General features: G+C 38.7%; 1 protein-coding gene across 13 annotated transcripts; it reads right to left on the bottom strand.

Moving 5' to 3' along the window:
- Positions 1 to 13,142: 13,142 nt before the first annotated feature.
- Positions 13,143 to 113,849, bottom strand: ATP11B (ATPase phospholipid transporting 11B (putative)). Of its 13 annotated transcripts, none has more exons than XR_009544747.1 (32): positions 113,493 to 113,849; positions 92,616 to 92,732; positions 87,083 to 87,172; positions 85,122 to 85,202; positions 80,406 to 80,513; positions 80,086 to 80,214; positions 78,080 to 78,183; positions 74,774 to 74,821; positions 72,519 to 72,583; positions 70,508 to 70,589; positions 65,983 to 66,133; positions 64,580 to 64,777; positions 62,560 to 62,796; positions 61,309 to 61,484; positions 60,801 to 60,869; positions 59,359 to 59,432; positions 59,183 to 59,286; positions 55,212 to 55,393; positions 54,694 to 54,897; positions 51,741 to 51,894; positions 49,484 to 49,586; positions 45,970 to 46,115; positions 44,716 to 44,775; positions 42,028 to 42,155; positions 40,419 to 40,557; positions 38,785 to 38,850; positions 37,843 to 37,946; positions 35,718 to 35,883; positions 21,956 to 22,089; positions 21,471 to 21,507; positions 16,519 to 16,665; positions 14,550 to 14,694 (listed from the first exon to the last, which is right to left on the bottom strand). XR_009544747.1 is itself a non-coding variant. In XM_060172031.1 (31 exons), exons 1-30 carry the CDS (start codon positions 113,517 to 113,519, stop codon positions 21,984 to 21,986), a joined length of 3,504 nt encoding a protein of 1,167 aa, XP_060028014.1. In that variant the 5' UTR covers positions 113,520 to 113,849; the 3' UTR covers positions 13,143 to 16,665; positions 21,956 to 21,983. The 13 variants fall into 13 exon arrangements, 10 of the variants coding, with proteins under 10 accessions (XP_060028014.1, XP_060028010.1, XP_060028012.1 ...); XR_009544750.1 differs by lacking the exon at positions 14,550 to 14,694 and adding an exon at positions 33,611 to 33,696 and having other exon boundaries at positions 16,578 to 16,665; XM_060172031.1 differs by lacking the exon at positions 21,471 to 21,507 and adding an exon at positions 33,611 to 33,696 and having other exon boundaries at positions 13,143 to 16,665.
- Positions 113,850 to 126,041: the final 12,192 nt, after the last annotated feature.

Raw genomic sequence — 126,041 nt, 5'->3', positions numbered from 1 at the left:
TCTCCCTGCAGGCTTGAACCTGGGTCCTTGTGCACTGTAATGTGAGTGCTTAACCAGGTGCGCCACCTCCTGGCCTCTGTGTTTAACTTTCTAAGGTATGCTGAATTGTTTTTCCAAAGTGGATGTACAATGGCTGCATTGGTGCTTCGGTGGTAGAATTCTCACCTGCTAAAGTGGGTGTACCATGTAAAAATATCTCAATGCATAAGGGTTGTGGTTTCAAGACTGCTCACCAATGCTTAGATTCATTCTAGTGGATGGGATTTTAAGTGTGCAAGTTATACCTAGCCATCCGAAGTCATGTACCTGCTGGATGGCCAGAAGGACTACAGCAAAATTACTAGAGACTGTGTACGTCCTTGAAGGTGGCATAGAATAATGGTGGTGGCTGTCCCCTTCCAGTGGAGGGTCTGATGTGTTTGTGGACCATGGGATGAGAGGCTTAACTTCTGAGAGGAAGAGTAGTGCTGCCAACGTGTTTTGTGCTCCTGTGTGTATCAGGGTTGAAAAAGCTACCCAGTCAGCCTGTGGCTGGTGGTAATACTAAGATTGTGCACAGATACGTCTCAGTCACATACATTTTTCAGACCCTTTGAAATAACTTTGGGAACTGATTTTTTAAAAAAATGAAAATGTTATTGTTTAGTCGCCATCGGCTGACACTGGATTGAATACTTATGATTTTTATTTTCTCTTTTGTTGCCCTTGTATTTTCATTGTTGTCGTAGTTATTGTTGTTATTGATGTTGTCATTAGGAGAGGGAAATGGAGAGAGGAGGGGAATATGGAGGGTGGGGAGAGAAAGATAACTGCAGACCTGCTTCACCGCTTGTGAAGCGACTCCCCTGCAGGTGGGGAGCTGGGGGCTCGAACTGAGATCCTTGAGCCAGTCCTTGTGCTTTGCGCCATTGCGCCACGTGTGCTTAGCCCGCTGCACTACTGCCCAACTCCTGGCCAGTCTTTTTTTAAAGATTTATTTTAATGACTGAAACCAGAATATTGCTCATCTGTCATTTATGGCATTTTGGTGGATTGACACGGCATGAAAGTCTGGTGTGGAGTCACTGGGATGTCTCCCAAACCCAAATATCTTTTTAATTTCTTTATTGGAGGATTAATGGTTTATAGTCAACAGTAACATACAATAGTTTGCACATGTGTAACATTTCTCAGCAAATGTTTATTTTCGTCCAAGACCAGAGCACTGCTCAGCTCTGGTGTCGGGACTGAACCTACAGTCTTGGGGCTTCAGGTGTGAAGATCTGGTGCCCTGCTTGTGTGCCTTTCCCTGAGTCATTGATAAATTAAGATCTGCTTGACTTACCTATTTGTTGTTCATCTTTCCAAAAGCCAAGTTGGTTTGTGTTTCAGTATGTATATCTACAGGGCAAGGACTCATACAACCATAACCATAGCACCACTACTTTAAATGTTAGCAGTTTCTTAGTAACTGTTTAGTACTTTACATTGTCTCTTTTTTTTTCCAGTTCAAGTAGGATTCAAATAAGATCTCTACATTACAGACATCTCTGTAGATCTCTTAACCTATGGCCCTTGCCCCCTTCACTCTTCAGGTGTTTGGAACAGCAGTGATGATTGCTCTACATTTTGAAAGTCCTATGCAATTTATATTTAAAAGTTTGATGTGCTTAATAAAAATAATTTTAATTTGAAAGTATTTTGAAAGCTCACAAGGTGTGGTTTAAAGGTCATGATAACTATCCACAGAGTCCCTTAAATACAGTGTGAGATATTCCGCATGCATACAGAACTCTTATGGCTTAGCCGTAAAAAGACAACTCAGTTTACAAATGTGCCAAAAATTTGAGTAGGCATTTTCACCAAAAAAAAAAAAAAGTGTAAGTGAATAATAAGCACTTCAAGATGCAAATCTAAGTCACAGTGAATTGAATTGCTTTAGTGCACATGCAGTGGTACATCACAGACATGTGCTAAGAACGAGGAGAAATTGGAACCTTTGCAAAGTGCTTTGGAACAGTTAGGTTAGTCCTCAAAAATTTAAATGGAAGAGTTTACCTCATAGAAATGGAATTAACCATATTTGTCTTTTTGTGACCTCTCTCACTTAGCATGTGCCCGTAAGCTTCATCCATGCCATGGAGCAAGTGGTGAAGCCGTCTTAAGGGTGGATACCTTTTGTTGTGTGACATACATGCCCCAGCTCTTACTCATTCACTGACTTTTTAAAAAAATATTTCATTTATTTATTAGTGAGAAAGATAGGAGAGAAAAAGAATCAGATATCACTCTGGCCCATGTGCTGCCAGGGACTGAACTACGGACGTCATGCTTGAGAATCCAACACTTTATCCATTGCACCACCTCCCAGACCACTCAATTCACTGACTTATCATTGATCACTTGGGTGTTTACATAGTCCTGCTGTGAACATAAATGTAAACTCTCTTCAAGACTTCACTTTCAGTTCTTGTGGCTGTACCTCCAAAGTGGGATTGCTGGTTCTTGATAGTTCTTTTTTTAGTTTGTAATTATGACGTACTGTTCTTGCCAGAGAGGGAGGGCTAGCAGTGCACTGCTCGGCCACTCTGTGCTGTGCCCAGGATTGAACCTAGGACCTCATCCCTGCAATTTCCGGCTGAGCCACTTCCTCGCTCTCTGATTTCTGAGGAAGCTCTTCACTGGTTTCCAGAGTTTATACCATTTTACAATCCTACCTACAGTGCACAAGGGTTCAGACTTCTCCAAAGTCATGTAAATACTTCAGCTTTCTGTGTTTGTGATACTCGCCATCCTCATGGGTGTGAGGTGATGCTGTGCTGTGGTTTTGGTGGGCACCGTTGAGCATCTTTCATACACTTGTAGGTTATGTCAAAGTTCTTTGACCATATTTGAGTTGGTGGTTGTTTTCGCTGTTACGCTGGATTTTTAAATACTTATTTTATTGCCACTGGGGTTATTGTTGGGGCTCAAGTTCCTATAGGATGAATCCAGTTTCTAGCAGCCCACCTTCCACTCCCATTTTTTCTCTCTCTTTTTTTTTTTTTTACTTGATAAGACAGCAATGAGGGAAGGTGGGGACACCTGCAGCCCTACTTCACCTCTGGCCCCTGGGTTGGATTTTTAAAATTCTAGCTGTTAATCACCTAGTCTACTATGCCATAACGTCTAGTGTCTAGATTTTTCTGTCCATTTGTAAAAGTGGGCCATTGCAATTTCCTCCCAATACTAGTATTGTAATGCTATCTTTCACACCCTTCTTTTGTCTGACTGCTCTAACTATATGAGGTGAAAGTGATAGTGGGCTTTCTTGTTCTGGTCATTGAGGCTAAGCCTTATCTTTTAGCACTGAGCACAGTGTTAGCTGTGGACTTTTCATATTTTCTCTCTTATGCTAGTTTTCCTTTTTTTTTTTTTATTAGTTGTATATTCCTTAATAAGGAAAAAGTGTTGAGATTGGTTAGTACTTTTCTACAGCAGTTAGATCACATGTTTTGTCCTTTTGTTAATGTGTATTTAGAAGATCATTTTGTGTATATCTGCATCGCAGGAGTAACTCCACGTGACTGTTAGATGCAGTCTCAATATGTGTTGAATTTGGTTGCTAGTATTTTTGTTGAGGGTTTTTGCATCAATTTTCATCAGAGATACTCATCTAGTTTCCCTTTTTAATTTTATTCCTTTATTATTGGATAAAGACAGAAGTTGAAAAGGGAGAGATAGGAAAAGAGAGACACCTCCAGCCTTACTTTACCCCTCACTGAAGCTTTCCCTCTGCAGGAAAGCAACCAGGCACTTGAACCCTGATCCTTGTGCACTGTAATGTGTGTCCTTAACCAGGTGCACCACTGGCTGGCCCAAGTTTTTTTAATTAATTTTTTCTACTTTTAAAAATTATTTCTTAAGGAGGGGTTTTAATGCTTACAGTACAGTTGTTGACTCATGAGAACAATTTCCCTTGTGCCCATTAAACGCTTGCAGGACACTATTTCCCCCAACTTGTGTCGTTTTCTACCATCATGCACCGTGGCTCCTCCTTCCCCAGAGTCTTTGGCTTTGTTGCAATATACCCCATATGGTCCTGATTTCATTGTGTTTTCCGTCTCTTCCCTTGCTTCTCAAGTTTCACCTATAAGTGATACCATCCTGTATTTGTCCTTCTCTTGTTGGCTTATCTCACTTAAATGATGCCTGCACATTCCATGTAGGATGAAGTGAAGGAGATAATTTCATTATATTTAATAGTTGAGTAATAATTGTATATACACATCACAACTTCTTTTTTATTATTGCCACCGGAGTTATCAGTGGGGCTTGGGGCTGGCACTATGAATCCACCATTCCCAGAGGCCATTTTTTTGTTTCTTTTGTTTCTTCTGTTTTGTTTGACAGGATAAAGAGAAATTGAGAGGGTAGAGGAAGAAAGACACCTGCAGCCCTGTTCACTGGTGAAGCGTCCCCTGGCCCCGGAGGTTGGGATGAGGCGCTCCAACTCAGGTCTTTGTAATGGTGATATGGACCCTTTATCTGGTGCACCACTGCCCAGCCCTGAATTTGCAACTTTCTTAGTCACTCACCAGTCATGCTTTTCTTGTAGCACCCCTTTGACTTTGGTATCTTACTCAGTGAGTTTAGGAGCATATTATATATATATATATATATATATATATATATATATATATATATATATATATATATATATATATATTATATTGGGTAGACACAAATTGAAAGGGAAGGAGAGGGAGAGAGACAGAGAGACACCTGCAGCCCTGCTTCACCACTCATGAAGCTTCCTCCTGCAGGTGGGGGCCTGGGGGCTTGAACCCCGGTCCTGGAACACTGTAATGTGTGCTCTCAACCAGGTGCACCACCGTCTGGTGGTCCTCTGACTTGTTTTCCAAGGTCATGATAGAGTTTAAGGTCAGCTGGTCAGTTTCTGGGGGGAGAAAAAATCAACTGGGATTTGGATAGTTTGTATTGAATTTGTAGATCAGTTTTCTGGATCACTCCAGTTTTCTCTCCCAGTTTCCTGTGTCCAGTGATTCAGATTCCAAGTGTTACTGCCTTTATTGAAATTCTCATCAAGTATTGCCTTTAGTGCTTGCTGTGACTTCTTTTGGCCTTCACTCCCCGCCCCCTCCCCCACTATTCTGTTGTCAGGATAACTAAATAGAAAAACTTACCTTTTATTGGCTTCATTCACATTGCTTTATACTCACTGACTCAACTAGATGCCCCTTAATTTCTTAGTGTATCAGGCAGGGATTATTCTGAAATCTAGCAGAGAACTAAATGCCTACAAATAATTGCCTTCATCAAGTTTATTTTCTACTATAAGGAAATGTATTTAAAAAGTAAACCTTCTGTAGACCTTCTTCACCTCATCTTGGATGGAGCTTGAAGGAATCATGTGAAGTGAGATAAGCCAGAAATAGAAGGATGAATGTGGGATGATCTCACTCATAGAAGTCGAAAAATAAGAACAGAAGGGGAAACACAAGGCAGAACTTGGACTGGAGTTGGTGGATTGCACCAAAGTAAAGGACTCTGGGGGGTCGGGGGAGTGTTCAGGCCCTGGCACATGATGGCGAAGAGGAGCTAGGTGGGGAGTTACTAACAGTGTGAAGTGGAATACTGGAAAATGTTACACATGTACAAACTATTGTATTTTACTGTTGACTGTAAACTGTTAACTCCTAAATAAAAATGACCAAAAAAATAAAATATAGCACAGGTACAATAGCACACGAGAGTAGTGTGCTTGCTTACCATGGGCACAAGCCAGGCTCAGACATGACTCACTGTTCAAGGAAACTTGGGTGTTGGAGCATCTTTTTGTACACCAGAAAAAACAGGCCTGAAGCAGCGAAGTGCTGTCAGCAGCTACTCTCTGTTCTCATGCGCGCTCGCAGTGACGACACTGAAGTGCTTGTAGCTGGAGGAGTAGCTCAGCTGGTGGAGGGTCTGAGTTACCAGTCTCAGGCTCTCAGTTTGATTCTCGGTGACACACGTGTTACAGTGAATGCGCTCTGGCTGTTCTCACTCCCTGTCTCGTGTGAAACTTTTCCTCGTGTAGTAAAAGGTCATCTTAAAAAGATAGTAGGGGGAATCGAGCGGTAGCGCAGCGGGTTAAGCGCATGTGGCACGAAGCGCAAGGACCAGTGTAAGGATCCCGGTTTGAGCCCCTGGCTCCCCACCTGCAGGGGAGTCGCTTCATAGGTGGTGAAGCAGGTCTGCAGGTGTCTGTCTTTCCCCTGCTCTGACTTTCCCTCCTCTCTCCATTCCTCTTTGTACTATCCAACAACAACGACATCAATAACAATAACTACTACAACAATAAAAAACAAGGGCAACAAAAGGGAAATAAATATTAAAAATTATATTTAAAAAAAAGATAGTAGGGAGTCCGGTAGTAGCGCAGCGGGTTAAGCGCGCATGGTGCAAAGCGCAAGGACGGGGGTAAGGATCCCGGTTCGAGCCCCTGGCTCCCCACCTGCAGGGGAGTCACTTCACAGTGGGTGAAAGCAGGTCTGCAGGTGTCTATCTTTCTCTCCCCCTCTCTGTCCTCCCCTCCTCTCTACATTTCTTTATGTCCTAACAATGACGACATCAATAATAACAATAACTACAACAATAAACAAAGGCAACAAAGGGGGGGGGAAGTAAAGTATGCAGAAGAGAAAAAGGCAGAGGGTGTGGTTTTAAGTGGGAGTGAAATCCCAGAGGGCTTTATGAAGTGGAGGGCCAAGTAGGTACCCAGGGAAATGAGGAGTCACCCCTCTATCTGCTAGGTACCCAGAGAAATGAGGAGTCACCCCTCTACCTGCAGTTTGCTTTCTGTAGTTCCAACCACAAGTTACACTGTAAGACTTTGAGAGAAATAGAGGCTTTATCCAGGTAACTTAAAAAATTTTTTTAACATATTTATTCCCTTTTGTTGCCCTTGTTTTATTGTTATTTATATCGTCGTTGTTGGATAGGACAGAGAGAAATGCAGAGAGGAGGGGAAGACAGAGAGGGGGAGAGAAAGACACCTGCAGACCTGCTTCACCGCCTGTGAAGCAACTCTCCTGCAGGTGGGGAGCCGGGGTTCGAACCGGGTTCCTATTGCCGGTCCTTGTGCTTTGCGCCACCTGTGCTTAACCCGCTGAGCTACAGCCCGACTCCCGGTAACTTTTTTTGTTATAGCATATTCAGGTCATTGTTTTCTTACTACTCATTGTTCATTTTGTGTTGTGCTCAGTTTATAAGTTAAACGATCAGAGTGTTGTGTATAGGGGGGAACCAGTATATGGTTTCAGGCTTCCACTGAGGGGGGTCTGAAAACACTCCCCAGAGTCAAAGGGGCTGTACTGAACAAAGACAACACCTTAATGTCTCTGAGGAAAGCTTGCAGGCAGAGCGAGTATCATCTCTAAAGGCTGAGAGCTGACGGCAGACCTGGCGTATCTGAGGAACGTCAACCAGCTTGAAGAGAGTAGGATGAGGTGCTGCCATGCACAGTAAGTACCTTACACACTGACCTTGTGGCCAGGGCTGGTATTGTGGCTTCTGCTTGGTGAGGTGGGGCTTCCTTGGAGGTTTCTGGAGCAGAGTAACAGGTTCTTTTTAAAAAAATGTTTTAAGAAAATTGTGTGTGTGTGTGTGTGTGTGTGTGTGTGTGTGTGTGTGTGTGTGTGTGTACGGGGAGTGGGTAAGTAAGATGAAGGCAGGAAGATGTGATAGGTGGCCTCTAAATTCCCTCAGTGAAGAGACCAGGTGGTGACACATGCAATTGAATGCACCTGTGACAGTGCACAAAGACCCAGGTTCAAATCCTGGTCTCCACCTGCAGGGGGGAAGCTTCACAAGTGGTGAAGCAGGTCTGCAGGTCTTTTTCTCTCTCCCTTTTTTCCCCCTCCCCTTTCAATTTCTCTGTGTCCCTATCCAAAATAAATAAAATTCCTTCAGTGATGCCTCTCTAGTGAGTCACACCTCTGTGTACCCCCTTTCCCTCAAGTGTGGGCTGAATCCAAGGACTTGCATCTAATGGAGACAACATGCGGGGGGGCGGGGTGGCGCACCTGGTTAAGCGCACACATTACAGTGCACAAGGCCCTGGTTTGAGTCCCGCACCCTACCTATAGGGGTTCTGCTTCATGAGCGGTGAAGCAGGTCTGCAGGTGTGTCTACCCTCTGTCCCTCTATCTCCTCATCCTCTCAATTTCTCTTCTATAATAAAAAAAAAAATGAGAAAAAAAAGGAAAAAGTGGCTGTTGGGAGCAGTGGATTCATAGTGTTGACACTGAGCCCCATCAATCACTCTGGTGCAGTAAAATAAGTAAATAGACAACATGGCAAAATGATAAGAATATTGTTTCTGGGGTTAGTTTTTCAGGACACAGTGGCTCCCAGTATTAGTGTTTTTATTGAGGAAATTCTATTTTACATATATTAGGGCTATAATTTTTCAAATTTTTTTATTAATAAAAAGGAAATGTTGACAAGACTATAGGATAGGCATGAACCTGGTGGCCCATGACTTTACTAGTTTTTGCCTGAGCCTGACAACTAATTTGCAGGTGGACCCAGGTTATTATCTGAGGAGATGGTGTCATAGTTGGAAAAAGAACTAGAAAGCAGGATCAGGGAAGAAAGTAGCTCCCAAATATGGGGAAAGTGTATAAATATTGTTAACTGTAAACCCCATCGATTTGATCTGGGGCCCATATTCAGCACGACTATGTAACCTCTGCATCCCTGCAGGTCTGAGCTCACATTCTGTGGTCATGGCTAGGAACATTCCAGGCTGCACTAATTTCAGGACCTATCTTCCTTGGATGGTAGGTAGAGTATGTTGTCCAACCTCCCTTTGGAGGGAACATTCTCTACCATTGTTGATCCACATTGAGGGCAAGGTCCTGCATGGGCCCACATAATAGGAGATAGGTGATTTTTTTTTTTAACCAAAGCACTGTTCAGCTATGGCTTATAGTGGTGCGGGGGATTGATCCTGGGGTATTGGGACCTCAGGCAGGAGAGTCTCTTTGCATAACTGTTATGCTATCTACCCCTGCCCAATACAATTTCCCACCGTCTCCACTTATGTGTGGTACACGTTTCCCTTGACCCGAGTGCCACACCTGTATCGCTAACTCCCACTGGGTGTGGTCTTCTCTTGCTTCCTCTCTTGTCCATCCTTGTTGGAAGCTAGCTGCTGTTTATGAGCTGCCTTTGAGAGAGACCTTCTGTGGCAAGAGACTGAAGAGAATTTCTGGGCTACAGCCAGAGAGGGTACTGGCACTTCTGTTCAACAACCATGCCAGGCAACTTGAGATCTGGTTCTGTTTCACTGAAGTCTAGAGGAAGCTGCAGTTCTAACAGCTTGTTTGTGGCTTTGTGAGGCCTGACTATGAGGTCCTGGTAAGTGGATCATCTGCTTCAGGACTGGATCCACAGATGCTGTGGAAGGTCTGTTGTTTCAAGAGTCCGTTACGTTTGGGGATGATTTGATGTATAATAGGAGAGATAACTTACATGTCCACTAAGAAGCGAACACAGAGGCCAGGTGGTGTTGCACCTGGTTAAGCACACACATTACAGTGCTCTAGAACCCGGGTTCGAGCCCCCAGTCCCCACCTGCAGGGGGAAAGCTTTGCAATGGTGAAGCAGGGCTGCAGGTGTCTGTCTCTCCCTCTCTATATCTCTCTTCCCTTTTGATTTCTGGCTTTCTCTATCCAATAAATAAAGATAATAAAAAATTTAAAAAAGTCTATTAAAAAAACTGAAAAAATAACAGTTGTTGATATTTAAAAAAAAAAAAAAGTGAACACAATGGTTGGGGAGTGCTGAGTTTGACAGAGTCCAGGGTGGCAACAAGGGAGTGGAGTTGGCAAAAATGTTTACTGTGGAGATAATATATATATTTGCCTCCAAGATACCGATGGGGTCAGTGTCCACTACGAATCCATCGCTCCTGGAAGCCATCTTTTTCCCATTGTTGTTGTTGTTGGATAGGACAGAGAGTAATTGAGAGAGAAGGGGGAGCAGAAGAGGGAGAAAGACACCTGCAGACCTGCTTCACCACTTATGCAGCGCCCCCCTTGCAGGTGAGGAGCCAGGGGTTCAAACCTGGACCCTTGTGCCAGCCCTTGCACTTTGAACTGTGTGCTTAACCTGGTCACTACTGCCTGGCCCCCAAGGCATTAATATTTCAAAGGCAGAGCTGAGTTTTCTGAGGAACAGGATTAGATACAGCTGTGCAGAGAAGATGGTAGAGCCGGCATGAAATATCAATAGTTGAAAAATGATTATTCCAAGGTTTTTCACCTGATCAACTGGAGGGTTATAATTGTTATAAACAAGTTAGGGGAAAATATGTACCTTAAAGTAAAAGTGTACAGTGGTCTGCAGTGACTCAATAAGTGCAAGTAGAAAGATCTTAAAAAGACACCATAAAGTACTTAATCAAATAGTTTCCACTTAAAGACACCCTCCTCACTTACTTCCTTTTTCACTGCCCTCAGTCATTCTAAGCCTAACCCTGTCAGATACAGTAAGGACTACAAAAGCTGGGTAAGGGCAAGAGGCCGGCACACTTTAATGATGGTCCTTTGGGTCACTACTAGGCCACCCCATCACTCAGGGCCCTACTCAGAGAATCCTGGGATTCTTACACAGATATGATGGGCCTAGACCTCTAACAGATCCCTCTCTCCACCACCACTGGTCATCTCCATCAGGAACAACATCATAAACTCTCTTGTGGGCCTCTACAGGACCTTGCCCTCAATGCAGAACAACAACGGTAGGGACTGCCCCGCTCTTCAAAAGGAGGCTGAGTCAACCTACTCTGCCACTGGAAGACGGGTCCTGCAGTGAGTGCAGCCCAGAACGTTCCTAGCTGTGACCATGAAATGCAAGCTCAGACTGACAGGGATGCAAAAGTTACGAAGGCTCCTGTGCTAAATATGAATAGACATGGGCCCTAGGTCGTATCAGTGGGGTTTATAGTATTAACTGTATTTATGTACTTTTCCCATATTTGGGAGCCACTTTCTGCCCTGATCCAGCTTTCTAGTCCTATTCCCAACTCTTGATATTATCATCGCAGACTATTAGCACACCTGAATGTTTTCTGTAGGGCTCAGGCAAAAATTAGTAAAGCCATGAGCCCCTTAGAATATACCTAAAATAGACTTCCTAGCTTCTTCCAGCATAGAGACCCCAAATCCCATCTGCTATATTCTTACCTTTAGGTTCCTGATTATTGAATGATTTGTTCTACTTTATATCTTAATGTTTTTCAGCCACCAAGTTGCAGATGCTACCACGACACCAACCTGACTTCCCTGGGCAGATGACCTCACTAAAGTGTCCTGGAACCCCACCTCTCCAGAGCCCTACTCCACTAGAGAAAAATAGAAACAGGTTGGGGGGTATGGATCGACCTGTCAACACCCATGTCCAGCAGAGAAGCAATTTCAGAAGCTAGACCTCCCACCTTCTGCTCCCCATAAAGATCTTTGGTCCATACTCCCAGAGGGATAAAGACTAGGGAATCTTCCAATGGAAGGGAGGGGATACATAAATCTGGTGGTGGAAATTGTATGGAATTGTACCCCTCTTGTCCCACAATTTTGTCAATCATTATTAAATCACTAATAATAATAAAAGAAATTGTTATAAGCCATGATTTAGAAGACACGAAGCAAGTTTATTCCCCAGGAGCAATTTTATAGGACAGGACTACCATGAATAATAAGGATGGGTTGAGGCAGGGGAGAAAGCATAAGGGCTTTACAAAAAGACTTCCGTCCCAGCCATGACATTATCTCCACAGACAATAATTAGGATTCACCTGCATATCAGATTTCAGGCTCAGGCAAAAAAAACAAAACAAAAAAACCCCACTAGTATAGCTACAGACCCTTTGAAATATAACTAAAATATGCCTACTAGCTATCTACAAAATGGAGGACCCCCCAACACTTCATCTGCATTATCCCAGCCTTTAGGTCCATGATTGTTCAACAATTTGTTTGGCTTTGTATGTTAACTCTCTTTTCAGCCACCAGGTTCCAGATGCTAGCAGGATGCCAGTCAGACTTCCCTGGACAAACAACCCCACCAATGTGCCTTGGAGCTCTGCTTCCCCAGAGCCCTTCCCCACTAGGGAAAGAGAGAGGCAGACTAGGAGTATGGATCGACCTGCCAATGCCCATGCTCAGCAAGGAAGCAATTACAGAAGCCAGACCTTAAACCTTCTGCATCCCACAGTGATCTTGGGTCCATACTCCCAGAGGGTTAAAGAGTAGGAAAGCTATCAGGGGAGGGGTTGGTATACGGAGATCTGGTGGTGGAAATTGTGCGAAGCTGTACCCCTTTTATCCTATAGTTTAGTCAATGTTTCCTTTTTATAAATAAAAAATTAAAAAAATAAATACACAAAAAGATAAATAAAATGGTAACTGTCAGTACAGTTTCTCTCACATTTATCTTTTAAAAAATATTTACTTCCTTTTGTTGCACTAGTTGTTTTATTGTTGTAGTTATTATTGTTGTTGTTAGGACAGAGAGAAATGGAGTGAGGAGGGGAAGACAGAGGGGGGAGAGAGATAGACACCTGCAGACCTGCTTCACCACCTGTGAAGCGACTCCCCTGCAGGTGGGGAGCCAGGGGCTCGAACCGGGATCCTTACCCCTGTCCTTGCGCTTTGCACCACCTGCGCTTAACCTGCTGCGCTACTGCCCGACTCCGCACATTCATCTTTAGTGCTCCTTAGGCTTCCTGGATCTGCGGGTTGTGATCTGGCATTAATTCTGAGGAAACGCTTGGTCATTACTGTTTTAAATATTTCTTCGTTTCTCTCTGCTTCTGGTGTTCCCATTACATATATGTTGTTGTCCCTTAGTTCTTGAGTACTATATACTGATTTTCTTTTAGTTTTTGTTGTTTGAAAATCACTTCACTGGGGGAAATGCTGATTGGCAGGACTGCTGTTGTAGCCCATGTGCAGTTTCTATCTCCCCGGCCTGGGTGGCACTAGTGAGCGAGAGGCATCATGGTATTTCTGCACCATACAAGGGGCTAGGCCAGGGGTCTAGTTAACCTGAAATACATTTAGTAGGGCTAGTTGTGATAGAAGATGCCGATATGCTTAAATAATGAAAAAAAAAGATTTTAATTACATAGGAATTTTTATTTGATATATTTATTTTCCAGAAACTTTAAAAAAATTACCAAGAGCTGTACAGTAAATATATTACATTGACTCACAAAGCAGAGAATTTGTAAAGGCTTGTATTAGACAGCCACTTCACATGTGTGAAGTTCAGAAATTTAAGTGTTGCTACAGTACTTCCAGTTACTAATGCTTCTTAAAAATCTAACAAATCATTATTACAAAGACATCATTAGTTATAATCTCATTTTGTAGGAAACCATTCAAGTTATCCAAACTAACACTTTAGTCATGTTCTATTTATATGAAAATAACTCATTTCAAGAAAGAAACAAAATGAATATAAAGTGGGACCAAAATTAATAAAACATTTTTCATAACTCTTTGGTGTTTTTACTAATGCCAGCTTGTTTGTACCACAAATTAGTCTTAGGAGGGAAACTGAAATATGATTTTCTTCATTCCCCAATAAAAGTAGCGTATTTTAAAAATGTTTAGTGCTACCTATGATTTTTTTTTTTTTGTGACCTTGACTCCTGTCTGTCAGGAGTGGCTCAGGTTTCCCACATAAATCCAGTTTCATAATTACGTAGCAGAAGGGATTGGCTGAGTATGAGTTATTTCCTAATAAGGTGAACTGCTTCTGCTTAATTGCCTGTTTGAGGATTAAACGGGACAGAGGATTAAACGGGACAGATCTGGAAAATGTTTGGAAATCATGAGAATTAAGACCCAAGAAGAGGTTAGTTAACAAATTCAGACTGTACAATTTCCTCCCTTCCTCCCCCCAAAACAGTAATAACAGCAGTGAACCAAACAAAAACAAAACCGAAGCAGAGTACGGGCCAGACTTGTGGAGGTTCTTCTGGCCCTGACGCTCCTGCTCCTCAGGTGAGCTTAATGCCTGCAGAGCTGAGGCAAGGTGCTGAGTCACCTCAACAGCTGACAGGCAATTCTGGAAACAGACTTGGTGCTTGCTCCTACCCCTAGGGCTACAGCTTTCAGACAAAGCAAAGGCAAGCAAACAGACCCGAGAAAACACTGACTAAGGGAAACACAGGGAGCATCTTACTTTGGACTTGGCAGATAAGAAGTCAGTTCATCAACATCGGACTTGTCAAATAATTTTAAAAAATTAGGCAAAGGGGAAACTGATTCCTGGTTAGGTAGTAACAGCTTTACGATATGAGTGTCAACAGTAGAAAGCTATTGAAGGAATGTAGACAACACTGTTGCTTTTTAAAATAAACAGGAATCTTTTCTTACAAGATAATCTTCTTTGACTTGAATAGATTTTGAACCACAAAGGAGGACAGCATATCAGCAGATGCCAGTCTTTCTTTCCTTTTTTCTTTTTTCAACAAAATATATAAAGTTCTTGAATAACTTCACACGGTGAATGCAAAGAAATCCTTCTATACCAGTCGTACCTTAAGCACCATAAAGATCAGGTGACCTCCTACTCTGCGGCTGCTGGTCAAAGAGCGCCTGGTGGTCCTGCGGTCCGTTTGTACTGTCACTGGTCAGCTTAGCTGATGACAAGTAAGCACTGGAAGGTAAAGATGTAATGCAGGCCTACTGAATGCCTTTTTATTGTGTATACATTTTATAAGACAGACTAAGGAAAAGCAAAATTCCACATTATTCACTGAACTACTGAATAGTTTTCTTTCTTTCTTTTTTTTTTTTTTTTGCAATAATTCCCTCTTTTGAAACATTAACCTGTGGGTGGGAAATAGTACCTTTTATTATCCTTATAATGTATTTCCAGAGTAACAATTTTTGGAATGTAGAAGTTAAAGAATCGCTACTTATGAAACTTTATGTTTAGATTGAAATAATAGCAAGAAAATAGTTACCAGAGAACACAGATCAAATCTTAATTACTGACCCTAGCATTCTTTCCCTCTCAGCCCAATTAGAAGTCCTGGATTTATGAGCCAGGAAGAACATGGAAGATTGAAAAAGGAATTAATTACATGAAGAAATCTGGCAAAACGTCATTTAACCACTTCCAATTTTTTTTTTTTTTTAATATACCTACTATATGCTTAGAGGTAGGCAAAAAGCTCTTGAGTCAGTAATTTTTTTTAAGTAAAAGCAAGTGGCAGCTCTAGTTCTACCTAACTTTTCAGGATGGAGATGAAGTGCTGAAGGGAACAGTACTTACAGCAACATGGAGCTGATCAGTCACTGCTCGAATACTGACCTGTTGCTGTGATTATGGCACAGACTACAGCAATAGCGGTTTCGTTTCCATTCCATAGCCCTGCCTGGATGCCTCATAATGGAACACTGGACAGATTTTATTTTATTGGAGCACTCTGCCATGGCTTAGATAACACATACTAACTCAAAAACAACAGGATTCTTATATGAGAGTCTTTATTCTAAGCTGTAGCTTACTGAGAGGCAAGAACAATCTTAAGACAGATGCAGAAAGATTATTTTTAATGATTTAATTAACATAATAACCTGATTTGTATAATTAAAAGTATTTGCAATATTTAAATACTGTCCAAACTTGTTTATTGATATTGTTGAACTTCACAACAGTGTCAAAATACTATAAACACAGCCTTCAGATAGGAAAAAAAAAGTAAGGCAAATTTAAATATATTGACCAGATTAAAGCATGCAAAACATCCAATGATAAACACGTTAAATAACAATATGCTAATAGCATCTAATGTCCCCAGGACAGAGTCTTCATATCTGTTACAAAAATATTAGTAAACATTAGTTTGAAACTTGAATGGACTTCATTCCTGATTTACATGTAAGATAGGGTAAAACCTTTGCATGTACATGGTTAGCTTTGTTACAGGACATTTGGAGAAGTCTGATGTCAGTATATATTTACTCCCCATAGGCAGTAAATAGTGGCTGGAAGTGCATTCTCCTATATGCTCTGTGAAATCAGAAAGCACTAATGAATTAACGAGGTGGCTCACCTAGGGCCCAGAGTTCTGTACTATTCACATTAACTTTTCCCATGAAAACTTCAAATATAACTCTAATAAAAAAATAGAGTTTTCAAGGCAAACTTTTAAGCATAATTTACAGAAGCAGATTTAAATAGAAGTTTCAATAACCAAGCTACTACTAAAAAATACAATTAACTAGGAATCACCTCTCTTTTCTATCTCAATATTAAAATATAATGGCCTTAAAGGAGAGGCTGAAATGCCACTGGAAGTCCCCTAAGCACAAGGGACAGCCCAGACAAAGAGATGGGAAATGTTTCTTTACTCAGAACTTTTAACGTGTTCAAATTTAAATTAGGGGGTTTACATTAATGCTTTTTGTTTGTTTGCAGTATGACTCTGAGTGGGTTCAGAAAGTAATTCTGCAGAGCTAGTGTGGCCATTACCAGGATGATCACACTGAATTCTAGGGATGGAGTTGAAATGGCTCCCACAAAGCACTACTGCCCCTTTAACAAGTGGATGAGTCCATTGTGGAGAGAGTCAAGATGCTCCTGTCGTTGGTATAGAAAGGATCCGCTGCACTCCATGATCTAAAGTAACAATAAGAGAAAAGTTTGGCTCACCAGGACCTATGTTTAACTAAGAAAATAAAAGAATCTTACGCTAAAACTTAGGGCCGAAATGCAATTTGAGTTTTAACAGAATCACTGACTGATTCCCTTTTAAATGCTAGTTTTCCATTGTAGTACTGTCTGACCAAAGGCTCTATTTACATTACACATGTACAAATTTGGGAAAATGCTCTGTCATCTTACAAAAATATTACTCAAAATTCGAACATTCATTAGTATTAAAACGATTTCTATCAGTAGTAAAATAAGCATGAGATATACACCTCAATTCAATTAGAAAGTGTTATGAAGAGTTGTGTACATTAGCTTTACTGAAAGCAGCGAGGCTGTATTTGACATTACAGAAGCAATCAAACAGAAACGCTACTTACCAAAAGCTTTAGGGATGAAACAGTAATATGTTTATATTACATGATTTTTTTTTTTCAGATGTAAATCCTAAAGAGTTTAGCTAAGGAAGTGACCTGTAAGCCACTAGGGGGACATTTTCAGGTATCTAAGAACAAATAATGCTACTGACCTGAAAAGTTAACTACTGTCTGAATGGTAAAGCCATAACAAATTCATCGTATGATACTTCATTTGCAACTATATTAATTTAAGCTAACATTAAGAGCAAAAACAGCCCACCACACTTACTGTCCAAGGATACTACTAGAATTACCAAGTCAAAGGGGACTGAAAGCTAAAAATACAGAGCAAGACATCTTATGTTATAGATTCTCACTTTCCTGAAACAAAGATTTAGGAGAATAAACTAGCATTTACAATGGCCCAAATTCCCTTTTATTAAATACCGGCTTTTTCCTAGAGACTCTAAATTTGTTGTTCAAGTTAAATAAATTAGATGAGTAACATTATAATGAAGCTTCAGATCTAGAAATTTCACAAAGTTGGAAAAAGGAGGGCAAGTCAATGACTACACCAGCGGCTCTCTAATTGTAATGGTTTCCAGAAAATGTAAATATTGTCAGTCTTAGTTTGAGAGACTTAGTCACTATTTTCTGGGTAGCTTCTAGAACAAGACACCAAGTATTTGTAAAATAAAAGTATTTAAAATTTCTTTATTATCTTTATTTATTTGCTGACAGAGACAGCCAAAAGTTGAGAGGAAGGGGGGAGACAAAGAGGGAAAGAGCCAGAGAGGCGCCTGCAGCCCTGCTTCACCACTTGCGAAGCTTTTCCCCTGCAGGTGGGGACTGGGGCTTGAGCCCAGGTGCTTCAGCATTGTAACCAACAAAATGTGCCAAAATAAAAGTATTTATGAAAGTTTTTATGAAAGTTTTTTTTTTTTTTTTTTTTTTTTTTTAACCAGAGAACTGCTCAGCTCTGGCTTCTGGTGGTGCAGGGGATTAAACCTGCGACTTCAAAGCCTCAGGTATGAGAGTCTGGCTGCATAACCATTATGCTATCTACCGCCACCTTAAAAAAAAAAAGTTTAGTCAGACACTTGTGACAAAAATTAACTACCCACATCCCAGTAATCTAGAGTCAACTTGCCTGTGCTAATATTTTATATTACTTTTTCCTCTTTTCTAACCATTGCTTATAAGGAAGAATCTTATTTAGGATTCTTTTGCTTTCAATCTTCTTTTTGTTAAAGAAATTTTATTTGTTTTATTTTAATGAGAGAGAGAGGAAGATACACAAAGAGAGAGAGAGACAAGAGCACAACTCAGCTCTGGTTTATAGTGGCATGGGGGACTGAACCTGGGACTTGAATGCCTTTTTGCAATAACCACTATGCTATCTCCCCCACTCCACTTTCAGACTTTTCAAAGGACTTACATGCGCTCATGTGAAAAGATAACATGACAGAACATTAAACACCTGAGCTATATAAATTATTAACTTTTTTAACACTTTTTAAAAAATATTTATTTTATTTATTTATTCCCTTTTGTTGCCCTTGTTGTTTTATTGTTGTAGTTATTATTGTTGTTGTCGTTGTTGGATAGGACAGAGAGAAATGGAGAGAGGAGGGGAAGACAGAGAGGAGGAGAGAAAGATAGACACCTGCAGACCTGCTTCACCGCTTGTGAAGCGACTCCCCTGCAGGTGGGGAGCCGGGGTTCAAACCGGGATCCTTATGCCGGTCCTTGTGCTTTGCGCCACCTGCGCTTAACCCGCTGCGCTACAGCCCGACTCCCTAAATTATTAACTTTTGTCTTTAGAAGACAGTTTTGATTGGGATAAGGTAACTATTGGTAAAATACATACAGAAAATCATTTATTGCTTAAGTACAGCCCTTTAAGGTACCATATAACACCATGGCACAGCCTTTATAAGCATCATGGTTCTACCTTTGAAACCGAGCTTACAAAACGGCATAATACTTTTGGTGACATCAGGTAATAAAATATAAGCTACTGGGGACTATAAAAGTTTATTCATCAGAGACATCTGTCTTTTAAGTGATGTCTGTAACTTTTTATGTTTAATGTATTAAAGGGGCAAATATGCAAGGACTTCTACATCTTGTCATAGAGGCTATCAGTCTTGCCTTGTCTTTTCAATTAGACATGAAACACTGGGCTGTCAGAAAAGTCATGATGTATTTTTCCATGCAAAAATGCCCCCTGACCAACAATCCAACAGAAATGCAGAAAGTGCCCCCCCCAAAAAAAGTCAAACACATTTTGCTAATTATATTTTAAAAATAGTAAAACTCTACATATCAAAACTACTTTCAGTATCTCAGTATAGTTTTAATGTATCTATGGTAATTTTCATAAAGCCCTCTGAAAAGCACCAAGTGGTTTTGTGTATTGTATCTACTAGGAAAAAGGTGATTAGATTATTAATTTGAAGAAAAAAACCAAGGAGATAACAGTAGTAACCAAAATGTAACCTGAGATGTTGGACAGACATGGGAAAGGCATTTACAGTTTGTCAGAGAAGATATTAAACATTAGAAAAATAAAGGGCCAGGTGGTGGCTCACCAGTTATAGTGCACAAGAACTAGGGTTCAAGCCCCCAGTCCCCACCTGCAGGAGGAAGCTTCCCAAGCAGTGAAGCAGGGCTGCAGGTGTCTCTTTCTCTCTCCCCTATCTACCTACCCCTTTCTCTAAATTTCTGGCTATCTCTATCCAAAAAAAATCAGTAAATATAAAAAAGTCTCATTAAAGAACAGAATATGGTATGCTAACCCTGGGATTCCTGAGGCAGACTCAGAAGGGACAAAGAACCTTATTAGTAAATGTGACTGTACCAGAAAGGCATGGTTATGACTAAAGGCAAAACTGGAACTTACACGAGACTAATAAAAAGTTATCTGACACCTTCCACCTTCTGCATCCCACAATGACCTTGGGATAAAGAATAGGAAAGCTATCAGGGGAGGGGAGGGGATATGGAGATCTGGTGGTGGGAATTGTGCGGAGTTGTACCCCTCTTATCCTATGGTTTTGTTAATGTCTCCTTTTTTAAATAAATAAAAAAATGAAAAAAGTTATCTGACATTTATGATACAAGCCTGGTGTCATATTCTCTATTTCTAAAACACAAAGTTAACCAAGTGTTGAGATGTATTAATTTTTTTAACTTTATTTTATTTGATAGAAGAGAGAGAAACTGTGAGGGAGGGGAGACAGAGAGGGAGAAAGACCTGCAGTCCTACTTCACCACTCTTGAAGCTTCTCCACTGCAGATGGGGACCAGGGGCTTGAACCTGGGTCCTTGTGCACGGTGATATGTACACTTTGTTGGGGCGCCACCTAGCTCAAAAATTTTTTTTTTTTTGCCACTGTTATTGTTGCTGTTGCTGCTGCTGTTGGATAGGACAGAGAGAAATTGAGAGTGGAGGGGAAAACAGTGGGAGAGAAAAACACTGCAGACCTGCTTCATAACTTGTGAAGTGACCCCCCTGCTGGTGGGGAACCGAGGACTAGAATCCGAATCTTTGCACCCCCCCACCCCCAAGTAGTATTTCTTTCATTATTCCCTACTTCTGGGATATTTTCCAAACTTTCCTGAGCTATGGCACTTGCAGAAAGTGATGCGTTCACATAGCACTCTGGAACTGGGAGCTCACCTCCAGCCACCTGGGACTTTGCACATGCAGCAGAAAAAGCACTGTTGTTTGATTTTAGGCAGATGATAGCCACTTGAAGAATGTAAAAGTCGGGGGGAAAGTATCTCACTTCTTTTTTTAAAATTTTTTATATATTTATTTTCCCTTTTGTTACCCTTGTTTTTCATTGTTGTTGCAGTTATTATTGTTGTTGTCATTGTTGGACAGGATAGAGAGAAATGGAGAGAGGAGGGGAAGATAGAGATGGGGAGTGAAAGAGAGACACCTGCAGACCTGCTTCACTGCCTGTGAAGTGACTCCCCTGCAGGTGGGGAGCCGGGGGCTCGAACCAGGATCCTTAAGCCGATCCTTGTGCTTTGCGCCACTTGCGGATAACCTGTTGCACTACTGCCCAACTCCCGTATCTCTACTTCTTAATACCCCACCCCTTAAATAATAATGCCTCCTGGGAGAAATGTATGATTTCACTTTGAAATAAATTTGTGCCATATATGTGTGTGTGTGTGTGTATAAGTATTTTGCTATTATTCACAAAAGCTGAGTCCTATGATAAATCTGTTTCAAGAAGCAGGTCTGGAATGAGACAAAAATGCTGATTCTTCTGATCACGGCTTTAAAAGCTTGTTTTAACTTTTAAACAGACCATAAATAGCAAGCAAAAATTTAAAAGCCATGGCTTACTTTTAAATCTCATTACAGAGGCAGAGTAAAAGAGCAGAGATACAAACCTTTCTATTTAGAAATCCCTCAGTCTCAAATGACTGGCTAGAAAAATACTGAAGGAATAAATAAGCCAAATGGTTTTCGATTTTACTATTATGTATAGATTATTTATAAAACACAAAAAGCAAAAAAGAAACAAAATAGTATAAGTATATTCAAAAAAAGAAAGTCATCAAAACCAAATAAGAGTAACATATACACTTAAGTTATCCTATCCAGCACATTTTTAGAAAGACTGCAAAATCAAATTTTTGTTGTTGTTGTTTAGATGAAACGTCATTTCAAAGGCGCTTTCTCTTCCTCTGGGAGGGAAAGAACCCCTTTGCCAAAACCACAAAGTGCAACCTATCAGAGTGCTAATGAGTCGCACACTGCCTGCTCCAGTTGTAAAGCCAGCTGGTGATTTACTAAGTATCTACAGATCGGTTGATCCTGTTTCAGGTTAGAGGAAACTCATCTGCAGCAAAGGCTACTTAGAGAAATTTCACACCTGCTGACATGGGTCGGACTACATCTTCCTATAACTCGTTCCAGCATTCTTCCAACAGATGTGCACGCTGTTTCTCCTTCTGAGAAACAGCACATGGAGTCCAAGCACTTGACACTTGAATTTGTTTCAGTAAGCTGGAGGATTTGAAGGGGGGGAAAAAAAACTAGTTATAAATTTCAAAAAAAATAACTGAAAAAAAAATCACAGTAAAAGCCTTATAAATCAAAAGTAATGTTTGCAAACATTTTCTATAATAAGTAAATGTATTAAAAAGCTTTAATGTAATAGGATAATCCTCCAAGACATCTACAAGGCATTGCACCAGTTTAGAAATGCAGTAAGGCAATTGTATAAAAACAAGTAGCCGGATCTTAAATCTGAAAAGATTTTACGTTTAATGTCCGATTCTAATAATTTGTTATGGTTAAAAAGATTAAAGAGCTTAATGAATTCTAAATCTCCTCCAAGTTTTTGTTTAGGTGAAATGCTCCCGAATTTCAATTTAAAATGCTGAGGAAAGTACGGTGAGCTATTTTGAAGCCTGGGAAGTAATAATCAGAAAGGAGCTAACCTCAGTCTCCAACAATAGCAGATAGTGCTAAAGTGCTTACTAGGTGTCAGGTTCTAAGCACTGTTCTATATTCTGGCAGCTTTATACAGCCACTCTATATGACTCCTTGAGTGAAGTATCATCTGCCTTTCATTGGCAGGTAACTAGTAAGTGCCAACAATGTCTACCGTTGACTTATTTTTTTAAAAAAATTAACTGGTGGTGCATATATTAAGCTATTAATAATCAGGTCATTATGTAGTACTATTATGGTTTAAGATAGAATTAACTTTCTGATAAAATGCAAGATTTACGCCGATTCACACATTACAACCTACCAAGAAAACTTAAAGCCATTCTATTAATAACTTTCATTATGTTAGAATGTGAGAAAAGCAACAGGGTGACCACATAGTTCAATGACTCCCAACCCTGGTACTGGTATAGTCAAGGGTACTCCCTAAAATTTTCAAGGGCTGTCGTTTTAAATAGACATTTTTATTCATTTTGCTTTATATACGTAACACACTGCATGACAAAAATTTCAAAAGCACAGAGGGAGGATAGTAAAACACATTAATTAGTGTTTTAACCCACCAAGGTTGGGAATCACCAGGTGTAGGGTGTAGGATGGCCACAGGGGACGCTGTGGAGATGTTCACAACTGACAAAGACACAGATGTGATGGGACACAAATAACCTGGAACTCTGAACCTAAGTGACTGGTGAGGCCCTGCTGGGCGCAATTCTGCTGGGCACAGCATGAGTGGCCCCCATCAGCAACTGCTAGTCTGCGTTTCTGTCCTGGAACCTGCTAAGCCCTGAGAAACACCTTGCTCTACCTGTTCTCCTGCTTCGCAAGGCTCTTTGCTTAGGGCTGTTTATGCTACTGTTTCTTAAATTATTTTGTGACATGTCTAGAGACATTTCATGAAAAAAAGTTCTGAGGCTAGTTCTACTGGGGAAACACTAATTCAGTGAATTTCTAAACAGATATTTTTAAAAACATGGGTGGTAGAATCTGATGCCAGAGCGCCATGTATGCAAAGCATATGCTGTTCTGTATGAGGCTCAAGGAGAACTAGATCTAATGAAGTTCTTAAACCTGGTTTTTTTTTTTTTTTTTTTTCTGGTAAACTCTTCCTTTCAGGAAACATTAAGCAACATTCACATTCTGAGAAACAGGTTAGGAGATGATTGCTTAGGTAGTAGGATTTCATCAATTTCCGAGTTTCCTCTTTGCGTTCCTGGATTTTGGGTTTCCATTTCAAAAGCACCCTCTATAGGTACTGAGCTCTTAAGACTTCTACATCCTCAAAAGAGAAAGCACAACACTTGAAGGAAGCCTTTCAAGTCCTGTATAATTTGACCTCAGGCTACCTTTCCTGTTCTACTATGCGATGTTCTGGTGCAGTCTCCTCACAGCTAAGCTGCCCAGCAGACAAGTGTCAGGGCAGGTCACAAACTAGAAGCGGAATGCTGATATCCTGCGTCAGGGCTCCGTTAAATACTATCATCCATGAGACCTCCCTCGCCACACTGACAATCACTGATCTTTCTCTCTGGATTCCACTCCACTGCTTCTTTATGTCACCTGACTTACAAGCACTTAAGTTCAATTTACACTTATTTAAAGCGACTGTGCTGGGGCCTACTCTCAATTTAGTCAATAGGAAAGAAAAAGGTGGGAGGTGAATCAAGAACAAATAATAATGGCAGTTACGTGCTTACTATGTACGATGCTTCTCATGGACCATCTTATTAAAAAATTAGGGTTTGAGGCAAAGCACAAATTGCAAGAGAGAGAGAAGGAAAAATTCAAAATCCATCTGTTTGCTGGTATCAATGGGAGGGTGTAAAGGAGTCAATGAAAAAAAAAACATTTGAAATACATCTTGAAGATGGATGGGATTTCAAGAGCTGGGAATGAATGAGAAAGAGCATTCCAGGCTGAGCAAAGAGGATGAGTAGTTGTGTTTGGGTAGAAAAGTATGATAAGTACGCAACACATGTTTATCTTAAGAGGTTGTTAAGCCTTTCTTGCAAAAAGGCTACGGTATGACTTAAATTATAATCCCAGGCTCAGTGTTGATCTGAAAACACTTACTGGCCGATGAGAGATTTAAAGATGCTTATGGCAATTCAGCAGAAGACTTTTTGTAACTGTTGAATTTAACGATAATTTTAAAGTGGGAGTTTATTTTATATACGTTTTAAATTTCATTTTCCTAGTAGTTTTTAGTGTAGCTAAAAATGTACTGCTCCAAGATGAAGCGGAATTTAACAGAATAATGCAAGAAAACAACAAACTGGCCCTTCACCACTATTATTTGGGACAATACTGAAGGAGGCCAGAAACCCCAGAGCGCCTGAGCTCACGCCTTCATTTAACAACAGGTGCTGTCGTGTTTGAGTGCCGACTGATGTGTAGAACCCACTTAGTTATGGACCTGACTTTCACTTTAAAACCCAACAGCAGGCATTAAAACACAGGTCACCCAACAGACAGTTTACACTGTTTAACAGACAGTTTACATCTTGGAATGTCAAACATATCACAAAGAAAGGACTTGTCGGTAAACCTTAGTGACGTAAGCAAAAGATAGTTCCTTTTTCTCCCTATCTCCAGCTGCCTTGAAAATGTTGAGTCCTTTTGCTTATCTGTGTTTGTGTGAAGTTAACTATAGGAAACACTGTACTGCTCGGAGTGAGCCTCTAAACTGCACCACTTCCCATAGACTCATCTTTGATCTCATATTCAGCAACTGGGAGCACAGCCAGAGCACTAACAGCCACAGCTGCCACTCTCACGGCAGGAGATGGTGTGGTGGACTATTTGAATCTCATTTCACTCATTCAGAGTTCATCCATTCCCTGGATTGGGGGGGGCAATATTAGAAAAGGAAAAAAAAAAGAAAAGAAAATGGGAGTGAGCTGTTATCGGGTGGCACCAAGAACAAACTTTACCATAAATTTTGATTTATTGGTAAGGTTAATTCTCTCCCACCTGTGCTTCCCGGGCCTGACCACAGAGCTTAGAACTTGAAAGAAAGAACGGCCAAACAATACTTATTTTATGACAAAGAAAGGGGGAAAGAGGAAGAAAGACACCTGTAGCCTGCTATACAGTTTGTGAAGCTTCCTACCTGCAGTTGGGGACTAGGGGATTGAACCACCGGAAACTAAAGCTGAAGAATGTTTTAGTTAAAAAATAAAATAATATATATTTTTAACTGGAGGTAGCGGGGATCAAACATGGGACCTCAGAGCCTCAGGCATTTAAAACCAATTTGCACAACCATTATGCAATCTCAACTTGCAAGACATTCCATTATTTTAGTATCAATGGTGATAAACATTTAGAAGGTTTTTTTTTTTTAAGCCAGTCAAATTCAGCAGGTAGGGGGCTTTTAGAAGTTTTTCCTACAAAATATTTTTAGTTATTATATAAGAAAATTGTCATGTTGCTAAAATTTCAAGTTAATACTAAGACACTGTAGGTAACAAGTCAAATTTTAAAAAATGTTGAAGGGTCAGGTGGTGGCACACCTGGTGGAGCACACTCACTGCCATGTGCAGGGACCCGAATTCAAGACACGGGTCCCCACCTACAGGGGAAGCTTTTGCAGTGTTTCAGATGTCTCTTTCCTTCTCTATCTCCTCCTTTCTTCTCAATTTCTATCTTATCAAATTAAATAAATTAAAAATACCTTAAAAAAAGGAGAAAGTCCAAGTTAAAAATATGTTTAGATAAGAATTATAGAACTATTAAACCACATTAGTTCTTTTGTCCTTAAAGTTGTTTTATATACTTGATAGTCACAGTGAGTACTTTGGGGAGACAGCTGGACATAGGTCAAACCATAATCACGGGGGGGAAAAGATCTATGCTTAAGGCAATATTTTTCTTCTTAGTATGCAATCAAAAACCATCAGCTATGACTAGTTTCTCAATTTAAGAGTGATAAAACACCTGGAACAAGTAGTAGCTTTGTCTGATTCTTCAGAATTGCAAGGGGGTGGCTATTTAGTGATGAGTTACTCCAGGACTTTCTCCAAAACATGTCTCAGGTTCATATTCACGTTGCTAAACTCCCTTCTCTCTTAGAGATACAATTTGGAGATAGTTAAAACAGGTAAATGCCTCCACATTTATCTTTCAATGATCTTCAGAGAGGAAATATGTTTCTCTAATTCAACTATGAAAATGAGATGCAATAAAATTACATTTATTAGATAAGCTTATTTTTAATAATTTGGCATATTCTTCTTTTCAAAAAGACTGAGGTCCGTTAAAGGGAATATACAAACAACAGTACATAACTCAACTTATAGTTCAGGTGAAGAAGAGTATTAGTGTCTTTGTGTCTATGAAGAAATGATAAAATCCACAATTTTAATGGAGAGAATAAATCAAAATAAACACTGACTGGATGCATGACCCAGTTGATGCTAAGAGTTCAGGTTTCTGAGTATCAAGTATGTACATCCTGTCTCAGGGGAACTGGTAAAGATGATATCAATACTAGTTTTTGTTCACTTCAATCTCCAGATGAAAAAGTTATTCAGCACAGATTTGAAAAGAGCATTGGCTTTTATAAAATGGCATATTTACTGGGTATGAGAAGTCTTTTGGAAAGGTGAGGAATAATGAAACAAATCATTCAGATTTTCAGTTCCTTTTGTAGTTCACTATTAATTGAGACAGTAGCTCTAAGCATCTTTGTCATAGATGATGATGACTAGTAGTGGGTTGAGTTCTGTTTAATACTTTTTTTTTTTTTCCTCAGAGCACTGCTTAACTCTGGCTTATCCTGGTGCAGGGGATTGAACCTGTAACTTTGGAGCCTCATGTATGGAAGTCTGTTTGCATAACCATGATGCTATTTCTCCAATTTTAAACTCTATTTAAAAAAATTCTTTTTTGTTTTGTTTTGTTGTTGTAGCTGAAGGCAGGTTTCAGGTCTGGAACATAAGCACTCTGGCCCACAATGAGAAGAGTCAGTCTTTGTAGTTTCCAATATCTCTGTCACTGCTAATATACAGCTGGAATTCCATAGGGCAAAAAGAGCACAGCCAGGACTCCAGAGGCAAGTGGCAAAATCAGGTGTCAGTAAATGAAGACTATAGGAAAGAACACAGCCCATGGCGACATTTATGGCTCAGGAGATTTGAAAAAAAAAAAAAAAAAGAAGAAGAAGAAAAGAAAAAGAGAAAAAAAAGTAAAACCCAGAGCACTGTGCAATCTTCTGGACCTTGATACATTTTTGATTAAAGAAACAACTGTCATTTAAAGACAAAAATAGACAAAAGAAATTGTGTGATTATTTTTAAAGTGAGCTCTATCGCAAAAAAACATGCCAAAAGCATATATGATAAAAAAACCATTCACAATATATTTCATACAACCAATTAAAATTTAGTGATAAGCAGGAAAATATTACAGATTAGGGTAAAACAGCCCCAGTAGTTTAGTGAGATCATGTTCATGGTAAGCACTCTTCCAACTTTCTGTTTATAGGGAAGCAGACCAAATCAGAATGGTGAGAACATATATCTCTTTTGTAAAGTCAGTCTTACTAAGGACCCAGACATTTAACAAGAACATTCAAAGAATCAATTTTCAACTGCACTGTACACTCTAAGTGCAGCATCAGATTCATGTCTTATCTAAAAGTGAACTTTTGGGTTTTATCAAAGGGGGTATCACTATACTGTTTTCATGTACTCAAGTCGCAAGTGGACTATCTTCGTTGTGGACTATGAAAGGCATATCATAAATACTGGTAAGTTTCCCTTTTTCACCTAGTAAGTTTTTTTTTAGCTTAACTTCCAGTTCAATCAGGGACTAAAATCTAAAAAGTCTTTCCATATTTAAAAGAAAACACATAAATGTTATAATCATATGAAGTGTCCCAAAACAAAATAAAAATTCAAACCTCTTTTGAATTTTCTCAATTAATACTAAAAGCAACTGAGAGTTGGTTAATCTTCAGCACTTTCCATTTAGGGCAATTCACTAAAGGAAATCTAATAAAAAAAAGTCTTCTAGAATAAGGCACATTGTTGAAATTATTATACCTGTTTCATATTCTGACTTATAGTAAATATAAAGGATTTATAATTTAAGTAGATTAATTAATTCATTATTCATTTTTATCAGAGCACTACTTAGCTCTGGCTTATGGTGATGGGGGGATTGAACCTGGGACTCTGGAGCCTCAGGCAATGAGAGTTTCTTTACATAACCATTATGCTATCTACTCCTGCCCTCAGGTAGCTTTATATTAAAGTCTTGTCATCTAGAGTTTATCCTAGATGAAATAATAGCACCTTCTCTACTGGTAGTTACTACATTAAAAAAAGGCAGTTTAAAAGACCATATATATTAGTGGTAAGAATTTTTATTCATAATTACCACTAAATCTAAATATCCTGCATGTCTCAGTTGGGCCTTAGGGTTTATTCCTAAGAGAGGGGTGAATCAAGACCACATTAACTTACACTTTTTATTATAAAAATATAGCCACGAAAAGAACTAAGAGACTGCTAAGTATTTAAGAAATGATTCCATAGCAAATCTAAGAATTCTTTTGTTTGATCATTCAGCTCAAGAGGTAGACTTAAGTATGTAGTTCTGTGTCTAACTACATTAAGATATGGGACATGATACACACCTACATGTCAGGTAGGAAAGCTGACTTTAGAAAAATACTAATGTATTTTCAAAGAAGTATACCCTGTCCTTCTAGGATAGAACCTGGGGTAAAGTATGACTTAACCCTACAACTCCAAAAGACTAGCAAAATATTTAGGGATGGACATACAAACATGGAAAGATCACAGAAAAGAAAAAGGAAAAAAAAAAAGTAAGTGAAAACATATGAGAAACACTGAATGGATTAGTAATGTAAAGACTGAAATGCCAGTTCTCCCGGAGCATGCCATACGCATGAGAATGTAGGGGGTAAGTCCATAGGAAGGTCAGCGCAGTACTACCTAGTGCACGTAAGAACTGTCCTGCTGACTGCAAGCCTCAGCTAGCAGGTGCCTACTGGCCTCCCCTCTGCGCTCGCTTTCAGCAAATTCATATGCTGAGCTGACTGAACCCTTATCTTCTTCCATCTGGAAGGACAGAAAAAGCAACAAGTCTCAGATTACAAAACATTACTCTCACTGTACATAAATTTAGATCAAACCAGCAAGTTGAGGCCCACAACCTATGAGACATAAATGAAGGCCACAAAAGAGAGCCACCAATAGCCACTAAGGGGCACACACAAGAAAGCAGCAAAATAAAGCTGTGATTTTCCATTGTACAAGCTAAAGCCAGATTTCCTTAATGAAAATTAAATTTCTCTTGTTAGACAAATTCCTTTGCCACCAGATTTAGTGTTCTTTTTTGGACAAAGGTATGTCTCACTTTGCACTTCTCTGAGATCCTTCCTAGACTTCTCTGTACTTCAGCCAAATCAAAGGGCCATAGTAAAGCTTTTCAAGTGTTCAGCTGTGTGTAAGCAGGGCTTGGCTTGATCTGTTCAACAAAGTTAATGTTTTAATAGCTAGATTAAAAACATACTGTCATTTTATTGACATTATTCAACAAAATCAATTTGACCCTTAATTTGAAATATACATTTTAGTGACTATTAACTAATTTGTACTTTTTTTTTTTTTTTTTTACCAGAGCATGGCTCAGCTCTGGTTTATGGTGGTATGGAGGACTGAACCTGGGATTTTGGAGCATCAGGCATGAGAGTTTTTGTATAACCATTAAACTATCTTCCTTCCGTAAATTTCTATTCTTTGATTTTTTTCTGCATTTGTACTCCGACTGGAACATTTCTAAGGAGGTTTAAAAATTTATTCATGGGGCCGGGTGGTGGCACACCTGGTTGAGCGCACATGTTACAATGTGCAAGGATGCAGGTTCGAGCCCCCAGTCCCCACCTGCAGGGGAAAGTTTCACGAGTGGTGAAGCAGGGCTGCAGGTGTCTGTCTGTCTCTCACCCTCTCTACCCCTCCCTTCCACCTTGATTTCTGTCTCTATCCAATAAATAAAGATAATAAAAATATTAAAAAATAAATAAATAAATAAATAAAAATTTATTCATAGGGCAGTGCTAATTTTAATCTTTCTTAAATCATAATATCCTCAATTAATAAAAACATAATTTTCCTCACTTATCAGGACTGATCAATAATTATTTATAAGAAAATTCCTTACATACATAAAAATAAAGCAGTAGAATTATTTGGTTTCAAGGAAATAATAAATCTGTACAAAAATTAGCTTATACTTTTTTTTTTTTTGCCTCCAGGGTTACTGCTGGAGCTTGGTGCCTACACTTCAAATCCACTGTTCCTGGAGGCCATCTTTTTTCCATCTTTTTATTGTTGTTGTTGTTGCTACTGCTGTTGTTGTTGGATAGGACAGAGAGAAATCAAGAAATCAAGAGGAGAAAACTGAGAAGGGTGAGAGAAAGTAAGACACCTGCAGACCTGCTTCACCGCTTGTGAAGGGACACCCTGCAGGTAGGGAAAATTAGCTTTTATTTATTTATTTATTTATTATTATTTTTAAAAATATTTTATTTTATTTATTTATTCCCTTTTGTTGCCCTTGTTGTTTTATTGTTGTAGTTATTATTGTCGTCATTGTTGGATAGGATAGAGAGAAACGGAGACAGAGGAGGGGAAGACAGAGAGGGGGAGAGAAAGATAGACACCTGCATATTTATTTATTTTTTTTAATATTTATTTATTCCCTTTTGTTGTCCTTTTTTTTTTTTTGTAGTTATTGATGTCATCGTTGTTGGATAGGACAGAGAGAAATGGAGAGAGGAGGGGGAGACAGAGGGGGAGAGAATGACAGACACCTGCAGACCTGCTTCACCGCCTGTGAAGCGACTCCCCTGCAGGTGGGGAGCCAGGAGCTTGAACTGGGATCCTTATGCTGGTCCTTGTGCTTTGCGCCACTTGCGCTTAACCCACTGAGCTACAGCCGGACTCCTGAAAAATCAGCTTATTATATAGCTTTGCTTATAATACTGATGTGGGAAAATATTCAAAATTAATTTTTTAAAAGAAAATCATTACTAGTGTTGGTGAATGGTTCTGAAGAAGGTTCACTAACCTGAGTACAGATCTGAGAGTTCTTGAACTATCTGATGGCTGTATAATTTTCCTGTCACAACAGTAAACAAGCTGCTATGATTCACACCTTGTAATTAAAAACCAAGATACATCTGAGATTCACAGGAGCCTCAGCAGAAAATGTTTGTGGGCATGTGCTGTTTGTGCAGCTGTGAGCAAATGGCCAGTCACTGGCCACTCAATGACCATTTAAGCAGCTACTGTGACTGCGGGTCTCCGGGTTGAGTGTATTCTTTCTTTTGTTTTCTTATGTTGACGGTAAGTAAATAGATCACAGATGTAGAATGACGATCTGAAAGGTGAAGATGCTAGCATGGAGGTGATTTGATTTGAGTAGGATTTCTAGTGGGAGCAGCACTGGGGAGCACTAGCACTGAGGCCTGCAGCCTCCCCACTCTTTGCTACACTGCCTGCCTTGCAGGAGAGGCTACCTGGCGATGTGCTCTGCCCTCACTTTGTTCTTTCACGGAGGCTACCACTTTAGCATGATATTATGGAGCCTGGAATTGCTTTAAATTATGAAATTATGATTTCCTTTCCTTGTTCTACTTTGTTCAGTCTTTCCTCAAACATCATGGCTTATTTAAGCCAACATAATAGGTGAAAACAATTTCATAAAAATCCTGAAAGTTATCTGCAGTCGACAAAGGTGTCCCAGAATGTTCTTTTATAAAGACCAGAACACTGCTGAGTCCTGGCATAAGGACTGAACCTGGAATCTCCGCTGCCTTCAGCATGAAGGTCCTCTGCACTAATGATGATGCTATCTCTCAGGCCCCAGGTATTCTTTAAGAAAGGAGTTTTCCTATTGTCTTAGCACAGCCATCAAAATTCTTATAAATACCCACTGTTACCAGAAAAACACACGTAGGTAATATGTGAAAAACATATCTGGCTCAACCAATGGTGAAGGTACATCTTCAAATTTGCTTTCTTAGTTCTTATTTTAAACATGTAATATAGCCAATTATTACTTAACCCATCTGTAAATTCACTTAAATTACTATACCTTTATAATTTAATATAAAAGAATGTTAAATAAGTGTAAAGCTACTAACTATAATAATAAAAAAATTGAAAGGTCTGGTGAAAGTTCTGGTCATGTAAGCAGTTTTTAAAGCAGAACTTAGTTAAGATCATTAAACCAATCAAATGGATGTAGAAACATTAGAAATCTTGAGAATAAAAAAGAATTAAAAATATGTATCATTAAAACTCCTTAAAATACTGACAAAGTAAGAAATTAAACTAAAAAAACTAAAAAAGAAAACTAAAACAAAATTTAGTTGTATTGCTTTTTTTGTTCAAGTCAGACTGAAGTTAGAGTTAATACAGTCTTAATAGCTTACTATCAAGTATTCTAGGATTTAAATTTTTATTCTTTTTCATCAAAAGCATGTTTAGTATACTGTAGTTTTTTTTTTTAACTGACAGAATGGATCTGCCTGAGGAAATTAAGGTATATATGGGTGACAGCCGTCAATTTATTGACGCACTAAGTAAGGATATGAAATGTTCCCGCAGCCATTACAGTGTACAAAGTCAGATATGGACATGTATTCATAACACAGATTAAAGCATGGTTGAAAAAAGTTACTTTCAAGTAACTGCAACATTAAATTTTAAGATAATTTTTGTAGCATAAATTACTCAACATGCAGGAGCATTCTTAAAGATGAGTAGTATGACAAGCAGAAGCATTAGAACTGTGCTAGAAAAAGTAGTTATAGAATATGTAAGAAGGTACAGGTCTCTGTCTTCTGATGCTGAATTTTATTCTGAAATTAGAAATATAATTTTTTTCCAGGTTTTTAACGTACATGTTACTAAAAGTCAAATTAGAGACAGAGCTGTTTCCCATTTTTAACTTATGCCTCTGCCCATCTTGAATACTGTTTAATTGGCCTTGAGCATGCAAAAGAGTCAGGGAGTTTCTACTCCTACTCTACCTAAGTCTGCTCAGCTGATTCCTTGCCCTCGACAATGGCTGCAGTGCGATGAACTCGTCACTTAGAGCAGCTGTGTTGGAGTACATCTATAAGTGGACAGAAAAGGGACGGGACATACAACAAGTCAGTGAGCTGCTTTCATTACCTCAGAGACAGACATAGGACAAACTTTGTAAAGACACCTGGTCCTACACAAGCAGGAGAAATACATGGTACACACAAGGCTGACATTTGGAGGGTTGTTGGCTCTGCTATTAAAATAATTTATTATTTAATTCCTCAAACCACATCGCTATTCTGGAGAAAAAAATGTCCAGAATAAATGCAGACAATGCTTGATTTGTCTTGGGCCTTTTGGCTGATAACAAAGTAGCTGACAAACTTCCTAACCATTTCTTCATCATTACACAATAGGTGGCAGCCTAAGGCTGAAATAAATGATGGAAGACTCCGCCCATACAATAGCAAAGGCACAATACAAATGAGATTTGAGCGACCATATACCATTTCAGGGAAAAAAGGAGAAACAGACAGAGAGGGATGGACCTGAGCCAAACCAATCCAACAAATCATAAGACTTTTGAGTAGAAGGAGAGGTTTCTTCTTTGGTTTAGACTGAGGTCATATCCTGGCACTTCAAAGTGAATTCTGAGGGGCGAATACGGAGATTATACCAGCTTCCACACAGACAAAATGACCCCTCATCATTTTAAAATATGATAAAAGAATCAAAACATAAAGTACTTTGAACTTTTTCTGCCAAAGGGTCCAACTTAAGGTACCATGTACTTCCCATATATCCCTTTACAAAGATTTCATGGAAAAGTAGCAGGAACTACTACCACAGAATTTCTAAGGATAAACAGATCTGATCATTTACTTTTGTAATGAATTTTTTCAAAGCGATGCCATTAAAATATTTTGGTGAAGTAACTATACAGGACAAGGGTATGAGACAAATGTATTCTCCACAAAGGTTTAGAAAGAGGTAACAGAAAATGTGTTAAGATAGTACTCTTTCTGTAAACATTTACCTCTAAAAATTAGGGAAAAAAGTACCTTTCTGATACATAGTTAAGGAACATACCACAAAGTAGAAAAGTTTATCCACAGTGATGATAGATGCCTAACTCAATTTAATAAATACTCTGAGAGGTCTAACTCAATATAGTAAATATTTAGTATTTATTCTGTTCAAAGTGTATACAACTATATTCCCAAAATTTGCTTGGCATGTAACAAACATGAGGAAAAAGAAATCTTAAATTGAGTTGAACTAAGTGATTAACAAACTTAGTATTTGCCAGAGCATAAGAATTAAAACAATTTTTAGTGTCTCTTTTCTTAAAATTTTTCTTTATTCAGTTATTTATGTTCTGAGCAGGATAGAAAGATAGATACACATCAGGTTCATTGCTCTACTCTGCTATCTTGGTGTCAAGAATCAAACCAGGGACACAAGCTGTGCACTCTAACTACTGAGTCACTCCCGGACCACTAAGATGTGCTCCTGGGAGTGTCGATTTAAAGCTAAGCTGCAGCTAGTATAGGTAATAGGACAAATTAGTGAACTCATATACAAGTCAAATGAAATGCCCCAAACACTATATTTTTACTTATGATGTAACATACTATTAAGAAGTTACTCTAATTAATAAACATTAAGTGAAAAATATATTTTATAAGAAATCATTCTGTAAAAATTTAGGTTGAATAATTTATTGTAAAATATTTTATATATATATATATATAACCTAAGAAGGTGTTAGTTGAATCTAATGTTTCTACATACATGGGTATACATCCTTGTTACATAGATATATCTGATAGAAACTGTCTTATTATTTAAAACATATTTACTATTACATCTGGAAGTAGGCCCATATTTTCATATTTAAAAACCTGAAGCTCTACTAACAACACAGTGTGATTAAAAAAAATTGTCAGGAGTTATAAAGTGGATAGAGACCAATGAGAAGTGACTTAAAATTTAACAATATTTATACTGCAAAGAACTGATGTAAAAAAAAACAAAAAACCTGTAATCACAGCTGTTCATCACTATATACCCCTAATTTAATAAGTACTGTATACGAAAGACAATTACCTGTGCCTTTTCAGTATTTGTAGGGTGGAGCTGTCGGTCAAACACTTTCTTCACAACATCAATAAACAGACAAGTAACAACCATGAGGATGATGGCAAACCAAGCAGAACCACTTGATAGGAGCTCAATGAATACAAAGTACATATTTTGGGAGCTCAAGAATGGCCTGCCAAGAAAAGTAAGTGAGTTTAGTATAAGTAGATATTAGTAAGTTACTTTTAACGAAAGATTCATTAATTTCCTTTCCTTTCTTTCTCTCTTTCTTATTTTAATATATATTTTTACCAGAGCACTGTTCAGCTCTGGCTTATAGTGGTGCTGTGGAGGATTGAACCTGTGACTTTGGAGACTCGGGCATGAGTCTCTTTGCATAACCATTATGCTATCTATCCCCACCCTCATTTATTCATTTTCATGAGAGAAAAAGACAGAAACCAAAGTACTGCTCCCCTCTGGCATATGGTGGGTGCCAGAGGTCAACCCTGGGACCCTTGGGGGCTATAAGTATCACTGTTGATAAACTCTCTTCTTGGCCTGGGTCTCAGCTGTTGTGGTGGTGATGGTGGTGGGGGCTTCACCACTAAGGACCAACACTTCTAGATAGGAGGGAGGGGGAGGGTAGGAGAGAGGCAGAGAGGGAAAGATATCATAGCACCGAAGTTTCCTCCAATGTGGTGGGAACTGCACTGAGATCTAGGTAGCGTTCATGGCAAAGGAGGTAGGTACACTATCCAGGTGAGCTTTCTGCTAGCCACTGAGTTTTGCTTTTTAAAAAATAATAATTATTAATTTATTTGGTATGTTTGTAAAAGAATCAGGCTGTCGTATGTGGTGTCAGGGACTGAATTTAGGACCTCATGTATACAAGGCATGCACTCTATAGTTTATAAAGTGGTTTCACTCTTTTTTTATATTTATTTATTTATTTTAATTTATTCCCTTTTGTTACCTGGGTTTTATTGTTGTATTTTTGCATAGAAACATGACGCATTTTTGTGAAGAAAACTACGTCATGACTGTTTCAAAAACCCAATATTTCATCATTACTCTTGGTGGCATTTATTTTCAATTTCATTTTTCTTTTGACAAAGGGTGAGACGGAGATGAAGAGGGAGACATGACAACACTGCTCCACTGCTTGTGAAATGTCCCCCTAAAGGTGGACACCTGGGACTTGAACCTGGCCCCTTACATACTGGAACATATCTACCAGGTGTGCTACTACTTGACCCCTCCTTCCATATACAAAAAATGGAGATAATAAAAACAAATGGGTTAAGCCAATGTAATGTCTTATGTAAAAAATACCTAGAATGTAGTAGGGATTCGGTAATTGTTAGTTTCTTTCTTCCTTCCGTAACAGTAAGATCAAATGAAAGTAGATGATTTAGATTAGGATCCTGGTGGCATGATAGCTGAAGTGCTAGGCTCAGGACCATGAGGTCCTGAGTTCAGTCGTCAGTGTTGCATGTGCCAGTGATGTTCTGGTTCTCTCTTCTTTTTTTTTAAAAAAAATTATCTTTATTTATTTTTTGGATAGAGACAGGCAGAAATCAAGAGGGAAGGGGGAGATAGAGAGGGCCCCCTTTCTCTATGTTAATGAGTATTATTTTTTAAAAATAAGTACATTGAGGGGCCGGGTGGTGGTGTACCTGGTTGAACACGTGTTACAATGGCAGCAACGACCCAGGTTCAAACCCCTGGTCCCCACTTGCAGGGGGAAAGCTTCACAAGTGGTGAAGCAGTGCTGTGGGTGTCTCTCTGGATCTCTTTCTATCTTCCCCACCCCTCTTCATTTCTCTGTCTCTGTCCAATAGAAAATAAATAAAATATTAAAAAAATAAGTACATTTATTATTAGACTAGGTCTCAAAATTATTCCAAGCAAAACTATTCATAATATTATCTATAGCAATTAAGTGCTTATTAGAGTTGAGTCAGTATAATTACATCATGATTTTCTTTCACTTATTTATTTATTTTTTTGAAACTCAGCTCTGGCTTATGGTGGTGCTGGAGACTGAACTTGGGTGCTTAGAGCCTCATGCGTGAAAGTTATTTGCATAACTATTATGCTGTCTCCTCAGCAGGTCAGTATGATTAAAGTACAGTATATATTCACTTACCAGAGAATTCCTCCATAAAACAATGAAAATACAAAATAGAATATAATAGATCCCCAGGTAACAAGATGATTGATCCAGGTCCAAAAACGAGTTTCCAAAGCCATCTAAAAAAAAAAAAAAAAAAAAAAAAGTTAAAAACCCCTTAGAAATGTGGATTAATAAATTTTTTAAGATAATTAAAAAAATTATTTATTTTCCCTTTTGTTGCCCTTGCCGTTTTATTGTTGTTGTAGTTATTATTATTGTTGTTGTTGATGTCATCATTGTTGGATAGGACAGAGAGCAATGGAGAGAGGAGGGGAAGACAGAGAGGGGCAGAGAAAGACAGACACTTGTAGACCTGCTTCACCGCCTGTGAAGTGACTCCCCTGCAGGTGGGGAGCTGGGGGCTGGAACCGGGATCCTTACACTGGTCCTCAGCTTTGCGCCACGTGCACTTAACCCGCTGTGCTACCGTCCAGCCCCTGGATTAATAAATCTCTAACCACTCAGATAAAACTAGAGGATGAAATCTATTAATCTTAAGGGGCTAGGACTAGATAAAATTTTAGAAATGTTGTGTATGAAACTGAGCAATTTCAAATTTATGATGTTTTCCTTCTAGAAGAAAGCATCACTGAAATTTCATGACTGCTTTATTCTTAACTTCACAGCTTAAAACCAAATTGTACTCTCTTGCACTATAAAGACAGAAACAAAACCTCAGAGGTGAATATGGCAAGGTTAAACTTTGTCAGGCCATAAAAATCAGTGGAAGTGCTCCAAAATCAGATAAAGTAGGGCCTTCTGACAAAACCAACAAGAATGACTAAAATAACAACTAGTCCAATTATTCATGAATAAGACAGGAAATAATATCTATGGGTAAAGAAATGAGGAAAATTAACTATGAATTACACAGAAACACACATTTTGTGCCTGTTTCTAATTTCTATTCCATACCTTTACTGTGACCGTTATAACCATGACTGTGAAGACCAAGGTGCCAAATGTCCAGTTCCCAAACATCTAAACAGAAAGAGTAAACTGTGATGTATTCAAAAGTTCTGAATCAGATGGAAGACAGAAAGTAACTTCACTCTTTATCAAAACTCACAGACTAGAAACATTTGAAATAGTGACTGAATTAGTAAAATTGAAAGAGTAAGAGAGGGAAAAAATACTATTATGCTTATTATACAAAATGATCCTTTGGATAACGCTGTCCGATAAAAAAACCCAAAAAATGGATTTTGAATTGAGAGCACCGACTATTATGGTTTATAATAATAAAGCTGCTGGTGACATTCTTATGATACAATAAAAAGATGATAAGACCCTGGTTGATCACAATTATTTTCTGAAGTCATTCCAAATAGGTGTTATAGCAGGTTACTTTGCCACGCTATTTCTGACTCAGTGACTTTTTTTTCCATAGGAGGAAAAATAGAAACTTACACAAAACCATTACTTGAAAGATAATGGTCAATGGAATTCTCCTCAAGGGAGTAATCTAATAGTTTTTTTAATCCATATAACTCAAAGCAAAAGTTTAAATACCAAGACTTGGGGTTGGATGTTGGTCTGCTTCTAATTCTGCTTCTGTTCCCCTGCATTGCTTGACACTGTGGTCTATTTACATAATCACTGTTTTACCTGAGACCCACCCTGCCTGCAGGGCACTGGTTTAATCCCACTGGTTTGCACTCTTTCCGCTCTGCCCCCTCTCCTAGTCACACCCTGTTTTCCACCCTACCACTTCCTTCCTGGAAACTATAAATGCAGATCCTTTTCTCAATAAACATTGCACTGCTTCCCAGCACAGCCATGAGTCCCTGGTTGTCTGTCTCCCGCCTGCGAAGCTAGCCCGGCATCTGGCGCCTGAACAGGGACTGGCAGTTGGAGAGACAGCTAAGCCTACTAGAGCATTAACATGCATGCTTCAGGTCCCAGAGGCCACATGATCAATCCCCAGCACTATTTTAAGGCAGAATTAAATAGTGTTTTTGTCTCTCCTTCCCTTCTCTTTCATAATCAATCAATAAATCTTAAGCACACACACAGACATGTATCCTCATATAAAAAAATGTGGGTCATAATCTTTCTTCAGCAAGCTTACTATGAGAACTAGTGGAGATGGATTATAAAGTACTTAGCACAGTGGTAAACACTAAATAAACAGCATATACTATTAAAATATACTCCTGAAATGAGCATCAAAACTGCCTAGTCATTTGAAATTTATATTGATTATACTGTACTTTGTTCTGATTTTCATTTGTATAAGTTTTTACTACGTAGAAGTGTTCAAAGCCCTTTTATAGTAGGGCTTTAATTTTATACCTGCAAGTTTACAAGTTACATTTTTTTTCACAGAGGTTTAAAGAATAGGATAGCTATCAGGGGAGAGGAATGGGATATGGAGTTCTGGTGGTGGGAATTGTGTGGAGATGTACCCCTCTGCTATGGTTTTGTCAGTGTTACCTTTTTATAAGTAAAAATTAAAAATTTTTTTCACGACAGGGAGTTATTAAAAACAAAGTAAAAAAACCTAAACCAAACTATTAACAAATACTTTTAAAACCTATAAATTTTACCTGGCCATTTCCAAGTAGGGATACATCTTTCCCTATCAAAAAATAGGATCCAAAGAAGAAAATAAAGGCATGACTGAAACCCAGGATAGTCCAATAAAGAAATGTTTTAATGCTTAGCTGACGATTTTTACTAATGTCTCTGCAAATTAAGAAAAAAAAGAGAAAAAGGAACACATTAGGATTCATATTATGTACTTACTAAATGAATATTATACTTCAGTAATTAAAAACAAAAAATATATAAACAAGATGTTTTTATTTAAAATTATTTAAAAATTTTTTGAAGTCATGTTTTAATTTTTAAAAATAATTTTTATTTACAGTACAGTTGTTGACATAACTGTATAGTTTCTTATCTTCTTGTGATAGGTGTTTGCAAAACACTCTCACCCCAATTTAGGTTCATTTCCATCTGGTGCATTATGGTTAATTTAAAATTATTTGAAAAGGAGCCCAGGAGGTGGCAGAGAGGATGAAGCACTGGATTCTTAAGCATGAGATCTCAAGTTCTACCCCTGGCATGGATTGTGTCACAGTGATGCTCTGGTTCTCTCTCTCTCTTTCCTCCATTCTTTTTCATTAAAAAAAAGAAATCAACAGAAGGATTAAACTTGAGTTTATAAGCCACTGCTCACAGTATCATTAGTCTGTGTAACAGCTTACAGGTCATATAATATATGCAAATAAATGTTCATTTGATGAAAAAGTATCATAGGAATAACACTTCGATTTAATGGTGAAAAGGCGATTGATCTGCACTGTGCTTTACTGTAAACCATCTGCGGTGATCTGTCTTTTAGTGGCGTCATCTGAATGAAGTTCAGCATTGCAGCTTCTAATAAACTTGATGTCTATCACCAGCTACTGTGGGAAGAACAGTCTGTGCTAGTATGGACCAAGCCCACTCCTAGACACCTTGGGCAACCAAGGGAAATTTTAATTTCTACTTATAGATAACTCAGTGTCTCTCTAAGAGCAGGGGTGGTCATGCTAATACTGGAACTACAAACTACTCCTGAGGTTTTTCACATCTCTGTGACTATTTGGTTCTGTGGAAGCAGGGGTGACCCAGGGACTCTGAGGCAGGAATTAATGTCATCAACACTGCCTTTTACACTTTTTACTACTCACCAATCTGGCAATGCTAGGATAAAAACTATGTTTTTTTTTTTTTAAATTCTAGAAATAACAATTACTGGATATCCTTTTGTCCACATAAAATGGAATATAACTGATTTTCCACACTTATTGCAAATTATACAACACACTCCTAAGATTATAAAGTACATTCCTATAAACACTAGAAAATTTAATGAAAATTCCCTTTGATGATCAATGATTATAATCATGACAACTAAAGTATCCTACTCAGTGAAGTTTAAAATACCAAGATACCACTTAATACATTTGGTTATTTTTAAGGTCCTTTAAAAATTTGATACTAAGTCTTAAAATCTGGTCACGGTCTTGTAATTTAATACAAGTTTCCTAGATGCATCTGTGGCTGAACCTGACATGCTATATATACAGGTTTGTTTTCATAGTTCTAGTTGCAAATGCTATTTGCAATGAGAAGCCTTATAGCCATTTAGTACTGGATAACACTTACCTATAGAGGGTGGGCTTGTTCTGTAAAATATGAGGATCTATATGTTGCTCTAGTAGACTATATATTAGGATAGGTAGGGAAGTAAAGCAAATATTGTATAAAGTCAGGTACACGCTGTCGTACAGTGTCTAGGAAAAGAAATTAGGATTTGAGATTTTAAACTATCACACTTATGTACAAAATCACAAAAAGTATGAGCTTTATAATTTTTCAATTTATTTGATAATCTGTTTTAATAATTTATTATTTAAAAAATATTTTATTTTCCTTTTTTGTTGACCTTGTTTTTATTATTTTTGTGGTTATTATTATTGTTGTTATTGATGTTGCTGTTGCCAGACAGAATAGAGAGAAATGGAGAGAGGAGGGGAAGACGGGGAGAGAAAGATAGACACCTGCAGACCTGCTTCACTGCTTGTGAAGCGACTCCCCTGCAGGTGTGGAGCTGGGGGCTTGAACCGGGATCCTTATGCCAGTCCTCGAGTTTCGTGCCATGTGTGCTTAATACGCTGCACTACAGCCGGACTCCATTTTAATAATTTTAACCCAAGATTATATTAGCTTCACAATAAACAAAAGATAAGACAGAACTGGATTACTTGGCCTTTTCTCTCCTTGTCGCTTCCCAGTTCAAAACACAACTCCTGATAGCCACTATTTTCTTACACCTGTGGCTAGGCTCAATATATTCAAGTTTCAGCAAAATCTTCTGTTGGTTTAGCCATTTTCTGGAAAACTGGCTTAGTCTTTCCACCACAGCCACTGTGTCCTCTCATAATGCTACTTTTCACTGGCATACAAAGAATCCTACTTCTTATACTGTGCCACTTTGTTGGGCTGATGCTTGACACATTCATTACAGAAAGTGGAGGGTTTTAGGATTGACCACCATAAGCTTGCAAGAGTGCTATCCACTCTTGCAAGCTTATGGTGGTGCTATCTTCCTAGATTTATATTCACTGTGCAACATTTTGCTATGTCAAGTGACTTTTATTACAGTGAATTAGACTTTCATTTTAAGAATCTCCACAATCTGGTCACTGTCATGCAATTTTACATGATTTTCCTGAAAGCATCTTTGGTTTAGTTTGATGTGCTATACATACAGTTCTGCATTCATGGTTCTTTCTACCTTCCCATCTTAGTCCTATACTTCCTTTAAGGCAAAATAAATGAAACATTAAACACAGGCTTTGACGAAAGCTTGTTCTTTTAAAATAGTATTTATTTACTTGTTTATTTTGGATAAAGAGAAACAGAGGGAAGGAGGCAGGAAGAAGAGGGAGAGGGGGGAGAGGGAGAGGAGGAAGAGAGAGGAGAGAAAGACAGAGAGAGAGAGAGAGACAGAGAGAGAGAGAGAGGAGAGAGAGAGAGAGAGACCTGCAGCACTGCTTCATTGATTGTGAAGCTTCCTCTTGCAGGTTGGGAACAGTAGCCTGAACCCTGTTCCTCACACACTATAATATATGTGCCCAACCAGGTGTGCCACCACCATGCCCTGACAGCTTGCCCTTTTAAGTCATTTGTGCTAGTGTGGGTCCTAGTTGTTTATAACTTTGCCTATGCTTTACACATTGTTCTTCCTGTTATTAACAGGCTCTTAAATTAGACTGCAAACTCCTGAAAACCTAGTTAAAGCAGGGTAGGGCCAAGGAGATAAGCACCAAAGTTAACATATAATATTTCCTTGCCTGAGGCTGTGAAGTCCTAAATTCAATCTCTCATACCACCATAAGCCAGGGCTGAGCAGGTACTTAGATTATTTTTTTTAAAGCAGCAGCAGGCACCTCTCTTTGTCATATGTTCTTATAACACTTCAATATTTGTACGCAAATATTACTGTTGCAATCAATACCAAAGCAGGTATTTGGAGTTACAGGTCATACAAAGGTGAAAATAATGATTAAAGATAGAAACAACTCATCAAATACCTAAGCTAATTTATCTCTTGTCAGAAAAAGTGTCTTGATCAATTAAAGATGTATGTGACATGTGAAAATAGTGCTCAATTAACAGTAGTAGTTGTCTCAGTCTGGTTTAGTATTAACTTAGCTATGTGATCTTAAGCAAATTTGACCTGTCAAATTCTTCTATAAAATAAGACAGTGTGGATCAGAAATGGCAAATACCTGATGAGTGTAAAACCAAAAATCTACCACGCGCTCATTATAGTTCCTGCGAACCAATGATGGGGCTTTCCCTTTTAGCCTGTATCTTCAGAATCCATTTCCATGTAGCATGCCAGCTGCTCTCGATCAATTATTTAGAGTTAGCTTTAAAGTGAGATCTGCTGGGTCATTCTGGAATCAATCACTAACATCCCTCCCTAATCTAACAAATTCTGAGTTAAAAAATAATGCCATAAATCTCCCAGTCACTATCTGGCCCAGTTTGAGGTGGATGTTACAGAAATCCTACATATAGCTAAGTTGAAAGAAGTTATCAAACTTACCTCGTAAGTCACTGAGCTACTACTTTTTTGTTTCTAAGAAACAGTATTAAGAAATAAATATATATTTGTATAACCACTCCAAACTGAAATCAGAGTAATATGACTGTTCTGCTGATTAAATATTCTAATTAGAAAAGTCTTATTTAGTTATCTGTGGGGCTAAAAAAATAATGGGAAAAGCCATTCATAAAAAACTGGATACTACTTAATTTAAAAAAAAGATTCCTCTTACTTACCTGTTGAGAAAACAAACAGTAGAACTGATATAAAAATTGTGGTGTGATAAAGCACACATTCTGAAAAACAAGAATAGGAATGATAAAAACAATAAAACAACTTCTAAAATGGCTACTAAAGAGTCCTGAAACGTTATCTCAGTTGCTTTAGTAAATAGAAGATCACCCCATTAAGAACTCATTCACACGAAACGGGAAAATTTACAACATTCTATTACTTGACACTTTTAGTAAATAAACAGCACAAGAAGGTCTGCCTAAGCCCTAGGACTATAACAGGTTTAATACGAAAAATATAAAATAATAAGTAGGACTATCTAAACATCTGTTTCCATATACTTAAGTAATAATAGAAGTTACAACAATAAGCTAGAAAAAACTGCCATAGGCAACATGAAATCTAACTTGTTTTTATTCAGTATCGTGAAGTGATTGATTCTAGAAATATATGCACTATCGGAGGCTCTGGTGTATGAACTGGCGTGGTACCTAGGGGATCTTAGCCTGCTCCCACAAATTCTCGTCTTCCCCTAAGAAGTCAAGAAACAGTATTTAAAAAAAAAAAACAAACAGTATTTTTCACATGATTTCTTTGTAATGTTGTGTATTTCATTTTATGCATCTAAAATGTTTATAATAAGTAGTTTAAACACCAACTAGCCTACCAAATGGCACACACACAAAAAATTAAGGACCCTCGCTTGAAATCATCATCTTGGAGTTAAATTAAAATTTATTATGGGTTCAAAATAACATTATAAATCAAATTAACTAACCTGCAAAGAATAAAATGTATCTGTTTAAAATATGATTTCTGATGTGTTTTGACAAGTTAATATACTCATTTAACCATCACCATAATCAAATCTGAGGACTTTCTACTGTGTAGTAAAGTGCCCCTGTGTTCCTTTTTAGTCAGTTCTTATCTGCACCCTTAGCCTTTGATTTGTTTTCTGTCATTCACACTATTACACAATAATCTAAGTATATTCTATAAAGTGTTATTTTAGTTATAGAAACAATATTTAAGAGTAATTTATATGGTAATAGCACATCTTAAAGTTGGGACTTCAAATTACTATGCCATTAATCGATTCTGAAATAGCTCCATGCATACAGATGTTGCACATTTGGTACTGTAAGTTCAAATGCAACTTACGTCAATAAAAAGTATGAAAAACTTAGATGTGTATTTTGAAGCATGATAAGATGCTTGTGGAAAAGTGAAATTAAAAGTATCTTTGTGAAACTCACCTTGTAAAAAAAATACTGTACAAGGGTAGATATTCTAATATAATAAAAATGGCCATGAACAAAAAGCAATTTGGAGAGGAATTTAAACCTAGCTATTGCATAGTCACTGTTTCTTGCAGCTTGTCTTCCTTCTTTACCCATGATTCCTATAAAAAGGGGAACAACTGGTCAGCACAACTTTCTGACATATCTGCAAAGTTTCTTAATCTACGTCAACCAAATAGTCAGTACAAAGCTACAAATATATACCAGGCATGTAACATCAATTTTTAAAGAATCAGAAAAAATGAAATTCTTATAAAAACAGTATTGAAAGTTCAGGATTTAATAAGAACATTAATTTTTATACTAGTAAGCACGAAGTACTAGCTAACAGATTTCTAATGGAGTGAAAGCTCTAATATATATATATATATATATATATATATATATATATATATATATTTTTTTTTTTTTTTTTTTTAAATTAGAGTGGCTTATATTCGTTCAGGAGATTGAACCTGGGACCTTTAGGGCCTCAGGCATGAAAGTCTTTTGCATAACCGTTATGTTGTCTCTCCTCTTCCTGCTCTAAAATATTTTTGATAGTCTTTTTTTTAAATAGAGAAGTGAGCAATATTATGTGAAATAAATATAAAATTTTATTTGACTTAATCTAGCCAGACCCAGAACTTAATAAAAAAGAGGAATATGAACACATGTAACATGGAAAGATTTCAATGGTGTAATCACCTCCTGCCTATATGAAATGCCTCCGGCTGCTCTCTCGATATATATTTTTTATTTTACCTCCAGCGTTATCCACTGCTCCTGGAGGGGCTATTTTTTTCCCTTTTGTTGCCCTTATTGTTTATCGTTCTTCTTATTATTGTTGTCATTGTTGTTGGATAGGACAGAGAGAAATTGAGAGGACGGGAAGACAGAGAGGGGGAAAGACAGACACCTGCAGACCTGCTTCGCCACCTGTGAAGCGACCCGCAGGTGGGGAGCTGGGGGCTCGAACCGGGATCCTTACTCTGGTTCTTGTGCTTTGCGCCATGTGTGCTTAACCTGCTAGGCTAGCACTTGGTCCTGATATATATTTTTTCTTCTCCCCTTACCTAACTGCTGTGGTGCTGTTGAATGATTGTCCCTTTAAAATCTATAGGGGCACAAATTTTCATGGTGATTCCAACCTTTCATGCAGGGGTGGTGACTTTTGGGCTCTATACGTAGCCTCTATTTGATTAGCCAAAGTAAATGTTAATAAAATAATATGCAAATAAAATATGTCCAGTGATCTTATCCTTATTATGATGACCAAGGTCTGAACATTGCATTACAAGTAAATGCTGTTTCTGTCCTTTGTTCCAGAATTGACCACTTGTTTGAAATTATCACTATGGTGTTAATAAAGGGTCTTTCATAGCAAAAAAAACGCATATATATTTGAGAATTGAGTCCTTTTGTCAGTTAAGGTGATATCTTTAAGTCTCAAAAGAGGTAGGCTGGGTGGTTGGCACACTTGGTTAAGCACATACATCACCATGTGCAAGGGACCAGATTCAAGCCCCCGGCTACCAGCTAGTGGGAGAAGCTTCACAAGTGGTGAAGCAGGTCTGCCCCCCGCTTCCCCTCTCAATTTCTTTCTGTCCTACCACATTAAAGGAAAAAAGAAATGCCATGAAGAGCAGTAGATTTCTCCTGCAGGCTCCAAGCCCCAGCAGTAACACTGGTGGCAAAAAAAAAGATCCAAAATGGATCAGTAAAGATAATTACCTATATATAATATATTCTGAAAACCACTACTTTAATCTATATTCTTGAGAATATTTTTCTTCCACACAGTTCACACATGTGTATGTAATATATAAGGAGATAAGGGTATAAAAAGTGATTATTTGCTTTATAGTTTTTGCCACTTAATACATAGTGAACATTGTTTATAATATATATCGTTATCAAGTTATTTATTTTCATAAAAAAGTTCCTAATGAATAATTTCTTTTTTCTTTTCTTTTCTTAAAGAAATATTGATAATATTACACCAAAGTAAAAGACTCTGGGGTGGGTGGGGAGAATACAGGTCCATGAAAAATGATGAATTAAATAGTGGGGGTTGTATTGTTAAATGGGAATCTGGGGAATGTTATGCATGTAAAAAAAAAAAAAAAAAAAAAGAAGTAGAAACGCAAAGCAGAAATTGACTGAGTTTGGAGTATGGCACCAAAGTAAGAAAGCAGAAGTACACTAGAGTTTGCAGTGAGTACCTCCCTAATACTTCCTCTCCACTTTTCCAAGCTTTGGGTCCAGGATTGCTCAACAATTTGTTTGGCTTTGTATGTTAACTCTCTTTTCAGTCACCAGGTTCCAGATGCCATCAGGATGCCGGCCAGACCTCCCTGGATTGAAGACCCCACCAATGTGTCCTGGAGCTCAGCTTCCCCAGAGGCCCACCCTACTAGGGAAAGAGAGAGGCAGACTGGGAGTATGGACCGACCAGTCAACGCCCATGTTCAGCGGGGAAGCAATTACAGAAGCCAGACCTTCCACCTTCTGCAACCCTCAATGACCCTGGGTCCATGCTCCCAGAGGGATAGAGAATAGGAAAGCTATCAGGGGAAGGGGTGGGATATGGAGATTGGGCGGTGGGAATTGTGTGGAGTTGTACCCCTCCTACCCTATGGTTTTGTTAATTAATCCTTTCTTAAATAAATAAAAAAAAAGAAATATTGATAAGACTATAGGTTAAGAGCGTTACATTTCCACACAATTCCCACCCCCATAAACTCCGTATCCCATCTCCTCCCTTGACAGCTTCCCCATTCTTTAGCCTTCTGGGAGTATGAACCCAGGATCATTGTGGGGTGCAGAAGTTGGAGTGACTTCTGCCACTGCTTCTCTGCTGAACATGGGCGATGGCAGGTTGATTCATACTCCCAGCTTGTCTCTCTCTTTCTCTAGCCCTAATGAATAAATTTTAGGCAACAAGACACAATTAAAAATTTTGTCACGTAGGACAAAATATACCAATTTAGACCTCCACTAACATAGTATATATACATATATATCAATTAGGCTCTAAGCCTCTGCCAATTAATTCCAGGTTTTATCAAAATTCGTAATTTCTGCCAATCTCACATGTAAATCTAATTTGCACTCTTTTGGTTATTAGTGAAACTAAATGTCTTCCCATGCATTTGGTATTCATTTTAGATTTCTCCTTTTGTGATAATTGATGGTCCATATCCTTTCATATGTTTTCTTTTTTAAAAAATTTTACTTATTAGCTTAATAATGATCAGCAAGACCGTAGGATAAGAATGGGTACAATTATATTGTCTTATTCTTAATCTGTTAAGACTTCACATATTAGGATTACTATGATTATATCAACTCTATTACCTATTACCACCGTGCACTGAGCTTTCATTCACATATTTGATATTGTACTTTAGTCTACAAAAGGAAAGTTAAAAGATCACCAAATAATCAATTATACCAACTTTAAAAGTTCAGGAAAGGATTCAATCACCTATGCCGACATGTGCTTCTTGGATCATGCTCACATCATTAGCACCGTCACCAACAGCCAATGTTATGGGCTTCTCGGGTGATATTTTTATCAGTCTTATTACCTGAAAGACAGACAAGTAGTTAACTATGACAAAAATTTTAATTTTAAAACATTTTCATATTACTAATCTGAAAGTCCTGTTGTAAAGAATTTAAAACATTAACTTTATACTAGGCAATAATGTACACTGAGCTTCGCTTTTGAAAGACTGTCTCCACTAAGATGTTAGGAATGTTCTTTGGGGTAGATCCCCACGAATGGCAGTGCTGGTTCACTGGGTAGCTTCATCTCTAGTGTTCTAAGGAATCTCCAGACTGTTTTCCACAGTCACTGGGTCAATCCACATTCCCACTGTAGTGCAGAAGGGCTTGTTCTTTTCTCCCGCATCCTTGCCAGCACTTTTTTCTGTCCTTTCTAATGTGTAACCTTCTCACAGGTAGGAAGCAGTAGGTCAACACTGCTTTACTTGCATTTCTCTGATTCACAGTGATTTTGAGCATTCTTTTTCATGGCTGCTGGCCACTTGGATATCTTCTTTGGTGAAGATTTGATCCATGTCCTCTCCCCATTTTTAAAAATATTTATTTATTTACTTATTCCCTTTTGTTGCCCTTGTTGTTTTATTGTTGTAGTTATTATTGTTGCTATTGACGTCACCGTTGTTGGATAGGACAGACAGAAATGGAGAGTGGAGGGGAAGACAGAGAGGGGGAGAAAAGATAGACACCTGCAGACCTGCTTCACCGCCTGTGAAGCGATCCCCTGCAGGTGGGGAGCCAGGAGCTCGAACCGGGATCCTCATGCCGGTCCTTGCACTTAGCACCACCTGCGCTTAACCCGCTGTGATACTATCGCCTGACTCCCGACTCCCCTCTCCCCTTTTTTTAATGGGGTTGTCTTCTTTTGTTGGTGTTGCTGAGTTTTGCCATTTCTTTATATTTAATTTTGGGCATTAGGGCTTTGACTGATAAAGATTTTTTTCCATTAAGTAAAGGTTATTTTCCATTAAGTAGAGTAGAACTTTAATTTATAATGGTTCAGATTTGTGTCTTAAAAAAACCACAAACTATTACCCATCACACAGTTTTTATTTTGTGATAGGACAGAGAGAAATTGAGTGTGAGACAAAGAGAGAGAGAGAGACAGAGAGAGGCAACTGTAATGCTGCTTTACCACTCATAAAGCTTCTCTCCTGCAGGTAGGAACCCTTCATACACTCTTAAGACCATTATGAAAAGTGGAAACTTTAATATTCACTCTGCAAGTCCCAACGGTCTAATATACATATTTATTTTTTCATATTATTTTGTTGGGGGGATTAATGGTTTACAGTAGATACAGTTGTTGGTACATGTGTAGAATTTCTCAGGTTCTCCAAACCTCTCACCCCCCCAGCCTAAGGCCTCCTGCACCATATGGACCGGGACCTGAAAGCCCTCTTGACCCCCACAGAGTCCTTTACTTTGGTCATGCTTAAAAATTCCTAATCAATAATATGACTGATTCACAGCAGAGTCACATACTGCATAGCAGCAAATGATACAACCTTAAAAATAGCTTGATGGGGCCGGGTGGTGATGCACCGGGCTAAGCGCAATAGTAAGAAGTGCAGGGACCAGTGCAAGGATCTGGGTTTGAGCCTCCGGGTCCCCACTGTGGGGGTGGGGGGTGGGGGTCACTTCACAAGTGGTGGAGAAGGTCTGCAGGTGTTTATCCTTCTCTCCCCTCCCCTCTCAATCTCTCTCTGTCTTATCCAACAAAAACAAAAATGGAAAAAAAATAGCTTGATACCTAATACCATTAAAAATTATTTATGGGGAGTCAAGTGGTAGCATAGCGAGTTAAGTGCAGGTGGCGCAAAGTGCGAGGACCAGCTTAAGGATCCCAGTTCCAGCCCCCAGCTTCCCAGTTGCAGGGGGGTCGCTTCACAAGCAGTGAAGCAGTCCTGCAGGTGTCTATCTTTCTCTCCCCGTCTCTGTCTTCCCCTCCTCTCTCCATTTCTCTCTGTCCTAACCAACAACGAATATAACAATAAAACAAGGGCAATAAAAAATAATAAATAAATATTCTAAAAAATTATTCATGAAAGAGAGAGAAACCAGAGCAGTACTCAGCTCTGGTGCATGGCTGGCCTGGGATAAGATTTGTAGCCTCTGGGACGCAGGCACGCAAACTGCCCATAAACCTCCACTGAACTCTGGTAACATGAACATGCCTTTGCTTTCTGCAGCGGCGCCATTCGACAGCACAGTACAGCGGAGCAATTTCTGCAAACTTCCATGAACAGCTTTTCATGCTCCCTGAGTGCAAGAGACAGGCTGGTTCCATCCACCACCAACCCATGCTGAATTACATGATCTTCTGTGATTCTAAAAGAGAGGATAATTTTATCTCCTGTAATATAATTTGAAGATATATTATCTATACTCATACAGTAAAGAAGAGATTAATAGTCTTTTAGTCAACTTATCCACAGATTTTATTGTTAGAAAACTGATTATGACATGGAACAAATTAAATTACACTACTAAAAGCTAACATTAAACAGAACTAATATAAGTTATTAGTATAAGTAAAACAAGTGAAATTCAATTTTGCAGTAAGTTGTTACATAGATATAATACTAATCTTTTCTAAAATGTGAATAGTAATACATAATCTGAGAATATTCTCCCAAATTAAGAGTATGAAGTCTTACAAAAACCAAGATCATTAGCAAACCATTTTACTCTGAGAGATTAAATGAAATAAAATCAGTAATATTCAGGAAAAGTCATGACTTAGACTTGCCACATATCTACAGGGGAAAGAATCCTAACTGCCTCCCGAGAGTAAGCCCTGCAATGGATGGAAATGCTCAATATCACGTTGGGGTAACTCTCTAATGGTCTTTGAGTGCCATTCAAAGTATATGTATTGAGTGCTATTCAAAGTAGGTCTGTTTACTGGCATGTGAGCAAACTGTTGTCAGGAGATAAGACATTTGCAACAGTATGCAAATATTACCTAGCACATGATTACACTCAACTGTTTGTCTTCACACTCCTTTGTTAGTAATTCTTTCTCATTGGGAGAAGCAATGTACAGATTTCCTTTCTAGTGCAAGTTCCTTTATGCACTGGCTACATTTACCACGAGGCAAATACTATATTGGGGTCTCAGTAAAGCAGAAATCGCACACTCCATTTTGTTTTCTTCTCCTCTCCCAGGAATGAGATACTCCTAAATATATAAGGTGTCCAATGTATATACTGCAAAAGGTTAGTTCCATCTATTCAGTCAACTACCTATTTCTCTGTGGCAATTAACATTTAATATCTATTGTCTTAACAAATTTCACATATACAATGCAGTATTGTTATCTATAATCACCATGTTGCACGTTAGATTCTCCAAAGATACTCATTTTCCATCTAAGTTGGAAGTCTGTGCCCTTTGACTATTTTTTTTCATTTTCCCCCTTCCTCAGCCCTGGTGATAATTAATTCTACTCTCTATTTTTTTCTTTCTTCCTTCCTTCCTTCCTTCCTTCCTTCCTTCCTTCCTTCCTCCCTCCCTCCCTCCCTCTCTTTCTTTCTTTCATTGCCACCAAGGCTATCACTAGAGCTCAGTACCAGCACTATGAATCCACTGCTGCGGGTGGCCATTGTTTCCATTTTCTTCACCTTTCCATTTTTACTTGAGAGAACAGAGAGAAATTGAGAGGGAAGGGGAGACAGAGAGGGAGAGCAAGATAACAGACCTGCTTTCCCACTCGCAGATCGTCCCCCCTGCAGGTGGAGAGCAGGGGCTTGAACCTGGGTCCCTGCACATGGTGATATGTATGCTTCACTGGGTTGGCCCATTACTCTATTTCTATGAATTTGCCTCTAAGGGGGGGGGGGTCGTCAGGTTGTGGCACACCAGGTTGAGTTCACACCTTACTACAAGCAACGGTCTGGGTTCATGACCTAGGTCCCTACCTGCAGGTGGGAAGCTTCACAAAATAGTGAAGCTGTGCTGCAGGTGTCAGATTTTTTCTCTCCCTCACTGTGTCCTCTCCCCTCTCAATTTCTCTCTGTCCTATCAAACAAAAAAGGAAAAAAAGAAAAAATAATAAAAACGACCACCAGCAGTGGTAGATTTATCGTGTAGGCATTGAGCCCCAGCAATAACCCTGTTGGCAACAACAGCAACAAAAAAGTTCTTTCTTCAGTTTACCCAGTATAAAGTGATTAAAAGCAAGATTTCCTTTTATTTCTATAGATAAATAATATTCCCTTAGATATAAGTAGAACACATTTTCTTTAACAATTCATCCAACAAAGGATGACTAGACTGTTTCCATTTCTTGGCTATGTGAAATATTGCATCTTGGAGATGCTGGTTTTTTTAAAGTAAGTTTTCTGAGATAACAATAGGATTTTGATGTCCCAATTCTTAGAACATCGTGAAAAGCTTGGGTGGAAACTGAGTAGGGGCACACATTATTATGTTCAAGAACCCAGGTTCAAACCCCTGGTCCCCAACTGCAGGGGGAAGCTTCCCAAGGGAAGTAGTGTTGCAGGTTTCTATTTTTTCTTTTCTCAACCTGTTAATGTTTATTTGTAATGACATTTTGTATATCATCTTTGAATATTCATTTTCAAGCAGAAAGTATGAAAGAGGTATCACTTACTGAAACAATGCTTTGTTACCTAATTTTACAATGACTTCCACTGTGATTTAAAACTATGATATTAAAGTCCAATTCTCTTGTTTGGACTTAATGGGTAGACACTAATGAAAATATAATAAAATGTTATCTGACAATAGATTTTTGACACTCAGTTAAATTCTACTAAGGTAAACCTGTGTCACTAAGTTGGACTGCATCAATCAGTAGTAACAAATGATAAAAGCACTTCACCAGTTCTGTCACTACCACTCAGCTTTGCTACTGTAGTCAACAGTCTGCAATGATGATATGGAAATGAATGACTGAGGCACTGCTTCAATAAAACTTCACTGACACACTATAATTTGGATTTCACATCAAGAAATAGTACTTTTATTTGCTTTCTTTTTTGTCCATCAAGAAATGATAATAATTATTTTGTGCTCATGGGCTGTAAAATAGGAAGTGGTTATGCACCATAGCTATAAGCTCAGCTCTATACACGCAGTGATCCAGATAACTATATTCTTACCTTCTGGCAAGCTGCCTCAGCTGTTCAGCACACTCATTGTCTGATTTCTGGTTTATAAGCTCAAGGATATTCATGGTTCTGTGGAAGTGTCCACACGATAAACTCACACTAACAGCTGTCTCGTGTTTATCTCCAGTAAGCACCCATACTTTGATACCAGCCATTCTCAATGCTTCAATAGTTTCCCTAACTTTATCTTGTAGTCTGAAAATAAAAGAAATGCAATTAGCAGTTGTTTAAGTGTCTGAATGGCATGCAGAGGGACATTCTAAAAATTCAGGCTTAAAAGGAAAACTACAGACAACCCAGTTTTCTTTCATCTACTTCATATATCTATCTACCATAAGAATTGTACATATTGACTGAGAGAAATTAAGGCCTTAGCTCTCTATTGTAATTTTAAGTACATTTACTTATAAAGTATTAATGGATGGAATGCACATCTTACTTTGAGGCACTTGGGCAGAAGACGTCTTAGAGGAAAAAAAAAATGACATTGTCTATTATCTGGTACTTACCTATCTTCTACTGCTGTAGCTCCAAGCAGTATTAGGTTTTTCTCTATGAACTGGAAAACATCTGCTAACTTCTCTTCACGCTGCTGCAAGGCAGTCCTAGCTTCAAACAGGCGTCTATCTATTTCGTTGTACTCTTTAGATGTAAACTGTCTGTAGGCCATACAAAGAGTTCTTAGTCCTTTCTAAAACAGAAAAATCAAAGGCAAAAAGAATTAATGGGGGATAAAGAAGTCTTTGAAATAAACTGAGGACTGCACTGCCAAAAACCAGCTACAAATAATTTAAAGCACACATATTAATTACCCAGTGATAGGAAATAATGAAGTGTCACAAAGTACGGGTGATCTGAATTATGGTATACTTATTCTCACCACTCTTCCAGTTTCTTAGGTTCTCAAAAAGTTGCTAAAAATAATGAACTGCAGAATATGTGAGCCTACAGAGGATCCAAATGATTATCTTACATATTGTTTTAAAACTGTTTCACCTGGAGAACCAACACATTATATTATGTTATCTTCAGGATTGTGAAGAGAGAGAAAACCTGAAATTACTTGGTGCTAATCATCGAGAATTAACTTTTATCTATCTTATCTGAGTTCTTTTTAAGCAAAGGGGATTACAATTTCATGGGGAGTCATGGTATGACACAAGTCACATTCAAATAAAGATGTCTACATGATGGTCATTCAAACACTATTTTTAAAAGTCACCAAACAGATGATTTTGAATTATTTCATTATATCTTCTTAACTACTTATAAAAATTTAAGAGTATATATGTGCTTATTTGATTCTACTGCCTCAAATTTTTTTTGTAAACTTTAAAACATATTTTATTTATTTCATGAGATAGATGAAAGGGGTGGGGGGAGAAGCAGGGGGTGGGAGAAGGCGGAGTATCACTACAGAACACACTGCGCTGGAGACTGAACCAACGCTGCAAACACCAAGTCCTGCTCTCCATCAGCGGAGCTACTTCACTAGTCGTTTAATTTTACTTATGGGGCTGGGGAGACAGCATAATGGTTATGCAATAAACTTGCATGCCTGAGGTTCTAGAGCTCCAGGTTCAATCCCTGGCACCACCATAAGCTTGAGCTAAGCAGTACTTGTTTTTTTTCTGTATCTCTCTCATTAAAAAAATGAATAAAACATTAAGCATTTTTTCTTGTAGGTTTATATATAAATCTAAAAGTTTATAAAATTTACTTTTCCTGCTATACACTTTTCTCAGAAAACATCAAATATAAGTATTCTAATAACAGATCATGACATGGGGGATTTAAAAATACTCTATGAATGAAGAGGTCAAAGACAACTTTGGCAGTGGGTGTGGAACTACACACTGTAATTTTAAAATCCTGTCATCTACTATTAATCAAAAATAGAAAATTAGATTAAAATAAAAATACTATATGATAATTATCAAATTTATAAATATTGGCATTTGTTGGTTTGCAGTAACACAAAACTATAAATAACTTTTTAAAAAACTTAAAAAAATTATATTTATTTATTTATTTCTCTTTTGTTGCCCTTGTTTTTTATTGTTGTTGTAGTTATTATTGTTGTTGTTATTAATATCATTGTTGTTAGATAGGACAGACAGAAATGGAGAGAGGAGGGGAAAACAGAGAGGGGGAGAGAAAGACAGACACCTGCAGACCTGCTTCACCGCCTGTGAAGTGACCCCCCTGCAGGTGGGGATCCGGGGGCTCGAACCGGGATCCTTATGCCGGTCCTTGCACTTCACGCAACGTGTGCTTAACCTGCTGCGCTACCGCCTGACTCCCCCAAATAACTTTTTTAAACAGCAAGAATTCAATCATCAGAGCTACTAAAATATTAAATTCATTCTACAACAAGTATGTACTGAATACCAAGTATGTGCCAGTATTGTCCAGCATCCAGAAATGAAAGTCAGAACTGTGTTTGTTCTCATGAATGTTATACTATGACAGGTGTGCTAGTAAACAATTAAGAAGAAAATAATGAGAAGAAAAAGCGTAAGGAGACAGATGAGCCGAAATCTGCATGTAGCATACCTCTGTAGAAACGCAAAAATGAGATATCATAACACCCTAAAGCTGAAAGAAAGCTGCTTTCTACTTTCACTGTTCACATGAATTGTGGCACTCTACTTTGCAGTTCCTTTATTAAGAGAGAGAATATGTATTACTATTTGCTCTTTTACAGGATATACCTCTGGAGCCGGGAATCGGCTGACGCCATATCTTGCATGAAGCCCTGGCCTGGCAGTAACAGCCAGCACGGCACGGGGGCAAGTCGTATGGATGGTGGAGTGGTGCTGTGGTCTCTAAGTAAATACAGTTGGCCCGAGAGGGCGGACTGCACATGTACAAGGCCCTGGTGCCATAAACAAAAAGGGCGATTCAGTGGTTTTTCAGCTCCCACCCACGGGACACTGTATCTGTCAGCAGACACTAACTCCTTCAACCCCTGACAATCACTAATATACTTTCTTTCCTTATGAATGTGTTAATTCTGGATAACTCACAGTAAATGGAATACATGACTAAAAAAAAGATTTTATTTATTTATTAATGAGAGAAACAGGAGGAGAGAGAAAGAGAACCAGGTATTGCACTCGTACATGCACTGCTGGGGACTGAACTTAAAACCTTATGCTTGAGAGTCCAACACATTATCCACTACACCATCTCCCAGAACACACCATGTGGCCTTTTATGACTAGTTTCTTTCACTCAGCTTAAACTTTATTACTTTTAATGACCAAACAACAATGCATTATATGGGTATGACTTTATTTTATCTGTTCACTAGTTTACGGAGTTTGGTATTCAGTATTCTGGCTAGCAGGATAATGCTCTAAGAACATTGGTGAACAAGTTGTTAATTCTTTTAGGTGTGTTTACCCAGGAGTGGAAACACTGGGTCATATAGTCCGATTCACTATTACTCTAAGTTCTATAAGGAACTGCCAACTCTTCTTTTTAAAAATTTTAGTAGTGATTTAATATTGATTTACAAAACTACAGGTCAACAGGGGTATAATTCCACACTGTTCCCACAGAGAGCCCCGAGGCCCAGTCTCCCCACCACAAGCCACTGTAGTTCCCCCAAGGTTGCAGACACAGGCCAACCATCATCTCTACAACTATCTGTCTACACCCATACACAACTGCTCCCTTTTTCTTCCAGGTTCAGTCCTCTCCTCCAAGCCACTCATGACACCGTTACTACATCCAAATGTCCCTCTCCCTTTCCTCCTCACTCTCGGAGTGCTGATGGAGCTGGAGTTGAGAGCCTTCTTATCCTCTTCCTCCTATCACTGCTACCCTCCTGGGAGTATGGATCAAGGTTGTTTTGGGAGTGCAAAGGGTAGGAGCTCTCTGCCAACTTTTTTCCAAAGTGACTATACCATTTATGATCTAATGAATGATGACTGAGGGTTTTAACTATAATCTTTTGCTTATTCCCCCTTTTAATATATTAACTAGGGAGATCTCTGCGGTCAGAAGTACCCTAACTATAAAAGGCACATAGAGAAGACTCACATTTAAAAGTCAATTTTAACCGAAGTATGTGAAATGTGAAGTCACCACAAAAACAGAAGTTCAGTAATTTCTGACAAATCACTAATGTATAAATGAGATCTCAAATATTTTATTTAAATATACACACGTATTAACACACACATTTTTGAGGTTTGCTTTGTTTTGCCAACTGTATTATTGCTGGGGCTCAGTGCATGCATGCGTCTATCATTCTTTCTTCTAGACAGAGGGTGAGAAGCAAAGGTGGGGGCGGCGGGAGGAGAGGCACTATAACACCACTTCCATGCCCTTTTCTGCCTGTACACACTTTTCCATGTGGTGACTCCATCCGTGCTCAAGCCCAGGTCTTCTGACACGGTAACAGACTTGCTCTACTGAATATACCACTTGCTGCCTACCCTTGATTTTAATCATACAAATTTGTACTCACCAAAGCAAATTCATCTACATGGATTCTGGTCTTTTCTATTTCTCCACCTATACAATTAGGGAGAATTGATGATTCTGCTCCTTTAGTAAATAAAAACTTCTCACCTAAAAAGAAAAATGAGTTACCAAACTCTTAAGATTAGATAATGAAAATTCAGGAAAGTTGAGAGCAGTTACCTGAAGGTGCCTGAACAATCACACTCATTCTCCTACGATATGAATCAAATTCCAGAACATGAAGCAGTCTGTACCTAAGGGAGGAAAAAGACAAAACATAATAGAAGGTGGTTAATATAAAGGAAAAGAAAAAAAAAATCTCAACTACTACTGAGATGACAGATTATATGTCACTAATAATTAAACAATGAGAATTAAAGGAGATAGGTGTTAAATCATTTTAGACAAAGACTACTAAACTCAGAGGATTAACTTGCCTAAGTCAAACTTAGAAGTCGACAAGCAAGGATGGGGATATAAACCTATCTAGCTCCATATTTTTTTCCATCAGAAAAGATGATAATCTTTTTGTTTGTTTTTGCTCCTTTTTTTTTTTTCTTAACAGAGAGAGGTGAGGAAGAGAGTGAGAGAGACAGACAGAAACAGGGACCACAGCATTACAGAGTCTTCTGGCACCACAGGACCATCATATGTGATGCTGGGGCTCAAACCTGGGCAAGAGGTGACTTCTGTCTGTTGAGCTACCTCTCTGACCCAATCCATTTTCTTTTAGCATAGCTTAAACACATCTGAGAAATCAACACATATGCACTAGTAATGGGCTCATTACAGCAGTAATTCTGAGCTTGGGGTAGGGCCCAAGTACACAGCTGGGAGAACTAGTGCCACTTGAGGAAGCCATAAAACTGATGTAGGTGTGTCAGGTGTGGCTTGCAAAGTCTGCTGGATGAATATATACAGTGATGCACATATGTAATGTTTTGCGTATTGCAAACAAATTCACTGAGTCAAATGATGGTTCTTAAGATGACATGAGCCAGACAGGCTGTCCACGTGACAGCAGTCAAAGAATAGGCTCTAGTTAGATTGGAAAAGCACAGCTGGAGCTGAGAGATGACAGGAATTGATAAAATTATGAAATATATGACTATAATAAGGACAGACTATCAGTCAGTGGGGATACTGGAAATAGCTATTTCTTACTATTTCAAAAATAAAACCACAGGAGCTACGGAGAAGCTTTTCTTTCTTTAGCGAGTAGAAACTTCTGAAACTAACCACTACAGTAGTGCATAAACAAAAGCATGGGAACAGATAAAGAACCATCATATTACAACATATATGAGATATTTATAGTAAGATATTATTATTACTGTGAATAAAGAGTAACACTGACACCATCCTAGCGTAAGGATCAGTAAGGCTTCCTCTAATGAGACTGAAAGTAAATATTTGAGGCTTCATAGGTGTATACAGCCTGTATTGTATGTCTCCTCCACTTAAAAAAAAAAAAAAAAACTCTTGAAAATGTACATATAGCTTTCAGGTTGCACAAAAAGGGGCTTCATCTAGACTGGGCGTTTGAGCTATAGTTTACCAATTCCTTTTCAAAGCTAAGAAGGCTTAATATGTAGACAATAACAGATTGAATGCAAAATTACCGTTCCAGTTTTCCAAGTATTTTAACTTCCATGGTTTCTTCTGAATTGCCAACAAATACAATACCAATTCTATATATTAAAAGGAGAAAGAAATGGGATATTAAGGGATGACATTTAGTATGTCACATGGTATATAGTAACAGCCTGAGTAAATTATTTAAAGTATAAGTTTTAGATGCATTTTTAAAGCATTTCCTCTAAGTATTGCACCATACTTTAGAACCTGAATTAGGGCAGCTCTAAAACAATACAAGTACTTCTCACAAACTGTATTTTTATACTTCCTGCTTTTTTGAGAAAAAAAATCTCTTCAAAATATGACTTAATGCAAATTTGACAACAAAATTAAAATACAGTTCAAATTCTCATCTAAAATTTAACATGCACTACCTTTATGTGTTTGTAAATCTTGTCTGACAATTTAAGATGCTGACTCTTCTATTTTCATATTTTTATTTTAAAAGTTTTTTTTTTTTCTTCTGAAGATTTGAAAACTAGGCACAACTACCTTGCAGCAGCTTCGACTAGGGCCTTTTCATCTGGGGAAGACGCATAGTACTCCAACTGTGAAGGCGCAAGGTTGGGCTGCCAGGGACCATCACCAATCCCATCTATCTGGACATTACTAATCTGGACAGTGTGACAGAGACTGACCACTTTAAAGAAGAGATCATGTTCTTTAATCTGTAAAAACACAATATTCATGATAAAAATACTACTCCAAATAATATTTAGCAAGTCAGAAATAGAATTTTTAAAAACATTTCATACACACACACACACACACACACACACACTCCCCCAGAACAGTGCTCAACTTTGGTTTTTGATGGTGCTGGGACCTGAACATGAGACCTTGGAACCTCAGGCATGAGAATCTTTTGCATAATCATTATGCTGTCTCCCTAGCCCAGAAACAGAATTTTTTAAATGTCTCTAACTATAGTTAGTAATATGGTTACCTCTGACCTAGAACAAGAATGTTACAACAACTGGTTGCTTCTTATATCAAAGGCTAAAATGCCATGTTTGTTTATATCTCTTTAACCAATGAGCATCTCTTTCAGGAAGCATAGTCAAAGGAGAAACCACCTTTGGTTTCAAAAATATTAATAAATTCAAACTCTCAGCAAAGTTTTTTTTTTTTACTTCAAAGCAGAAATTTTTTTTTAAACAGAGAACTAAGGCAGCTATGTCTTATTTATTTATTTATTTTTAAAGGCAGATATACCTTAAATGACGAGTGAAACAGTATTGGCTACAATTTCTCAACAATGAATCAGAGGACATACATTTCAAATCTATGTATGTGAATGGGTATGTGTATTTTTTAAATATATTTTTATCTATTTATTTATTTAAATATTTATTTAATTTATTTATTCCCTTTTGTTGCCCTTGTTGTTTTATTGTTGTAGCTATTATTGTTGTTGTTGTTGTTGGATAGGACAGAGAGAAATGGAAAGAGGAGGGGAAGACAGAGGAGGAGAGAAAGATAGACACCTGCAGACCTGCTTCACCGCCTGTGAAGCGACTCCCCTGCATGTGGGGAGCCGGGGTTCGAACCGGGATCCTTATGCCAGTCCTTGTGCTTTGTGCCACCTGCGCTTAACCCGATGCGCTACAGCCCGACTCCCCTGGGTATGTGTATTTTTTCCTTTGTCCTGCCAGCACTTACACTTTCTCTTCTATAAATCATCAACTACCCAGGAGAATGATTTCAAATGAAATTTCTATTTATTAGTTAAAAGATACTTACGAGTTCCATCTCATTTTCAGGACTAGTTCTAAAAGAGGAACTGGTAAGATGGGCTAAGCTGTTTAGGTGAGATAAACTACTAAGATATAAGTTTCCTTCTGAAGAGTCTGGTGTTGGTCCTTCAGGTACAAGTCTACCATTGATTTCTTGGTACTTGATGCCATTGATTGAACATTCCCGAAACTGCATCTCATTTTCTGTTAGAGTACCAGTCTTATCTGTAAACACATACTCGACCTAGACAGAAAACATATTGTTTAACCCTATGTTAAATAAAATAACCTTTATCTCCTGAAGTTAAGCTTACCCACTAATGTAAATATGCTCATATTGACATTTTTATGATAAAGAAAAATAAACAGTTGAAGAATGCAATAGGAAAAAAAAACAGTAACACAAAATATTGTAAATCTCTATACACTCTGAAGTTTGTGGCATTTTAGGTAATATGTTTACCTTAATACTTACTTACAACTTCTTGGTCTTAGTACTCTTACGTCTCCTGGATAAAGTGCATTTAAGTAAGAGAATGATTTAAGAATGATTTTTGATCTGGGAAGCTCAGAGTTCCAAAGAAAATATAACCAAACAAAGGCACACAAAGATACATTTGTGTAAATAATATAGGAATTTATTATCACTAAGCTGGCCCTAAAAGAAATTAGAAAGTTTATATAAAAGGAAGATACTGAATGATACCACTCACATGGGGCATATAAAGAAACAATGAAAGAGAACAAGCACAGTTCAATGAAAACACATCTTTATAATCAGATGACAAAACTGATGTTGTTACCCAAGGTGGGTGGAGGTGGAGAGTGTGGGCTCTAAGAGTAGAAGCGAGTCAACTGACTTTGGAGGAGGAATACTGTGGTGGCAGATACTGTGGTGGTAATATAATCTGAAGTAGAACTATATTTCTAAAGCAAATACAGTCTTTCAAGCCAATGGTGTCTCAAAAACAAACCAATTTTTAAAAGGGTCTGGCATTTTGAGAAGGTCATACATTAGAAAGGACAGTAGCAACAAATGTTGGAGAGGATGTGTGGAAAAAGTGATACTTCTGCTCTGCTGGTGAGAGTATAAACTGGACCAGCCCTTGTAGAAAACAGCATAGAGAATTCATAGAACACTAAATGGACCTACCCTAAGACCCAGCAATTCCTCTCCTGAGAATTTACCCAAAGCAAATAAAAGCACCTTCAGAAGAGATCTGTGTATACCTATGATAATAGCAGCACAATTTGTAATCACCAAAGACTGGAAGCAACCCAGGTATCTAATGACAGGTGAGTAGTTGAAAATTTGTGATATATTTATACAACAGAATATTATTCAGCAATAAAAGCAACACAGTAATCTGTTTTTAATTTTTAAAAATATTTTATTCCCTTTTGTTGCTAGTTTTTTTTTCTTTTAAAAATTTTTTTTTATATTTATTTTATTTATTCCCTTTTGTTGCCCTTGTTGTTTTATTGTTGTAGTTAGTATTGTTGTTGTCGTTGTTGGATAGGACAGAGAGAAATGGAGAGAGGAGGGGAAGACCGAGAGGGGTAGAGAAAGATATACACCTGCAGACCTGCTTCACCGCCTGTGAAGCGACTCCCCTGCAGGTGGGGAGCTGGGGGCTTGAACCGGTCCTTATGCTTTGTGCCACGTGCACTTAACCCGCTGTGCTACTGCCTGATTCCCTAAAGTCATCTATTTGCATCATCTTGGAGGGAACTTGAAGATACCATGTTAAGTGAAACAAGCCAAAAAGAGAAGGCCAAATATTGAGTGATCTCAGGGAACACAAAGTTAAACGTGAACTGGACATAGTGTATAGTATCAAACAAAGGACTCTGGGAAGAGAAGGAGGGGGAAGGGCAGAAAAGAATAGAGGGGAAATGGGAAATAAGACTTATGTGCAGTGCAAAGTGAGGCTGCTTTTGGCATATGCTTTGCAATAATTTGTTGTTAATCTTTGTATGCTTTGATAAAAATAAGGAACTAGACAAACAAAAAAGATTATTTTTACCTGCCCAAGTTCTTCATTCAGATCAGAAGTGTTGACTTGAGCTTTCTGATCTGATTCTTCATGATAGAGATCCAGATCCCAACCAATAAAAAATGATCCAAGAAATTTCTGCATTTCGACAGTGACATACAATGAAATTGGAATGATGAAATTGTACAGTACCAAAAAAGCAAGGAAGTCTGAAATAAACCTCAGGATCTAGGGGGAGAAATGATTGCTTGGTAAGATACATAAAAATTTCAATATTAGAAGAGAAAGTGATCATAAAGTTTCATGTCTAAAAAGATATATTTCTAAGTGGGGTGATTAATAGTTGACAGTTGACAGTAAAATATAGTAGTTGGTACATGTGTAACATTTCTCAGTTTTCCACATAACACTGTTCTAACCCCCCCCACCTAGGTCCTCCTCCGTTTTTCAACTACATTCTGAAGTAGATTAGTCTTATGAATTAAAATTCAGTTTGAATAATTTTTAATAGCACATTTCTTTTGTCTACTTTCTTGCTTATTAGTCTCTTGAACAAAGTAAAAGTAGTAAAGGTTACATTTAAATAGTTTAATTTATTGCTTTTCAGAAGCTACCGAAAAAGTTGTTGTAACTAGAACTCTCATTAGCAAAATTATTATAGCCTTTGCAGTATATGTATCATTTTCTATCTTTCAAAATTATAGATAGCAAAAAACTGTCATTTAAATTTTCAAAACATAACTGCTAGTTAAACTAAATTTAGAGATGCTATAGGAACAGGCTACTTTAATGATACAGTTTCACAATTCAATATGTATTATGTTTAAAGGTAAAATATTGAATTGTAATTTCTCCCTGTATTCATCTGCCTTGTGGTCACTTGAGATCCGAACTTGCCTTCCAATATTGATACTTTACTCTAATTGGAATTTAGCTAAGTTGTGTACCAAAATGCCTGGTTAAACTCTCTAGGTGGTCTCCATATATTATCAATTTAAAAGCTGGTATGTCACAGCTTGCATGCTACTTCATACCCTCAAGAAACTGACACTAGTAATTCCCTGAATTATCCTGACAGAACTGAAAATAAATCAGTTTACTCTTTAATGCACTTATAATATATCAAGGGTAAACATATCAGTAGCTAGCTCCCTTCATTTGTCCTCCTTTTGTCACTCTTTCGTGCTAGTGGTTTTATGAGATCGCAGGAGTTATTCCTGTCAAAAGTAGTCATTAGGGGCCAGGGAGCTAGAGCCATCAGTAGCACAACAGACTTTCATGTCTCAGACCCCAGTGATCCCAGGTTTGATCCCAAGAACCAGCATAAGTCAAAGTTAAATACTCATCTGATTTTTTAAAAAGTTAATACAAAAGCATGAACTGTGTTAAAGAATGAAGTTTCTGTTACAGCAATCAAAAACACCATAAAATACCTTACTACTATTTCTCTGATGTTCTGTTTTTTGGTTATACCAAGGCTCATCCCATTTTCCTTCTGCTTGCCATGTATATTTCAAGATAGTACTGATGATGGCTTCAGAAATAAGGATTATTAGATAAATTATCAAAAAGGTATTCATTGACCTGAAAAGACAGAAGGAGAGTGAGCATAAGACACACCTGTCTGGCATTACTATATTGCCTTGCCTGGAAATTTGTGCTGGTGCTATATAAGGTATTAAAACATGTAAGTATTCTAGGGGCCAGGTGGCAGCATGCTTAGCTGAGCACACATGTTAACATGTACAAGGACCTTGCTTCAGGCCTGGATCCTCACCTGCAGGGGGGAAGGAAAGTTCATGAATGGTGAGGTAGTGCTGCAGGTGTCTCCTTCTCTCCCTTTCTATCTCCCCATTCCATCTCAATTTCTGTCTCTATCCAGTTAGTGAATGAATAAAATATTAGAAAAAAATATAATAATCCTATATGCACAGTTATACATTAAAATACATGTTAAGTACATACTGTTATGACTAAAGGAAAATCTTTTTAAGAAATGACTAATAGTCTATTACTAGCATAAATAAAAGAATCTAAGGTAATAAGCTTACTTGCAACTGTTATATTAAAAAGGAATAACTATACAATTTTTCTGTGTTGCCTTTTTCATCAGTATGTAAGCTGGAAACCTTTCCACAGAGCTCTCAGTGCACAGAGCTGTGGCTGGTTTTTTTTGTAACATGCCATATTTAATTATGTTAATGTACCAAAATTTGCCTCACAATCAGTTCTTTGACAGATATTTAAAATTTTAATGTTTTGCCAACACATACAACAATCTACTGATGTATGTTACTTATACATATGCATGTTTTGTAAAACTCATGTAGTAATTATTAACTTGCCTAATCTTTATTAAAAAAACCTTGTGAAGAGATCATAATATTCTATTTTAATGAAAAGCCTCCCCAAATCATTCCATTATGTTTTATATATAAGAACTCTTTCCACCATCAAAAATCATAAATATTTTCTCCCAAGTTTTACAGATTTAACTTTTGTGTGATGTGAAGAGATCACACCAACAGACTGCTAGGCTCAATATTGCTAAGATATCAGTCGGCTTTACGGTCCCTTCAATCCTAATTAAAATCCCAGAAAGCTGCTTTACACTTATGCCAAGTAGTTTAATATTACCCCTCGTGGCTATTAAACTTTACTTATTTTCTTCCATCTTTTTATTCTCCCTTTTCTACATATTGAAATTTTTCTATTGCTCTTTCAAATTCAGCAACAATTTTTTGTGCTTTTTACAACTTGGTGGTAAGTTAACTAATGACATTTAAATTTCAGTAATTATTATCTTTCAAAATAATAATGAATTTCTGATGAATTTCTGTTGGGTTCTTTATTATAGTGTCTACTTCTTTGCTGAGAGTTCTCATATAAGTATTCACATTTTCCTAGTTCTTGAAGATTTGACAATATCTGCCTTCAAGTTCTTATCTGCTAACTGCAAGATCCACGTCCTTACAGAGGCAGATACTATTGGTGCTTTTTCTCTTGAATTTAGGCTGCATGTTTGTCACAACTGTTTATTTATTGTACACTTGACTTTAATGTAATAGGTTGGAGAGATTCTATATTCCTTTATGTGTCTCAGAAGGCTGCTGATTTTTGTTCCAATAGGAAGTTAACTTAGCTTGGCTTGATTCTAACACCAAACTGTTTCCATTGTAACAGACTGAAGCAAGATTTTTCTGTTTAGTTCTTTCAGTTTCCTTATAAAGCCTCCCCCCCCACCCCATTCTAAGTCTACTGGGGTCTCCTCTACATGCATACCACTCTTTTAATTAATTAATTAATCTTGCATAGAGACGGAGGGAAACTGAGAAGGAAGCAGGAGATAGAGGGAGAAAGATCTGCAGCACTGCTTCACCCTCATGCAGCAGCCCCCCCCCCAGAGGGGGAGACAGTTATCCAAGGATCTGCCTATAATTGATGGGTAGGTTTCTGAGTTTATTCCCATCAGTGATGCCTTCCCCTTTCTGCAGTTTTTAAGTTCTTCTGGCTTTAAGCCTTATCCTCTATAGTAATTATCAAGGTCTCTTATGTTCTGTGCAACACATAAAATGTGGAGAATCTTTGGGCAGAAAGCTGAACTCCTCATCTTTCCACTTACTGCCACCATTTTCCAGAGTTGTAAGAACTATACTTAACGAAACACTACTCTGCAATTTAAAAAGACGAGACTATGTTGTTACGGCAAAATGGATGGAACTGGTAGTGGTTATGTTAAGAGAAATAAATTAAGCTACTGGATGGTTGCACTCTTCTGACCACTGGCCCACTAGGCAGCAGAGTGGTGGAATTCTGGATTTCTACGCATAAGGTTAAGAGCTTGGTCCCTGGCACTGCTTGTGTCAGAGTGATACGCTGATTCTATTTTCTCTTGCAAAATAAATCTGAAAAAAAGTCTTACTAAGAGCCGGTGAGATAGTTCATCTCTAATAGACAAGGGCCTCTGTTTTTGCCATGCACCAGGGGTGAGCCTGCCCTCTCACCACACTGGAGGAAGTTTCAGTGCTGTAGTGTCTTTCTCTCTATCTCAAAAAGTCAGTCCAGAGCTCTCAAGCTCCAGCAACAGCAGCAGCACCACCAAAAAAGGTAACCAAATTGTCTCCTAAAACTTTGGGAAGAGGCTGGGAAGTAGATTACCCGGTAGAGGACACATGTTTACCATGTGCCAGGACTTAGGTTCAAGCCCTCAGTCCCCACCTATGAAGAGAAGCATCATGAGCAATGGAGGAGTGCTGCAGGGGTCACTCCTCCTTTTTCTCCCTTTCTCTCTGTCTCTCACCCTCTACAGGAAGAAAGGAAAAAATGGCTGCTGAAAATGGTGCAGTCATGAAAGAATTTAGCCTCAATGATAACCCTGGAGAGAAAGAAAGGAAGAAAGAAAGACAGAAAAGAAATAAATAAATGAAGGAAGGAAGGAAGGAAGGAAGGAAGGAAGGAAGGAAGGAAGGAAAGAAGGAAGAGAGAGGGGGCCAGCTGGTGGCACGTACGTCACAATGCAGAAGAACCCAAGTTGGAGCCCCTGGTCCCCACCTGCAGAAGGAAAGCTTCACAAGTGGTGAAGCAGGGCTACAGGTGTCTGTCTTTCTCCCTTTATATCACCCCCTTCCCTTTCAATTTCTGGCTGTCTGTATCCAATAAAATAATAAAGATAATTTAAAAAACTTTTTTAAAGGGAGGAAGAAAATAAAAGAAAAAATGACTTTGTGAAAACCATGTGATTATGAGAGGCTTGAGGACATCACAGGATCGTGGTGCTGAACACGGTGACTTACATAAACCACATATGGGCATAGCCCTGAAATCTTACAGCTTTGTAAACCAATGTCAAATCACTATAATAAAAAATAATTATAGGATTAAACTTTGCCAGTTTCTATCTGGTTTTGGTCACTATTCAGGGATTTCAAAGAATAGCTTATCTTAAAAATACTTTATCTGGTGGTCCAGGAGGTGGCGCAGTGATAAAGCTTTGGACTCTCAAGCATGAGGTTCTGAGTTCGATCCCCGGCAGCACATATGCCAGAGTGATGTCTGGTTCTTTCTCTCTCCTCCTATCTTTCTCATTACTTAATAAATAAAATATTTTTTAAAAAAATACTTTATCTGGGGGCCAAGTGTTGGGACTCCTGGTTAAGCACTTATATTATATAATATATTATATAATATATAATTATATATAATTATAGATATTATAATGCGCAAAGACTCAGGTTTGAGCCCCCAGTGCCTCTACCTGCAGGGGGGAAGCTTAGTGAGTGGTGAAACATCACTGCAGGTGTCTGTCTCTCTCCCTCTCTACCTTCCCCTTCCCTCTTGATTTCTAGCTGTCTCTATGCAATAAACAAAGACAATTAAAATTTTTTCAGAAATATGGATTTTTTTTTTTAAATTACCACCAGGGTTATCACTGGGGCTTGGTGCCTGAAAAATGAATCCACTGCTTTTGGTGGCCATTTTTTCTTTTTCCTTTATCTGATAGGACAGAGAGAAATTGAAGGGAGATGGAGTGGGGGAGAGAAAGACAGAGAGATACCTATAACACTGCTTTGCTGCTAGTGAAGCTTCCCCCTGCAAGTGGGGAGCAAGGGCTTGAACCTGGGTCTTTGCACCTGGTAACATGTGCACTTAACCAGGTGCTCACTACCTGGCCCTCCTAGATTTTCTTTTTATTATCTGCAAGAGGAATAGACTGATGAACTGATTCCAATATTACTCAACAGTATTTACTTTAAAACCATAATTCAGCGCCTCCTATAAGTCAAACCTTGTGCAAAAAGCTACATGTATATAAAAAATACATGACACCATCTCTACCTTCAAAAATACCATCTTTTACTGATTTGATATACATGCTTTTATACACAGTCTCTTTACATTTATATGCATACCCTTAGTCACGGTTATGTGCAAATAAATGAAAACAGAAAATTGTCTTACTTTTCTACTGCAGATCGTTTCTGGGACTTGCTTTTGTAATTTAATGCCATTTTGGTTTCCATTCCAGTGTATATAGCTACACCTTAAAAATAAAACAGCCTTTTAAAATAATTTTCCTCAGCCACCAGGTTCCAGATGCCAGCATGATGCCCACCAGACTTCCCCAGACAGAAGACCCCACCAATGTGTCCTGAAGCTCTGCTTCCCCAGAGACCCACCCTACTAGGGAAAGAGAGAGACAGGCTGGGAGTATGGATCGACCTGCCAATGCCCATGTTCAGCAGGGAAGCAATTACAGAAGCCAGACCTTCAACTTTCTGCATCCCACAATGACCTTGGGTCCTTACTCCCAGAGGGATAAAGAGTGGGAGAGCTATCAGGGGAAAGGATGGGATATGGAGATCTGGTGGTGGAAATTGTATGGAGTTGTAACCCTCCTATCCTACGGTTTTGTTAATGTTTCCTTTTTCTGAATAAATAAATAAGTAAGTAAAAATAATTCTCTACCTTTCAACATACTGCATGTTTATCTAGAGTAGAAGTGGGGGCTATATGGTGTTTCTGTGTTTAACAAATTAAAGAGTGACCAAACTATTTTTCACAATGGCTATAACATTTTACACTCTCACTAACAATGGTTTTCTGCATCCTCACTAATTTTTTTAAAAAAGAAAAAGATTTTCTCTATCAGAAAGCCTAATACTGATACTTAAGATATAGTACAGATAACAGGGAAGGAGAAAATGAGGAAAAAGCTGTAGAACATTCAGTGATAAGCAAAGTCTGATAGTACAAGAAAGGTCATTCTCAAAGTGAGAGGAGCTGACTGACAGCCAAAAGTTAACATCAAAACTTCACAATCTGCCTCAAGTTGACAGACACAGACACAGACACAGTAAATTAGTATGGATATATATATATATATAGCACCCAGGAGTGAACCTAGGGCCTCATGCATGCAAGATATTGCTACTGGAGGGCCTTCCTGGGTGATTTTACTTAAGAGGAAAAAAAGGAAAAGAGAGAGGAAGAAGAAGGAGGAGGAGAAGGAGGAGGAGGAGAAGGAGAAGGAGAAGAAGAAGAACAACAACAACAACAACAAGAGGAAGAAGGAGAAGGAGAAGAGGAAGAAGGAGAAGAAGGAGAAGGAGAAGGAGCAGGAGCAGCAGCAGCAGCAGCAGCAGCAGCAGCAGCAGCAGCAGCAGCAGCAGCAGCAGCAGCAGCAGCAGCAGCCGCCGCCCACAGTAATGCCCCACTGTCCATGGAGCATGCCAAGGTGCTCCCATATTGTGCTGGAGTTGGAGCCCCAGGGCTCTGCAAAAAATGGCAAGGTGTATGTGAGCTCTACTGGGGAAGCTAGGTGGCTCCCTGTATTAACTTAGATTTCTAAATCAAAAATGCTATTTCCTTATACTTTTGATCAAGTCAGTAAATGCTCCAACAGTACCTAGTATATATTCATAGGTCAACTAGTCAGATGGATATAGATGGACCAGCCAGCACTAATCCAATATAAGACAGCTAACTGCATTACACAAGTAGCTTCCTGAACCATGATGCCAGAGGACATTGGTTCTTATCGACTATTACCAGAAGTGCCAAAGTTATCTTTTTATTTTCTCAATTTCATAAGTCCCTACAAAGAAAAACATATCGCAAGGTTCTAGTCCATTATTAAAATATAGGGATTAACAATAAGGAACAGAATACAAAATCATATTAAATGATGTTTGTAAGAAAATTATTATAGACATTTACCTATGAAATTACCCAATCAAAAGACCACAATACTATGTGTTTTCTTTTCTTTTGTATTTTTGTTTTTAGATAGAGACAGAGAGAGTCTGTCTTCAGTGCAGTTGGGGGCCAGGCTTTAACCTGAGTTACATACACGGCAAAACAGCACACAATTCAAGTGAGCTATTACACTAGCCCAATGCTATACTTTAAAAAATAATCTATATAAAGAATCAATAAGAATCTATTATTAAACTTTTCATTATATACAAACCAAAAATTTCTTTTGTGTTTTTCAATCTGGCTCCACGAAGCAAGAGACTCTCTGGTCCCAATGGCCTAAGATGGGTGGGAGTGGGGGAGAAACAAACAAACAAAAAAAACCTCAAGAGCATTGCATATATTAAAATTTTAATTTAATTCTAAAATGGTTATCTTAAGCAGAAGGTATCTAAACTATAGTTATGACATTGCTTTCATAGGAAACCAAGATCACAGCTAGTATAAAGCTGTTTAAGTCAATAATTATGTTAGTTACTATAATAACAAATACCTGCTTTAACATTTCTGTCATTTTATACTTTACTTATTGATCACTGGATCAATAAGATTAATCCTGTAAATAACCCCATAAAGCCACCAGTGTGTAAAAAAAAATTAAACATAAAACACAACAAAAATCAAAGATTAAGCAGTAATTCTAAAATGTTTAATAAAAGGTGAAAATTAAAAACCTGAATGAATTAACATTTTTAAAGAGAAACTACAGAATTAAAAGGCAATGCAAACAAATTATAGTATGACTTGTACATAAATGCATGAGTTCTGTACAATCAGTATTATAATGGATTATAAAACATAACACTGTAAGTGAGTTAGTACTTTCTCTAGGTAAAGTTGACACTACCAATTGACTACTTGCACTGCATACTTCTTGGAGCATGAATCTTCTTGCTATGAATTTCTTTCCATAAAGGAGATAGAAAACAAGAAGGAATAACTAGAAAGGAAATTGCATTTTTAGTGGTGGCAAAATGATAGAACTCTGTTATATGATTTATTTATTATTTTTACCAGAGCACTGCTCAGCTCTAACTTATGGTGGTGCAGGGGACTGAACTTGGGACTTTGGAGCCTCAGGCATGAGAGTCTCTTTGCATAACCATTATGCTGTCTACCACTCTAACTCTGTTACATGGACAAGTAGGCAATGTTTATTTTGCTGATGCCCCTTCTACTTTTCTGAAACATAACACAGTTATCCAAAACAATGAGAAACTGAACCAGCTCTGAAGATGTGTGCAAATCTAAACAGTATTAAAAAAAAATTCAATGATGCAGGAAGGTTATTTGGGACATGGCCAACACGTATGGTTTTACTAGACAGTCATGTAGGCAGCACACTCTAAATATTCTGAATTAGGAGTCATAAAATAACTTCTAACTTGATATTTGTAACAGTGAATAAAAAATATAAACATATACTAGCAGGTAAAATTGGGCTATAATGATATAAAGTTTCAAAATAAATAATTCACCAGTTAAAGTTATTTCAGCAAGTTGGCTTATTTATTTTTATTTATTTATTTTTTATGGGGGGATTAATGGTCTACAGTTGACAGTAAAATACAATAGTTACATGTGTAACATTTCTCAGTTTTCCGCATAACAATTCAACCCCTCTGCCATCATGTTCCAGGACCTGAACCCCGCCACCCCCACCCCAGAGTTGTTTACCTTGGTGCAATACACCACAGCCACTGAAACCATTCATTCTAGGTAGCTAAGGTTACATAATTGATCATTTTCAACACCTACAATATTTTAATGCAATTCAGACGCTGTGCCCATACATATATTCTATTCTGTCACCATTGAAATCTACATAAAACCTAGTCATAGACATCCAGTCAAAGTCATACACTGACAAGACTAGTTAAGAGTTTATTAAGCATGCTGCTATACTAGTATTTACTACAAATTTGTATCAGTGCTGCTGATGCTACTTTTGGTGACTTGACCATTTCATTACAAAATGTTCAATTCTTTAAGTTTGTGTTTTATTTCATTTAGCCAGTATAGATTGAACATCTTTCCAGAAAAGTATGAAGTTAGTAGAATGCTAACTTGATGTCTGATGAAGTTTAAGGGCTGATTTACTTTTACATTTAGCCTTGTGGTCACGAGTAGCAATATCATTTTGCCAGCATATTTTCGTAATGATCCAAAGTCTTTTATGTAACTGCCAGAAATTAATCTGAATAATGAAGAAAAACAAATCCAAACCACCAACCAACCAAACAAACTTAAAAACAAAGAGGAGGCTCTACTGGACACTAAAAATTTTAGTATTTTTTTTAATCCTCACTTGGTATTGCTACAAATTGTTAGAAGATAAAGTGTTAAATATGTTTCAATTCTCCATTTCCAAAAGTTCTACTGCTTATTTATTTTCTTCCCCCTTAACTAGACTTTAGGTCCTCCCCGTACAATTCTCACTTGTAATAGACAATGTAAATTTATTCTTACCTTACAATTTCTTCCATTTGTTGAGTTATTATCATTCGTCCCATGAATCTATGAAGAAATTCAAATGTTACCAAAAACAATAAAAACAAAAAGTATGACATCAGTGAGTGGAATGTGCTCTTAAACACAAAATAAAACCAACCTTGTGCAAACACAAATGGCACAGTATATGTATTACAAATTATAAAAGTAAACATTACTAATCTTAAGCCCTAAAAATCTAATATTTTTATAAGCTCCAGCAATGGATGAAGCAAAGCAGTTAATTAAAAAAAAAAAGTTTTCAAAATTGCAATCAAATGTAACAAATCATTATTATTAGGTTGGTCATTTTAAGAATTTGCAAATGTTAAAAAAAATACATACATAGGAGACGGGCAGTAGCGCAGTGGGTTAAGCGCAGGTGGCGCAAAGCGCAAGGACCAGCAGAAGGATCCTGGTTCGAGCCCCCGGCTCCCCACCTGCAGGGGAGTCGTTTCAAGGGCAGTGAAGCAGGTCTGTAGGTGTCTATCTTTCTCTCCCCCTCTCTGTCTTCCCCTCCTCTCTCCGTTTCTCTCTGTCCTATCTAACAACGACATCAACAACAATAACTACAACAACAATAAAAAACAACGAGGGCAACAAAAGGGAAAATAAATAAATAAATATTTTAAAAAATACATATATGATGTAGTCAACCAGTGCTCACACGCTTTATCAGTTTACTAAAGTCCTGTGACCACAATAATTTGCTAATTCATTTATTCATGTATCCGTTTATCCAAAGAATACTCCCCAAACAACCTCTATTTGGGACTGATGTGATGAGACAGAGCAGTAATGAAAAGCCTATCAGTGAAGTGTGTTTCTGAAATCTAGACTGAGTAGCTGTTGGTCATAATGAATATTTTTCTTCTTTAAAAAATTAAGAAATGCTGCTTATAAGACAACTGTTGTTTCAGGGGTACAATTTCATGTCTCCCTAAGATATGAGATAGCATACCTCAACCAAAGTGCCATCTTTCACCTCAGGGTGAAAATCTCCCAATTCCCTTTGGGTCCCTTTCCTAAATAGTATCCCCAGATCCGATGATATAGGCCAAGGGTTTATCAATATTTTTACCTAGTTTTTCAGTTCTAACGTCTACTAAATGAACAGTTCCACAGAATAAAGTCAACTCAAGTATACAATCATTTTCCACTATCATTATAGGTAGATTCTGAAGTGAAGTAAATTTTAGAGTTTCATTTAAACCACTTATCTAGGCCAAAAAATAGTAAGCATTTTCTTCCAAATGTCTATTACTCTTCCTCTTTACAGATCACAGCAGCTTTGTGCTTGTGAACTCTGGCTTTATTATTTCTTGCTAATCTGCTGCTTCCTCCAGCTTCATTTATCAGGCAGAAGCAATGCTTTAAAAACTAACCATAACAATTCACATATATACTTCCCTCTAATGGATTTTATGGAGCCTTGGTACCAATTCTGACTTTAGGATCAAAGAGCCAATTCATCTGCTGCTTTCTGGGCATCTTCTGGAGATAATGTGTGACTAGTCTTAATTTTCCTGAGCTAAATTTCAACAAGTTACCCATTTTCCTTTATTTAATCTGTACTGACATCCTTAAAGAACGTCATACTGCTCATGCAAGTTCCATGATGCAATAATTTGTCTTGTATTTTCCGTAGCTTTCTCAAAACTCACACTTGGATTTCTTACAAAATGAAAATAGCTTTGCCGTTTTCTTTTCTGGTCATAAAGATTATGTACACTCACATATTTTACAATAGGACCCAGACAATATAAAAAGACAGCAAAAGGGCTATTACATACTATAATTACTGGTAATCCTATTTTTCAAATACAAACCCTGTTCATGTGCTGGGGCAGGTGGGTAAGAGGGAGAGCTCAGGTGGGAAGGCACTTGCTTTGTCACTTGCAAGACTCAGGTTCAAGCCTGGCCCCATTGCACTGATAGTGGCTTTGGTGTTATGGTGCCTTTCCTTCTGTTTCTGTCTCTATTTTTTAAAAATATTTTATTATTTTAATTAGAAAGAGTGGGGGGGGGGCAAGGAAGAGACCAGAACACTGCTCAGTTCTGGTTTGTGGTGGCGCTGGGGACTGAACCTAGGACCTCAGAGCCTAAGGCTTGAAAGGCTTTTGCAGAACCATTATGCTGTCTACCCAGCCCTCCGTCTCTTTCTATTTGAGATGGCCAGCCCAGAGCAAGGAAACCACAGGACAGCCCTCCTATCTAGGGTATCCTTTCCAATTTTTTATGCAGACATCAATATTTATATATCTTTAAAACAAAAACATGGTTGTGTAGCACCCACCACACTGAGGAAACCTTTCGTGCTGTGATCACTTTCACTCCCCCTTTCTCCTTTCTCTCTCAACAAACAAGCAAACAAAAAGCAGTTGTACATATATAATGTTGACAACATCTTTCCCGCCTACTCCATCTCATCAAAAGCACATACCTGCGTTATTATTTTAAATGGTCACACACAGTATGCTCATTTGGAGGCTACGGCATAATTTATTTGAGTAATTTACTACTCACAGATGTCTATGCTTTTTCCCAACTTAAGGAAAGTCTAATGTAACCTTCTACAACCTGTGCTCATTCACATCATCACTCATATTCATTCAGGCAATTCACAGCGGTAGAAGGAAAAATTCCCAGCAAATGCAGAATCTGAATCTAAACATAAAGTTGTAGAAGAAAAACAAAACCAAACTGGTGGTAGCGCAGTAGGTTAAACGCAGGTGGCACAAAGCGCAAGGACCAGCGTAAGGCTCCCCACCTGCAGGGGGGTCACTTCACAGGCGGTGAAGCAGGTCTGCAGGTGTCTGTCTTTCTCTCCCCCTGTCTTCCTCTCCTCTTTCCATTTCTCTCTGTCCTATCAACAACAACGACATCAATAACAACAATAATAACTACAACATAAAACAAGAGCAACAAAAAGGGAGTAAGTATTTTAAAAAAGGATATTATGCATAAACAAAGTAGGCTCTTAGAACCCATGAAAAAGACGGTGTTAATCAGAGGAAAATGGGAAAGGAGACTGGGGGGCGGGGTGGACTCAGAAGTGTAATGGCACTGAAATCTCATATAACAGAGGAATGAAACTGGACTTCTGAAACTTTATAGTATTGCAAACCAAGGGTAAGTGATTAAGAATGAGTTGCATGCCGTCTATCCTGCCCCCCAACAATGTCTAGTATTAGATGATGATTCCATTATAATCATTACGCTTATGGTTATAAAATGAGCTCACACACAGAACGCACAACGATCATGTTGGCTATCACACCATACCTGTACAAGTCTGCTTCTGGTTGCTGACATTCTATCACAGCCACAAGAGTATCCAGGTTGGCAACTGTTTGTAATACTGCTGTTTCTGGGACTGCCACATGTGTCTGAGAAAAATAAATAAAGAGAATTAAGTTGTGGCCAAGGAAGTGGCACAAGAGATATGATACTAAACTCTTCAGCATGAGATCCTGAGTTCAATCCCTGGCATCACATCTGCTAGAGTGATACTCTTGTTTCTCTTTCCCCCTCTCAATATACCTAATACTAGTAAAATAAATAATAATAATAAAGGATTAAACTGCAGATTTATAAGACCCCAACAGGCCTTTGGAAATCTATTTCACCTCTATTACAGATCAGATCATGTCATATTATATTTGAGATTATACTGTTACACAACAGAAGAGAAAAGAAAGGAGAATGTACTCTATCAAAGGACAAAGGGTGTAAACTGTGGAGGTAATCTGCTTAGAAAAAAATTCAGTATTCAGGGGGCAGAAGTAGCACTGTTGAGTGTGCACATGACCATGTGAAAAGGTCCCAGGCTCCCATCTGTGGGGGGAGGCTTCATGTGCTGTAGTGCTACAAGTTTCTCTCCTTCCTGCTACCCACTATTTCTATCTTTTTTGTTTAATTTCTTTTTTTTTTTTTTTTTTTTGCCTCTAGGGTTACTGCTGGGGCTCGGTGCCTGCACCATGAATCCACTGCTCCTGGAGGCCATTTTTTTCCCTTTTGTTGCGCTGGTTGTTTTATCGTTGTAATTATTATTGCTGTTATTGATGTCACTGTTGTTGGATAGAACAGAGAAATGGAGAGCGGAGGGGAAGACAGAGGGGGGAGAGAAAGATAGATACCTGCAAACCTGCTTCACTGCCTGTGAAGCGACTCCCCTACAGGAGGGGAGCTGGGGGCTCCAACCGGTATCCTTATGCTGATCTTGGCGCTTTGCGCCACATGCGCTTAACCCACTGCGCTACTGCCCGCCCCCCCTTCTATCTTTATGATAGAAAGGACAAGGAAAACAACAATAGCAATTGGGGGGAGAGGGGTGGCTGCAGGGATGTGGAGTTGTCATACAGCCACAGAGGCCCAGCAATAATCCTGGAGGCAAAAAATAAAAATTAAGTGTGTGTTAATAGTTACTACTGTTCAACTTTATTTAAAGCAATTTAAATTCCTCTTTGCCTTAAACTCAGAAAATCATGAAAATTTTCATGTACCCCTTAACTTAAAGCACCAAAATATTAAGAACATACATGTGTTTTGAAATCACTTCCTTTTTAAAAAAAAAAAAGATTAAACTATGTAAGTCTACCTTTGAAATAAATACATAACATTTTCTTTAAGAAAAAAAAAAAAATTTAGCATGCTAAACTAGGTATTTGTCAGATACTGAGTCCGATCACCACTACTGCATATACTGGAGTGGTGCTCAGTTCCCATGGCTTTCCCGTACTGCTCTCACTTTTTAATTAAATGAATCTTTTAAAAAATGATGTAAAAAGGGGGCCAGATAATGGTGCACACAGTTGAGCACAAACATTACCATATGCTAGGTAAGTCCCTGGTCCCCACCTGCAGGGAGAAAGCTACACAAATAGTGAAGCAGGGCTGCAGGTGTGTCTCTCCTCTTTCCCCCCCTCCCCCTCTCAATTTCTCTCTGTCCTAAAAATAATTTTAAAAAAATGTGTAATCTAACAACTTTATCCTTTATCAGGTTGTTTATTTATTTTTATTTTAAAGATTTATTGATTTATTCATTACATATGGGAGAGTGAGTTTCACCTGAGGCAGAGAGGGGAGAGAAGGTAACACCCCACTCTGGCATATGCAGTGCTAGGGATCACACTGGGAATGTCACATGGGAGAGTCGAATGCTCTACCAGTTGAACCATCTCCCCAGTCACAAGGTCAAAGGTTATTAACCTTAGTCAAAGGAAAATATCATATAACCCAAAGAGATTTTTTACACCAGGGTGACACTCAAAGCAGATTCATGTACACACCTTCAGGTTGGTTTCTCCATCCAGACTAGCAGTAGTTACATGGCATGAACCATCAAGTCGATCTGAGGACAGAAGCACCAAGTCTGCAGGAAATATTTCATCTTTGGCTATTCGGACAATATCACCTACCTATGAAGAGTTTGGGAGAAAAGTGAGTATGTAAATTTTTAAAGGCAAAGGCCTATTTTCACTAGACTGTAGACAAGTGACCTACCACACAGCACTTTAATATCAGAAAGCATACTCTTAACTAAGATATACTAGAATTTTATGTTGTGATGACAAAACATAACTGATTTAACTGCTTTCTGAATGCATACCCGAATGTTTTTTGACCTAGTTTTTACAAGGCCACCACTTCGAACAACATAAACAGGAGCTCCATTTACTTCATTATCTGAGTTATGTCGTAACCAATCTTCATATCCCTGTATCAAGAAAAAAATAACCTTTTCAGTATAATTAGATCATTTATCAAATCAAAAAAAATAAAATTACTTTACCCAAATTCAGCACTCACCAAAATTATCTTACATTCTTTTCCTGTATCTACTGATAAGTATTTCGCATCCATTCCTAACTAGAGACACTCGCTATTCTTGGTTTTTATTACACGCATATTCTTGGTTTTCATAGTACCTCTGCAGTCTCACCTCAGATTCCTACTGAGTGGTTCTTTCTATGTCATTTTCCTCCTTCTTCACTTTTTTACTTTAAGATGCCCTATGTCTTAAACAAATAAGCAAGCAAGCAAACAAGTATCCTGAGCAGCTGCAGTGATGACTGAGTGGTTACAGCACATTCTGGAAAGTGGAAGACCTCTAACAGACTCCTCTCTCCACTACCACTGGTCACACCCACTGGGAACATCATCAGAAGTCCTTTTGTAGGCTTTTTCATTGGTAGGGACTGCCCCACTCTGAAGGGAGGTTGATTCACTTTACTCTGCCACTCAAACACTGGTCCTAAAGTCAGTGCAGCCTAGAATGTTCCCAGCTGTGACTATGGTCTGTGAGCTGTCTGCCAGGGATTCAGAGGTTGTACAGGCTGCTGTACTAAATATGAATAGATATGGACCTCAGGTTAGATCACTGTAGTAAACAGTTAATTGCATTTATATATTTCCTTCAAATTTGTAAGCAATTCTCTTCCCTAATCCTTCTTCTTAGTTCTACTCTCAGCTGACACCATCTTCCCAGATAATATTTCTAGTCCACCCCCCATGTTATCTACCAAACTCAAGCATAGATTACTAAAACATAGGCTGCTAGAAACATTCCTAAAATACACTACTGGGGGCTGGAAGGTGGCACACTGGGTTAATCACACACAGTATGAAGCTCAAGGACCCATGCAAGGATCCTGGTTTGAGCCTCCAGCTCCCCACCTGCAGGGGGGTTACTCCGCAAGCAGTGAAGCAGGTCTGCAGGTGTCTTTCTCTCTCCTTCTCAATTTTCCCATCTCTCTCAATTTCTACTTTATGATTCCTGTTTATTAAACATTTTGGTCCTGATTTCCATCTTACTGCATTTCAGGTAGATGCTACCATGATTCTGTCCTGACTTCCCTGGGCAGATGACCTCATCAGTGCTTTCTGGAACTTCATCTCTTCAGAGCCCTACCCCATAAGGGAAAGACAAAAACAGGCCGGGGGTATGGATCGGCCTGCCTATGCCCATGTCCAGTGGAGGAGCAATTACAGAAGCCTGAGCTTCTAGCTTCAGTACCCTAGAAGGAATTTTGGTCCATACTCCCAGAGGGGTAAACAATAGGTACATTTCCAATGGAGGCAAAGGGACACAGAACTCTGGTGGTGGGAACTGTATGGAGTTATACCCTTATTATCTTACAATCTTGTAAATTGATATGAAATCACTAGTGAAAAAATTAGAAAAGAAAGTGGAAGGCTCGGTTTTGAGCTCTGACTTGTATATAACAGATCAGTGTTCTCGGCTTTCACCTTCTTTCCTTCTTCCCTTTGGCCTCTTTCTCATAAAATAAATACGCCTTTAATTTTTTTTCTTTTATTTTTCTGAGCTATCTGTCCTCCACAGGTTTTTCTCCTGGGCTCCAAACTTAAAACTACATTCAACTACATCCAACTGCATTCTCTATATCTCCATTTTAGTATTTCCATTTTGAAATGTCTAACTGCTCAGCCTGCGGTCCCAGCACAATGCCCACTGCTGCGTGAACTGAAGTAATGTCCTAGCTTCTCCATCTATTATGAAGTAAATAAAACAAGTCTTTTCAAAAAGTAAATTGATGTGAGCCCTGACACTGTTAGATTTCGAATGTTTCCCATCTTGATGAACAATCACATCACCTACTGGGATGTGATCTGGAGGGTCTTAATTTCTAGCTTTGCTTCTTCAATCAGTGAGTTTTATTGTTTCTACACACAAATGATACTTTTATCAGAAATTGTAAATTCCTAAAGCTTTGCTTTATAGGAAAAAGCAGACTTAAAACTAAGGTGGAGTTTCTTCAACTTTCTTAAACAATAGAAAAACAGAATTAACTGATAGTTCAAAAAATAAGGCAGGTTACATGGATCACCATTAAAAACAGAAATAAGAATTTCAAAAATGCAATCCTTTGATGAAATGTTCAGAAGTGACTATTTTAAAAGCCAATAACATTGCTGTGCTATTTTAAAGAACATTTAAATACTGTGAGGTATAGCACTAGTCAACTAATGAGATGCTATCAAGCGACAGCATTATGTGCTAGAGGATACAGAATGGGTTATCTATCTATACCCATGCTATCATTTGCGAAAAGAAGCTTTGATTATGTTGACACTACATATAGAAATCTGGACTACAAGGGAGTCGGGCGGTAGCGCAGCAGGTTAAGCTCATGTGGTTCAAAGCGCAAGGACCGGAGTAAGGATCCCAGTTCGAGCCCTTGGCTCCCCACTTGCAGGGGAGTCGCTTCACAGGCGGTGAAGCAGGTCTGCAGGTGTCTATCTTTCTCTCCCCCTCACTGTCTTCCCCTCCTCTCTCCATTTCTCTCTGCCCTATCCAACAATGATGACATCAATAACTACAATAATAAAAAAGCAAGGACAACAAAAGGGAAAATAAATAATATAAAAAATTTTTTAAAAAAAATCTGGACTACTGTACAAATCAAGGCTTTCTCAGCAATGTAGAATCAGCAGTAGTTAAGGTTGGAATATAGCAAGAAGCTGGAATATAAGAGGCTTTAAGTTCACCCACTTGTACTACTTCAATTTTTTAAAATTTGCATAACTACTATCTAACACATACTACGACATTAAAACAAATATTAAAGATTGCTTTGGAAGTCTGTTTTTTTGAAAGCATTATGATATCTAAATATGTTGGCCCCATCTAGATGCCATGTGAATTTTAGAGAAATTCAATGAGAGTCAAAATATCTTTCCTGAAAACTGTCACAAAGCACTCTTTCTTTTATAGTCAGATGACATTAAGAAATGAATAATGATCTGTAAAAGTTACCTTTTTAAACACACAAATTCTAACTCATCCTACAAACCTAATTCATCTATCAAATCAGTCTTCCCAAATATCATTCTGATTTACCATCCTGTTCAAAACTCCTTTGATAACTTTCAGTACTTAGAGCCAAGATTCTTCTAGTCTCCTTTATTTAACACCAACCTATTTCCAGTATTCCCTTCAAATACTTTCCCTGTAGAGTTTTAACACTAGTCAGATATGTCATTCCTCAAAATAGGTCTTGTCTTTTTTTCTATTTGGCTCTCTGGCCAAGTTATTCAGTTCTTTCTTTCTTTCTTTCTTTCTTTCTTTCTTTCTTTCTTTCTTTCTTTCTTTTTTTTGCTAAGTATTTTATTTATTTATATTAGTGATTCCAATTTATTTATTTCTATCTCATCTTCATCAATTGTCACTTTATTGATATTCCAATGCACATTTCCTTTTAAATTAATTAGAAACTTTTCGGCTAGAGACAGAAACTGAGAGGGTAGAGGGAGGCAAAGAAGGAGAGAGAAAAGGAGACGCCTGCGGCACTGCTTCGCTCGTCATGAAGTATTCTTCTTGCAGGTGGGTGCCAGGGGCTTGCAAATGGGTCTTTGTGAATTGTCAACATGTACACTCTACCAGGTGTGCCACTACTAGGTCCCTTCAAATATCCACTTCTAGTATTTTCTCTAGAAAAATCTCCCTTGATTCCCAGATGTATTTTATCCTTTCTCCAAACATGTACAATCCACCGACTATCACATTATTAAACTATTACATCTATTTTTGGTTGTGGTTTTATCTTCTCTAACTTGTAGATTTTTTTTTCTGTTTCTGTTTTTGTTTTAATTTGTAGGTTTTTAAGCACAGAGCCTTGTATTCTAGTATATATAAGTATACACTATATTCCGTATAACTAGACTGAAGACCATGTACAACATAAAGTAAACCAAACTAAAATGAACAATTTCATTAATACTAAAGAATAAATAATTGACAGTACGGTCTTTCTTATTTTCATAAAAATGCAAAGAACAGACACAGACTATCATAATAGAAAAGAAGGAAAGGCTAGAATACAGCAGCTTTTCCTTATACAGTTTTTCAAATACTTGTTATGCTGATCTATAACAACGGACTTTTAAACCTGAACAGCAAGGGGACGTGCTATGTGTGCATCAATGGCAAAACTTTGTAATAGTTGTTGCAAGAGAAAATACTCCTAGAAGACCCCTTACTCTTCAAGGGGAAACCTGATAGATCAACTTTTCTCTTTGAAAACTACAAGATCTTTTATATTTTTCCTTTTGTCACTATTGACAAGAAACTCTCAACTGAATTTTAAAATTTAACTGAAACAACAATATTAACACAAGTTGTAGGCATACTTTTCCTGCTTCCTACCTTTAGACTTTTTGTCTTTTAAACGGACCCATTCTAAGAGACTGTCAATTGTTTTTATTATATTAATATCTCATATTATAACACAGTCAGTTTTATATATTTTTTAGGGGAAATTCTTAGCAACTTCTGAATGACTTAAAGAGAAAGAGCATTTCATACCTGCTTTATGGCAGTTACTGTTATCACAAAGAATAATGGAAGTCCACTGGTAACTGGACTGGTGGGGGTATCTATCATAAGCTAGATTAGAAAAAGATTGCAGAGTATTATATTTTTATATTGTACATATCACATCAGTAACATCTCAAAGCTCATATTTATAGGAAATTCCGAGAACACTATACACAATGTAAAAAGTAATAGGAGAAAGATAAGTGGTGCATATGGTTTGGTTCAGTTTCTCTTTGTTGGTTTTGGCTAGTAGAATATGCAGATGAAACCTACTATGAAAATCTACTGAAGCTCAGAAACACTGTCAGAGTAGACTTAATCATTCTGCCTCCTCAGCCCGTGAAAGGATAAGCAAGACCTTCCTTAGCATTTGCCTACAAGCAGAGTGACAGCTGCTCAGCAGCTCATTTCACACTCCTTTGTCTTTTCAGCTAAAAGCTGAAAAGTTTGTCAACATTTTTTACCGGGGGATTCAAAATGATCTCAGTGTTGGGGATAAAAAACAAAGAATGAGACTAGAGAAAGGGCTTTATCCACAAGTGATTTTGTCACGCCCAGTGGAGCCAGAAGGAAGGCTCCACTTATAATGATGATATACAACTGAAGTTTTAATAGATTGCTGCAGAAAAAAGAAAAAGTGCAGTAGGCATGCTTGGTTAGTGAGAACATAAACCTAAACATTTATTCATGTTCCTTTACTCTGGATATGCCAGTTAAATCTGTACTTACCTTAGCTAATAATTTCACAAGTGCATGTATTACGTGATTATAGTTAGTACAAATTCTCACTTTTCTAAAGACCAAGCTGATGTCTTACTGAAAGAAAATGAGAAGTTCCTTCTTCGTTTAAAACAAACAAGCAACAGAACCAGTTTATTTTTTAAAGTTGGGGCCAGAAGATAGTTTGTCTGTTAGTCACACACTTTCTTATATAAAAGGACCAGGGTCCAAGCCCCTGACACCAAATAGAAACATCCAAGCATGGGATCCAGGAAAGCTTTATATACTGTGTAGTGAGTGGTGCTTTGGTGTTTCTCCTCTCTCTCTCTCTCTCTCATTTACGTTGTCTCTGTTTAAAGTTATAAAGGGAAAAAAGAAAAATGTTTACAGAGAACAGTGTAAGCGTGTAGGTACAAGGTAAAAAAAAAAAAAAGAGAGAGAGGGAGAGAAAAAAGAAAATAACCACTGCCTTGAACTTTAAAGTGGTTACTTCACAATTTTTTTTTAATTCCTGAGATCCAAAGATTACTGAGAAACAAGCTCAGTTTATATAAAAATTCAGTGACACACATAAAGAGATTACTAACACACTATAAGAAAAATAACCTCCTTAAGAGAAATGACAGTGATTACTTTAAAGATCTTTAGTTATACTGAAGCTTCTCTTGGTATTTTGAAGTTAGAAAAAGTGCAATGTGAAAAGTAAGAAATAATCCAGCAACTTAAAGTCTAGATTTAAGCTAAGAAAATGTTCTACTAGGTAAAAATTTATACTTACAAAGGTTCTTAAAAAAATAAATAACAGGAACTCTATACAAAAGACTTGGGAAAATCTCATTTATTACAGTTTTTTAAATCAAAAGTAAAAGTCATTTTAACAAAATTAATCCAAACTGTGTCAAAACATGTGTTATATATAAAATTCTGAAGTATGTATGTTCTGAGACATAGAATCTAGACAATTCTTTTTAGGGTGGCTTTGATTATAGTTAACAGCACTTCAGTAATGAGACAAAATGAAAATGCATATGCTATAGATGCTATATATAAATAGATGAGATTTAAATCACCATTTTCATTAATATACTGAAGTATGTCCACAAGGAGAGGATGGGGACGGTTACTGGTCAAACTATTTAAAGTGTAGTAAAGCTTTTCCCTTAAGACATCTTTTCAGAAACCATGCCTATAAACTAAACAAAACTATAAACTAAGGATATAAAGCTTACCTGAACCAAAAATATAATAAGAAAATAAAAGTTTGCCACTCTTCTGAATTGTTCAAATAAATTTTTTGGAACAAAATTCCACACAGTATACTAAAAAAAAAAAAAAAGATTGATAAATTAATATTAAAAAATAACATATACCACATAGATTTAATAATAACAAAACTAAAATCTGATTTACTAAACTCTTAGGCAAATTCATGTAACTCTCGCTGCTACAGAAACCTACCTAGGTTTTTGATTTTATACTCTCCTCTCCTCTTTCTTTTACTGGATTTATAGGCAATTGAGTATAATTTTTTTTGGTTTAGAATTTTTTTTTATTATTTTAATGTATTTATCTATAAAATGGAAACACTGACAAGACCATAGGATAAGAGGAGTACAATTTCCACCACCAGAGCTCCATATCCCATCCCCTCCCCTGAAAGCTTTCCTATTCTTTATCCCTCTGGGAGTATGGACCCGGGGTCATTATGGGGTGCAGAAGGTGGAAGGTCTGGCTTCTGTAATTGCTCCCCCGCTGAACAGGTGTTGACAGGTCGATCCACTGAGTATAACTTTTTAGGTTGAGGTTAAGTTGGAACCTATCACTTTCGCAACTGAGTTCTTGGATAATTTAGACAGTGGTAACAGCTGAACCAAAACATTTCATGTTGCTGTTGCTTTTTTTTAAATTTTCTTTTTGTTGCCCTTGTTGGCTGCTGCTTTTAAACAGGGCCGTGAGCATGCTGCAACTACTGCTACAACATGCCTATGCTGAGTACTAGTCAAGTAAGGATCTCCAAAACAGGCCATTGAAAAACAACAATCGTAACGGCAAGGCAGAAGAACACACCTTCATCAAGAGGTAGCCCTATAAAAACTACAAATACACAGGAAATAGGCAAGCCCTCAGGAGAAAATTATTACATTAGTCCTACCAATGCTTAGAGAAATGAAGAAACTAATGATGGGAAACCACAGTAGGAACACTGCAGCAACAAGAGAATCCATGAGAGAAAATATGAGACACATACAAACCCAAAATAAAGAACTTAAGACCACAGTAGCTGAACTAAAGGCTACAACAGCTGAATCTTATTGAGGGATACAGAATAACAGAAGCTGAAAACTGTGTAAGTACGCTTGAGGATGAGAGAGTGAACACTACGGAAAAATAAAAATAGAAGAGAATAGGGAGTCGGTTGGTAGCGCAGCGGGTTAAGTGCAGGTGGTGCCAAGCACAAGGACCAGAGTTAAGGATCCCGGTTCCAGCCCCCGGCTCCCCACTTGCAGTGGAGTCGCTTCACAGGCGGTGAAGCAGGTCTGCAGGTGTCTGTCTTTCTCTCCCCTCTCTATCTTCCCCTCCTCTCTCCATTTCTCTCTGTCTTATCTAACAACAACGACATCAATAACTACTATGATTTTAAAAAAGGGCAACAAAAGGGAAAATAAAGAAATATAAAAAAATTTAAAAAACAAAAGAGAATAAAAGATGATGAACGTGACAATAGATACCATGCTCGAGGACCTAGATTCAAACCCCAGTCACTAACGGCCGGGGGAGGAAGCTCCACAAGTAGTGGAACAGTGCTGCAGGTGCCTCTCCTTCTGTCTCTCACTCTCTGTCAGAAAGAAAGAAAATGAAAAAGGCTGCTGGGAATGGTGGAAGCATGCAGGCACTAAGCACCAGGCATAACCCAAATGGAATAAAAGAAAATAAACCACCATTAGAGATTTATGGGACAATATTAAGAGGGGCAAATGCATCACAAGTGTCCCAGAGGAGAGAAAGAGGAAGAATATCCATGGATGAGACAATAGCTGAGAACTTCCCCTGTCTGAATAAACAGGATGCACAAATTCAGGAAATTCAGAGTGCCACACAAAATAAAGCCAATAGCACATACACCAAGATATATTATAATTAAAATGACAAAAATGAAGAATAAGTAAAAGATTCTGAGGGTAACAAGAGGGGCATCTATAGGAGAAAACCCGTTTAGCTAACAAGCATTTTTTTTTCCCACTGAAAAGCTGAAAGTCATATAAGGATGGCAAGTATTTACAGAATGCTCAATGAGAAAGACTTCCAATCAATCATGAATACTTTATCCCACTAAACTTTAAGTTAGATTGGATAGAGAGATAAACTGGAGGAATCCTATCACCACTAAACCTGCCCTATAAGAAGTTCTAAAGGGATTCTTATAAAAACAAATAAACTACAAGAACATCCGACACTCATATAAAATAATGGCAACAAATGAATGATCTTAAATCCATAATTTCATCAATAGACTATGCTGACCCAGTAAAAAGCACAGAGTAACTGAGTATATCAAGAAACCCAACTCAGTCAAGTACTAGTTACATAGATAACACAACAGGAGAAACACAGACTCAAAATGAAAGGTTGGAAAATAATAATACAAGCTAACAGGCTACAAAAGAAAGCTGTGGTACATATACTTATATCAGACAGAAAAGATTTTAAGCAATAAAAAAACTGGCTATGAATACAGAATTACAGCAAAGGCCCGGTGTCAGGAAAGCTCAATTTAAGTTCATGGGATAGCAAATAATTTGATTTTGAAGGAGTTTAAGAAAGTTGAATATTGAAGTAGTAAACGGATAAGGAGTGAGCCCTCGTATGTGCAGAAAACGAATGTTTATGTAAATATCTGCATTTGAAAAAAATTATTTATTTTTCTATTAAAGACAGTGGCCATAGTACCACTCAAGTCTGGCATATAGTGGTACCATGGACTCATGTCCTATACTACAACAGTGAATGACCTCTCCAGCACTACATATTTACACTGTTGAAGTTGTGATAAAAATCACTTAAATCTAATACTGTTGCATATGAAAACAGTTATATAAAGATATTTAATCCTCAAAGTTTCTGATGTACTCAGCTAGTATAGGCAGAGAAGTTATGTGACCCCATGAAATTCTTGTAACAAGAATTATAAAAACAAAATTAAAAAAAAATTCAGAATTCTTCAAAGTATCAAAAATATAGAAAGGAAGTTGAAAGAGCTTGATTTTTAAAAAAAATTTTTTATATTTATTTATTTATTCCCTTTGTTGCCCTTGTTGTTTTTTTATTGTTGTAGTTATTATTGTTGTTGTTGTTGTTGGATAAGACAGAGAGAAATGGAGAGAGGAGGGGAAGACAGAGAGGAGGAGAGAAAGACAGACACCTGCAGACCTGCTTCACCGCCTGTGAAGTGACTCCCCTGCAGGTGGGGAGCCGGGGTTCGAACCGGGATCCTTATACCGGTCCTTGTGCTTTGCGCCACTTGCGCTTAACCCGCTGCGCTACAGCCCGACTACCGAACTTGATTTTTTTATGGAAGGAGTATGAATTTTTGCTTATGGTGTTTAAGCCTGGTGACACTATTCAGTTTTCACAATATGGCAGCAAAGTAGTAAGGAAAGACCAGTATCTTTATCAACAAAATATGGCAGAGTAATATAGCGGGAACTTTAAAGGGGAATTACCTAAATTTAAAACATAGACTATCTTGACTCAGGTTAACAGCGAGTATATACACTAAGAAGGAATGAATTCCTGACACTTGTAATGTATTTCAGTAGTACTGTTATAAATAAAAACAAATCACACATAAAAGAGTATGTATTTATATGAAATTCTAGAAAGACAAAACTATGGTTACACAAAGTACATCAGTGGTTGCTAGTCTTACAAGAGAGGAGAAAGGAGATTATCTTCCTGGCGTGACATAAATCTATATCTTAATTTTGATGGCAGTCAGATAATATATATTTGTTAGAATTCAACATGTTATACAATTAAAATTGGTAAATTTTATTGCACAAAAATTATACCCAAGGTTTTCTTAAAAGCCTAAAGTTTTCAAGAACTAACTTCTTGCATAATTTATTAAACACAATCATTAGCTAAAGCTCCTTTATTACTCTTGATTCTGATTATTTTCTCTTTTTCTCTGCTTTGTAACTACTGTCCAAAATAAAAAGTATTACTAAAGGGTGCATTGCATATGAAAATGCAAAGACTGAAAAGAGAGAGCAGGGCAAAGGAAGCACTGACCTAAAACAATACAGTTGGAAAATATGAAATCAGGATTAGAAAGCAAATATTAGTTGCTGAGGAAGGGAGGGAAGAAGCAATACAAAGATGCTTCTGAAGGGGATCTGGTAAACAGCGGCTACCATCTGAGGAGAGCTGCCCTCTCAGTCTCTTTGAATCACATCATCTATAACCACACTGCCCCCATATAGAACTACTGACATTTAAAATACAACTAAATCTAAAACTAAGGTTTCTCCAAGCAACCTAGCTGGATCTTTTTAAGACATTTAGAAAAGTATGATTTATTACTTCTACTTCCTCAGAGAGGAGAGAGAGAGAGATAGATACGAAGCTAGGAAGAAATACATGTTTACATGCATGTGTATAAAATTACTTAAGGAGAAATGAAATTAAAGCTTCAGTCTCTATATATGCAGAATTGGCACTTTAAAAGTTTGACTCAGTAGCACACCCACCTCAAATAACTGCTAGTTTGAATAGATTCCCAGTTCTCTGAAATTGTGTATTATAATTTCACTGCATTTAAATACAGATTAAAAATGTTGGTTGATTATAGTGCTTTTTTACCATAATTTCCATAGTCTAACAAAGCATACAAATGTAATACTCAAGGATTTACAATTACATAATATATCAGGATAAAATTAATAAAATATGGTGAATATGTACTTGTTCCAAGTTGTGGTTCCTAGTTAAAATATCTAATAAGTAAAAAAGTAACTGGCAAAAAAAAAAAAAAATTGAGTTTCTCAATTGCATTAACCATACTACAAGGCTTAACTAGTCCCATGTTACTAATGATTACCATATTCGACAGCATGGAAAATGTTTACATCATAAGCAAAGCTTATAGGGCACATTATATAATCTTTAGTTTCAAAGTAATCTAAGACATCTTTAAAACACCATGAGATGAGGAAGAATGTGTAAGAATAGAACAGTACTTTGGTACTATAAGATGTTTACAGAAAAACAATGATACTGGACACATCAGGCTCTAAAGTGACACACTTTGAAGTGAATTCAAAGTCCAATCTCATTAATTACAACATAGTTCTAGCTAGATTATGTCCTAGAAGACACCAGTGTATAAGATGTATATGACACCACATTATAAAAATTATCTCGAAGCATGGTCAGACTAGGGGAAAAAAGATGTGAATTGTAAGGACTAAATGATATGAGAAATGTTTAGTATAGTGCCCCGTATGAAATATCAATACTAGTTCCTTAGTTTAATGACAACTAAGGATAATTTCTGAAATGTTGGCTAAATATTTACTTTTGTAAAGTAATCAAGTTCTTAATTTTGGTTATGATAAATCTACCAATGCTCACTTGCTTGAATTTCAGGATATAAATGAGTATCAGCATACACAGATAAACTGATTTTCAAAACAAAATGATTTTAATATGCCTACAGTCAACATGCCTGCAGTTTTAAATAACCAAAATGTTCATTCATACCTTGGAGGAGATAATTCGGTTATCCACAAACTTCTGAGGTGTGTAAAGGCCATTCTGAGGAAACCTGTTTGCTATGTAAATAGTTCTTGTGTCACTTTGATGTGGTGGGTCAAAACCCTACAAAGAAAGCAGTATAGTCAGTAATGATATTTTTTAATATGTAATTCTTTATTTTTTAATTTTTGTTGGTCTTATTCAACTGATCAAGTTATAGATACTGCTGGCTTTGAAGTGAATATAGACTCAGTCTATTTAGTTTAAAAGAATTAAGTCGGGGGCCGGGTGGTGGTGCACCTAGTTGAGCACACATGTCACAATGTGCAAGGACCCAGGTTCAAGACCCCTGGACCACATCTGCAGAGGGAAAGCTTCACAGGTGGTGAAGCAGTGTTGCAGGTATCTCTTTGTCTCTCTCCCTCTCTATCCCCCCCATCCCTCTCAATTTCTGGCTGTCTCTATCCAATAAAGATAATTTAAAAAAAGAATTAAGCCATATAAAGATAAACAAGTCTATTATTTTGAGATATAGCTGCAATATTATGATTAATATGGGTCTCCTTGATGCCCATTACTAGATGTTCATGATGCAAGGTTTAAAACCACTTACAACTAAGTCTTATTTTTGTAGAAATGTTTCCCAGATCCATATTAAAACACACACACACACACACCACACCACACACACACACACACAAACACACACACACAAACACACACACACAAACACACACACACACAAACACACACACACACAAACACACACACACACACACACTTTTGCTTCAATAATATTTTTTGCTTCCCCTTCTGTTGCCCTTGTTGTTTTATTACTGTTGTGGTGGTGATTATTATTGTTGCCATTAATGTCACTGTTGTTGGATAGGACAGAGAGAATGGATACAGGAGGGGAAGACAGAGAGGGGGAGAGAAAGACAGACACCTGCAGACCTGCTTGTGAAGCAACCCCCTGCAGGTGGGATGATGGAGGCTCGAACTGGGTGGGATCCTTAAGCCTGTGCACTTGGTGCCATGTGCGAACCCACAGTGCTACTGCCCGGCCCTCATGTTTGTTTGTTTTTTAATTTATTGGGGGTCAGGTGATACACATGTTACAGTATGCAGGGACCCTAGTGGAGTGTGCACATGTTACAGTATGCAGGGACCCAGGTTCAAGCCCCAGGTCTCCACCTGCAGGGGATAAGCTTTGCAAGTAAGTGGTAAAGCAGTATCTGTTTCTCTATCTTCATCTTCTCTCTTGATTTCTCTGTCTCTATCCAATAAGTAAATAAATAAATAGCTAAAAGAAGTAAAATTTATTTTATTTATTTTTGGATAGAGACAGAGAGAGAATGAGAAGGAAGGGGGAAGAGATACACACACACACACAGAAAACTACATCTGCAGCTTTGCTCCACCACTTGTAAAGCATGCTACCCTTCAAGTGGGGGCCAGGGGCTAGAACCCAGATAACATGTGCATTCTCTAGGCGTGCCACCACTTGGCTCTCAATAACATCTCTTCTCCATGTCAAAAAAGCATCTACTATCAAAATTAATTGTGTAACTATTAATTTTACTATAATTTAACTATAGCGTAAAGTTTAAGTACAATCTCACACTATCGCTAACAAGCATTATCAGCAGTTCTGTGGCACTAAAGAAGAAACTGAATCCCAGAACCCTAGTCTCCAGATGAAAGAAACCTACGTGAGGTTCAAGACCTCTGGCACATGCGACACTTTTCTTCTCATCCTTGATCACCCAGTGGTCTTTGCCTGCGCCTTTACACTTTGACTGTCATTGTCTCAGACTAAGAAATTTAGATTTGTGCTAGTCTAGATACACGGGTTTTAAAGTCTGCTGATACAGAGTATATGTTAGAAGCATACACATTTACTAAAAATAAAAACTCTCATACTCTAAAATTAGTGTGAAACTCAGAATCTCTTTTCTGCCTAAATTTCTGAACATATGTTCGTTATAGGCAAAATAAAATAAGATGGAAAACAATTTCATAATAGCATCTACAGGGAGCACTGAAAATATAAAGAGGTGATTTGAAACTGACTCCCCTTTTTATTTAGCTTCTTGTTTCGCTTAAGAGGTGCTGGGACTGAAACCCTAAGCTTCAGGCAGGTATTCAGCCGCCTCCCTGAGACAATCACTTGTTTTTTCAGTGGAGAGATCAAAGCGCTGTTCCAGCATCCATGGAATTCCACTTGCTTCCACCCTTGCTGGTCTTTCATGTGGTGCCTGGACTGAGGCCAGGGCCCAGGGGTCCATGCATATAAGGAAAACCCCCTATGTCTGAACCACAAACAGTGAGACAAGAGAAGACCAGAAAATAGTGTATAGTTTTAGATGTTGGTCTATGGCATAAAGCAGTATTTGGAAATGAGTCATAACATTTTAATTTCTCTACCAAACAGAAAAATCTTGGCCTTATTCTTAAGTCCTAAAGAAAGTTATGAAAGATAAAAGTATTATGAAAAGTTAAAACTATAAGTTCTGTAAAGTAAATACTGTCACATTTATTTACCAAAAGTAAAGAGCTCAACTGTAGAGTTCAGTAACGAGATGAATTTGATTCTTTTCCTCCCTCCTTTATCTTTTGCCCTCGTTTATCGTTGTGGTTACTATTATTGTTGTTGTTATTGTTGGACAGAACAGAGAGAGATGGAGAGAGGAGGGAAAGACAGATGGGGGAGAGAAAGACAGACACCTGTGGACCTGCTTTACTGCCTGTGAAGTGACTCCCCTGCAGGTGAGGAGCCGGGAGCTCAAACCGGGATCCATGTGCAGGTCCTTGCGCCTAAGTCTGTTTCATTCTCAGTGGAGATTTGTCTGATAATCTTACCTCTCCAGAAAGAAAGGAAAATATCTGTCATTCACTATGCCTCTCACTTAAAATTTTATTACATTGAATTTTAATTGCTTGGTTGTATATCCATTGTCCCTCCAAGGTTATTTTATCTTATTATTATTATTGTTATTATTATTATTTTACTGTTGCCAGGATTTCACTATTTCAAATCAGTTTTTTTTTTTAATTTTTTATTTAAGAAATCAAATCAGTTTTTTAGATTAAAAAAACAAAAACGGGGAGAGAGGGAGAGACAGGGGGGAGAGAGAGAGAGGTGTGCTCAAAGACAGCACAGCACAGAAGCTTCCTCCAGTGAGACGGGGCCAGATTCAAACCTACGTCACCACATGCCAGACCAGTCTCTTTCCCTGGTGAGCTACTTTGCTGGTGCTAGGGGTTGTTTTTTTTTTTTTTTTTAAAGATTTATTTTATGTATTATAGATCAGAAAGGCAGCTTCATGTGAGACAGAGAGAAACCAGAGCAGTAGGCTGGCAAGCATGTCACTGGCGATCAAACCAGGAGCCTCAGGCATGCAAACTGAACTATCTCCCCAGCCCCCAGACTGTGGAGGGACTAATAAAGTTTTTTATTCCAGTATTCCTAACTTTCCTTTTAATCTCATTCAAAACCATTTTCTGCAATTTTATAGTTGATGGGTGTTCATTTCTGAATGTCAAGTCAATTTCTACTATGAAAATGCAAATCAAAAACACAACGACATACTACTTTAAGTCCATTAGTATGACGATTACAAAAAGACACAAACAGGTATTGACAAGGGTGCTGAGAAACTGGTATGATGTTCTTTATACACTGTTGATAAGGACTGAAGTGGTGGAGCTGCTATGCAAATACTATGGTGATGCCTCAAAAAAAGTCAATACTTATAACCACATGATCTCAAGTCCACCTCCAAAGAACTGAAATCTGGGACTCAAATGGGTATCTGTACACCCATGTTCATGATTGTATCATTCACAATAGACAAAAGATGAAAGCAATCTAGGTATTCACTGACATATGGAAATTACAAAATGTGGTATTAGAAGACACTGTTTATACCTCGAACAGCCAGGTCAATATTCAAGCCAGGATAACTAGATCAAATATTTCATTTACTTTTTGCCAAAAGAGTTACTGCTGGGATTCAGTGCATGTACAACTCCATAGTTTCTGGCAGCCATTCTTTTTTGTTTTTTCCTTTCTTTTTTTATGACAGAGACAGAAATAGGGAGAGAAAAGGAGAGACAGGGGAGTCGGGCGGTAGCGCAGCGGGTTAAGCGCATGTGGCCCAAAGCACAAGGACCGGCAAAGGATCCCGGTTCGAGCCCCCGGCTCCCCACCTGCAGGGGAGTCGCTTCACAGGCGGTGAAGCAGGTCTGCAGGTGTCTGTCTTTCTCTGCCCCTCTCTGTCTTCCCCTCCTCTCTCCATTTCTCTCTGTCCTATCTAACAATGACAACATCAATAACAATAATAACTACAACAACAATGAAAAACAACAAGGACAACAAAAGAGAAAATAAATAAAATATTTAAAAAAAAGAAAAGAAAAGGAGAGACAGGGGGAGAAAGAGAGGCACCTCTGCCACTGCTCTACTGTTCATGAAGCTTCCCCACTGCAGGTAGGGAGAGGGGCTTAAACCCTAGTCCTTTGGTAATGTGTGTGCTCTACCAGGTGAACCACTCCCGGATCCTTTAAAATATTTTGAAGTGTAGATTTATGCAGATTAACGTAATAGAAAAAAATCTACATAACAAAAATACACTGAAATCAAATAGCGATGCTAAGTGAATCCGTTTTATTTAGGGAAGTAAAGCAAGAGGCAAAAATGGGCAGAAGGAAGAAACATATTAATTTTATATGCTGACAGACACTTCAGAAGAAAATAAAATGTATATAAAAATGACTGAGTAAGGGGGTCAGGCGGTAGCGCAGCGGGTTAAGCGCACATGGCGCAAAGCACAAGGACAGGCGTAAGGATCCCCGTTTGGGCCCCCAGTTTGAGCCCCCGGCTCCCCACCTGCAGGGGAGTCGCTTCACAGGCGGTGAAGCAGGTCTGCAGGTGCCTGTCTTTCTCTCCCCTCTGTCTTCCCCTCTTCTCTCCATTTCTCTCTGTCCTATCCAACAATGACGACATCAATAACAACAACAACAACTACAACAATAAAACAACAAGGGCCACAAAAAGGAATAAATAAATAAATAAATATTTTAAAAAATTACTCAGCAAATCTTAACTATTGCTATGGAAATTAAACTGAGCGGATGGAGAAATGATCATATTGCAGCACTTAGCCAAATGACATAATTCTAAAACTGTATTTAAAAAAACACACAAAAAAGAGTATTTTGGCATATTTTCAGCTCTTTCAGCAAGCAGTTCATCTGCCCTACGTGATGACTATTAAATTGGTACAGCTGATCTGTAACTCTTGCCTTCTGAAATATTCATGCATAATGGAAATTCCTACATGTATTTTAAGAATATTTATTGAGTACTCACTATGTGTTTTGTGGCACACTAAGAATCACTAATGATAAAACATACACTTGATTTAGTTCCTGCCCACTTGGAGTTGATGAAGTCTTAGTGATTTAGGCCTTCCTCAATTTAAATGTCATTTATATAATTTCCTACTTCACATACTTAAGATCATACTAAAACTGTTTTCTAGTTTCCTTGTGGGACATCTAGTACAGATGTCTAAGCAACAGAACAGTCAGTCACCAAGGTGTTAGGAATGAGGGTGGGGCCAGGCAGTGGCACAGCTCTTAGAGAACACACATTACTGTGCACAAGGACCCAAGTCTGAGCCCCCAGACCACCCAGAAGCCAGGAAGCTTCACAAGCTGTAAAGCAGTGCAGCAGTTGTCTGTCTGTCTCCTTAGCTCCCCTAAATTTCTGTCTCTAAATTTTCTTTGTCTCTGAGTAAGATAACAAAAAACATGTTCTTTAAAGGGGGGGAGGGGGGAGAACACGAGATCAGGAACCAGACTAGTAATATTAAAGTCAAATATACAATGTTTGAGACTTTCTGTTAAGAGTATATAAAAGAACAAGAGCATATCGGCAAGAGATGGCCAGGGTGGTCATTTCAGATACACGTGGGTGAAACGGAAGAAGCAAAGAAGCAAGAGCAAAGAGCAAAACACGAGGAAAATAAGAAGAGTGTATGGCAGAAAGCCAAGAACTGAAAAAAGAAAGAAAACTATTTAATTTAGCAGTTGGTAAATCATTGTTGGGTTTTTTGCCAAGAGAGTCTGAGAAAAGTTAAAAGGGCTACAACAGAAAGGTGAATTAGGGTGGAAAGGAAAGGTGGGAAAGTGAGGGTAATGGTTAACTACTGAAGAGGTAGATCAAGAGAAAAGCTTTCTGTGCCAGTGAAGCATAAGCATCTTTTCAGGTTTAAAAATTTGTGGAAGAAAATGATCATAATCAAGGTATAAAGCATTAACTTTGGAAATGAACAAGATCTCTCATTTGAAATAGAGAATTTTTTTTTTGCAAGGAAAAATGAAGAAAACTAATATCTACCATATTTTTATATTGGTAATGCTTCTAAGAAATACCTGAAAGATCAATTATATATATTCACTTTGATTACAGACTTCATGTTTTTTTTAAATAATTACTTAATAATGATTGACAACGCCGTAGGATAAGAGGGGTACAACTCCACACAATCCTCACCACCAGATGCGCTCATATCTTCAATGAAGCTCAGCGTGCTGTCATGAACCACAGCACCTGTTCCTTCTTACAGGAGTAAAATCGATTCTGAGCTCCATAGTCAGCTTTTTAAGCTAATAGGTACTTCTGGTGCAATAAAAATGAAGCTCTTGTTAATTATATCTTTTAAAAAATTAAGAAACTATTATAAAATGAAATGCTTATTTTAAAATACTAAAAAAAACATGTTTTTTTTTCTTTTTTAAAAATATTTTACTTATTTATTAATGAGAGGGATAGGAGGAGAGAGAAAGAGCCAGACATCACTCTAGTACATGTGCTGCTGGGGATTGAACTCAGGACCTCATGCTTGAGAGTCCATTTTACCCACTGCGCCACCTCCCGGACCACAAAAAAAAGCAAAGTTCTCAAAGACATCATCTATAAATTTAAGTGCGTGCACACACACACACACACACACACACACACACACACACTACACTGACCTAGTTTTATTGAACACTTTATCTCAACCTATAGGAAGCATGATATGGGAATCTATGATCTAGGGGATTATGGACTATAAGACTTTTTAAAAGCATCTCTGATTATTTAAGATATTTAACTTTCACTATTTTGGGTGAAGAAACTTAAGACTTGTAAAGACACTGCCATGCTGTTGAAAATTGATTTAACCCCATCCAAAAATGGGCAGAGGAAATGAACAAAACATTCACCACAGAGGAGATCCAAAAGGCTAACAAACATATGAAAAACTGCTCTAGGTCACTGATTATCAGAGAAATGCAAATCAAGACAACACTAAGATAAAACCTCACTCCTGTAAGAATGGCATACATCAAAAAGGACAGCAGCAACAAATGCTGGAGAGGATGTGGGGACAGAGGAACCCTTTTACATTGCTGGTGGGAATGTAAATTGGTACAGCCTCTGTGGAGAGCAGTCTGGAAAACTCTCAGAAGGCTAGACATGGACCTTCCATATGACCCAATAATTCCTCTCCTGGGGTTATACCCCAAGGACTCCATAACACCCAACCAAAAAGAGGTCTGTACTCCTATGTTCATAGCAGCACAATTCATAATAGCTAAAACCTGGAAGCAACCCAGGTGCCCAACACCAGATGAGTGGCTGAGAAAGCTGTGGTATATATACACAATGGAATACTGCGCAGCTATCAAGAACAATGAACCCACCTTCTCTGACCCATCTTGGACAGAGCTAGAAGGAATTATGTTAAGTGAACTAAGTCAGAAAGATAAAGATGAGTATGGGATGATCCCACTCATCAACAGAAGCTGACTAAGAAGATCTGAAAGGGAAACTAAAAGCAGGACCTGATCAAATTGTAAGTAGGGCACCAAAGTAAAAACCCAGTGGTGAGGGGTAGGCATGTAGCTTCCTGGGCCAGTGGGGGGTGGGAGTGGGCGGGAGGGATGGGTCACAGTCCTTTGGTGGTGGGAATGGTGTTTATGTACACTCCTAGCAAAATGTAGACATATAAATCAGTAGCTAATTAATATGAGAGGGGGAAATCAACTGTATGTCTCAAAGTTTCTCAAAACACAAACTGAATCTTTTTAATATATAGGCTGTGTATTTGATATGCGGACTCTCTCAAAAGCCTAGACCAAGTAGATTAGAAGCATCCAATAGCACAGCTATATACAAGATACTGGGTACTGTCCAGCAAACCATAACAAAGGGACTTTTCAAAGTTAACCCAATTAACAAATAATGTGATGATAATATTAACTATTGATTGTCTTTTTGAACCCTAAGACAGCAGGAACCTCACATCTTCACTATAGAGCCCCTACTTCCCCCAGTCCTGGAACCCTTGGATAGGGCCCACTTTCCCGTATGCATCTCCCAATCCAAACCAAATAACACTGCATCTGCCGATCACAACCTAACCAAAGCAACGATTGCTACCTCAACATGCTTCACCTCAGAATGTATCCAGAGACTTCACGTGTGGAATGACAACCCTTCAGCTTCATTACTCGGGTGAGACCTTTCCTTTAATAGTACACTCTAATTTCATCTCAGGTAGTTCACTTTCTAACAAAGTCCCATAACCTAGATATACACCAGTTTCTATGAGAGAGAGCTTATGTGCACACGTATCCATAAACTACTGCAAAATATATACCTGAAAGCAGGACTACACTAGAGTTTGCAGTGAGTACCTCCCTAACACTTCCTCTCCACTATTCCAAGCTTGGGATCCATGATTGCTCAACAAATTGTTTGGCTTCATATGTTAACTCTCTTTTCAATCACCAGGTTCCAGATGCCACCAGGATGCTGGCTAGGCCTCCCTGGATTGAAGACCCCACCAAAGTGTCCTGGAGCTCAGCTTCCCCAGAGTCACACCCTACTAGGGAAAGAGAGAGGCAGACTGGGGGTATGGACCGACCAGTCAACGCCCATGTTCAGTGGGGAAGCAATTACAGAAGCCAGACCTTCTACCTTCTGCACCCCTCAACGACCCTGGGTCCATGCTCCCAGAGGGATAGAGAATGGGAAAGCTACCATGGGAGGGGTTGGGTTATGGGGATTGGGTGTTGGGAATTGTGTGGAGTTGTACCCCTCCTACCTTATGCTTTTGTTCACTAATCCTTTCTTAAATAAAAAATTTAAAAAAAAAAAAAAGAAAATTGATTTAATTTAATCATATACTGCGTCTCATAATGGATAACATTTTCAAAGTTCAATTAGGACACAATAAAGGTCTTACTTCTTTTTTATTAGTGATTAATGTTGATTTACAAATTACGAAGTAACAGGAGTACAATTCCACACTGTCCCCACCACCAGAGTTCTGTGTACCCATTCCCTCCACTGGAAACAGCAGTAGTTCACCTAAAGGTCACAGGTATGGGTTAACTATTAATTCTGTAACTATATTTATATATATATATTTGCCCTTTTTTTCTATGTTCTTGCCTTTTTCTTCCTAAGTCACACCTATACACCTATTGCTACTTCCAAATGTCCTTTCTTTTTTTTTTTCCTTTTCTCTCTCTTGGGTCTTGATGGAATTAGAGTTCGGAGTCCTCTGGTCATATTCCCTTAACATTTCTCCCCCTTTGGGGGAGATCTTACTTCTAATACCTAAAAATGTCAACTTGAAAATGGCCAGGTTTGAGGATCTACAGAAAATCTTGGTCACTTCTTTTTCCTCTACAAACCTGTCACTCCCAACTACAGAGAACCACTGCTGCCCAAACATTTCTTCGCCACCCCATTCTCTAATCCTACCCTTCTCTCAGACAGACTGAAGAAGGTAGGACTGGGAAAGAGAAGATACAGGCAAAGCTGGTCTACAGCTAATTCTTTTTCACACAGCTAAACTCAGAGGAATGCCTCATGAGGTTCCAATCCTGACCCTAGTGTTACTTACTGATTTTGATAAGGTACATATTCTGAATTGTTCTCTTTACTTCACAAAAGCAAAATGTACAGGATCTTTACTTTCGACTTTAGTTAAGACGATTTAGCTAGGCTTAAAATAACCATTTCAGTAATCAGGGAGTAAGCCTTTCGAACCCTGGATCTGGAAATAGACTGTCTGAAGTTTAACTCCTAAGTCAACAATCTCCCTGGGCAAAGAATGGCAAAAACAAAAATATGAAAGAGATGACAGTTAAAGAAAAGAAAATTGCAAAATATAAAGAGCAAAGAGATAATCTTAAAGACAGTATGAGAGACTACCAAGTGATGACAATTAGATCAAAAGCATATTTACATCAGCAATATTCAAAGTCAGAAAGCAGTAGAATACTATTTTACAAGTGCTGAGGAAAAATAATTGCTCGTCTAGTATTGTGTGCTGCTTAAATGAACATTCAATAATTATGAAATAAAACATTTAAAGACATAAAACCCAGAGGCTTATACCCAGAAGCCCTTGTTTTAAAGTGTCACAGCTGAAGGATGCATTTCAGCAAGAGGAAAATAATCCATAGTGAAAATGGGTGTGTATACAAGAAACAATGTGAGTAGAAGAAATAACTAAATCCTTGTAGCAAAGCAAAGTGAGTAACTTAAAAAGTGAGAAATGGGGCTGACAAAATAGCTCATCTGGATAGTGCATTGCTTTGCCACACAAGTGACCCAGGTTTGAGCCTGGCCCCCGCAGCGCTGAAGGAAGTTTTGCTGCGGTGGTTGTTTTTACTCTGCTCACCATATCAATCAATCAATCAATCTATCTACCTATCTCAAAAAATTAACCTAGAGTGGTGAAGTCTTGTGACCAAAATAAATAAATAAAATAAAACCAGAAATGTTTTTACTTTAAGAAGCAACACACCTACAATACACACTATCAGAGAAATATCTGCAAAATGCATACCTGATAAGGGTCTTATAACCAAAATATTAAAAAAATAACTAAAAAATCTAAAACTAATGAGCAAAGGTGTTTATATAGGTGTTCCACAGAAACAATGGATATAAATATCTAATAGGGAAGTAGAGGATGTTTGAAATAGCCACTAAGAACATCAAAATCACAATGAGGTACCATTCACACCCACTGCAAAGACGATAATCAGAAAGACAAGTGAGGACAAATATATGAAGACTCTGGAGCCCTGATACATTGGCAATTACTAACAAAATTCAAAACAGTTACCACATCACTCAGTAATTCCACTCCTTAGATAGGTATGCATCCAGAAGAAATGAAAATATACATCTACCCCAAAACTGCACATTATCAGGGGCCGGGTGGTGGCGCACCTGGTTAAGAGCACACATTAGAGTGCACAAACACCCTGGTTCAAGCCCCTGGTCCCCACCTGCAAGCAGAAAGCTTCACAAGTGGTCAAGCAGGGCTGCAGGTGTCTCCCTGTCTCGTTCTTTCTCTATCTCCCCCCTCACTTTCTGTCTCTAATAAAAAAATTATATATATATACATATATATATTGCACATTATCAAAACATTCTTTTTAATTTTTTTTTGAAATTTTATTTATTTTTCCCTTTTGTTGCCCTTGTTGTCGTTGTAGTTATTATTGTTGTTGTTACTCATGCTGTAGTTGTTAGATAGGACAGAGAGAAATGGAGACAGGAGGGGAAGACAGAGAGGGGGAGAGAAAGATAGACACCTGCAGACCTGCTTCACCGCCTGTGAAGCGACTCCCATGCAAGTGGGGAGCCGGGGGCTCGAACCCGCCAGTCCTTGTGCTTTGGGCCGCGTGAGCTTAACCCACTGCACTACTGCCCGACTCCCACATTCTTTCTTTTTTAAAAACTGTAACCAGGGATATCTCTGGAGCTTGGTGCCTGCATGATGAATACACCACAGTGGTCATTACATTTTTTTTTTTTTTTTAACCAGAGCGCTGCTCAGCTCTGGCTTATAGTGGTGTGGGGGATTGAACCTGGGACTTTGTAGCCTCAGGCATGAGAGTCTCTTTTTGCATAACCATTATGCTATCTTCCCTCTGCCCCATTTCTTTTTAACAGACAGTGAAATTGAGGGAAGGACACACAACGTATTGTTTCTTATTTTATTTTTCTTATATTGAACAGAACAGAGAGTTGAGCGGGAAGGAGGAGAAAAGACAAAGAGAAACCTGCAGACCTGCTTCACCACATTCCCCCTGCAGGTGGGGACTGGGGGCTTGAACCCAGGTCCTTGAATATGGTAATATCTGTGCTCAACCAAGTGTGCCAACATCCTGTCCCTTCAAGCACTATTTCTTTCCCTTTCTTTCTTTCTTTCTTTCTTTCTTTCTTTCTTTCTTTCTTTCTTTCTTTTTTTTTTGTCTCCAGAGTCATCCCTGTACTAGGGCTCGGTGCCTGCACTATGAATCTACTATTCCTGGCAGCCATTTTGGATAGGACAGAGTGAAGTTGATAGAGGTGGGGAAGATAGGGAGAAAGATATATACCTGTAGACTTGCTTCACCACTTACAAAGTGACCCCCCTGCAGGTGGGGAACCAAGGGACTCGAACTGGGCTCTTTGTGCAAATCCTTGCTTTCGCACTATGTGCGCTTAACCCAGTGCGCCACTGCCTGGCACCCCCTCAAAGCATTATTTCTAATAGCCAAAAAATGTGGGAATTAAATGACCATTAACTGATGAATGGTGTACCCGTAGACAGAATATTTGGCAGAAAAGAGAGAAAAATGATGTTCTGATGCATGCTATCAAATAGATGAAAATTATGCTAGATGGAAAAAAAACCAGTAATAATATACCACATATATTTATATTAAATTCCCAGAAATGGTCAAGTCTACAGAGAAAGTAAGTAGACTAGTAATTGATTCGTGCTGGGAGCTAAGTGTTTAAGGAAATGGAAAGAATGAATGGTAAGAGAGTCCCTGACAGGAGATATGAAATAATCTAAAACTAGCGCGATGGCAGCTGCGCAACTCAATGACTACACTAACAAAGCTAAACTATACACTTCGAATGGCTAAAGTGTAAGATAAGATGATATTTCAATAAAGCCGGTAAGAGAAAAAGAATATGTATGTATTAGTAAAGTGGAAGGTGAGAAGTGGAATGTCACTGGTAGGATCCTCTAAAATACATGTTATTTGTGGGCAGACAGAGACAGTATGTGAGCAGAACTACCAAGTTTAGGGTAAAAGTAGAATCCATGCCTTCTATCTAATCAAGGGGAAAACAGGAATAGAAGAAAGGCAACAAAGTCAATGCTAAGTCAGTCAGAATCCTAGAAAGGTTTCCCACAGAATCAGATGAGCTGATTATAAAAACCATAAGGGAGAGCCGAGACCAGTGGCGTGTGGGGAGTGAATGGGGGGGGGGAGGGTGCCGCCAGGCCAGAAGATAAGGCTTATGATGAACATGCTGACCTACAACAGGGCATTGTTGTGGTATCAAAATGTCAACAGATGAATGAAACAGAACAGAGAACTTAAAGAGAACTAATCATAGGAAAGCAAATGCTGGTTTGTGACAGAAGGCAAGTAACAGATCAAGTAACGGAGGAAGATAGCTCAGTCAGTAAACATCACTGAGACCAGTAACTTTCCATCTGGGAAAAAATAAGTTCTTTAGTTTATGGTATGTAAGAAAATTGCTTAAACATATTAAAGACTTAAATGTTGAAAAACTAAATTTCAAGAAATCTGAGGAACCACTAGAAAAATAACTGTATAAGAAAGGTATCTCATGGCAACAAAAAGGAAAATAAATATAAAAAAAAATTAAAAAAAAAAGAAAGGTATCTCTACACATTTAATAAGAAGCAAAAGTCGTCTGACCAATACATTTACCTACAGATAAATTTTTAATTTCTGCATCAAAGATATACCATTGGGGCTGAGCGGTGGTGCACCTGCTTAAGCACATGCTACAATGTGCAAGGACCCAGGTTTGATGCCCTGGTCCCCACCTGCAGGGGTAAAGCTTCATGAGTGGTGAAGCAGGGCTATAGGTGTATTTCTGTCTCTCTATCTCCCCTTCCCTCTCAATTTCTGGCTGTCCCTATCCAATAAATAAATAAAGATAATAAAAAAATTTAAAAATACATACCAGTAGCAAAGTTAAATACAAGAGCTACACTGGAAGGCAGTATATATGATATAAGCAACAAAAAATGAGCATCCAGACCACAGAAGGAAAAAACAGGTACTCAGTGGAAAAGTGAGTAACGTACTTATACAAATGAAGTAAAGAACAACGGAACCTCACTAACAGTCAGAAAAATGCAGAGGAGAACAAAACGCTGCACAAATCACACTTATCAGATAGGTAACACTTTGCAAATCTGCTAGCACAAAATACCGATCAAGATGTAAGGAAAGGGGAACTCTGATGTTCTGGAAAATAATTTGGCAATATCCAGTAACGATCATAATGGGAACATCCCATGACCCAGCAACTGCACTTCGAACTATTTCAATTAAAAAAAAACAACAAAACATAAAAAGTAGTTACTGCAATACTTTCCATAATAGAAAAAAAAAAAAAAAGATGGCAACAATCCATATACGCACTAGGGAAGAAGAAGCATGGGACGCCCAGCCAGGTCCAGGGTTGCCTGTTTTGGAAGCTGCAAGCCTAACAACATACTCTCACAGAGCAGGTGTTCAGAAAATGTTTGAGCAAATCAACAAACAAGAACAAAATGTTGTTATCTAAACAGTGAATGCAGAGTTGAGAAATGGCTTTTGTTATATGGTAAAACAAAACAGACAGAAATCCATGCCTTCATAAGGCAGATCCAGGAAGTATGGAAATAATGTTGAACACTAAACAGTGAAAAGTACTACGGAAGAAGAAAGCAGGGAAAGTGGACAAAGTAGTATTATGTAGAATTGTAACATTTGGATAAAGAATTGAAGCGAGTGAAGGAGTCAACAGAAAACCTGGGAGAAGAAAATTCCAGGCAGCGATTACAACCAGGACCCAGATTCTGATATACTGGCACTCCAGATGAACTACAGAGGCCAATGAGTACAACACAGAGCAGGGACAAGTGATGGGAGGACAAGCAAGTGGCTTTTATTCTGAGTAAGAAGCTCAACAGGGAATTATATTAAAAAGAAAAAAAAAAAAAGCTTGTGCCTTTTTACAACAAGATTCTTTAGGGGGCTGGGTGGTAGTGCAGTGGGTTAAGCGCAAGGACCGGTGTAAGGCCCCAGGTTTGAGCCCCTGGCTCCCCACCGGTGGGGGGTGGCCTCATAAGCGGTGAAGCAGGTCTGCAGGTGTCTGTCTTTCTCTCCCCCTCTATTTCACTCTGTCTTATCCAACAGCAGCAACAATAATAACTAGGGCAACAAAAATGGAAAAAAGATGGCCTCCAGGAGCAGTAGGTTCGTGGTGCAGGCACTGAGCCCCTGCGATAACTTTGGAGGTCAAAAACAAAACAAACAAAAAAGATTCTTTCTAAATGTTATTATTAATCAGAAATTGAGATATAAAGAGGGAGAGAGAAAGAGAGACACCTGCAGCACTGCTTCAGCACCTGTGAAGCGTCCCTCCTGCAGGTGGGGACCAGGGGCATGCCGGCTGGAACATGTGCACTGTACTGTGTGTGCTACCACTTGAAGGGAGAAAAAGGATATTTATGACAATAATGACAACTAGAGAGTTATTGGGAGGACCTGGACCAAGTTGCTACTTCAGTCCTGTTGGGGTGCTTGGGACTCCTCTATAACTTCAGCAAATGAAAATTTGGAGACATATATATATATATATATATATATATATATATATATATGTCTCTGTGCATATATACACATATATCAAAGATTTACACTCTAAAACATTAACTCCTGAGATTAAATCCTACCCCGAGGGGCTGGGTGGAGGTGCACCTGGTAGAGCACACCTTTTACAATGATAAGGACCTGGGCACAAGCCCCCAGTGGGCACCTGTAGGGGGATGTTTCACGAGCAATGAAGCAGTGCTACAGGTTCTCTCCTCTCTCCCTATCTGCCCTTTCCCTCTCAATTTCTCCGTCTCTATCCAAAAAATACACATATCACTTACTTAGTTACACTAAAATGATAAGGTCTGTGCTTCCTTGTTCCTTAACAGAAGCACACCCAAACTGATGCTTACATAAATTATACTTAATTATTCATTTATTCAACTAACACTCGGTGGTGAATACAGTAGGCGAGCCCTTGTCTTGAATGCAAGGAATGTAGAGAGGAAAAAGATAACACCCCACCCGAGGATATTTATAATCTAGTGAATGAGTTCTCTGGACTTAGGTAATGTGCAGTATAAATGGGAGCCCACCTCCAATGTTATACAGCAGTGCTAGCAGAAATCCAACATGAGCCAAAAAATGCAAGCCACAGAGGTAATTTAAAGATTTTAGCTATACTTTTTTTAAAGGGAAAAAAAAACACCACAAGTAAAATTAATTACAATCATTTTGTTTGAGTTTTAAGACTCAAAATATCATTTCAACATGCAGCCAGTGTAAATAAATGAGATGTTTTGCATTTTCCAATGGTTCTGAAAATTCCCTATTTTGTTTTTTTCAGTGGAGGTTAAGATTGACTTACATCACTGCATGTTTCAGGAGTGCCTTTTCACACCTCTCCAAAAGTAAACTGTCGCTACACCCATCACCAAAGTGTCAATATCTTTCTGCATGCTCTATGGAACCCCCTCCACTCTCACCATCTGGCAGCTTCATCTCCAGGACCCAAAGCTTAGCTGTGAATTCTGAAAAACTGTGTTTTATACTTTAGAATAATCTCAATCCAAGCTAGTGACTTTCAAATGTACCAGACAGCATAGTTAGGCAGGATAAACATCTTTTTTTAACTTAAAAGGATTTGATAGTTACAGGTAGAGGACAGAAATCAAATAGCAGAGGGAGGCTTAGTTAAAGAGAATGAGAACAGACCTAGTAAAGATAACACTGATGGGGAGCATGGAAAACATTACGAGAAAACAGGATTATGGGCCGGGGAATAAATCAGCCTGTTAAAGCACAGAATCCACATGCCTGAGGATGAAAGCGCAGCACTGGATACAAGTGGACTAATTGGTTTACAACAGAGGACAGTCACACCCTCCTTTTGGACAGGAGAGAAGGGAAAAGCACTGATATATCGAAATTTGACAGGAGTGTATGAGTGACAGAAGAAGAAACTGACAGAGTTTAGGTAAAACATTTCTCATTTTTCTCAATCAGACCACAGTCTTACCGATCTTCGACTCTTCCAATATACACTTGGAGGGATAATTATTTGTGGAACTATTTATGAAGTAGTTCTATAGCATGACATAATAAGCTGTATTTTTTCTAAGTTATAGTGGCTTTTTAAAGATTCATTTTTTTTTTTAGGGCTGGGGTGACAGCATAATGGCTATGCAAGACTTTCCTGCCTGAGGTCCTGAGGTTCCAGGTTCAGTTCCCAGCACCGTCGTAAGCCAGTGCTCTGGCCTATCATCTGTCTCTGTCTTCCTCTCTCTCTCTAGATATATATTTCATCAAATGAATAAATTACATACACATGTAATTTGATTTTTATTGAGAGAGAACCAGAGCATTATTCTGGCACATGCATGGTTGGGGACAGAATGCAGATGTCATGCCTAAGGGAGGGCCCAACTCTGTATGCTCTATGCCACTTCCTGGGCCAGTTACACCATAACAATTTTCTAGCTTTCTTCCGGCTTGGTCTCTGCTGAATTTTCTCACATCATCTCTAAATGCAGAATTGATATGACAGATGTACTCTCTCTTATCCCACTTAATCACCCTTTTTGTAGCAACTTGGCACCAATGTTTATCTCAAGCCCTGTGTGAGACACTAAACATAACTAAGACTCTCATGAACCTATATTTTACATCCCTGAAATCCAGCATATTTTAATGTGTGCATATAATAAGTGCTTTGAAATTATAAAATAACATGGCCCTGCAAAGAAATACTACATGTCAACTAAAAGACTTTCATCCAAAAGTCTGAATAACTGCCAGGGAACAGACAGAGCATAGGGATTTGCATGACCAAGACTCCAGGTTTGGTCCCTAAATTACATCCAATAGACTTTTTCTTTTTTTAATTAAATACTTAAAATTTTTTTTATTATCTTTATGTATTGGATAGAGACAGTCAGAAATCAAGAGGTAGGCAGAGAGACAGAGAGACACCTGCAGCCCTGCTTCACCACTCATGAAGCTTCCTCCCCTGCAGGTGGGGGCCAGCAGCTTGAACCCAGGTCCTCAAATGTGTGCACTTAACGAGATGCACCACTACCTGGATCCCATCCAATAGAATTTTCTATGATAATATGTTCTACTCTGGCCTGTCCAGCAGTTAGTTACCACATTAATATTTAACTTGTTAGAATTTTCATTTCCAATAGACACTGTGGCTAACAGATGCAATTCAAATCTAAATATTAGAATACAATGAGCCTCAAGTGACATTTTCACTATTGTAATCAAGGTACCCTATTTCTAAAGAGTTAATACACACAAAAAGTGGCTAGCAATGAATAGTACTAATTATACCAGAAGGATATAAGAAACATTTCTTAGTGAAAATAACTTCAGCACTGGGAGCCAAAATAAAGCACAAGAAAAAGAAAAGGGTAGTCCAGTCTTTTCTTTCCACTCTACTCCTTTACAACAAAAAACCACCTTTTTGACAGACAGCTGTTTCTTTTTCTTATCATGTGAAAATACTTTGTTTGGATAGGGTGGTACATTTTTAGGACAAAAGTTACAAGAGGTGTTTTTTAATAAGGTGATAATTTTTTTTTTAGCAACAGATGTTGCTGAAAATCAGGATTGCTTTGATGAATAGCATGTATTTTTATAATGAAAAAAAAACTGTCCCTGTGATTTATTAATTTCTTCCCTCCCTTTATCTGAATTTTTTAAGTGGACCTATTGGCAAAAGAATTAATGGCACAATCCATGAAGCAAATGGATGTAAAATTGAAAATAAAATTTCAGTTGAGTAATTCCTGGTGTAGTAATTAGATCAACACCATGTGACTAGGAAGAGTAAAATATATTTTCATTACTCTGTGTATCCACTACCCGGAATGCATAATTTATGTGACTATACAAACCTTAATCAGAGATCCAAAGTTCTACACTGGAGTAGGTCTGATTACTGATAACTTAAAAAGAAAACTTGTGAGGTTAGCAAGTAAATGTCAGAGACAGCATGTTTTATGCATACAGCTTGTTCAACTAGTTCCCTCACCCCACTAGGTATGTTAATTACATAATTCCTTGCCCTTCCTTCTAGTTGATGCTCATTCTAAATCTTTTTAAGAAACAGTACCAGACTGACTTGAAGATGAGAGTGGTTATACAACCAGGCTAACGAAAAAAAAAAAAAAATAAAATTTAAAAATCCCTTAACACAGAGACACCTCTACTAGAAAAGCTTTCAGAGAGGAAGCAACTTTGGGGTGATCTTTCTAACACGAAAAAACACTATCCGGGGAAATAAGCCTGACTGGACCACTGGCAAACTAGCAGCATGAGATCAGACCTGTAACAATTCCTTCCAGGGTCGAGTTGCCGCGCGAACGAAGCTTGTTGCAAGAATGCCAAAGTATTACAACAATATGGTACTGGAATGACATCATTAGCTTGGTTCCCTAATCAGGCAGATTATCTGCGGTATCTGATTTTACAGGTAGCTTTAAAAAAAAACAAAAACCCAGCATTTGTAGGCAGTTCTAGCTTATTATTATTATTATTATTATCTATCAATAGAGGGAGGGAGATGCACAACGAGTTAACCGAAGGCTGGCTCTACAGCACCGCTCTTTTCTTGATCTTCATATTACAGCACTATTCCAAAACACGGGGGGGAAGAGCGGTACGTGGGTTTTCGGCCCACAGAGACCTCTTCTGCTGCGGTCAGATCCACCTCTGCCCACTAGTAAATGAAAACTCGCCGCACTGTGCGGGGCGCCCTGTAATGAGCGCGACTTGTAGAGAGACTGCGGGGTCAGCACCCCCAGCTCAGCCCCGCACCCGCACCCGCACCCCGGGGAGAGCCGCTGCCCCGCACACAGGTGCAATTCCCGCCCTACTTGTCCCCGCGGCCTCGGCGCTGGGTTTTCTGGGCTGCAGTTGCCAAGAGGCAGGAATGATTTCTCTCTTTCTTTCTTCCTCTCTCTCTCCTTCTCTCTCTCTCTCTCTGAACAAATTCTCAGAAAGGCGGCGCTTTTGCTTTGCCGGAAATCACTCTTTTTCTAAGATCGCTCTCTCTCTCTTAAAACAGATGTTCCAGCACAACTGGCACCTCAACCACCGTTTCCCAGCCCGTCCCGAGCGCCCCGCCTGGAGGAGGGCGGACGCCGTGGCTCCAGGTCCAGGTTGCAAAGTTCCCCCCGGGGCGGGGAGACACACGCAGCCCCCCTCAGCTGCCCTGCTCTGGACGCCCCCAGACCCTGGGGACCACGGCCTGCGTCCAGGTGGCTGAGCACCCCCCACTCTCCGTCCCTCCCGGAAGCGCGACATTCTCTGGGGGGCAAACAAATCGGGGGCCGCGGGAGAAGAGCCCTGTCCACCCCCAGCCCCCGATTCCTTTCCCTCCAACGCGCCCCAAATGGCCAGAGGCGTGGAGGACACACGGGCGCGCCTCCTCAGGGGGGACCCCGCAGGCAGGCACCTCAGTCACCGGCGAGCGCGGGCCAGACGCGGCCGCCCCTCCGCGCAGCCCCGCCGGGACCGGGGCCGGGGCCCGGGCGCGCTTCCTCCGCTGCGGCCTAGCCCGGCCCGGCGCCCCGGCCTCGCGCGCGGCTCGGCACCCGGGTCCTGCCCCGCCGCCCGGCCCGCGAGCCCACGCGGCGACCGCGGCGTCCCGAAGGCGGAGGCACCTACCAGCTGCTGCCGCACCCAGCGCCACATGCCCCCGCCGGTGCCGTCTCGGTCCCGCGGCGGGGCCGGGAGCCCAGGGGCTGCAGGTGGAGGCCGCCGGGCAGCGGGGGAAGCCGAGAGCCCTCGGGCTGAAATTCCGCTCGCCGCCGCCGCAGCCGCCACCTCACTCCCCGCGCCGGGTCCCCATGGCGCCGCGCCGGCCTGGAGGTCCTACAGGCGCGGCCCCGGCGCCGCCCCCGCCAGGCGCAGCTCAGCCCGCCGCCGCGCCGCGGCCACCTTCATTATTGACCGTTGTCACCCGGAGCGCCGCCGCCACCCGCCCGGCCCGGCCCGGCCCCCCCGGCCCCACCCGGGCCCGCCCCCGGCGCCCGGCCCGGCCCTCCCCGGCCCGGAAGTGACGACGCGGGTGGCCCGGAGTCCGGGGCCCGGCGGGCGGGGTTGCTCGGGCCCCCGGGCTGCGTGCAGAGGGGGCGGGGGGCACCTGGGTGTCTGTCCCTCTGTCACAGTGCACAGGAATCTGTAGTCTCCCGCCGGCTCCTGGGTTTCTGCCTCCTGTTGCAGATCGGGTTCTGGCTCGCTGCCTTCTTGGGGTCCCCCCCAGCACGCACACCCCGTGTCTGGAGTGCTGTTCCTCTCCCGAGGTCTTGGGTTCAGGATCAATGACAGTCTGACAGCCTTTGTCGCCCTGTGTCACATAACCACCATCACCCCCCCCCCAACCCCCTTAGCAAACAGCTGGGCCCAGTCTAAGGGAGCTCTTGGCCGGAGCTGGGGGTTGGAGGGTCCTCCTCACTCTTCTTAAGTAATTTTTTTCTCCTCCCCATCCCCCAAAGGCATTGCAATTTCCCTGTGCCTGTTGCAGCCTAGGCAAGTCTTTTCCCGAGGATTTGCCTCGCTGTAGTAAATTGCACAGGCTAAGTAAAAAATATAAATATATATATATTAAAAGACTGCAATCAAAAGCACCCTAGGAGAAACGTATCCCTAGGTCAGATAAGAGTAGGAATAAATAGAGGTAAGAAGGAATGTTTTAAAACTAAGCTTTGACTTGTTTGTGTATGTGTTCTGTGTACGTACTGTGTGCAGTGTTTTTCCTGAATCAGAGCACAGTTTCAACGAGGTAGGGTTTAAAAAAAAAAAAAGCCAGAAGCAAAAAAATAAATCTAAATGAGATGAGCATGACTAGACAAGTTGTCCCATACACACACAGCCTTAGTTTCGATAGATATTTCTTGTTTTATAGTAAAGTTATCTAATACTACAAAGAGACCTTTCTATTAGGGGCATTTATGTTCTATAAAACCAGCAGTGAACTGTTGTGTTATGAATAAATCAACAACTACATACAACAGCTAAGCATTTCATGAGGAAAAGTACCCTTTCTGAGACAAGACATTAAGATGAACATACTCATTTGTTCTGTGATAGAACATTCCCACCATTCATAGAGCCCATGTGTGTCCCAGAACTTGCACAAGCTCATTCACTGCCTGGTTTAGTTTAAACTTCACTCCTTTGAAGTAGATGTTAAGGTGAACCCCACCTCTATAGATGGAGTTTATAATCTAGCTGGAAAGAGAAATTGCAGAGAGGAATCTGTAAAATAGCAATTCATGTCAGCATAGAATCAAGCCCTGAAGAACTATTTGGGTAAACCTCACTAAGTTTGGAAAATGTATGTGGGCAATCCAAATTAGGGAGTGTTTAGTAGTAAGAAGCTGAATTTAAATTGAAGTTGAAATGGAGGATGAAAATGGGAAGCAAAGGCTTTCCAACTGGATGAACTACAGAAATACTTGCAACAGTGAAGAAAGCTCAAGATGTGTTTTGATGTTCAACGAGTAGTTTCGAGCAAATCTGAGTTGGAGTTGAGTGAGTAAAAGAAAGCACAGTTTGGGTGTGAGTTTTTGCCTAGTAATTTAGGAGAAGTGGGCGATGCCTGGAATTGTCTGAACAAGGAAATGGGAGGATGAAATCAGAGTGTTATACCACTGATACGTTATGTGATTGGTTGGATCAAGAAAAAAGGTCAGATGGGAACTCATTGCTGGAGTGAAACATTGAATTGAAAAGTACTGGATTCTTGACAGCCAGAAGTAAGGCTTCTTATAGGAGGTCATGCTGTGGTGACAGACAAGGAAACCTGAAATTGTGTGTCACCTTCCAAGTGAGGTGACAGACTTGCCAGGACACTATGTTATGAGCATCACATACCAGTCACCTAGTTAATGCTGAGCTGGGTTCTTTTCGTTGAAGAAACCTGTTAATATAATTCTGGTCTATTCCTACTTGTGAGGTGTGTTCATTCCCAAGAGGAAAACATATCCTAGCTTGGTATAAATGGGCTTCCTGAGTGAGTGCAACAAAGAGAAGACAAAGAGGGCTGTTGTTTCCAGATCTGAATGTATTAGACTATCAATGTCAACAGAAAGAACAAACTGTCAACTTATTAAAGTTAAGATTGCTAGACTAATTTTGGTACTTATAAGGTACTCAATAAGTATTTGTTAAATAAATTAGTAAGTTAATAGTCATGACTGAACAAGTAGGGAGAAATGCCTAGTTCAAGAGTATTGAAGTGATGTAAAATAACTTGCCAAATAACTTCAGATCCTAAGCTGTAAGGCCAGTGGTCACCTTTCTTGGGATTCCTGGCAGTCTGCTACCTCAGAAGTCTTTAAGAATTCAGTTGATTTGGAGAACCTTGCCTCTTGACAATCCATTATCTGAGTTTCAATATAGCAATGAAACTACTCTGTCTCACTTTTTTTAATGATCAATTTTTATTTTCTTATTTATTTATTTATTGCCTCCAGGGTTATTGCTGTGGCTCAGTGCCTGCACCATGAATCCACTGCTCCTGGAGGCCATTCCCCCCCCTTTTGTTGCCCTTATTGTTTTAGCCTTGTTGTGGTTATTATTATTATTGTTGTTGATGTCATTGTTGGATAGGACAGAGTGAAATGGAGAGAGGAGGGGTGACAGAGAGGGGGAGAGAATGATAGACACCTGCAGACCTGCTTCATTGCCTGTGAGGCGACTTCCCAGCAAGTGGGGAGCCAGGCTCGAACCAGAATCCTTTTGCTGGTCCTTGCGCTTTGTGCCACGTGCGCTTAACCCGCTGCGCTACCACCCGACTCCCTCAATTTTTATTTTCTTTCTTTAACATCGACAAATAAGGAACTAAGGAACATAAACTCTAGGTCAGAAATTACCAAAGTGAGGACTAGAACAGCTGAATTAATTTAAAAGCAGAGATGGCAAAATCGGAGCTTTGTTCTAGTCACGTAAATTCTGCCTCAGGTAGTCGTTACAGATACGAAAATTTAGTAGATCCACAACATTATGACCCAATTTTTTTTTCTAGTGAAACAGAATATTTCGAGCTGCTAAAGCTTCTTGAACAAGAGCCTGAAGCATCTGTTACTAGTTAGCTGTCTTCTTTGTTGGTTTGCAGTCCATTGGATACAGAAAATAGTTTCATTTCACTCTGAAAATATTGTTGGCTTATTTATGTCATTTTTATTCCAAGCTACAACTTTCTACCTTTATAGCTCTCAGAATAAAGAAAACAGCTCATTTTAAACAAGAAGTTTATTTAAACAATATGACACTTGAAGGGGAAACTAGGTTTCATTTCTTTTAGAGTAATTTACCCCTACTTAAAGACAGATTGTCCTACATATAACACCTACACACAAACAGTTATAAAGTTGTCCTTGGTTTTACACTGATAAATGACAAACATTAAGATCTTTCAAACAAACTATGCAAGATTTTTTTATGTTTTTCTTTTGTTATAAACATTGAGAGCAGAATAACTTACTGGAATACAAAGAGCTGATCAAGCATGCCACTAATGGAGAAAGGGGGGTATTTTCACAGAACCAATATTTTTCCCCATTCCATCTCCTTTTGATCAAAACATGCCACTGTCCATTTAGTTTTTAAAAATACAATATGTTTGTGCACATACACCACTTACTTTATGTACAGTTAAGGAATGGGGAAGGGGGAAAAGAATAGAGAAAAACTAGACTGTAGTAGTCAGGATGTGGTGGAACCAAATTGCGGTTTTCTAATTGAGATAGTCTTCTTGGTCTGGAGGAACAGAGTTCTGGAGTAAAGTAGCAGGTTCCCTTTTTACAGACACCTCATGTCTGCTTCTGGAACACATCAATTGTATCTTCATCCTCCATTTCAAGGTGTATCTCTTTCATTGATTGGCTGCCCATCAAATCAGAATCAGACTCGCCTTCTTCACAATCCGTGCCGTTCACAGTAGGCTTTTATTACTTTACTAAATGGTGTATGCCTCTTAATCTTAAACTGCACCACCGAACAATCCTGACCTGCCACCTTCAGATTAACATGATCATTGTTCTCAGTCTTGATTCCTTCCTTGACTCCTCTCATTAGCATGGCGATGCCCGATTGCCGGCCTCTCTTCTTTAGCCGCTTCACAAAAGAGGCACCAGGTCTGTACCAACACAAGCAGCACCAGGAGCAGCAGCAGAAGCTGTGTTTCACTTTTTATTTTATTTATTTATTCCCTTTTGTTGTTTTATTGCTGTAGTTATTATTGTTGTTATTGATGTTGTCATTGTTGGAAAGGGCAGAGAGAAATGGAGAGAGGAGGAAAAGACAAAGGGGGGAGAGAAAAACACCTGCAAACCTACTTCACCGCTTGTGAAGCAACTCCGCTGCAGGTGGGGAGCCGGGGGTTCGATCCCGGATGCTTATTAAGTTAGTCCTTGGGCTTTGTGCCACATGCGCTTAAGCTGCTGCACTACTGCCCGACTCCGTCTCACTTTTTTAAAAAGCAGCTTGCTTTCTCAAATCATAAATCTTTGTTATCATTCTACCCTTTCTTTTTTATTTATTTATTTATTTATTTTTCCTCCTCCAGGGTTATTGCTGGGCTCGGTGCCTGCACCATGAATCCACCGCTCCTGGAGGCCATTTTTTCCCACCTTTTGTTGCCCTTGTTGTAGCTTCGTTGTGGTTATTATTATTGCCCTTGTTGACGCAATTCGTTGTTGGATAGGACAGAGAGAAATGGAGAGAGGAGGGGAAGACAGAGGAGGAGAGAAAGACAGACACCTGCAGACCTGCTTCACCACTTGTGAAGCGTCTCCCCTGCCGGTGGGGAGCCCGGGCTCGCACTGGGATCCTTATGCCGGTCCTTGAGCTTTGCGCCACGTGTGACTCTACCCTGAATTTCTAAACCAGATTTTAGGCAAAGAAAAAGCAGACTTAAGGCAAACTTTTCCAGAACTGACCAGGATTACCTGTTTGATCACCTTGTGAAGAAATTCAATAGGAACATTATATTATGTATTTGCATCTTTTCTTGAAAATCCCTCTTAGTTGTAGACTAGTTATATGGTCACCATTTTTATGCATACCCCGAATTGAATGTCAAAACTAGTGTGATTCATGAAAGTTGATCTTTCTTGAAAAGTCAAAGCAGAACATATATATATGTCCTGCACCTTCCTTTATCCTTATTTTTAAGTTGTCCTTTAGTGTTTTATGCTTTATTGATGTGGGAAGACAGCACTATTGATAATTCAACTGCCTGAGGACTGAAGGTCCCAGGTTTAATCCTTGGTGTCACCATAAGGCAGAGCTGAGCTCTGGTTAAATATATATGTATATGCATGTGCATGTTTTTGTTTTTTCATTTACTTGATATAAAAGAAAGATCTGTGTGAAAGAGGGAAGCCGGGACACTGCTGTAGTACAACCAGGAGTCTTTTGCATATGGTCCTGTACTCTACCAGCTGAGCTCTTTCCCTAACTGCATTAAGTTGCCCGTCAATAACTTCATATTATATTTGCACGAACTAAAACTGCTCTCTCCAAGATCTTGTATAGGACAGAAAAATTAACTTGTTAGGCCTGGATAGATAGCTCACCTAGGTGGGTGCCTGCTTTGCCGTTCTCATAACCCAGGTTCAAGCCTTCACCCCACTGCACTCAAGGAAACTTCCAGGCTGTGATGTTTCTCCTTCTCTCCCGCCCTCTCTGCCTCTTTCTCTTTCTACCTGAAAGAATTAAGTGGATATTTGGGGATGCAAGCTGGTGCAGTCCCTCTGGAAGACTGTATAGAGAGTCCTTAGACAAATAAAAATGAAATTACCTTATGATCCAGCAATACTGCTCTTGGGAATTTATCCAAGGGACACTGAAACACTAAGTTGAAGGGACATGTATAACCCCATGTTCATAGCTGCATTATTCACAGTAGACAAAGAGTGGAAGCAGCCTAAATGCTCATCAACAGATCACTGGCTAAAGAAGTTATGGGATATATATTTCATGAAATACTATTCTGCAATCAAAAAGGCGGTATTGTGTCCTTTGGGACAACATCAGTGGAACTGGAGGTGATTATACTTAGTAAAATAAGTTAAGAGATGAAAGACTACCATATGGTTTCACTTATATGTGGAATCCAGAGAACAGATGCACATGAAATGGGGGAAAATAAAAAAGCAAACAACCTGTTTCTAAGACTTTGTGAGAATTATGGTGGTTATTTTTGGGAAGTGAGAGGGGTGAGGACACAAAACATTGATGGTGGGTGCTGTCTGGAACTATATACTGTAATCTTACAATCTTGTAACCCACTATTAAACACACACACATATACACATAAGCACATGCACACACACAGTAAATAGGAAAAAAACAGTTGGCATGGAATGGTGATACCCAGAAATGACAATCAATCAATGTGTTTTAGTTGTCATAAAATATAATAAAAAGTGCTTAAGGGCAGGGGTTGGGCAGTGCTGCACCAGTTTAGCACACATAGTAAGAAATGCAAGGACCTTCAAAAGGGACCCAGTTCAAGCCCCTTGCTCCTCCCCTGCAGGGGTGTCATGTTGGTATCTTCTAATTCTGCTTTTAAAAACCCCTTCTGTTTCATTTGGTTTAAATCCCCCCTGCTTAACACTGCATTCTATTTACATAACCACTGTATTCTATGTACATAGCCACTGCCGTCTATTTACACAAATCACTTTTACATTTACATAAAGCACCACCTTCCCTCCAGGGCATTGGTGGTTTAGTGGTAGAATTCTCACCTGCTCCACCCCCTCTCCTTGTCACACCCTGATCCTCTCCTTGTCACACCCTGATTTTCACCAGTCACTTTTCTCTCCACCCTCTCTGCGTCACATCCTGTTCACACCCTACTTGGGAAGTATATATAAAGACAACATTGTTCGTTTTAGTTAGTTGTTAGTTTAGTCTAGCTTGGTATAGATTGTGCTGCGTCCTGCATGAATAAAGAGATACTGCGTACAGCTCAACCATGAGTCCCTGGTCGTCGGTCTCCCGTCAGTGAAGCTCAGCCCGACAGTGTCACATCACAAGTGGTGAAGCAGGTCTGCAGGTATCTACTTTTCTCTCTCTGTCTCAATCTTCCCCTCCTCTCTTCATTTCTCTCTGTTCTATACTGGCCTGCAGGAGCAGTGGATTCATAGTGCAGGCCCCAAGCTACAGTGATAACCCTGGTGGCAAAAAAATAAAAAGTGGTTAAGGGCCAGAAAGTGGCACAGCTGGTTGAGTGCCCATGTTACAATGTGCAAAGACTGGGGTTTAAGTCTCCCTTCCCTCCACCTCATACACACACACCTTTAAGGGGGAAACTTTGTGAGCAGTGAAGCTGTGTTACAAGTGTCTTTCTGCCTCCCTCTCGATTTCTCTCTGGTTCTATATCCAATAAATATCCAATAAATAAAATATTCTAAAAATCAGAAGTGGGGGAGGTGCCTGTGGTTGAATTACTGACAGATATGACTTCCTGGAAGCTGCAACAAGCCGAAACTGCTTTTGTTAACACCAGTCTCTGACACTTGACTGAATTTTGGCTACTTGTGCTACACAATAGATCAAATTATTTAGCAATCTGAAAGTATTAGTTTTATAACATAATTTTATGAATATAAGGAAGATATTTCATTATGTGAGATTTTAGTCTGTGAGTTTTTGGTTTTCTCTTTATGTGTGGCTGGTTATTTTTGTTTGTTTTGTTTTTGCTGTTTAAAATACTTGTATGAGGTCAGAATCATAGAGACAGAGTTTAGAATGGTGGCTCAGAAGAGTGGGGCAAGGCAATTACTATTCAATGGCCACATGTAAACTTTCCTTTTTACAAAGTGAAAAGCTAAGGAGATTAGTGGGTTATAGTTGCATAATATTATGAATGAGCTTTTAATTCCACTTATGTTTGCCCTTAAAATGGTTAATATGATAAATTTTGTGCATGCTTTAGCAAAATAAAAAAATCAGGGAAAAAAAATATATATAGGTAGGTGCTTGGTAACAGGGGTTTCATAGTCTTTCTGGATCAAACCCTTTCCAGTTGTGTTCAGTAGAAGTTTGGGCATTTGATCTTATACCTGTAAATAAAATTGATCTATAGTGGTTTCCAGAGGGAAATTTTGACATAGGCCACAAATATTTCCTTGGTTCCCTTATTATATAGAATGAAATAACTACCAACTTTGTGTGGTAACAGATACCACACAACCAACTACCAACTTTGTGTGCTAACAGTTATGAATATACCCAAATTTATCAGTAGGATGGTCTGCTTTGCAAATATTATCAGAAATATTTAGGAGAAGCAGAGTTAATGGAAGATATCCTCTAAATGTTTAGTTCTTGATAAAAGGAAAGAGAAGAGGAATCTTGTCTTTGGATAGTTGTGCCTTGCCTCTTTCTAGGATCACTCGTGAATTGAAGTTTCATAGTATATGGATAGTCTACGTGATGCACTTAGGAGAAACAGCCACAGGCCCACAGGACTGTCTTTACTGAGAAGGATGTGACAACTATGCACATTCTAAATAATGAGAACCGCAGAAATTGATTGCCTCGAGTGACTGTGTTTCTCTTGAACAACTAGCTTGAGCTCTTAGACTTTCTGACCATTTCAAATGATGTGATTTGAGTGTATTTTCCTCTGTCTTTGTGCTGGAAGCTTAAAAATCCAGAGCTCACTTTTGGCAAGTGCCCAACTCTACAAAGTATACTTTGTGTGTTACTTTCACCTTGATAACTGGGTGGCTTTATTGTTTGTTTCTCTTTGGCTAGTACTGCATTTCTTTTATAACTTATTATAGCGTGTATTGTTTTGAAAGTCCACGTATTCTTCCCATTAAGTCTTTTTTGAACAGAAGAAAAAGAATATTTAACACATAAACAGCTCATTTCTATATCATAAATAATGGTTTTAAGGTAACAGTGAACCCCAACTATATCATTTGAAGATTATATAAATTCTTTCACCTCTACCATAATTATATAAGTATTTTTGCTGCTTTTTAATGACTAAAAAGGTTTGTTTGCATCAGTAGGAGATGGTATGAATGAAAATATACATTTAGTGAACACTGAGGGCAGGTAAGTCAGTACATGGGGTGGGGGAGATAGCATAATGGTTATACAAAGAGACTCTCATGACTATGGCTCCAAAGTCCTAGGTTCAATTCCCCACACCACCATAAACCAGAGCTGATCAGTGCAAAAGGCAGTACATGAAAGGAGAGAGAGAATGTGAGTGAGAATATGCTGTGATAAAGAGAAAGAAATCGGGAACTCTGTTCATTTGGTTTGCAAGTAGAGTGAGCTGGAAGTTGAATGTTGAGAAATATGAGTTCAAAGAGACTTCTTTATGACAAACAGGAAGAAAGTGGTTACTTGTTCAAGGGCCTAACTTGAATAACTGATTCTTGTAATAGTTTACCACTAGGGAGGGGTGTGGAATTTGCCAGTATGAGCAGTTAGGGAATGCCAGAAAGCATGTGAGGGCGTATTGGGGCGGAATCCTGGGTAACCTTGAATAATAACCAGAAAGCACATTGTTTCCTTAGTGCTCAAGGAGGTGGAGGAGAAGGGATTTAAGATGGACTGAAGACGGTGGTTGTGTAGGCTTTGGATAAGGGGAGATATGATACTGGCGCAGAAAGATAAGACAGCCAGAAGCCACATGTCTCAAGCAATCAGATAAAGATCTCAACAGAAGAGAGCTTATTTGTTTTGGCTAGAGATAGAAATTGAGAGAGAAAGAGAAAAAAATATATATAGAGAGAGAGAGACCTGAAGCATAGATTTACCTCCTATAAGGCTTTCCTCCTCCAGGTGGGGACTAGGGGATTGAACCTGGATCCTTGAGAATTGTAATGTGTGAACTTAATCAGGTGTGCCATCGCCCAGCCTGAGAGAGCTGAGAACTAGGAATGAACCTCCAAGAACCCACAAAAGAACTCCTTGGGTGTCCCCGGACCTAACTTTGGTATTGCCATATAATGTGTGTTCAGAAAACATTTGGTAATATAAGTAAATGGACAGAATTAAAATCTGCTTTCATATTATTGCCCACATGCCTGCGGCTCAAGGCCCAACCTGTCTGTCATGGCAGTTCAGCCTTTGTATACACATGACAGGATCAGGGTGAGTCTGTATTTGGAGATGATTTCCTACAGAGGGAAGAAAGAGCTCAGTAGGGAGACAGATTTCATCCACCTTCCAGTGTTTCTCACTAGGAATCTCTTCCTATGTCCTCTACCACTTTTTTTACTTGGCCAGTTCATCACTTAAGTCTCAGTTTAAAAGTTACTTTTCAGAGAGGTCCAAATGCCCTTGCAGAGATAAGACATGTATAAGCCCGAGGGACTTAAAATTCCAGTGGCTCTCTTGCCCCACTTAGATATGACTTCCCCTGGGGGGCAAGGACTCTGTTTGCAAAGTTCAAATGCTCCAATACTTGTTTGCTTGACCATCTACTCTATAAAAAGCAAACAACTTTTAGGTGACCAGTGGATAAATCAGAAAAACTTGTAGAGAAGTAAATTGAATTTTATGAGTAAGAAAGGGATAAAAGAAGATGATGGGAGAAGAGGCCAAATGAAATAAAAACTATGCTTCAGCACAATATTGGCTTTGTCAAAGACTTCACCAATCACTATTATTCTTATCAGTTAAGTTGATTTCCTCTAGATAATGCCTAGTAAATTACATCACAAATATGGTCATTCCAAGTCAATCTGTTGTTGAGAGTTAAAAAAGATTTGACATATTTTTTTATTGTTGTTGTTGGATAGGACCAAGAGAAATGGAGAGAGGAGGGGAAGACAGAGAGGAGGAGAGAAAGAGAGACATCTACAGACTCCCCTGTAGGTGGTGAACCGGGGGCTCAAACCGGGATCCTTACGCCAGTCCTTGTGCTTTGCGCCACCTGCGCTTAACCTGCTGCGCTACTGCCCAACTCCCCATTTTACTTATTTTTATTTTATTGGTTAGAGACAGAAAAATTAAGAGATTGGGAGTAAAGAGGAAAAGAGAAAGAGAAACATTTGCAGCATTGCTTCACTGCTTGTGAAGTTTCTCCCCTTGCAGGTGGGGACCTGGGGCTTGAGTTAGGGGGCCTTGAGCATGGTAATGTGTGAACACAAGCAGGTGCATCACTGCCCAGCCCCTGCTATTGATAGTTTTAGAAGACATCTTCATAAAATCATACTAAGAACTTTCCTTTTCTGGTCTAGATCTCCCTCAATTCCTTCATTCAATTAGTCACTAACTGTTTATGAATCGTTTAACATAGAGTTGCTGGGTTCCTGAGCTAACAATTCCACAGACCTTGCCCTTAAGATAATAACAACACTTGGGACACTGTCTTAGGTTTGTTGTTAACAGCAACAAGTTATATGGCTGCTGTCACAAATGTAGTATATATATATATATATATATATATATATATATATATGGAAATGTAGGATGTATATGTATATATATGCATATATGTGTATATAAATATATATGCATATATACATCCTACATTTCCAATAGATTCATATATATATATATATGAATCTATTGGAAATGTAGGAAATTACAGGTATATATAGAAGGCCCATAAAAATAAAGTAAAAAAGGTCTTAGTTTTGGTCACCTCCAACTAATAACCTGTTTGCTCAATGACCTAATCCTCAGTGATTCAGTTAAGACGTGGTTAACTTCTCTAGATGGGGCAATGCTTTGTCCTAATCAGTTTATCCATTTTTATGAAGAAACATCCTGTCTGCAGAAGCAGGGATTACACTACGTCTATACAAAGTCAGGGTCTCATCATTATGTGTGTGTGTGTATGTTTAGGGCTCGTGTGTATGTGGTACTGTGCCAGTTGAAGACAATATGGTGAGGTGATATGTGTCTGTCTTATTAGTTACTTGATTTTTGCCCAGAGTTATTAATGGGTATAAAATCACACATTCAAATCTCAGAAGTGGTTTTAGCACTTCCTGACTTTAGCAGAGGAAAGTCTCTGTCCCATGACCAGAGCCCCACAATGGGATAACAGAGAGAAAGTAACTCAGTAAAATCACCAGAATTTCAATGACCAGTAATACAGTTCTATTGTGGTGAATCAGTGTTACCAATATAAATAAAGAGGAGATTTCTGCTTAATATATCACCCTGTGACTTCCTATTATACTGTGAGTAAAGAACCTAACTATCACACCTGGAAACTAT

The sequence above is a fragment of the Erinaceus europaeus genome, chromosome 14 (genome assembly GCF_950295315.1).
Source record: "Erinaceus europaeus chromosome 14, mEriEur2.1, whole genome shotgun sequence".
NCBI classification, from domain to species: domain Eukaryota; kingdom Metazoa; phylum Chordata; class Mammalia; order Eulipotyphla; family Erinaceidae; genus Erinaceus; species Erinaceus europaeus.
The sequence above is the reverse complement of the archived record's forward strand: the minus strand, read 5'-3'. Positions and strand labels throughout refer to the sequence as shown.

Excerpts from the sequence above, each read along its gene's own strand:
- ATP11B (XM_060172027.1), bottom strand. The coding sequence starts at position 113,519 with ATGTGGCGCTGGGTGCGGCAGCAGCTG. Across the intron at positions 85,203-87,082 it reads TTATTATATTTTTGGTTCAG|CTTATGATAGATACCCCCAC; the intron begins GTAAGCTTTATA and ends TTTCTAATCTAG. Across the intron at positions 59,433-60,800 it reads ATACTTGGAAAACTGGAACG|GTACAGACTGCTTCATGTTC; the intron begins GTAATTTTGCAT and ends TTCCTCCCTTAG.